Source organism: Paralichthys olivaceus, chromosome 18 (genome assembly GCF_024713975.1).
Source record: "Paralichthys olivaceus isolate ysfri-2021 chromosome 18, ASM2471397v2, whole genome shotgun sequence".
Lineage (NCBI taxonomy): Eukaryota > Metazoa > Chordata > Actinopteri > Pleuronectiformes > Paralichthyidae > Paralichthys > Paralichthys olivaceus.
The window spans coordinates 16,872,489-17,013,938 of NC_091110.1; the positions used below are offsets into that span (position 1 = coordinate 16,872,489).

The window sequence follows — 141,450 nt, forward strand, 5'->3', positions numbered from 1 at the left end:
TGGCTGAGTCCTCTTTCACAATAAGAGACTTGGAGACATACTTCTTATTATTCCAGATCATTAAATCTCACTCAAACTAGGAGAAAACAGGAGAGACTTTTAAATGACATTTGATTTATATTTTGGCAACTGTATAATGGTAAGTGTGCAAACTGAATTTGTTCCCACCCAGGCATTACATCAGGAGCTATCTGCTTACTGTATCCACTGTCTTTGGCTTGACGTCTAGGTGACCTACAGGGCTCAGATTGCAGCAGGCTGGCTGCCAGGAAGGTCAACTCAAGAGTAAACCGATGAGGCAGCACCCCTAGATAGAATTTTGAGAAATTCCAAATTAGGCTGATTCAAATGAGGCGAGAGGCTGCACGCCCCCCCCTGCTGTTCCCAGACTTCTGTGGTGCAGAGCTGAGCCACTGTGCAATGTCTGAAGACAGCTCAGGGGGGATAGACACATTCTGCAGGATTAAATATATCATGTACATGGATGCACTTATTCACAGCAGTCCTGATTTGGGTCAACGTGATTTGGGACAGTGGGATGTTTGGGTCTGAGGGAGAGCTGGAATGGGTAAATAAAATACTTTCTGAATTGTGTCATATTTAAGACAAATGAAGCCAATTGGAGACGACTATACTAGACGCATAACACAAAGATTATATTGACAAACCTGTAGCCTGAGCAGACTTATGTTCCAAATATACCCTCTGGTGGTGTTTTGTGATTAATGCTCTGTAAAGCGGCAACACAACTAATGGAGAAAATCAAAAGTAAAACCAGAAGAAAAACACATGAAAGGAGAAAAATAGTCAATATTACAACCAACAGTACCTCAACACATTGATCACCTGTCATTGATAACCCACACTGTACAGTGAGGGGTTCATATGGCTCAAATACCACAGATACCATCAACTGGTAAAATAGACATTAATCACCAATCAAGCAATGGCCTTACACTATATCTGCAGTTTTACTAAATTCAATGTTCGCATTGTACTAAATTCAACTGGCGGTTGCTGAGCAGCTTCTGGCCACAGGATGGCGCTGTACAACCAAACAAAGCGACTAATACACCTGGATCACATTGTCCATAACAGCATTTGAGCTTCCCACCTGCCGCCTGATGTCACAGGAAAATGGCATCCGTGTATTTCTCACACTATAAGGTTTGACCTCCAGCTGACACATCACAGATTATTGTAGTATTAATGGTATTGTGAAATAATTGTAGGTTAATGTATCAAAAACAGGAACAACACACTGAGCTTTCTCTAGAACATGTGTGTAATTGTTGACCTATATGTCAATTTGTCCTAGAAGACATGCAGAGGATATCATTCCTCCCACAGAAACAGGCAATCAAACATATTACCAAACCTGGTTTGTGGTTCTTACACAACCTTAAGCTCAGCACACAGTCATTCGACATTTCCCCATTCAGTTGTAAGTCAACTTCGTCCATGAGGTAATTCAACATGAGACACAGCAGAAATGTGTTCTTCTTACCTCATCATCGCTACTTGTGTCTTCATGTTGCTAGTCAGATAACACATTGCATGTATTGCATCCTCAAAACAAGGTGATTCAACATTTTCCCTCTCAGTTTTGATTCAACTCCATGAAGTCATTCATCTCAAGACGCAGCAGAAATGTTTGTGATTTGTGATTACTGCTCACGTCAGATAATGTGACTGACTAACGCAATGCTGAAAAAAACTGATCTGGACAATCGTACGAAAAGGCAGCATAATTAAATGTTCAGAACAGAACAGTCAATGATTTCCATACTCAGTTCACCCTTTTATTCTTTTAAAGGACATATTTTATCAATTTATACAGAGTCTGAAGCACATTTTAAATAATTCTAAGAAACATCTATTCATTCACATGCACCGGTAAAGCAAGAAAACGTACAATATGATAATTAAATACATCTGAATCCCTTACAGATCAGCTAGAGCAGTGAGGGGAGCACAAAGTCATGACTGTGCGTAAGACAGGAAGCAAATTATTACGTATCAAAAGAATTAAAAAAAAAAAGTTTAATCCCTTCACCCCATACCAAGTAATACAAAACGACAGGCTCCAGAAAGTTTCCAGATACTGTCTCGGAGCATGTTTGACTCCCTCTAAAATGTCTTAAGATATGTTTGGCATTCAAAGTCTAAGCAGCCCACAGAGGGGGACACAGCTATGTTCTCATGGGGAGACAGGCTTCTGCACACACACCAGGGTAAAGGACATTTTTGGTAGGGACAAAATCATGAAAGTGTGTCGCTCTTGATTTGTTTGGACATTTTATGGACAACAAGGCAATTATGGCATTCTCAGTATTGTTAACTTACAAATTTCAATCCAGTCACTTAATCAAATATATTTCAGGCCCTTGAATACACACAGGCTGGAAAAAACACAAGAAACAATAAAAAGGACAGTTTCATGAAATGTAAATAAAGACAAAACCCCTGCAGCAAAGAAGTCAGGTCACCTTTTCTCCTTAAATACGTGACATATAAAATAAATTGTGGATTCTATGGAGACATCCGGTTGATGATCTCTCCTGCAGTCCAGACAGGTCAAAAATCAAGAGTGTCGTGCTGGTGTTGCAGCCGCGGGCTTTCCTCGCTGTAGAACTGACTGAACCAGCGCCTGTGCTTCTGGATGGCTGAGTCTTCCTTCACAATCAGAGGCTTGGAGACGTACTTCTTATTGTTCCAGATCATCAAATCTCGCTCAAACTAGGAACAAATAGAAAACAGGAGACGATCACTAGACTATAAAATGTATAACTTCTGTGATAATTGATTGATATTGTGACACGATATGTTTAGATATTAAGACGTTGCTTCATCACAGACAGTAAAAGACAATATAAAGGTGATTCGGGTTTGTGTGTGCAGTACCTGAACGCTCTCTCCTGCCAGGATGATTTTGGGGATCAGAGGTAAGACATTCGACTGGTAATAGATGGTGTGAGTGACGTGTTGCAGCAGAGGCTCCACTGGTGTCACGCATTGTATGATCGTACCCCGGCCAATCAAAAGTTGCTCAAAATCTAGTAACACCAGTCCTGGACCGAGCTGAAACACAAACAGACGCGTGCTCATTTCATTCTGTGGTTTCTTCTACAGCAGAAAAAATGAGTGATAAGGATTCTCTCAAGGTGTTCTTAAGATATCGTGTTCACAAGGCAAAAGATTTGAGTTTTTTCTTAATCTCAAACCGTGATAACCTTTTAAATTCTATTTTCAATGGAATTATTAATTATTGATTCGATTATTTTTCTGTCAATCACCGTTCATCATGCACTAACGTTAGCGTACCTGTGAGGCCACAACATGAATATCCCCCAGAGAGCAGTGGCGTCCAAACAGAATCAAACTGTGTTTCAAGTACATCTTAGCACAGTGCTTGTTGGGCTCTGACTGCGGTTCCCAGTAAGCCTAGAAAAAAGGAACACACACACACACACACACACACACACACACACCAAGTTTTGTGGACATCTGTTCTGTCGTTTTTGCATAATGCTGCAGGGGTGAAAACATTACCTCATTGAGGTAATTACTTCATCCTCTCAGAATAAATCAAAGATCAAGAGTCTTACCTTCCACTCATGTTGGAGAAATTTAAAGATTTGGCTGTTGGTGTGGCGCAGATCGTTGCCGCTGATGATGCCCGGAGTGTGCAGGTAATTGAGGTGAGCAAAGTCTCCTGCGTTTTCAGGAATCTCCTGTTGTGAGGAGAAGACGGCATGAGACACCACCGTGACTGGATTGAAAGACAAGCATCAAAACCGTTGACTGTATGTAAAGATGGCAGCTCCCTAAAAGTGAAGCCAAAGCATCTCTATCGCCACTTGGTGGCTGGCTGCAATTTAGCTCATAAAACTGCCTCCTTCATGTTAATGGTTGGGATACGGACCAGACTATGAACTGAACAAATCTCATTTTAGATATTGCTTACCACACTCATGTATGTTCATATTTCTCAACACGTTGCTAAAACTGCCATGGTTCCAACAACAGATCCAAATATGAAATTCCTTGATTGGAATCTGGCTCCCGCATGTAACCTACACTTCCTAACAGGACTAAAAGAAAAATGTTTTACCTTCTTAACAAACTTGCGCATCCACCTACTTGTATGTGAGCGTTGATAAAGTGTTCGGTTCGACCCCGGTAGACCCATTCTCCCTTTGTGATCTCTTTCTTCTCCGGGACAGTCCACTCAGGGTCCTCTCCGTCACAGTGAAACCAAACCATGATGTGGCCGTTGACCTCACAGCTTGGCCAGCTGCGCACCTTCGCAAAATTTGGCACTGAAAGACAAATGAAACCTGAAGATGATTCATCGTCTCTACAGTCAGTGATGCTGTAATATTTAATCATCACTCAGTTATCTTACTGAGTCTATTCATGCTACCCAGAAGATGAACAATTTTCCACCAATGTAACTGAAGCTTGATATTTTACATTTAAATCATTATAATTATGATAAACAACTAAAAACAATTACATGTTTTTACAGAAAATATTAACCTAAATACACAAATCCTCTGCATTGTTATTCTGTAAAATAAAAGATTTCATATCGGCATACATGTCTCTGAAAGGCCAATCCATTAATCTTCATGTTCCACCTCAATTTTTTCTTTTGTTTCTGCTTTACATGTTTTTCAGATAGTGAATGTGTGAGAGATTTGTCGGTTCGGTTCGTACCTTTCTCTGCGTAGGGGATCTTCACACACTTCCCATCATTCCCAGCAAACTGCCACCCGTGAAATGGGCACTTTATGCAGTTTCCCACCACCTGTCCTCCCACAGCCAGGTTGGCCCCCAGGTGAGGGCAGTAGGCATCCAACACGTAGGCCTTCCCGTCCTCGCCCCGAAACACTGCCACCTGCTCACCTACGAGACATCATTACAACAACGTCAGGTTGTTAACCTAATTCTGCAGGAATCTGTGCAACATATTCCAGTTACTTGGAGCAGGACAGCAGTGCTCTATTTGGGATTTATTTATTATTGGACAAAAAAGGAAAAAAAGAAAAAGGCAAGAACAAATGGGAGGAAAGGAAAGTCAAGTAGGAAAAAAAGTACGTGGTGGAACATGTTTACTGTAATGCATAGGCTAAATAAATATGAGCCAAAATGTCAGACATCTTTAAATTCTATTTATAGTGGGTTTACTCAGAAATCGTCTACTTTAACACCCGTATCCTTCTGTCTGTAGACGTTCCAGAATAAGCAGCACATATTTAAAGTCACTCCGGGGATCGATTACATCTACAGTAGATCTCAGACCAGTGTGCGTGGTGAGTGTGGAAATCGAACCTGAAGATCACATCTGGAGGTGTTCACTTTCTGTACCCACTGTCTTTGCTTGACATTTAGCTGACCCACAGTGCGAGGAGGGCTCCCAGATTAGTGCGGGTCGGGTGACAGTGGTGCAGAGAGCGTCACACTGCATCACACGGCTCATAAATATTGAGTCTGAAGAGCTTGTGGCAAAATGTAGAGTTTGTGGTAAAATGTCCTCAACACTCGATCATGGATCGTGTTGGACATATGATTGGCCCCTTTGTGTCAATTGTGGCCCCTTTATGACCCCCCCTCCATTTAGTGAAATTCTATATCCGCCACTGAGTTTTTATCAGTAACCACAACATTCGCCTCCATGACACCTTCAGGTTAAACGACAATGGCAGTCGTGAGTGTTTATAAGCTCTTAGAATGAGGCTTTGTTCTGTTGTGTTTGCCATGTGTTGCAACTACTTTGTCAACTGAACTGGTCTCATCTTTCCTGGAAACTATGAGACAATAGAGACCAGGGGAACTCAAACATTTAACATAGCATGAAACTGAAAAAGCAGAGAACCCATGAATTCCCAGGAAAAGTTGTTTAATGGTTGTGTGTCAATAAAGAAATCGATTACTTGTGTCTCTATATTGTAGGAGGTGTGATTGAACACCAGGGAGATTTTGTGTTTTTCTGTTTTTGTGTCCATCTTTGACATGAAAAAAAAAAGTCAAAATATTTGCAATCCATTTTAATCCAGTCTCTAACTGCAAAGTCTGCAATGATTTAACATTTGGGCTAGATACTGAATACTCTCAGTTACTCAATACTCTCAGTTACTCTGAATACAGCTAGTTACTCAATAAACTCAGTTACTGCATACTGAATACTCTCAGTAACTGAATAGAGTTCCTGGCCCAGTTACTCCAAGTTACTGTATAAAGTTACTGCATACTAGTACTTAATAAAGTTACACGATTCATCTCAGTTACTGAATAGACTCAATTACTGCATACTGACCCATGCAGTTACTGCAGCTACTGAATACTCTCAGATAGTAACTGACTGTATTCAGTAATTGAGTCAGTATCTAAATACAGTCAGTAACTGATAGTAAGTGATAAAAGTACTGATTAATGAAGTGACCCAGTGTATGTTTGCACATCTGCTGAGAAAAGTTTGTAACTTGAGCACAGTTTAACATTCTATAATTAACTGTTGTATTTATTATATATTATTTCCATACCTAGAACCGTGACATTTTTGACCTGGCCCCTCTTCAGCATGGATGTGTCCAGGACTCGGTACCATCCGTTCGGATAAACCGGAGGCAGGTCACCGATCTTCCTCCTGCGGCGCACCTCGTTCGCCGCCCGGGCTTTGGAGCGTCCGTCCTCGGCGAAGTATCCCACATCTTCCAGGGTCTTGAGCCGCACCAGGGGGCAGAAGAGCAGCCGGTAGAGCCGCCACACGGTGTAGATGAAGAACCCGGCGATGATGCAGAGGACCGCAGTCCGGGCCTGAGCATCGAGCCGCCACATGAGGTCCCCGGAGAAGAGTCCAACAGGAGGCTCCTTCAAGGTCTGCTCACTGGTGCAGGGTCAGAGGATGAGTTTGGTTATGAAGTTTCCTGGAGACATGACATTTATTCAAGCTACGCCCATTATCTGACAGCAAGCTATTCCCTAAGGCAAAGTTATGAAATTCATACAGTGATTCATAGTTTAAAATATGGTCCACATGAGGCCTCCAGCTCAAGTGACTGACAAATGTTATTTTAAACCTCCAGCTGCAGGTTTGATGCTCCTGTAGTTTGGTTCTTCCACATCAAACTGTGAATATTTGTCTGTAAAGATGTGGGTGTGTGTGATGGTGTCAAGTTCACACTGTGACGCGCCTTCAATCAAACTGCTGTCACAAACAACAACCCTCTGAAATATCATTGCATTAATAATAACTGTAGTAGATGTATTTATGATTTATGTACTTTTGTACTAATGTGCATCATTATAGTCCTGACCTGCACTATGAAGACTGATATAGACAAACCTGCGACACAAAGACCTGGAACTGGGCTGTCCCTATACTTTTGTCCATACAGTGCATTAATGATAATGATAATAATACATTTATTTATAGAGTACTTTTTAATACAAAGTACAAAGTGATGCACAACAAGAAAAAAATGGTTAAAATAGAAAAGGAACTTGATTAATTCTAATAATAGTTGTCTAATAATAATAATAATAACTAATAACTGTGCATCATAGTTGTTCTGCACTGTGAAGATTCAGAACATACAGACACAACTGTGGCCTGAGTGGAACAGATTCATATTCTGAATGCTCCCTCTACTGGTCTTTGTGATTAATGCGTTGCAAATTTTGTACGTGTTTAATGTACATATTTATAAAGAAATAATGTTTTTCATATCATATATAATTATGCATGGAGAAACATTAGATTCACATTGGTCACAACTGTGTATTCAATTATCTGCAACATGAAAATAAGACTTACAAACAGGAATAACACTGCAAACGTTTTATATAACATTTTCTGGCCTTGTTTTCATTTATTATATTAACATAAAAACAAGTTATATGGTTTACATAGTACTGTATTTTCTCCTGATGGTGTTTACGGCTTCCACTTTAGTCTGGGCTAACTACATCAAAAGCCACGGAACATGTTTTTCCTCACATAAAATTTATTGTAAGGACTCTGTTATTAGTACAATTGTCTTAATTGAGCTTGAAATGCATCACAGAGCATCTGTGTGATGATAAGATGGAAGGCCGGGAAGGGTGCTGAGCCACAGGCGCACAAAGCGTGACCTCATTTCCTGTCCAGTGGAGCTCTCGTTCATTTTAGAATTGATGTCCAGGAACTGGTATCCATTACTGGTACATTCAGGCCAGATCACAGGCACCACCAGGTTTCCTTTGTTGGGGTTTCTGTAAAAACAATATTAAAAGTTTTTGATGTGAAGTTTTGTAAAACCGTCTCTAAGTTATGAGAGTTTCTGCACAAGCATGTCCCGTGTTTTTTTACCCAGTTCTGGCAAAGTTAGTCCAGTATGCGATCATGTAGCCAGACACGTCTCTGTGTCGGTCTCCGTAAGCGCTCTGCGTGGTGAAGGGTTTGCCAAACACGAACTGCAAGTCGTCAGCGTGGTCGGCTCCCACCCAGTCATTGTAGGGTTTGCCTGGCCCGGCCATCAAACTGGGCTCAGAGAGCAGGTAGGAGAAGGTGCGGCCAGACCTGTCAAACACCATCACAACATGTTTCGTCATCATCATCAATCTGAAGATGCCAGTCACAAAAGAAAACACAACATAAACTAATTATTTTGTCATGTTATATTAAGCAGGACTGTAACCCTTGGTTTTCACCTGGCGTTAGCAACATGCAGGTAAATGGCGGTCTGAATGGCAACGAGGAAGATGTAATCAGTCCCAATGTCCACTGCAGTTCTCTTGATGGTCTCCTGGCTGGGGTCTGACCCCCAGTTGGAGGAATATTCACTGAAGGCAACGTCCAAACCAGCTTGCCCCTTCTCTTTGGTATAAGCAGCAAGGAGACGCCTTACGTCTTCTCTGCAGAGAAAATAACCGTGGGCTCAGTTAGTCAAAGGACTGTGGAGGCTCCGACCTGTCATGATTTAAATTTTACCGCGATAGGAGCGCCTGAAAAAAAATGAGGACAAATTTGCCTCACACTGGAGTGTCTTGATTCTTGTTGCCAAGGGAGGGAATATCATTTGAGGTGAAGAGGTGACCGTCCATGTTATTGACCCCCGCAAGGTAGTCTATGTCGGCTGCGTTCTGGAACAGGTTGCTGGGCTGATCAGGGAGGAAGTCGCCATCGACGACAGGAGACAGAAGCAGGTTCTCCACACCAGGATCTGAGAAGGATTGAAACAGATATCTAATCATGAAGTGGCATCTAACGTGTGTGTTTTTATTGGTTTCTCTTGTTTTTTTGGCAGCGCTCATTTTAAAAAGGCACAGGCGGAACTTTTAAGAGATTTATTTCTATGAATGTGTGAAAATTTGGTCCTGCTTGATTTGATTTGATATGGGAGGACTGTTGGGCCTGGGCAGACATCAACAGACATTTATTTTAAGAAACCACTTAATGATTACAGCTGAAAGAAATTAGTTTGTAGTTGGATCAATGTCTCTAAATTATTCTCTGGGAAAACAGTGCAAAATGTTAATCAATGTCCTAAATGTTTTTTGTGGATCTATAGTTATTTCCTGACCCGTACCACATCCCTCCTTCAAGTTCTGAGAATATCTCTTCAGTTGTTTTGTGTAAGCAGTCTCTTTGATGGAGGTAAAAAGAAAAAGATCACTCTGTGTATGTGACTCTTTCCTGGGCTCATAATTTCACTGCCTCCTGTTTGAAACAGGATTTGTGGATGTGGAGGAATGACGCTCACGGTCTGGGGAGCCCGGTTGGATGAGAGGAGAAGCCATGCAGAGAGTCGCAGCATCAGTTGATTTCAGACACTCCACCATCCTGTCGTCAGTGGGGCAGCCGACCTTCACAGCAACCTGAGCACATACATGTAATCAAGCCATGTTGCAAGGTGACTAGTAAGATTCGTTCTTCATTTTTATTAAAACTCAGGACTCTAAAACGTAATGTTTGTATCGCTGCAATCCAAAAACCAATGATGTCCTCCATGATGATCTGATGGTGACGTACCTCCTCTGTGATCTTTCGTGGGTTCCTGTTGAGAGCCCAGGGGCAGAGGGCAACACCACTCTGGGAGATGGCTCTGTTGAACAGCCCTTTGTTGTGGGGGGAGAGCATCTGTGTAGGAACACATGCAAACAGCATCAAAATTACTTTTTGTAGTTTTGTTCATTGACGACTTGTCTTGCTCATCAGAAAAAAAAATACATGAAATAGTTGTTTAGGGCCATCAACTGGTCACATATGATGGAAAAGAATGAAGACACATCCACATGCACATCCAGTTTACATACAGATTTGTATTAATGTGTACATTTTATTAACATATCAAGTATCCATTTTTGCTGATCAGTTCAGAATCAGTGAAATGAAAACACATCAGATTCAGATTCTGTGTTTATAACTTATAAACCTGGATTTCAACATGATTCTGTGATGAGCTTCAACCTTGACATCAAAATGGCAGCTGTACAGATATGGTCGGTTAAAGGTTACTTAAATATTAATACATGCTTTCGTTCAGGGTGAAGAAATATATAAAATGCATTTTCCGCTACATTGCAACCTTTGCTTCTTTATGGTCACATATCCTGAAGTGATTTATGAACTGACAAGAAAATGTTGCAAATGTTTTCTGGATGAGAAAGATTTTTTCTCCAAAGCCTCTCACCTGGAAGTTAACACTGGCGCCACCTGCTGACTCTCCGAAGATGGTGACGTTGTCAGGGTCTCCTCCAAATGAACGGATGTTCCTGTGCACCCAGGCGATGGCGGCGTGCTGGTCCCACAGACCGTAGTTCCCTGTCATGGTGAGAAATCAAACTAACATTAATTCTCCAACACAATGTATTTTGTTTCAATCACTCCTTGTTAATCGTGCTCACCAGGTAGATTGGAGTCGCCTGTGCTGAGGAAGCCCAAAGTTCCCACACGGTATCCCACCGACACCACGATAACATCCCCCTTGTCTGCAATTTCCTGACCACTGTACAGATAATTGTTCAGAAAGTTAGGCCCCATTGAGCCACCGACCATGAAGCCACCTCCATAAAACCAAATCATCACTGGGAGGTTGGATGACACTGCAGGAGAACAAGAAGCAATTAGAAACTCTTCTACTGTATCAGTGTTTTTAGTGGTGATGTGGTGAAACATAAAGAAGGTACCCTGTCTGCCATGAGGAACCCAGATGTTGAGGTACAGACAGTCCTCACTACCGAAACTCGAAGTCTGGAGCATGCTGATCTGGAGACATCTGTCGGCAAACTTAGTTGCCTTCAGAACACCTATGGAGGAAAAGCATTGTCATTGCTCCTTCTCAGTGTTAAAAGGGTGATTTTTACAGCATAAAGTAAAATGTATTCGCTTCTACATCAAAAACTGGTGTGTGCTGCTCTGTGCTGTTCGGATCAGGTTTGAACACACCGTCCCAGCCAGGGTGAGGGTTGGGCTTCTCAAAGGTTCCAGGTTTGGCAGCAAAGGGAATTCCCTTGAAAACGTCAACAGAGCGGAAAAGACGGAGGGGAATATTTTTTCCCTGAACGCTGCCACCCTCTGTCTGCACGACCCCCAGCTGCAGACACAGTAAAAAGAAAAGCATTCACATTCACTGATGGTATAACAAACAACATAAAGTGTCAGGACTGTTTGCACTCCTGGTGAATTTCACATTTTTGCAGATTCTGATCATGATTTGACTTACAGAGGCTGCAGAGGCCGTTCCCAGGGACAGAACAACTGCCAACAGAATCTTCACTTTCTCCATGGCTGTCCAGAAACCAGCAGATGCCTCTCCACGTGCTTATATACACATAGACACCCCACCCCCCCATTACAAGAGGTTTACTTATGAATACAGATGTTTACCCATGTTATGCAACCTCTGACCTCTGGTGGGAAGCAGCATAGTAAAAACTGTGCAAAACGACAAGAGAATCAAGTTATAAAACCCTTCCAGTGTTTTCATGTTGTACGTTTCACAAAACTCATATGAACTGATGGAATTTATTGTCTATTCACATGGATTTGGGGGGTGCATTATGGTGTTTTGAGAATTATTTATTGAACGGCCATACAAGTTTAATTGTTTTGGAAAGTTTAAAAATGATGCACAGACACTCACTTTATGCAAAATGTAAATAGAGTTGCTAGTATTTAATTAGGAGGGGACAATATTTAGCTTTTTTCAAGTTCACTGTCACACTTTCTTGAATGACTGAAATACAATTATTAAAATATGGCATGCACACAAAGAGCATATACATTGTAGATGTACATATATTGAAAAAACTTGAGCACATGGAAGAGAGGAAGCTCACTGGTTTTTGCAAAACTGGTACAAAAGTTGAAGAGTTGTTGATTTACAGAAGCAGATGGAGTGTTTCTCAGATTGTTGAAAAAAAACGTATTTTGAGATTAGATAAAAACTTCCAAAATAACACACACAACGGTGCTGCAGTTGGCTGAAAAATGTATTTGTGTTTCAATATTTTTGACCAGAGCCAAATCCTTTTCAATCCTTCCTGCCATGACAGATCCACACACTCCATCTCCACAATGTGCAAAGTATTCCAGGAGAACTGTGAAGGAAAGTGCTTTTTGAACTTGTAGGCCAATGCTAGCTGTGTTAGCTGACTACCCTTAGCTGACAGAGCTGACAAGCAGCTTTCCAACATCATCTGAGGAAGATAAGCTTCAATTTACATTGATGACTTTGTGTTTAATTAACGCAGCCTCTCCGCAAGTGATGATAATTATCTCTGATAGGCTCGTTTGAAATAAATAATAAAATAATACAATTTAAAATTATGGACTCTGGTCTATTCTGAATTATCACCACCATATTGGTTAGCTTGTTTGATTGTTAGCTAGATAACACAATAACTTCCAGTTTGCACAAAAGTGCAGATTTATAGGAAGGTTTTTTTTTCTTCCGTTTTGCTGACATTGGTTTAACATTGAGTTTTGACATAGATCTCCAGAGGAAATCAGAATCAGAAGTACTTTATTATATCATGAATCTTGTCATGAATCATGAATCAATATCATGAATATTGATATTTATATATTTAAAGGGCTAATGTCTATGAGTTTGTGCAGCTTGATTGAATTCAAGGGGATTATTGAGCCTTAGTTAAGGATATTATGGCACCATGATGCATGATTGTGTACATTCACTAACTGAATTGCATTACAGACCTCCACTGCAGGGTCACCCATGGGGCAACCTTAGAGCAGAGCCTGCACCAGACGTGACACCAAGAAGGACTCTTTCAGTTAGACCCCTTTCAGTTCCTTTGCTTTATGTTGAACAATCCAGCAAAGATTATTTCTTTAGACTCTTGTTTTGTTTTTCATTTTAAATTACGAGGTTAACCCACACTTGGGCACCAACGATAATGTTCTGCACATTAAATAAAATCAACACCAAAACATTATAATATCATAGAGTCCTGTCTGTTTTCGATGCTGAGTTAAAACAAACACAAACTTCAAATGGAAACATGCAAAGTGAGTTTTTTGAGCATTACATTGAGGCACAATAAATTATTGGATAAAACAAAACAAGACATAATTTGAACAAATCAATTGATTTATGATTAACAGTACTGATATGATTCCTTACATATATGGGTTCTACACTAAAGGTGCACAGTTATTACACAAGCTATTCATTCTTAGATGGTTTGGGAAGGCTGGGCAGGACGCTGGTCCAGAAATGAACGTAAGGCTCTCTCATCTTCTGTCCCACAGAGTCATTATTCGTTTTGGAATTGATATCCAGGAACTTCTGTCCAGTGATGGTGAATTCGGGCCAGGTGACGGGCACACTTAGCTCTCCTTTGTTGGGATCTCTGTGGAAGCAAAAAAAACAGAGCAACTGAATTGCGGCAGTTGTGTTTTTCTATTTCAGTCACTGATTTATCTTCAATATCTGTGATTCTGCTGTGTATTGTGTCTGCAGAATTATACCCAGTTCTGGCGAAGTTGGTCCAGTAGGCAATCAGGTAGCCGGAGACGTCACGGTAGCGAGGCAAGTATGACAGATGCATGCTGAAAGGCAGTCCGAACACATATTGCAGGTCATCAGCATGGTCGGCTCCCATCCACTTGGGGTAGGGTCTGCCAATGCCGCCCAAATAGCTGGGCTGGGAGAATGAGTACGAGTAGGTACGGCCAGTTCTTTAAAAGAAAGAAAAAAGATGCTCTTTAAAAGCTGGATTCTTATTAAATCAAGATAGTTTCAGACAATAGAGAAAGTCCAGAATTGTGGGCCAATGCACGGTTCTGGTAGAAATGACAGACATATAGTTGTACAAGCCTTGTTTGCCCATGTAAATTTATCCTCCTACCTTTGCCACCTTGGCGCTGAAAAATTTAATCTCCAACTTCTAAATCAATATGGTGAAACAATGATAATGACAATGATAAAGCTAATGAAAGATCCTTTTCTCACGTGGCATTGGCAGCATGAAGGTAGAGAGCAGCCTGTGTAGGAACCAGGAAAATGTAGTCTGTTCCAATCTCCACCACAGTTCTCTTGATGGTTTCCCTGCTGGGATTTGATCCCCAGGTTGAGTTGTACGTGGAGAAGGCGATGTCCGAACCAGCCTGGCCCTTATCCTTGGTGTATGAAGCCAGAAGCCTCTTCACAACGTCACTGCACATGTGAATGTTTGAAAGTTAGGTCTGATAAAAACACTGCCATGTGATGCTAGTTGATGTTTCGCACTGATCACATGACTTGAACTCACACAGAAGTGCCCACCAGGGGTAAGTTGATTGAAGGAACATCTAAACTCGTGAAGAGGTGTCCATCCATGTCGTTGATTCCAGCGATGTAGTCAATGTCAGCGGCATTGTGGAACAGGTTGTGAGGCGCATCAGGCAGGAAGTCGCCATCGATCACAGGAGACAGGAGCAGGTTTTCTACAATGGGGCCTAACGGGGACAAGATATCAAGTGGCATCTTACTTAACATCTGACAGAGCTGCTGTTGACATTTAGTCGTTTAAACGTTCATTTGTCATTGCTGCTCCCTTTATCTCTGTCAGACATTTTCTCATGTATAAATACTTTAAACATTGACTTTTCTCCGTTATGTTACAAACTGTTTCTTCTAATCAATTTTGTAAATGCTGTTATTTTGCTGATGTTCTCAGTTACACGTGACATCTCTTGCACTTCTGTCTGTCCTGGAAGAGGAATCCCTCACATGTGGCTCTGCAGAAGCTCAGTCCATAGAGACTTGGCTTGGGAACCAGAGGGTGGCCGGTTCAGCATGGACAGAAGTTGGAGAGGTGCCAGTTCACCTCCTGGGCACTGCCGAGGTGCCCTTGAGCAAGGCACCAAACCCCCTAAGTGCTCCCCGTGTGCCTTCATGGCTGCCGTGTGTTCCATGTGTTCACACGGGAGGGTTAAATACAGAGGTCAAATTTCCCCATGTTTGCATGTTGAATGCTGTGTGTGTGACAATAAAGAGGACTCTTAACCTTGTGACGCTCTATGAGACCAATTTGTGACTAGGGGCTATTCTATTGATTGCTTTATGTCACATCTGCGAGATAGAAATATGCCTATTTGCTCACTTTGTAATCTATCTACAATGTGTATTTCTATTCACTCTCAGTTGGACCTTAGGCAGTCGTTTCATATCAGATTTCTCTTTATGTCCAGTTAAACTGCTTCAGACACAAACACAGCTCCTGCAGGTAAAGAAAAGCAGCTCTGTAGGCTAAAGTGTAAATGTAAGCTAGGTGACTGTGTGGACTGCAGTGCTTACTATCAGGTGAGCTGGACAGACTGATAGGGCCGGCCAACGTTAGCTTCACAGGATCGGCTATCTTCAAACAAGCGGCCATATTTTCATCCGTGGGGCAGTTGACCTTCAGAGCGACCTGGGGGCGGGGGGGTTCCATTTACATTTAATACACAGTGATAATCTGTAAAAGCCTGATAACTATTAATAAAGAGAGTTCAAGTCTAATCAAGGAAGTGAAACCTTTATGAGAATCTGTGATGTACCTCCTCAGCAAACTTGCGGGGGTTCTTGTTGATGGCCCACGGGCAAAGGGCAACTCCACTCTGGGAGATGGCTCTCTTGAACAACCCTTTGTTGTGGGGAGTGAGAGTCTGTGGGCAGACACACAAAAAAACAAAAAGGTTAGAGTTATACAAACAAACTACACATTTTATTCAGGGGTGTTGCAACAGGGTATGGAAAGCACACAATGGTCTGGGTGCCTCAAGAGAGGGGGGCCCCCGAGAGCAGCTGATCTACAGCAATGACAGCTCTGTTAAATTCTATGATTGGCTGTGAACGGTAGACTACAACACTCCATGCCACGGGGCCTGGTAAGGGGGCTTCATGACCATGGTCCTGTGCATTTGGTTCAGATTTGTTCGATGCCGGGCCCCCTTGGTCCCTTTTGCTTAAGACCCACAAAGTCTCTTGAAATGCTCACGATTTTATCATCATGTTTTTCAACCTCTCAGGTGTTTCTACTTCAAAACACTCAATGAGCTACATGTCTAGTAAATAAAACTCACCTGGAAGCTAACACTAGCTGCACCTGCAGACTCTCCGAAGATGGTGACGTTGTCGGGGTCTCCTCCAAATGAGCGGATGTTCCTGTGCACCCAAGCGATGGCGGCCTGCTGGTCCCACAGACCGTAATTTCCTGACAAGATGGAAAATGTCATTATAGTTGGCAGGGGTCAAAATCTAATTGATTCTGTGGCTGTTGTGAGAGAACAAACGGCCATCTACCGGGCAAGCTCGAGTCTCCAGTGCTCAGGAAGCCCAGAGTTCCCACACGGTATCCCAAAGTCACCACAATAACATTTCCTCTGTCTGCAATCTCCTGGCCGCTGTACAGATAGGTGGTTACTATTTTAGAACCCATCGAGCTTCCGGTCAGGAAGCCTCCTCCATAGATCCACACCATGACGGGCAGATCTGTGGAGACTACAGACCAAATAGAATCAGAGACAGCTGCAATGTTGATCTATCATGAACAATACTTTGTGGTTCTCTCTGTGCTTACCTGTGCTGCCATGGGGAACCCAGATGTTTAAGTAAAGACAGTCCTCACTCCCTCTGGTATGGGTCATATAGAATTTTAACTGAAGGCATCTCTTTCTGAACTCAGTGGCCTTTAAGATACCTGATAAAAGACATACACACGTTTAAGTTTTATAATTATATAGTTCAGGCGCTGACTGAGGCTCATTTATGTTAACAGATAAAACAATGACACTAATTTACCATAATACAACAAAATGAACAGATTTGCCTGAATAAGCAACAATAAAACCTTTTCAATTGGTTGGTTTTTGATTTGTGAGAGAGACAATCACCCACCGTCCCAGCCAGGGTGACGCTTTGGCTTCTCAAACCTTCCAGGGATGTCAGCAAAAGGAACCCCTCTGAAGACGTCCATGTGACGACGGAACCCAAGACGAATGTTCTCGCCCTGCACCATCCCCCCCTCCGTGTTCACTACCCCAAGCTAGAGATTCAGCACAAAAAAGTTGTGAAATATCAAAATCACAGAATGACATTTGGCATCCTTGAATTAAACAGATGTTATATTTTTTTGTCAAGCACTTACAGAGGCCCCAGAGACCACCTCCAGGAACACAGCAAAAGCGACCAAAAGCCCCAGCCTCGCCATCGTGACTGTGATCACCAGGTTGGTTTTCAGGCTGGACTTTTATAAAGGTGACTCCTCCCCTGAACATCTGACCACGGTGCAGTGTGACGGATACTTTTTTCACTGTTACATAACATAATATTTAACCACCTTTTCCTAACAGCACCTGAGATACAACAGATTCTAACTTCGTTGCCTTAATAAAATATAAAATTAAAACCATTTTGAAAGGTAACTGATATAACCTTTGAGAAGTGATTTTCCAACTTTTGCAGTTTTGCATCAGGAATCCAACCTGGACTATAAATGTCTTTGCTACAATAAAGAAAACTTTAGTAAATTAAGATGGGCATCTATCTTATATACTGGATATAAAACATATAATCATACAGGACCTTTCAAAACCCATTTAAACCCGCATAACATGGGGTCTATATCACATCTGCTGCTGTCAGACTTTACAATCAGCACTGCTTCCAGTAGCATACATCTGCATACAATTTTTATAAATACCCATATTTATTATTTATTATCACTAGTAAATACACTGCCACACTGTCTTTCTGTAAATGTATTGCACACTGAATATGTTCATATGTAAATAGGAGTATATTCTTTCTATTCTATTTTCTTACCTTTAAATGATCTTGTTTATTTTTCACAAGCGTTACTGTTTTTAAAACACTACTGTCCTGTTGCTGCTGTGGCAAAGAAATGTCCCCGTTTGTGGGACAATAAAGGTATTCTGATTCTGATTCTGATTCTGATCTGTCCAGGCAGTAGCATTATGCTGCTCGGACTGCTTGCGTAAGTGCAACACTGTTTGTATACTATGAACTGGAAGAACTGCTGAACTGTTTGATCAAATGTGTAGTGTTTGTACACATAGGACAGAGAAATCGATGTCAACTCTTTCACCATGCAGCAGTTGAAGGACCGTTATCACAGACATGACAGAGGACAGCTGCATGTTCCAAACCTTCTTGTCATAAGAGATATTTGTCAGATTCTTGAGCTTGTCGTGGCTTTGAAGGTCCAGTGTGTTTTAGGTGAAAGGGAACTTTTGGTAACATGATGTTTTCACAAGTTCGTTTCATCTAAATTGTATGAATTGTAGTTTCCTTTACCCCAGAAAAGGCCCTTCATATTTAAATACTTTAGATTTAATTACTTTATATTTACTTCGAGGGGACCCTCTCTACGGAGGCCGCCATGTTTTTACATTAGTCCAGACTGGACAAACTAAACACCTTTTGAGTTCATATGACAACTGAAGCTACCACAGGTTCTTTCTCATGTTTGGAAGGAGAGGGTGAGGTGAGGGGTGTTCAGCTGCAACATGACACTTCAACACTAGATGTCACTAAATTCTACACACTGTACCTTTCAGAGCTCTGTCCCTGTTTGGTCAAACAGTAACACTGAAACCTTGTTTGTGGTCAAAACCAGCAGCTGTGACTGGAGACACTCTGTGTTTTCACTGTTCTTCAAGTAAGTCTCAGACCTTCTGCTTCACGTGAACGAGCTCTGATCTCACTGCGCATGTCTCTCTGAGCGAGTAAGTGGGGGAGGGGGGAGGGACGGAGCTCAGGGGCCTGTGTGTGTGTGTGTGTGTGTGTGTGTGTGTGTGTGTGTGTGTGTGTGTGTGTGTGTGTGTGTGTGTCTGCACTGTCTGGGAGCACACACGCACACACAGAGCTCGTTCACGTGAAGCAGCCGGTCAGAGACTCACTTGAAGAACAGTGAAAACACAGAGTGTCTCTGGTCACAGCTGCTTCATGATCAGAGCTGAAGCTGCAGTTGGTTTGTATCGAGCTGGAGTTTCTGTTTGCTCCTCCTCTCTGAGCTGCTCTCACTTTAACTCATAAACTCTCATCACTGGTCATCAGGACCTGATCAGTACATGAAGTTACTCAGTGTCTGTTCGATTCCAGATTTCATGAGACTCATTTTAAACATCATGAAAAGTGACTCGTCGACACTTTGCGCTCAGTCCAACACGAATCGAGACGCTCACGGTCAGGACTCAGTGATAAAATGACCAGAGCAACACAAAGAGATGATCAGACACCATCCATTAATAACTGGACAGGCAGAAGTAGTAGAACTGGATCATCACACTCCTGCGACCAATCCTGCACAAGACTGAGGTTAGGACCGCCTTTCTCATTAGCATACGGACACGGAATGCTTGAATAAATCAATGTGGAAATAAATGTAAGACATTTATTTATTTATTTTCTTATTTATTTATGCATTTATTTATCTATACTTATAGTCATCCATAGCAACATGCCCTCTCTAAAAATATACTTATGATAATGTTATGACATCTGTACATTTTCAGCTGTGACAAGGCTTGTTGACTTTCATAATGAAAAAAATACACATATGTTATAAACTCTCACCTGTTTTGTTGAACGTAATAGGCAGACTGTAGTTAAATGCACTCCTCTTGGCTTTTACGGGCAGGTCAGATATTGAATAACCTCAAAAAATGAGGAACTAGAAGTCGATATCAGTTATATTCCACAAAGTCACCAAACGTATTGTTACCTGAAATCCAGGGTTTGGTATTTCTTGGAGTCTGGGTTTTTTCGGGGGTCATAGCCGAACCACACCCACAGACTCCTCCACTGCCTATAGTTGTTATATATATAGTATAACTATATATAAAACTTTACAAGTTGTGTAATCAAGTATGTTTTGCAGCTCCAGACAAGTTTTTTGGGGGGGAAGAGGGGGCAAGATTGCTCTTTTGATAGTAAAGGTTGCCTACCCCTGCACTAACTGAACTGCATTACAGACCTCCACTGCAGGGTCACCTATTGGGCAACCTGAGAGCAGAGCCTGCACCAGACGTGACACCAAGAAGGACTCTTTCAGTTAGACCCCTTTCAGTTCCTTTGCTTTATGTTGAACAATCCAGCAAAGATTATTTCTTTAGACTCGTTTTGTTTTTCATTTTAAATTACGAGGTTAACCCACACTTGGGCACCAATGATAATGTTCTGCACATTAAATAAAATCAACACCAAAACATTATAATATCATAGAGTCCTGTCTGTTATCGATGCTGAGTTAAAACAAACACAAACTTCAAATGGAAACATGCAAAGTGAGTTTTTTGAGCATTTCATTGAGGCACAATAAATTATTGGATAAAACAAAACAAGACATAATTCGTACAAATTTATTTATTGCTGATGTGATTCCTTACATATATGGGTTCTACACTAAAGGTGCACAGCTGTTGCACAAGCTATTCATTCTTAGATGGTTAGGGAAGGCTGGGCAGGATGCTGGTCCAGAAATGAACATGACGCGCTCTCATCTTCTGTCCCACAGAGTCATTCTTCATGTTGGAATTGATATCCAGGAACTTGTGTCCAGTGATGGTGAATTCGGGCCAGGTGACGGGCACACTTAGCTCTCCTTTGTTGGGATCTCTGTGGAAGCAAAAAAAACAGAGCAACTGAATTGAGGCAGTTGTGTTTTTCTATTTCAGTCACTGATTTATCTTAATAATAATAATAATGGCTTGAATTTATATAGCGCCTTTCACAGGACCCAAGGACACTTTACATAGGTTTGTGAGGACAAGACAGAGGAGAAAAGAAAAAAGTAAACAAGATCAAATTTAGCAGCAGGGTGGAGCATTAACTGAGGCCAAAGGCTTTAGTGAAGAGGTGGTGCTTGAGTGCTTGAATCTTCAGTTTCTGTGATTCTGCTGTGTATTGCGTCTGCAGAATTATACCCAGTTCTTGCGAAGTTGGTCCAGTAGGCAATCATGTAGCCGGAGACGTCACGGTGGCGAGGCCAGTATGCCAGTGGCGTGGTGAAAGGCTTTCCAAACATGTACTGCAGGTCATCAGCATGGTCAGCTCCCATCCAGCTGGGGTAGGGTCTGCCAATGCCGCCCATACGGTTGGGCTGGGAGAATAAGTACGAGTAGGTACGGCCAGTTCTTTAAAAGAAAGAAAAAAGATGCTCTTTAAAAGCTGGATTCTTATTAAATCAAGATAGTTTCAGACAATAGAGAAAGTCCAGAATTGTGGGCCAATGCACGGTTCTGGTAGAAATGACAGACATATAGTTGTACAACCCTCATCCTCCTACCTTTGCCACCATGGCGTTGAAAAAAAGATTTAATGGTGAAACAATGTTAACGACAGTGATAAAGCTAATGAAAGATCCTTTTCTCACGTGGCATTGGCAGCATGAAGGTAGAGAGCAGCCTGTGTAGGAACCAGGAAAATGTAGTCTGTTCCAATCTCCACCACAGTTCTCTTGATGGTTTCCCTGCTGGGATTTGATCCCCAGGTTGAAGTGTATGTGGAGTAGGCGTTGTCAAAACCAGCCTTGCCCTTATCCTTGGTGTATGAAGCCAGAAGCCTCTTCACATCGTCACTGCACATGTGAATGTTTGAAAGTTAGGTCTGATAAAAACACTGCCATGTGATGCTAGTTGATGTTTCGCACTGATCACATGACTTGAACTCACACAGAAGTGTCCACCAGGGGAGAGTTGATTGAAGGAACATCTAAACCCGTGAAGAGGTGTCCATCCATGTCGTTGATTCCAGCGATGTAGTCAATGTCAGCGGCATTGTGGAACAGGTTGTGAGGCGCATCAGGCAGGAAGTCGCCATCGATCACAGGAGACAGGAGCAGGTTTCCTACGACAGGGCCTAACGGGGCAATATATGAGCAAACGCTCATTACAACTGTCTCACACACAAGTGGCATCTTACTTAACATTTGATAGAGCTGCTGTTGACACTTAGTCGTGTTTTACATACTGTATATGAAGAAAACCTTAACATTTAGGTTAAAACGTTCATTTGTCATTGCTGGTCCCTTTATCTCTGCTCACTTTTCTCCGTTATGTTACAAACTGTTTCTTCTAATCAATGTTGTAAATGCTGTTATTTTGCTGATGTTCTCAGTTACACGCGACATCTCTTGCACTTCTGTCCGTCCTGGAAGAGGAATCCCTCACATGTGGCTCTCTCTGAGGTTTCTACATTAACAGGGTTTCTTTTTTTTAATGTCCAGTTAAACTGCTTCAGACACAAACACAGCTCCTGCAGGTAAAGAAAAGCAGCTCTGTAGGCTAAAGTGTAAAAGTAAGCTAGGTGACTGTGTGTGGACTGCAGTGCTTACTATCAGGTGAGCTGGACAGACTGAGGGAGCCGGCCAACGTTAGGAGCGCAGGATCGGTCATCTTCAAACAAGCGGCCATATTTTCACCCGTGGGGCAGTTGACCTTCAGAGCGACCTGAGGGGGGGGGGGGGGTTCCATTTACATTTAATACACAGTGATCATCTGTAAAAGCCTGATAACTATTAATAAAGAGAGTTCAAGTCTAATCAAGGAAGTGAAACATTTATGAGAATCTGTGATGTACCTCCTCAGCAAACTTGCGGGGGTTCTTGTTGATGGCCCACGGGCAAAGGGCAACTCCACTCTGGGAGATGGCTCTCTTGAACAACCCTTTGTTGTGGGGAGTGAGAGTCTGTGGGCAGACACACAAAAAAACAAAAAGGTTAGAGTTATACAAAGAAACTACACATTTTATTCAGGGGTGCTGCAAACTTGTTGGATGTAGGGCCCCCTCGGTCCCTTTTGCCTAAGACCCACAAAGTCTCTTGAAACACTCAATGAGCTACATGTCTAGTAAATAAAACTCACCTGGAAGCTAACACTAGCTGCACCTGCAGACTCTCCGAAAACGGTGACATTGTCGGGGTCTCCTCCAAATGAACGGATGTTCCTGTGCACCCAAGCGATGGCGGCCTGCTGGTCCCACAGACCGTAATTTCCTGACAAGATGGAAAATGTCATTATAGTTGGCAGGGGTCAAAATCTAATTGATTCTGTGGCTGTTGTGAGAGAACAAACGGCCATCTACCGGGCAAGCTCGAGTCTCCAGTGCTCAGGAAGCCCAGAGTTCCCACACGGTATCCCAAAGTCACCACAATAACATTTCCTCTGTCTGCAATCTCCTGGCCGCTGTACAGATAGTTGTTCAGGAAGTTAGCACCCATCGAGCCTCCGGCCAGGAAGCCTCCTCCATAGATCCACACCATGACGGGCAGATCTGTGGAGACTACAGACCAAATAGAATCAGAGACAGCAGCAGTGTTGATCTATCATGAACAATACTTTGTGGTTCTTTCTGTGTTTACCTGAGCGGCCATGGGGAACCCAGATGTTAAGGTAAAGACAGTCCTCACTCCCTCTGGTATCGGTCATGATGAGGTTCACCTGAAGGCATCTCTTTCTGAACTCAGTGGCCTTCAAGACACCTGATAAAAGACATACACACGTTTTAAGAGAAGCATGAGACTCAAGTTTTCTTGATTACTGAAGATCATTTACGTCAACAGATAAAACAATGATACTAATTTACCATAATCCACTTTAGCAATATGCCATCATGAGTTTTTAGTTAATGGTCTGAATGTTAAATCTAATTTGTGAGCGAGTCAATCACCCACCGTCCCAGCCAGGGTGACGCTTTGGCTTCTCAAACCTTCCAGGGATGTCAGCAAAGGGAACCCCTCTGAAGACGTCCATGTGACGACGGAACCCAAGACGAATGTTCTCGCCCTGCACCATCCCCCCCTCCGTGTACACAACCCCAAGCTAGAGATTCAGCACAAAAAAGTTGTGAAATATCAAAATCACAGAATGACATTTGGCATCTTTGAATTAAAAACAGATGTTATATTTTTTGTTTAGCACTTACAGAGGCCCCAGAGACCACCTCCAGGAACACAGCAAAAGCGACCAAAAGCCCCAGCCTCGCCATCATGACTGTGAGAACCAGGTTGGTTTTCAGGCTGGACTTTTATAAAGGTGACTCCTCCCCTGAACATCTGACCACTGTGCAGCGTGATGGCCACTTTTCTCACCGTTGCATAACACGTACTATTTAACCACCTTTTCCTCGCAGCACCTGACATACAACAGATTCTAACCTCGTAGCCTTTGCCATCAACTTTAGTAAATGAAGATGGGCTTCTATATTAAATGCTGTATATAAAACATATAACCATACAGGACTTTTCAAAACCCATTTTATAATGTGGATGATACAAGGCACCTTATTAAAAAGTAACATTTTTAAGACACTAGAAGTAGAGCATGAGGTCTGTATCACATCTATGTCTGTCCAGACATATGCAGTTAGGACATTGAAGGAATTTAGTTCAGTGTATTTCAGTAAAGTTTCCAGGTGGACCTCCAAAATTTGTGTTAGTAATTAATTATCTGACCACATTTGGTCTTATTTAGTATTTCAATTCTTCTTTTGTGGGGTCGAATCAGTTAATCCTCGAGTCTGATTTAACATTTGTTTGTTTAACAACTGTAACAAAACTGTTCTGTATACATCGATATCACAAGAATGGGACAGACATCACAGCAACCGTTCATGGCATTTACTTAAGTTATGTTGTGTCAGAATTTTCAGTATCTCTGAACAATTGATAATCATCGTGTATGAACACACACACATATATATATACACAAACATAAAGATATAGAAATACTTTTGTTTTTATTTCCATTTAACAAAGTTACTTTACATTTTACAGAAAAAAATTATACAAACACATCATCTGTACAGAGACGTATCATCCATTGGCTGTTCTTTGTTACATGTAGTCCAGAATCTCTGTCTCCATCTCATTCTCACTTCCCTCAGACGGCAGAAATTCATCATCGTCGTCGTCCTCGTTTTCACCTTCATCCTCGTCCTCGTCGTCTTCTGCGTAAGCACCTTTCATTGAGGATTTTGACACATTGCGTTGGCTTCTTCTGAGGACTTGTGGCACGGCTGAGGGACAGAAATGACATCAGATAACAGGGCATGTACCTCCACCAGTGAGGTTATGTTTCTAACTGCTGCTGTTTGTCTGTCTGTCGTGGAAGTGAAGTATGACCCAAAGAGGAACCTATAACATTTGAAGAGGATATTTTCTTACCTGGTTTCTGTGCCCAGGTGACTTTCTGGATCATGGCTGAGATCATGTCCCTCAGCTTGTCGGTGGTACCGAGAACACACCAGCCATCCCGCTCGTTACATACCTGTTCATCTCCCTTCTGCTCAATCACCTCTTTGAGACTAGAAACACACCATTACATTACATTACAACTAAAAGCTTTAGACTAGCTGTTTCGATCTAATGAAAACGAAAGAAAAACTTTATAGTATGTGAGGTTAAATGTGGTTCCTAAAAGTTCAACAAAATTAATCATATTATCAAAAGTCATCCGGAGGACAACTTGAGATCCAAAATGGAACAATATTTTAAAACCATTTTTAACGGCAGTTATGGTAAAATAATAGAGATTAACTTGGATTACCTTTCCACATCCAAATCACACAGCTGGTAAAACATCTGTCTGTGAGGAGGCAGCATGCCATCTCTGAAAATAAAGGAGGACTCCTGTGGAGATGATGCGGAGTTCAGTATTTATTGTATAACTTAAAACACTCTCAGAAAAACACAATACAATGCCTATTATCTTCCACCATTTGAACCATTAAGCATTCACATAATAAACGAATAAATAAAATATCCCCATGAAATCTCATTTGAGACACACTCGTATCTAGAAACCAATGATGTCAGCTCTCGTGTGAGTACTGGACATTCACTGACCCTCAGCTTGTACGAGACTGGGATTGTGTCTCGACTGGAGCTTGGACCCTCCTGAGCTGGAAGATCCATCACACTCGCTGGCTGAGGGCCTGGAAAAAAAACAGCAGTATGTGGAACATGTTTTCACTTTACCTTGGCCAAGCAACAAGATGGTTGAGATTATAGAGAACATGTTACTGTTGTTTAATTTACTGAGCTGAGGAAGTCGGTGCTGAGGTTAATTCAAGGCCCACTTAGAGCAATGGATTTAATTACTGTCAAACTTATGTAAATGTTATGACATCTGTACTTTTTCAGCTGTGACAAAGCTTATTGACTTTCATAATAAAAAAAAAACTCTACACACACTTTATTAACTCTCACCTGTTTTGTTGAACGTAATAGGCAGACTGTAGTTAAGCGCACTCCTCTTGGCTTTTACTGGCAGGTCAGATATTGAATAACCTAAAATATGAGGAACCAGAAGTCGATATCATTATATTATATTCCACAAAGTCACCAAAAGTATTGTTACCAATAGCAACTGTTATATTTGCTCATCAACAATCAAACTACAGTAGCTCCTTCTTGTCCTGCCTGAGGCTCTTACCGTGCTTGCTGCTGCAGCGGAACCTGAAATCCAGCATTTGGTATTTCTTGGAGTCTGGGTTCTTTCGGGGGTCATAGCCGAACCGCACCCACAGACTCCTCCACGGCCCTGTCACCTACAAAATTATGTTGCACGTTTAACTCAGATTTGGGAAAATTAACACTGAGACACTAGAGTAATGAACTTTAGAGTGATTGTTTGTTAAAAACGTTTTACTGAGAATATTATTTCTTCTCTATGAGTCATAGAAGTTGTAATTTGGGGGACTTGTATTTTACATTCTATATTATTATTTCAAAACCACAAACTAAACAAAGCGGCACACACCTGCATATTGAGAAATTAATAGATTTTGAATTTTCCATTTAATTACTTCAAATTTCATTTCACAATATACAGTATCTGAATGACATCAGGGAAAGTGAACAGAACTCACCATGTAGTAGGCAAATAGGGGCAGCAGCAGTTTCAGTTTATCAGGGTGGATGTTGATGTTGGCCTTGACTGCGTTCCGGGACCAGATGGGCCGGCTCTCAAACATCTAAGCAAAAAAAGTTTGGTTTGAGATAAGATAAAGGCTTACATCACACAACAACTTCATTTTCCAACTTAAAGCAGATGCCAGTTATGGAGTAAAAACACTGGTGAATAGAGATGCTGCTCAAAATGATCTGATGGAAATAATAACTGGAGTAGATTTTAAAGCGTCATGTAGAAATAATTCCGAAGCAGCACACAAACCATTTTCAGTTGCTCTTCACTCTCTCTGTCGGAGTCCTTCAGGCAGACTCTTGCCCAATTGAGCTTCGCCCCCTCAAGACACTCACTGGGCACAGTGGGATCAGTGAAGCTGACAAAAATGGCATTATTGGGCCGACGCACGCGATTCAGACCGATAAAGCTTTTCTTGTTGATGGGCATCTGGCTATAAACAGAACGGAGAGGGAAAAAATTCATATTATTGATTAAAATCCTGAAAAGATGCGTCGTTAGTTTCACAGTGAAACAAAAAATATTATCTTTCAAATATAGACACCAGAATACTGGTATAAAAACATCTATTCTAACGTTTTAAAACACTAATTCCACTCTGTGTAACTTTAACAGTTGTTGTGGTCAAATCACGGTTTAAATCAAATTTTAAAAGCAGTTAGGTTGACCCAGGGAATTATGCTTTCCCACAGAGCCATTACTGACTTGTGATGGATGTCGGGTCGGTAGAAATAATCCACGGGACTGTCGAGACGTGAGAAGATGGCCGGGGGAAGGAAGTAAGGCACAGGCTTTTCAAAAAACTCCTGATTCTCTGATTTACGAAGGATGATTTTGTCATACAGAGCCATATCTGTTCCACCTTCTGAATGCACAGCGAGGCACTGAAAGTCTGCCATCCCTGCAAACCACAAAGACGTGATCAGAAAAGACAGCGTCGTTATTTTCTTTTTTGATATGATCAAATCCTGTCTCCTTCAATAAAGTTTACGTATCAGATGTTTATATTCTGTGCTTCACACACGAGAAGACTTTTGGTCTAACCTTGGAATTTATATGTTGTTCCAATGACTCCCAGTAAATCCATCTGGATCTGGACATCCTTGGGGTCTTTTTTTCGCACCCGCCGCCGCACTCTGAGGAGGAGGTTGCTGGACGAAAAGCGGTTTCCACACAGAGGGTGACAGAAGGGGTCCTGAGGTCGGTAACGCAGCTCAAGCCGCCTGTTGGGGTTAGCGAAGGTCTGTGGAGTTACAGGAAAACCGGACAGTTATCAGATCACAGCAGCTGACAACATAAGACGATAGTGATGATGATAATCAAATACAAAAAGCAGCCATGAAGGAAACATCTCAGCTTAGTTATTTCACAAATCAAACTGACATTGAGCCTAGTGCCAAACTGTGTAGTGTCACAAAGTCCAGGGCCCATTTATAATATATATATCAGCCAATATGAGTATATTTGTAGAACAAATATATATACACATTACTTTATACTGACTTTTAATACAGTTTATGGTTACACTGTAAAATATCAAGCCTCAAGTACATTTCTTTGTCATAAAAGTTTGATAACAACAATTTAGGAATAATTGAACAACCAGTGTATCGGTATCAGATTGTTTTACTCCCTAAAATTGGCATGTAATATAATATGTATTGTCACAGCATAGCAAATCTTTGTGGAAACTAACATTTACCACTTTACAGTTTTATAATGTCAAGGTCAAAACTCTGTCAGCTTGGTAAATATTATATTAAAACACATTATAAATGACGCCAATAAAAACATAAAGATCACATTTTTGAAGCCTGACTTTAGAGAGCTAGTCTGCAACACTGTGTAAAGCCTGGATCGACTAAGATGAAGTCAATTAGTTAAGCCCAGGTCTGACAGCTACAACTTTCAAAGTTTATTTATTGATTTATTTATTTTTTACAGCATGTAACCTTTTGTGTAAAATGTTCGTGAGGGTGGAACCTGGATGGAAATACTGAGGAACAAATAAGAGGCAGGAAACCTATCAAATCTGTCTCATCTTACTTTGGACACAGCTCGTTCTCCCCCCAGAGTCTCCAGCATGTTGTTGGAGCTGGTCACCACGGCCGGATACTCCACACACACCAGCCGGTCGTCCCGCAGCTCCAGGATGGACGAGGCGCCGGGCACGTCCCGGTCCTCCGGCCGGCAGGTCAGTTCTTTCAGGGTAAAATCCAGCTTCAGCTGGGTGAACTCCGCCATCTCACCGCCTGTGTTCGTAGCACTCACAAAAACACAGTAGTGGTTGAAGTAAAAGCAGGAGAAACACGTGAAATAAAAAAAAAAATCCCGCTTACACGCCTGTAACTAGCAAACAGCCAGGACGTGTCCGTGTGCAAAATAACGCCGGGCAGAAATCCTTGCTTACACACACACACAGTTCCGCACAAAACGTTTTCTTTCACGTCAAAGAAATAAATAAATAAAACAGGACACAGAGGAAAACATCTCTTCTCCTCCTCTGTCATCTATGTTCTCTGTTTATCATTTTTAAATAAATAGATTTATAGATTTATACAGCAAATTAAGAAAACGCTTGCAAATAGAAAAAACACATGCAATTTAATACAATTGATACAGAAACGGAAATGTTTCCAGGGGACCCAAAAAGTGATGAACCTGTTTGTAGTTCAATGCTTTGTGTAGTTCCATCACCACTGATGAGGAGCAGGTCTTTAATAACTTCACAAAGCAGGTTCTGGATTTATAAGTTTATGTATTTTTTTTTTTTTTTGTATTTGTGTTTTCTTCATTTATCATTGTTTGCTTCTTCTATTTTATCCAAGTTCTCTGTTGCATGTTATTCTATTTTCAATTCAAAAAAAGTTAATTGTGTCTCACAGTAAATTCAATATATTGACATATTGTGCTGGAATCAATGGACTGTTGCTGAACAGCCTTTCACCACATGGTGGCGGTATATATCCAAGCATAACAGACAATGACACGCATGAATGAAATCATGTCTCCATTAAAGTTCCACCCCACAAATAACTGAATCCTCCTGAATGCACTTTCAATTTAATGGCTCCGTCTATGATTGGTTATCATTCTATCTCCAGCTCTGGGGGTTTTAACTCAGTATTGTGGGAGGGACACGTCCACTGTTGTCAGGAGCGGCTCAGCAAAGAGGATTTGTGTGCTGTCCCTCCCTGAAACTGTCAACACACTTTCAACCCCTCAGAGAAGAAAGAGGACTCAACAGATGTGTCAGTTTGACAACTTATTAAGAAGCAGTCATATAGGGAATTACACTCTATTTACTTTGATTCTAGTTTACCTTCTTCCATCAGTCTGCCGGCAAGTGCAAAGCTTGACACTAGATTTCAACAGTGTGGGCCTGGAGGTATTTTCACTTGTGGAATCACCTACATTTGAGTTGAGGTGTTTTCTTCTATAAGTATTTTTTGTTAAAAAGAAGAATTGGATGTTTCTGGTTGTTTTTTATGAGTCTGGTGTATAGATTTGACATGGTAGAGATTGAAGAAATATCTTCCTTTATTGGGAGCCAGCTTGTTTTGCATCTGACTCTCAACAAAGCAACTAATAATGAATAATGACCCTGTCAGCACCACTGTATTTCAACCCTGTGAGTCAAGTACAGCACAGGTTTGTCTGTCGTAGATTAAAGATTAAAAGCAGAAAATGAAAAAAACTAAAACAAATCCAAAGCTGCAAATTTCACCCTGCGACCCACACCTAAAAATACACTTTTAATATCATATGAACAATTGCATGCAAAAGCACAGTTCAGTCCCTTAGGGCACACAAGTAAATGTTAAATCCAGGTTGCAACATGTACAGTAAATAGCTGTGTTGTGTAAAATCTATTTGTTTTGGGCTTGACTTAACACTTAGTTAAGCTAAGCAGTTCCTGAATCAGTCTTTGTACTTGAACAAGACAGAAGCATAATTTAGGTTATTGGTAACACCTGTGCTCTTCCTGCTGTGAAACGCTGTTGAATTTAAGTCCAATATTCTCTCTCCTTTAGTTTTAGAACCTCTGTTTTGGTCTCTACTGACTCCTGAGGTAAATATCTGGCTCTTAACGTTCAAATCCTAGTTCACCAGTTGGTCTCTAACTGTCTCTGTCGGCCATGTGCAGCTGAGCAGGACAATATTTACACTGAAGGACGGACCATCATGTCCATAACTGCAATTCTCTCAGTTCTTACAGGACGGGTTGTTTTTGTCAGAGGGTTTCATTTATTTATTTTTTTTATTTGATTTTCTTCCTTGAATCTTCATTTATTTTGTCAGATTCTTCTCTCAACGCATCTGTTCTTGTAGAAATGTTGAGGCATCATCGGTGAGCAACTGCACCATCAGCCGGTATAGGTTTCTCATGATGTTATAAAGCTCAATGTTTCATGAGAAGTATAGAAAGGGGTGGGGACAGGAGGCACTGACTGACAATCTGTTGTGTGCTGTGGTGAAGTGAAGATTTTGAGGATCTTTCTCTTTCTATCTTTATTCCCCGTCGCTCTCCGAGACCCTCGTAAATCGACTATCTGTCCAGCTCTTGGCGCTGCTATCTCTGTTGAGGGCTTGTCAGCTCCTCCCTGCCTTTCTGCGAGCCTGTTCCAGCCGTTACAGTATGGGGCGGCCATGATAACGTTATCACTCAGCCTCCATCACCCGGCTCGTGCTGGAAGAGTCTGCTGCCTTCAGATTTCACCCAACCCTCCCTCCGTTCCCACTCACACTGACTTTTCACTCAGCCCTTCTACTCTGGCGTCCCGTCAGCTCGCCATTTGTAAGTTAGAGAGCGTTCTGTATATGGCCATGTTTGGGTGTGTGATGTAGACACAAGGCCATACCTACTTGACAAAACAAAAGATTGTTACCAGTGATTTCCTCCTTCACTGCAGCTTCATTTAAAATGTACTCACAACTCTCAACAGGCTAAGAAGACCCAGCATTTTATAGTAGCAGAGGTTTCACATTATTTTATAACTGGTCACATACGTGTGCACATTACGACCAGGTCTAGACAAGCATGATTTTTCTCCGTTCCATAGAAACCTGAACGTATAAAAAGTCATTTGTATATTAAAACAGACTACAGCCACGCTAGCATGTAGCACCATGCTCGTTATGACAGTGCTATGCTGGAATTGCCTTAAGTTAACCATCTTAGTGTAGCATATTAGCACGCTAATATTTGTTCATTAGAACCTCTTTATATACAGTCTATGATTAGAACTAAGTAAAGTGTCTGTGAGGATGATGAGAGTGTGATTAGTTTTCAGGGTACTTTGTCATCAAAGATTTATCCCCCCCCAAAAAAATCACGGCAATCCGATCAAACGATGCTTTAAGATTTCATTTTGGTCCAAAATGGTGGTTAGCCACCATAAAGCTAGGCTGCTAGCTTGGCTAATGAAAGCAAAGCCTAAATAATGCTGCCCTCCATTAAACCTCGGAGCTTGGAATTTCCGACCCCCGAGTCAGAAGTTTGCAATTGGAACGCCGGAACGCGTCGACTTCAGCCAAGATGGCTCCTTTGTGTATCAGCAGGAGTGAAAGCTGCAGTTTGTACTGTTTATTTACACTTCTGTCTCTAAATGTGTCGCACACACGCTCTGACGTGTTTAACTGACGCACCAGCTTATCTTTTTAAACAAAATAAAATGCTTCTGGTGAGTAATGAACATAATGTTTGGCTTGATGATGAGAATAAAGGTCTCGGCTGAGGAAGAAGTGCATCGAGTTGGTGAGTTGTGTTTTTCTCTGTAAAGTTGGAGATCTTCCGAGGGACCGGATCTACCCTGAAGGCAGCGCGTCGTCTTACTTACTTGTAAAACAGACGATTAAATCCTAAAGAAAAATCAGCCTCTAACAAATGTAGATTTTTCTTTTCTTATCGCTCTTGCTCGACACTTTGTAGGCGCTGTCATCATTACATTGCACTTATCTATAGGAGCCCAGGACCACAACACAGTGTCAGTGGCAATCAAACAGTATCACACCCTCACACTGTGACAGCAGCTTCCTGTGTGCAGTCACACAGAGGAAATCTGCTGACAGCTCATTTTTAGATTCATCTGTCTGTTTTCAAAACAAAGCATCGGCTCATTCTGCACTAACTTTTTTAGAAAACAACACAACTGTCGGTAACTGTCTATAATCAGAATTTCAGGTTTTAACATAACTTTTTTCTTCATCTGATAATAAAATGTGTGTGTTCCGGGTCACTCCTAACAACGAATCTGAAGTTTTGTATTCCATACACTGAAAATATTGCAATTTTTATGTAGTATAATATCTATATTTCATGTAAATTCTCTATGAGATTACATTTTAATCATTTGTGCGGTGTAGAAAGGCAATGCACAAGCATGAGCCCACCTTTTCAGATGTATATTTGTTGATGTATATTTTATATTTATGCTTATTTATTTTCATTTGCTCTCTATCTAATCCTGAAAAGTCTCTTTGAGCATTGTCAAATATATTATTGTTTTCATTAATATTATTTTTATTTGAAAGAATGGCACTTCTTTTCCATAAGTGTGGATTAAACACTTGAATTTTCTGACCACCTCACCACAGCCGCAAGTCTTCAAACTTTAATCAATCTATTAGTGCTGTCATGATTATTTCATATTGTTTTCTCGTACACTTAAAGATTATCTAAAGAACCGGTTGTTACCATTGGTCTCCAATTGGGATATTTTACATTTTGGCCCTTGATTTTCTGGAAAACAGTTTTCCAGAAGTTCCATGGGGCGAAACTTTCTCTTTAAGTCCCTCAGAGAAGGGTCCAATAACCAAAGAGAAATAACACTAAACATTTGCAAGAATCCTAAATAGCTGAATCAGCTCATGTAGAAACAGTAGGAAGACAGAAAAAATCTGGGACATGCAACAGTAAAAGTGATTTTGGTTGGGGGGAGGGGAGGAGCAGGGATGTGTATGTCCAAAACAAAGCTGGTTAGAAACCCAGAAGATGAGTCAAACTGTCCATATGATGACAGTAAATAGCGCCTCAGATTTCCATGACATGTGTTTGATCTCACGGGTCGAGAGGGTAGATCTCGGGCTCAGTTTTCCACGAGCGTGTCCTCATGACCTCGGGCATGTTCATCCATTCTTCCTGCAGCGTTTTCACAGAACTGTCCTGGGTTCATTTGCATAAAACCTATTTGCAAGACAAATTTCACCCCAGTGCTCCATCTCTATATCTGCTGTTGCTGTTCAGAGTGTGTGTGTGTGTGTGTGTGTGTGTGTGTGTGAGACTGCTGGATAGAGACAGAGCTGCATTCGGTTTACTGCCCTCATGTTTGATTTGTTGATTGATCCTTTGCCTCGATCACCGTTGTTATCAGCACTGAGTCTGTTTCTCGTATCAGATTGCTTCCACATGATCCCTATCAACATGCTACGAGAATCAAAAGCAATTTTAAAATATGCAAAAAATATTAAAATATATATAAACTGCCATTATGCTGTTTCTGTACAGGTCTTCTCCATAAGCTTGCATGTCGAGTGAGAGAAATGTTGTTCAGTTACAGTATTTCTGACTGAATTTAAATCAGGTATATTTACAACAGGATACCGCAGCACCTCAGGCAACACACATATGCAAATGACCGAGGGCTGGAAAACCACATCAACATCTCTGGCTCAGTCCTCCTCTGCTGCTTTGCCAGACATTTCGGTTTAAACATGTACATCAACAAAATTACTCTACTGAGTATGAAGCTTTTCACACCCCTGCACCTGTGTACCTGTGGAGGAATGTTACAGGTGCACGCTTTCTTTATTTTCTCCTGTTTATCCCCAGGCTAAACCCCCCCCCACCCGCAGCACCGCCCCTTCTCTTTCAGGACCTATGTCCTGTTTGTTTGGTCCCACCCAGGATGATCCCCTTCTCTGTTCTTTACCTGTGCAGGATTTTGATTTGCTCTGTTTCCAGCACACACACCAGGATGCGGTGGCGGGTCTAACTGTCAGGCGGGATCACAACAGACCCCGTTGCCCCAGTAATATCAACACATTTTGCATAAAGCTCACAGATTTGTTTGCCAGACAGTAAGCTCTCATGTCTCCTCTCTTCCCCTGTTCAGTCACTGATTTCTGCAACACGGGTGAATAAACTCTTGTTCTTGAATCTGTGATGTCATCTTTGGATTCATGGATAAAAGTATAATGAACCAAAGTTAAATCGTTTTTTAACCAGACAACAGAAATATATAGTTGCACAGTTCGGAGCTCATATTCTTACTCAGGTCACTCTTCTTAAAAAATTTGAGGCAACAGAAAAATACTAATATTTCACTGTATCATTTCTTTCATAAAAAGTACAGTTCATTTCAGCATCAACCACTAAATGAAGTAAAAAAAATAAGACAAGAGGCCCATTGTCCTGACTCCAACCGCTCTTCTAATGGGTTCAGGTGAGTAGGGGGTTACTGGGCCATGTCTTCCTGAAGGCAGAGCACTCATCATCAGTGGTCTAATGCTGAGAGACAAAAAATGAAGGACAAGTTGGAAAATCAGTAAATGTTAATATCCTAAAATGTAAAATAAACTCAAGTAAAGTTATTCTGAAGATTAAGCAGCAGATTTCTGTCTGCACAGTAATCCACGAGGATGAGCGCGCAGAGTAAACCACACATGTAACTAAGACCATTCAGCTTCAGCCCCCCCAACAACAATTAAAACTGTATATGTTGCAGTAAAAAACTCTTCTCACAACTAATTAAGTGTTAACAATATTTAAATACATCGAAATCTACTGTGGAAAGTAATTTATTCTCATTTAAATTCAAGTTTAAGTGATTCTGAAACTTATTGTCAATTTAAGTCAATGATATGAAAAACGATGATGTGTAAAAGTGACAGAGTCGTTTTAGCTTCATTGCCGTCAGCAGCGCAGACTTGTCCGCACTCGTCCAGTAATGTTAAAGAAAATGGGAATGATATCATTGCAGATAACATGACATGCAGGCACCTTTAGTGAGTTACAGACCAGCGACTTAAATAAACAGTGAAGACAACATGTCGGGGGGTTTTTTTGTCATGAAACAAGTCCGACTTGTGTGAATCAGCCAATCAGAAGGCGGCAAAGCACTGCTGCGCTGAAGGGAGGCAGCGCAGCAGTGTTCAACTCAAGTTTGTTCAACTCAAAGACAGAAGTAAAAAGAAATGATATCGTCTTAATAATAACTATATATTTGTCAAACTGTAGAAAGAAATCCCCCCAAAAGCTGCAGATGATAGTTTGTCTGAGCTGAAACATTGTCTTTCATACTCTGCAGATTATGACTAAAGTTTCCATGTAATTTTTCAACAAAGCCCAGAAATGTCCTTAAATATTTTCTATTTTAAATGTTGTTTTTTTGTAGCACATTAACAAATGTAATTCATTCTCACATAAAAAACAACTTTTACATCCCAATTATATTTCGATCGAGCTACAAAGCTGAGTTTGTTTCCCGTCGTTACATCAACAGTTGGTCTAACGTCACCTTTAAAAACCCGTCTTAGAAACTGTGACTGCAGTGTTTGTCAGATTTAACAGGCTGAGGTGATGATCTGATTTGCCTGGAGCAGATTAATGTCATAACAGGTTTGGTGTTTGAGGAAGGTGGTGAGTTAAAGTAAATCCAGGAGGCTGACTGGGTGTGGTGACAGTTGACTAAGTAATCAATCCCTTTTTTCCACAGCCTCTTATTTAATCGCTGTATCCCACTGGATTCACAGTGAAGGCTATAGCAGCAACAATGGATGTGTGTGTGTGGCCAGAAATACCGTCGATGCGACAGTTGTGATTTTCTATTGAGATTATGGAGCTGGTTCTGCCTCTATTAAGAGGAAGCTGCAGAGCCTCGAACATTTGGGGATGTAAAGCTTCTCCTTCATCCATTTTCTCCTCGACTTTGAGGAATGAAAAGTTCCCCAGCCTCAGATTTGCATGCTGTTCCAGGTGTGTTATTTGAATGCAGTATTACTCCACTACATACAGTACCTCTTCCTGGTCTCGCAAGAGATTTTCACCCGAGGCCACAGTTGTGTCGTTGTTCTACATCCTGCTCCGACAGGAAAGTGACTCAGGCAAACACACAGAAAGAGTGGGACAGCGAGAAATTATGTGTTTGCTATGCTCATCGTGTCATCTTAGACAAACACCGCGTTTGTGTTTTACCTTCCAGCCATGATGGATTGCATATTGTATTACACTTAGTTTATTTTTATTCAGCAAGGCAACCAAAGATTTTCATATTCAGTTGAACTTTATTTTTCAAGAAGAAAAGTAACAAGTCAGCTCTGACAAATTCACATGAAGCTTATTTTAAATTAACCATAAGAAACCAAAAGTGAAGTTAACACATATTTGAAAGAAGAAAACTTCCAATATATTAGAAAATACATTTTTATCAACTACTCATTTTCCTCATGACACATTTTTATGAAGTTAAATCAACTTCAAACACGATTTGATTTCACAGCTTTATTTTTTCACTTTATCTGTAAAGACCAAAATAAACCAGATATTTAAATTAATCTCATATCATCTTGTTTGTTATTATTAATAATAAAAATAAATTACTGCTTCTGTTATTTAAAGCATTTGTACAAAGGTTTGCTACTGTTGCGTTCAGGGTTTTGTGCTCACTCCGGTTTCACTTCATGCCGTGCTGGCTCTCGTGGTGCCGACGGAGATCCACCTTGCGTTGGAAGCCTTTGGAACAAATGTCACATCCGAACGGCTTGAATCCCGTGTGTTTCCTGCTGTGGGTGATCAGGTTGGAGCTTTGACTGAACGCTTTGCCACACACTTGGCATTTGTGAGGTTTTTCACCTGTAAAATACAAATTAAAAAAACAATATGAAATCAACAGGATAAAATCAAAGATCATGTTTTCAATGATTTGTGGGGGAAAAAGGAGCTTAAACTTCGTTTCCACTGGCTCTGGAAAATCACATTTTACATGCACATGCACCACAAATGGTGCCAAATGTTTTTACCACGAAGATAAAGTTAATATTCATATGAATGAGGGAAGAATCCTGCCATTGTTCAGACATTTGTTTGCAACAAATGTGGGCTGCATGAAGTTCCTTTCACAAAGCTGCGTGTGAAGCAGGATAGGCAAATCAACAGGACATTTGTTTAAAGTTTCTTTTTCAGATTTATCAGCAGTTATATTACTCCTGGAGTCTCTGTACTTAGAGAGCAGATGATTACAGTGAGAGGAGCCATGCACAGTCCAACTTGTTTTTACCACACATCCATATCGAGACTTACCGGTGTGAATGTACGTGTGTTTCTTCATGTCAGACTTCTGGTGGAACCTCTTGCCGCAGTACTGGCAGGGGTACGGCCTCGTGTCCGAGTGGATGAGCAGGTGTGTGGAGAGAGTGGACGAGCGCTTGAACGATTTTCCACACATCTTGCACTCGAAGCTTTTTTCCTGATCAGAAACAAAAGTACGACCAAAGTGTTACACAGAAACACGGACAGTCACAGTAAAGGTCTTCATCAGTAAATGGACTTTGCCCAGTTTTCAGGAAATTGTAGATGTAACAATATTTTTCTACATAAATTATTTCAACAGCTCAGATTTCCTGAGTGCTCTGAAATTTTTTGTGTGCAAATTTCACGAGGAGGATCATGGGATATGATTGAACAAGCTTCTTTTTTATTTCATGTTATTTAGTTTTACTCTTTCTTGTATTTTGCATTGTGCAGATAAACCAGGTAGGATGATTTTTATAAAACGCTCCGCGAACAAATAAAGAGAGGTGCATTATGAGAAATATAGCATTCAGTATTTCCAAGGTTAATTCACACAAAGGGTCTAAAAGTGTGAATGTCTCAGCGTCTTCTCTGCTACTTGATTCTGACTCTTCAGACTGTCTCTGACAGCTCATCCAAACTTTATGAAAGGGTTCTGCTGAATTGCTGGAGTTTGTTTTGCTGATATACCTGAGAGTGGACATTCATGTGTTGCTCCAGACTGACTGCGTGACCGAAGGTTTTTCTGCAGATGTTGCAGCCGAACGGCCTCGTTCCGCTGTGCGACCTCCTGACGTGGACCTCCAGTCCGTGTGGGGTTGAGAACACCTGAAACAGAGTTTTACCATCAGTGACTCCTGCTGATGAAATCAAATCAATATGAAAATCCTAAATCCCAGATATTTTCTATTATGTCCTCCATGTTGTAGGTCATCATGTGGCAGGTACCTTGTCACAGGTGATGCAGTGGTACGTGTTGGAGGTGGGGGAGTAGTGCGTGCTGCAATCCAGAGGCTGCTGAGGCTGTGGGCTGCGGCTGATGTGGGTGCCGTACAGATTGCTGGCATGCTGCAGCACCGTGGGGCTGAAAGTCACCTGACGCAACTCGAAGGCTGAAGGCACCTGCTCCCAGGCGTACGACGGCTTGTAGTAGGGGGGGAATTCTGCCATGTGAGGTTCTGAGGTTGCAGACACAGAAAAAGAAGTTTGATTTTACCCTCTGATTTGGAGTGATGCAGAAGGGGAAAGAAGGAGATGCATTATTTGCAGCTCACCAGTGAGGAAGTATGGCTGTGTGGGAGCTGCAGGAGGCCTGGTTGGCTCTGGATGAACAGGTAAGGGACAGGTGAGCTCTGGCTCTTCCTTCTCAAATGAGGAGCCGTCCGGAGGGGAGAACTCCCCCTCCGACTGAGGCCCGTCTGAAGTTTCTGAGGTGTGAAGCGCTGGTGTTACTTCTGCAACAAACAAAATGAGTAGGACTGATTCAAACAGAAGGCGTCACTCTGTGTGTTTATGGACAGCAAGTAAACACAAAACCCTGCAGCTCCTCTTGGAGGACATTTAACACACAGTAGATATTCAGTCAGTGCTCAATCTTTCAGATTTGAACACTGATAATGAATGACACCTGCATGATTAATACATTTTAAATGTTCAATACACAGCAAGCTACTCTAAAGTTGTTTTTTAGATAGATAAAAGTAGACAGCAGCAGTTTAGATGTCCCATCATCGTGTCCCTCGTGTATTCACACTAGTAATAAGTCTCACCTGTCTCTGTGGAGGCCTTGGGATCCTCTTCATAGGAACGGTGGACGTTATAGGACGTGCACCTTTTGTTTTTCACCAGAAATGACCGGGGCATGTTGATCCTACACCAGAAGACAAATTATAATGAGTTGTTAATTAAGAGGTTTGATCGAGTTTAAACGGCCGCTGGATGTTAACTTCTCATCGGATTAACGTAAAAAACAAAAACAATTTGACCACTAAAAATAATAAGACAACTATTTTACCATAGTAATTAATAATAGGAATTAGCTGTAAAGGGCGAACGAGGGCTTGTAGAAATCTTTACACTTTAGCAGCTTGAAGGACAATTATAGTAAATTGCACATTTTCAAAAGGTGTTTAAAAGTTTTTGGAAGTTTCATTTTAGTTTATAAGATACTTTCACGCCTGTTTTATTAAGTTGTGGCTACTCACCGTGAACGGAGCAGGTTCCAGTCCAAATTAAGAGCGTCTCAAAAAAATAGTAACGATGAAAAATAATATTACAAATATAAATATTTAATGTCCCTTCGGTGGAAAAGATGAGTGGAGGGAGAGAACGCGTCGTTAAATCCTTTCCTTCAAAGTCAGAAAAGCAAAGCAGTGTTTTAAGAAAGCATCTCACTCCGCTGTCTCTTTTCTCCCCTCCCTCATATCCAATCAGATAATTTCACAGGGGAATCTGAGTGTGGTTTCCACCAATGAGAGGGCAGAGCTGCAGAGGGAAATTTGCCTAGAAAAACACTGGGCCTTCGCAGCAGTTATACCAAACAGCAGGTGAAGCGAAAAAGAATAATGCAATCCACAATACAAGGCGATGAATTAAACACATTTCAATGATTCGGTCAATAAATCCATGTATTTCCAACTGATCTTGTAATAATGACTTTGCATTGAAAAACACAACATGTAACCAGCATCTACATTTTCAATTTGAACATTGCAAAAAGGACAATGTCTACCCCCCCCAAAATCCGATCAATTATTTCCACCTAACAGTGTTTGATTTGCATGATTCAGATGTGTGTTGTGTGCAAGATTTAAACGAACATAAACAAAATAATGTGACAGTGTAGCACCTCCAAAGATACACACACCAAACCAGTCCGGGAGATTTATACTGCATCAACATGGATGTTCAGTCAGATTTCATCCCAGCAGGCTCTAATGTCACATAACAGCTGCAGAAGAGGAGTTCCACCAGGGATCGATAGAAATAAAGTGAAATAATAATGATTATAATTATAATCATGTGAAATCGTGTTAAATGAAAGGAGAGAAGGGGATCTACATGAGGAGAAAAAGTGCAGGTGTGCCATCTTGTGGTCTGAGTGTGTATCTTCACTGCATTTTATTTGTGTGCAGAGCTTTTTAGAGACAGGCAGAGTGAAGTTAGAAAGCTTTGTGTTCATCCCACCTGGTTTATCTGCAGCGGAGATTTAATCAGGTTTCATACATGACGTTTTCCAGAGGTCCGAAGTTGATTTTTCAAAAATACAAGCTCTGTAATTCAGCTCGATATGAAGCAGTGTGGCAACACAAACAACATCCTGCATTTACTTTGAAATAATAAAACAATCTACATGATCTGGCTGTGATTTTGACCCAAGGTTTGATCCAGTTGCTGATGACTGTTGCAGTTTATCCGAGGACGTAGAAGAAGACATGTTGGACTCACACAGCCCCCACTGATCGTTGCATAGCACTGGTTGCTTATTTTCTATTGAAATCAATGGTATAGTTTGTCCAAATGGCACCAAATCTGACTTTGCACTTCCCTGCACTAACGATACACATGCTAAGTGCATGTGTGGAGCTCTGCTGTCTAGTTCACTGTATTGTCAGGCCTGCAGATTGCTCGGAATAATTTAGAGTTTAGATCGAGGCTGCAGCTGTTGCAATGAGATTTAATGTTACATGAGCAGAAAGAGAATTTAAAGACAATATCTGGAACAACAGGAAGATAAAATGTCAGCATATTTTATGATGTGCTCTAAATCAGAGGAAGTTTTTTAAAGTCAAGCTTTTGATTTGACTCTGAAAATAGATTTATGTTTTTTGTTTCAGTTTTTTCTCAAACATTACAAACTTTATTTTTTAATTTGACAAAGAAAATGAACCTGGTGAAAAAATAAGACTAATTTGCGCGTGCGCTCTGAACATGTGGGTCACGCGAAACCGCATTACACTCGCTCCATCCTTCCACCAATGAGGAGACTGGAAAAACAACATTAGCTTTGCGATAGAGCCGAAACCCCGATCGGACCCGGCGTTATTCAAACTTCTGAGTCGTTACGTGTGATTTGTGAAACTTATTTCTCATATTTTTTGCGGTAAATCCGCCGCCAAAGTTGCGGCTGCGACTCGCGGCGGCGATAACTTGTGGGATTAGTTCGTATGCAGCCCGACAGCGGAGGGTGACAGCGGTGGGATGGGCTGTGAGGTGTTCAAGATGGCGGCGCCCTGTGGAGTGCAGCTCCTCTAACAGGTAAACAGCTCCGATTATTCACAGCTAACGTGCTTTTCTCACAGCGAATCTCACCCCGCGGGACCCGTGGGGTCCACCGGGGGCTGTTGGGCCTCCGTCCCCGCCGTGTGACCGCGGCTGACAGGCGGGATGAACCCCGGACCGAGCGCGGGGTCGCTGCTGCCAGCTAACGTTAGCTCTCGGCGGTGGGACTGGCTTGTTTTCCGAGTGATGGGTTTTAGTGGATGTCGCTGCTCTCGAACGCCTCGTCGGGGGTTTGTACTGCGTGTTCGGTTCGCCGTGGGTCGGGTTCGCGTGGCACAGGCCGCCCGTGTGGTTTTAAGAACGGGGGGTGAAGTAAAACCCAACCCTGCCCATTGTTCTCTGCGAGTTGTTTACGACAGGCAGCAGCAGCAGCAGCAGCAGCCAGTGGTCAGTCCGCACACAGCAGCAGCTTCTCCTGCAGCTGCCTTCACCCTGCACCTCAATCCACTGTGCCACTGTGCCACCAGGGCCTCTGTGCTTACACGACTTACACTCTGCTTCATTCCAACATTAAGATCCTCGTGCATCTCTCTGCTTTAAAACAAATATCCTGCAGCCTGACTTTGTTTTTTTCTAACTGTCATCACTCATTCGTATCCTGTTAGACATTATGGAGACATGACCCAGTCACGTTCACATCCTCAGCCCCTCTGTGATATTAACTTTTTAACTTGTATGTATTTTAAAAGGGACGGTGTACATTCATTGACATGAGCTCATACACTCATTTTCATCTTGATGTTAAAAGGAGAGCAGACAATTGAAAGTAGTGATTCATTCTATGGGTTATTGTTCCAGGTTATGTGGTGATTGTGAAAAGGTACTTTTTCTAAATGTTATTCAACACCCCCCCCCCCCCCCCCCCCCCCCCTCGGTTCAGTTAGATGAACTCATTGAGTGGAGGGGGAGCCAAGCCATGAAATATTGCACAGCTCTCACTGTTGCTGTGTTCAGTCTTTCAAAATGCAAACCTGCCTGATCAGACAACAAAGTCTCTGGAATCATTTGATTATATGGTCGTAGTTTATCTACTCAGCTCTGTTTAGCACTATGCACAATATATACTGCATGGAACACTTTAAACTTTTAATACAAATGTCCTCCTGCCTCGACTACTGCAATTCATCCAGCAGTTGTCCACAGTCGGTGAAGAACGCGGCTTCAAGACTTGTTGCAAACTCTCAATGTAGAAAATACCATCTCTCCAGTCTGATCCAAACTACAGTGGCTTCCCATCTGCAACAGAATTCACTTTAAGATTCTATTAATCACTTATTAAATCACTACATAGTCTTTCTCATCTTTATGTTTCATACATTTTAACCTCTCATTACTAATAATTTCAGATCAGCGGAAATCAGTTTAATAAAAGAATAAAAACTAATCTGTATAGACTGACTGTAGTTTCATAATTTACTTTAATCAGTTTTGTTTTATTGAACAGATACAAATGAATGACAATTATTAGAAAAACAGTGTAAACACCTTTAACGCCTCAACGCAGGCTGCCTTACAAGAATTTTGACAAAATCGAACGCAGTTAAAAATAAGCTGGCGGTCTCCTGATCTAAATTAAGGGTCCTGAGGTGGTAACACTGCTGGATCCTGTCTGTCGGGGTGAGCGGAGGACTCAGTGGTTTTCAGGGAACATGACCGGTTTCCGATTAATACAGTTTTCCACAAATGTCACGCAGCTCAGATTTTTCACGCTGCTTGTTTTGTTTTCAAACTGTTAATTTCTTTTTCAAGTTTTTGTTTTTATTCTGATATGTGATCCACAATTTTTGTCACATTTCAGAAACACTGAATATTGCCCCCTGATAAGATAAATATAAACTTGACTTGATTTTTAACTTGGCAGCTATTTTGATAGATATGCAGTTCCCTGCATATTGCCCTATACTAAAATTCTCCACCTTAACGGATACAGCTTCTAATTTGCAGATTGATTTGAAAACATTGAATGGATCGATTTTGCGTGTCTCACTTTATAATAATAGATTTAACACCTCTGGGTTTTGGATTGTTGGGCAGAGGAAACAAGACAAACAAGTCACCTTAGAATGCATGAAATCATGAACGGATGCTTTTCACTGTTTTGGTTTAAAAGACCAAGAGTTTAATACTTTATAACAAATACGTCTGTGAAGGCCTAGCCACGCCAAATTCTCCAAACTCATATCAGATCGCTAACTATGTCTAATTTTCTCATCAAGAAAATGTCCTATCAAACAATGTTAAAGTAAGTGATATGAGCCTTGATCCCCACCAAAACTGAATTGGTTCTTCCTGACCCATAACACATCTTGAATCAAACCTGAAGTTACCTCGCTGACCACTGAACAGGTCAGTTAAGTTGATGCTACACATTTTTTTTAAATTGACTGACGTGGTTGTTTGTTTCTCTTATACTGCTTCAGAATATTTGCGCAGGGGAAAAGGAGCCTGTCTGTAAAAAAAGCTTGCACTGAGCCAGATGTTATTTCTACTGTGCACATGGGAGCGTTCGAGCCTCATAAAGGTTCTTTGTGTCGTCCTGAGCGTGTCCCAAACTGCCTGAGACCACACTGAGGGGGGCTCCTGTTTGTGCCACTGACCTGTCCCTGCAAGAAAGAAGCGGGTGGGGAAAAAAAAAAAAACCCACCTACATTTCAATCCACTGCCCACACCCCCGCCTCCCAGCAGCCGCATGACTGAGCAGTTAATTGATAACAGGGAGACAATCGCGATGTGACTTCTGAGATTCAACAAACAGGGACGTGGTATTCTGGCTGTTATCATCTTGTTTTGATTTGTTGTGAGTGAGAGAAGCTCGAGGGCAGTGTCTCCATCCGACATATGACTTCAGTGGAAATTAGATCAAATATGCTGGATATCGTTTAATTCCTTCATGTCTCGTTTTCTAAATGAGCTCCTGTTATATTGAGGGGGGGTTGGGGGGCGGGGCATGTGACTGTGTTGAAAGATTTGTTATTCTGCGCTAATGAAGTGCTAATCATCCTTTAGTGTGTTGAGTGTGTGGCCAAGGTGTTGAAATGAAGACTGATGCGATCTCCCCTGTTGGGCTCAAACACCCTGAGGATAATGACCTGCCTATCAAGATTATCTGTGCCTGTTTTTCAGATGGTGATTTGCATGACTCTGCTTTAATTCAAACTAATGACTCAGCGTTGCGCCTAAATATATTACACACAATATAAATAGACTATTAACCTGAAATGGTAAACATGTTTTTATGCATATTCTTGGCTGTGGTTGTGATTTTAGGCCATTGATGGTAAACAGGAAGGATTGATTGGGGGTCAGATGAGGTTCAGGTCATACACTGATCACATTTGGGAAGTTTTCCTTTGGATTTGCACGGTTGAGATTCTGCTGAAGAAATGTGTCCAGGAAAGTCTCTGGAGTGTTCAGGTGAAGGTTGGCGTCAGGGTAGTGCAGCAGGATGGAGGACTTAATTTATGACCTCCGCTGCGGAGATTGCATGTTTTTGTTCACTGCACATTAACACCAGCGTCTGCTCTTATCACCAATACCTCTTGAATCTCAATTTCTTTCCAAGTGGACATCTTTGTCTGCGTCTTCTATGTACGGCTCCACCTTTTCATCCTGATACACACTTTTTTATCTAGTGTGTCCAAACTAACAATCACAGCATATGTTTCGCTGGTATTAGTGATGTTTACATTATGTATCTCTCATTTACACAGGCTGCAAAGTGTAAAGTTATTGTTTATAATACACATGTATATGTACATATGGCTCATATATGGGATTTGTTTACCCATGAAGAGCAAAATATGTTTTGTGAATCAAATCGAATCGAATCGTACTTTGTGTGTGAAGTTTCAAGTAAGTCGGACTCTGTGTAATCATCTCATTGATTTCAGACATTTATGGGGTCAGTGTCAATGAGTGTGTGCAATTCCACCTTCGAATGTGTTCTGGGTGATCAGATCTCAATGCATCATGGGTGAGCTCACACTCGTAGTGTGAGCTGTCCAGCGGTAATCGTATCGCCAGAGACAGATGTTAATACCTGGTCTGAAGAGGACCTTTGTCACTTAATGAAAGCAGCTCAAGGGCTCTTATGTGGTTCCTTATCAGCCACAACGTCAGGGTCTGTTTAATTAAGTTGGTCAAATGACACAAGAGTTGTAAGAATATTGGACACCAAAGATGGAATCACACAACTAATGTAATGGAAATAATCAATGAAAAATGTTTGTCATGATGCAGCGGTGCCTGGAGACCGTATCGGAGGGTGGGCCCAGGAGTCCTCCAGGCAGGCAGGGACTGACACCTTGACAGAGAGACACTGCCTCCACCTCCTGCACTGCCACCGCCACCATGGCCAGGGAGCAGCCCAATGTGGGGGACCTCCTCCCACTCCTGGAGACCTCCGACCTCCACCAGCTAGAAGAGATCAGAGGCCTTATCAATGAGCAGCTGAGCACCGGTAGGACCATTTGGATTGATTTGTGTCAGCTTGTTTTGTCAATGTGGTGAGGTTAAATAAATGAATCATTTATTTCTCCTGCTTTTCGTAAAGAGCGAGGGTCCATGCTGCTGAACGGCCTGGTGGAATACTTTTTGGAAACAAATTCTACCCAGGCCATGCATATCCTCTCCTCAGTCAGAGAGCCACATGATAAGGTGAGAGACATCACAACATAATCTTGCTCACAGGATTTAAAGTTTAAAATGAAATCAATTAATTCCAATGAAATCGCTGCTGCGAGGACATTTACTCAGATCTAACCCTGCCGCACCTCCTCCCCCGACTTCCTCACAGCACCTTCTGGACAAGATGAATGAGTGCATGACCAAGCAGGCCTGCCGACTGCCCACCCTCACCCTGCTCGGCCATGTAATCCGCAAGCAGCCGTCCTGGATCCACAAGATAGCTCGATACCCCCTGCTGCTCTCGCTGCTCAAATGCCTCAAGGTAACGGCCCAGTTATACCCAATTAAATCTCTTTGTTAGGCATTGAGAGGTTTTAGGATGAAATTAGACTCATTTATTCAACAAATCTTCTTTTCATTGTGTGTTTTTTATCATTTTGGAGGCACATGAATTTGTCACTCGAGTTCCCACAAATTCTCTTTCGCAGACGGACACGGACGTAGTTGTGCTGATAACTGGAGTGCTGGTGTTGATCACTCTGCTACCCATGATCCCTCAAGCGGGGAAACAACACCTGTGGGAGTATTTTGACATCTTCGGCCGCCTGGCATCCTGGAACCTTAAGAACCCTGGTAGGAGCCTCTATCTTTCTAACCTAATGCTAAAAAAGTAGAATAGAAAAAAGTGCTGCCCATAGATGCACTGTATGAAAGCGGTATATAAAATCCAGATTACTTTTACACTTTGAGCCTTTTGCTTGAAAGTAACTTGCAGTATGAGTTGAATTTGTTACGCTGGAGTTCACATTTGTGGATTTTTACACATTCAGGGCATATTTCGGAGGTTTATCTAATCCATCTGCACGCCAGCGTCTATTCCCTCTTCCACCGCCTCTACGGCATGTACCCGTGCAACTTTGTGTCCTACCTGCGATCCCACTACAGCATGAAGGAGAACATGGAAACATTTGAGGAGGTAGTAAAGGTGAGAACTTTACCCCTGCTGCTCTGCTGTGCTGCTCTTCTTGGGCAAATGATCTCTAATATTAATTTTGTGTCCAATCTTCCACTCAGCCGATGCTTGAACACGTTCGTATACATCCTGAACTGGTGACTGGAACAAAGGACCATGAGCTTGATCCCACAAGGCAAGTTGCACGCTGCTGTACCAAACTCAGTTACATCTTCTCTACTGCATGACTTTGACATATGGTGCTGTGTTTCTCTGTAGGTGGAAAAAGTATGAAATCCACGATATCGTCATCGAATGTGCCAAAGTGTCTCTAGACCCCAAGGAGGCCTCCTGTGAGGAGGGTTACGCCACCATGCCTGAGAGCTTTTACCCCCAAATCCACATGCGACCACAAGACTGCGCTTCCAGCCCCTACACAGACCTCCACAGCAGCTATGGTCAGAAAACATGTTATATAGATATTTAGCTATTTATAAGCTGGTGCGCACATTTTATCTGCTGTTAATAATTATTTTTTTTACACAAATGCATGATTATCAATATACATACTTTCTTTTTTTGTTGTATAGCTCAAAACAATAAGAAATCCATTTTATTTCCCACATTAAACATTGTGTTTTCTGACTATTTTAAAACACAAACATTGAGCAGCTGTGTCCACAAGAGCACAGAAACCTGCAGCTTGCTGCCATTCGAAGATTGATCAGGCTATTTTATTTTTGACAACAGGAAGCTCTTCTTCGACCCCATTCTCAACTCCACGGCAGCCGCTACCCCCGCCCCTGTCCTTGCCCCCCTTACCAGGGACACAGCCCTCCTACCGCAGTCCACAGACCTCCAGACGCCAGGTAAGATCATCCATAATCCGGTCAAAAGCTGTCAAAATCTTGGTTTAATACACAAGGCCGGTAAGTAACTGATGATCAGAGGTAATACCAGAGCACCATGCCGTTAAGCTTCTGTTTGCTGCTTGCTGTCGTACACAGGGTCATGTTTACGCTTCATGTATCATCTGTCAGATGTGGTGAGATAATTGCTCTCCTCCAGAATCCCCCACAAAGCCCTCAATTAGAGCAACCACTAACCGCCATGTTTTGCAAGGCGTGGAGAGAAAGTGGGCCGACAGACAGTTTTTGACTCATCAGAGTCGGCGAGCTGGCAGACCAGTGGGTCAAGCTTCAGGAATTACAACAAATCCTCACCCTGATTCCCCTCTGTAGACGCCCCTGAGGGCTGGTTGCGTTGCAGATACTGTCTCCTGCTTTCTATTATTGGCCCAGTCACAAGAGGCAGGGGTCTGGGTTTGTTTATCGGTGGGACCTCGATACTGTGGCTCCATCCCCTGATTGCAACTGAGCAGACTCTGGCTGGCAAAGTGTTCATATCTGTTTTTAATTGCATGTTTTTGTCAGATTTGTGATAACTGGGTGTTTGTGGTCTTTTTCTTTGCAGAACTCAACCTGTGAACTCAACTCTTCCTGCGGGGGGAAGGATCCTCTGTGGAGCCCCTCCTCGTTGTGTGGCATGGCCACTCCCCCTTCCTCCAGGGGCATGTCGCCCAACTTGGAGCTCTCCCACAGTGCCTCACACCTTCCCAGCCGCTTCCACTGCACATCAGGTACAGGTTACATCATGACAAGATATTTCAACTCTGCACCAGTGGGTTTTTTTTGTGTTGCACTTGAGTGACGCTGTGGAATTTTCATTTTTGGTTGTTTTGGTCTGAGCAGGAGGGAAAGGAACGCCTGCCTCAAGCACTCCAGCCCCCTCTTCTCCACCACCCACCCTATCAGATGACTTTCCCATAATCTCATTACCAGCCAACACAGTCCAGTCCAGTCCCCCAAGAAAGGTATGTTCTCTCCTCCATTTTAAAAACATTTCCTTGGATCTCTCCTAGTTTTCAAACTGTCCCCTCAGTGAGTTTGAAATGTGCAGGAATCCATTACTAAAAGACGAATGTCCTGAAGGACTTCATGAACTGTTGATTTTGAATTTTAATCAAGTTATGATAAGCCAGTTGAATCCTTTCCCTACTGTGTCAATTAGAGACATCCAAACAAATGTGAAAAACACGCTGTCATTTCAAATGATCTCGTTAGTCATTTTGAAAACTCATTTCCTTGACAGTGGGAGGCAAAGTCTTTGATTTATGCTCAGAAGTTAACCAATAGGATAAAAGATAACGTAATTAAAGTTGTTTGTAATTATGATTATTAGTTGTAAACTAAAAACCTGTATCTGTCAGGAACTTGTGTTGAAGTGGTTTGCACAAAAGCAGTGAGGCGCTTTCAGAGTTATCTGGTACTGACCTGCAGGTTATTCAATTAACCTAAACCACAGTAAATACAAGAAATTCTTCATTTCATTATAAAACTGTCAATGCCGGGACTTTTCAGGATCGGCGACAAGGAGACAGTAAACCCACGCTGATGCGTCAGGAGCCAGTGAAAGACACGGAGAAGAGTTCAGAAATAACAGCAAATAGAGGTGAGTCATGATGAGTCTAATTACTGCAGTTTATTACATTAAATTTAACAGTAGAGGACTTTTTACAGGCCCGAGCTCATGCAATATAATTTAGACTTGGCTGCACTGAGATCTCCGGTTGGAAGACCTCTCTTTGTGAATCCAAATGAAGAATTATTGGATCACAAGTTTTATTGAGGTGGAAATCACCGTCCCAAAAATAGCCAAAACAGATTTGTATTGTTAGTTTTGGTATTTTTTGCTATTTCATGTGAACTTTTTCTGATGCAGATGTTTCCTCTTTAGATGCAGGAGCTGCTGAGAATGTCTCCATGACTTTGACAGAGCTGTCGGTCTTCATGAAGAAACAGGAGCTGGAGCTTCAGCTGAGAACAGAGAAGGAGAGGGAAGAGGGTGAGCGTTGGTTTGAGTCTATGTATGTATGTATGTCAGAATGACCCAGTTTGTGTGTGTGTGTGTGTAATAACACACACGCATATATAAAGAAAATGAATAATGTTGATAACTGAAAACAACACTAATGGAGCAGAAGTGAAAAGAGTAAAAGTAAAAAAGTGCCCCTGGGATCCCTACTAATAAATTTGAGAGCTGACACCATACATCACAACATAAAATAAATATAGACCTCCATATATCTATGGGAACCATTAAATGAACATCTCATAATTAAGAATATACACAAACCAGAGTTATATCTAAATATCCTGGATACACACAGATCTCTGTTTAGATCCCTGTGTGTTTCACCAGCTCCACACAGGCTTTGGTTTAAATTCCGCCTGTGCCAAAAATAAATACACCTTTTGACACCGGTTGTGAGTGTTGGAATAATAAATGGAAGATGCACAGGTTCATGAAAAGTGTTGTTTCTGCTGTAGCTGCCATCACAGAGGAGCTGCTGAAGATCACCGAAGATACACAGGAGCTGCCGGGCCTGAGGGGCTTCGACTCCCCTTTCTATCACACCACTGAGACTCTGACTGGCTGTCAGGCACAAGACAAGACCCACTCCAGCGCCCAGCCTGAAGGCCCCATCCGGGACCCCCACCGTGTTGTATCAACGCCAGACAAAGCGGAGAACACAGCGAGCACCAGCGGCGTTGGCAGTGAAAGAGGAGGTGGAGGAGCAGGAGGAGACAGCAGGAGTTCAGCCCTCGGCCTCGAGCAGTCCTGGTCCTTCCAGTCCGGTTTCACCCCGATCGATCACCACCTGCACCGGAGTCCCTCCGCCCCAGACGACGAGGTGAGCAAGTTGGGGATGTTCTCCCCAAGCCCGTGCAGCAAGACGCCAGCCCCTGTGCCCTACGAGTCGTTTTTCGACCTGGCTCTGCCCAGGGCGGCTTCGCTCTTCGTGGGCCAGAAGACATCAGAGGCGGTGCACAAGGCGGCGATGGAGAAGCTGCTACAGCAAGAGGAGGGATTGGAGGACGGGGAGGAGGAAGGGGTAGTGACTGCTTCACCACTGGAGGTGCTGGATCGCCTTGTTCAGCAGGGGAGCGACGTCCATGATAAAGTTCTTAAGAGGTGAGGGGCTTGTAAAATCTGTTTGGATTAGGCGGTTTGCTTAATCTGTGTAAAATGTGATTGAAGCTTTCTTTGTAAACAAAAGTGACCCTCAGTAATTGAGCCACAGAAAGTAAAGACCTGCTGCTGGACTCTACAGAACCCTGAAGCTGCACCACCGCTGCTGCAGTTGTAGCTGTTCTCTTGAGCAACAATGATATCTACGCTGCTGCTAAAGAACGCCGGCCGCCTGTTTATTCAAAGTTTATTATATTGAATCTATCATGTGTCCACATCTCATCAAATTCGACAGTGCTCTCCAACTGCACATCATAAATGCTATTGCCCAGTGTCTGTTTTATGGAGAGGATCGTGAGATACCTTCTCTGCAGTTCTGTGAAGCTCATGTTGATCACCGAAGAAACCCAGGAGTGTGTTTTGATGAGTGCTTCACTCTGCAGAGGCTGCTTGGGTTGTTTCCAGCCTGTTTCAGTGGCCCAAAGGAAACACCCAGTCGAGAACAAGCATGACATTGTTCAGGAGTTGCCACCCCCTTCTTTCGACACACACACACACACACACACACACACACACACACAACACACAGTGAGCCAGTCCTCCAAACCCAATAACACAACAGTAGAGACAGTGTCAGCAAAGTCAGCGCTGGGCTCAGAACAATCAATTCAGTCGCTCATCACAGTCACATTTTAACAGCTTCACCAGAGACAAACACGACTGATGGAGCGAATGATGTCACCTGAAACACAAACCAACAAGTCACCTTTTTTACCAACTGGACATTTGCAGTGTTTAATGTGACGATTACTATATTTGCACCCTCTTGGTATAGATACAGAATGTGAAAGGAGTTTGATATGTCATGTTAGAAAACAGTCTTTATAGCTGGAAGGTGGATTTTGTTGCTGATGGACGAGAATCAGACTAACTGTTTCCGCCTGCCTCCAGTCTGTATTTCAAGCTAAGTGGCAGCTGGCTGCTGCTTCGTCTTAAACAGTCGGACAAAGTATCGTCTATCTTCTCATATTACTTTCATTATAAAAGCTAATTCGCTTATTTCCTAAAATGTCAAACGTACAATAATGTATTCTGTGAAATTTAACTTATAATTCATTGAGACAAGAGAGTTTGAAACCACAGTATCTTGGTTTGAGAACTCCGTGATACATTTATAAGAGACAAGCATTCAAATATTAGAATACTCATTTATTATATTAAGTTTTTTTTGTGAATATTTAAGTTCTGCAAAGTTAAAAAAGGAGATTCTGCCCCCACAAAAACTGCAAACGCTCTCGAAGCTTCTTGAACACCTCGACATCACAGAACCTCACATTTGCATAATGAGCGCCTGCGGTGTTGTGTTGAACACTGTGTTAATGATACACAAGCACTGCAGCCTCGGCACCTGAGAAACTCCATTACCTCAATTGATGCGAACCCCGAGCAGCAGCTGCAGAATCCATCGTGTGCACTGCCTTTTTAACATTGGGTTGTCACTGCTTAAAGATGCATTCCTGTTGTCATATGTTTCCCATATTTTTTAATATGTGTTACTCCGTTCTGTCTTTTACACATGTGACTAATAACGGAACTGTCCGTGGATTCGCTGTGCTTCTCTCTTGCAGCAGTGGTTTGATAGAATCACTTGAGAGCAGCTTAGGAAAGAAAAACCCCAGAGAAATAGTTTTTATAACAGTTTTTCTTTCTCTCCCTTCACAGATTACCTTTGCCAAGTAAGTCAGCTGACTGGACGCACTTTGGAGGTAAAGCACTAACACAGCAACACTGTTGCACACTGATAAAAGAGGCTATTATAGAGACTGCAGATGGAGCATTATTTAGGCATGACTAGGTATTCATCACGAGCTCTTGAGACATAAACAGCAAGTGAAAATGCTGCCAAGCCGGACAGGGAATTTGTTTAAGCCGAGGTTATTCAGAACACACAGAGTTCCCACAGTCGTGCAGATCAAGTCAGAAACTCAAATGTTTGGCTGTTTGGAGATTTGTTGTTCACTCGGTCTCCCAGAGCAGGAATCAGATTTTCTCCAGCTGCGGTTCACGACGAAAGAAACACTGTGATTTTTGCTTAAGTCTTTGCCAACTTGTAATAACAACTCTGGAATTTAATCATCTCCCCTGGTTTTTTTTTTTTTTTTTTTTACTACACCTAAAACCATGCTCCTGTCTTTTCTTATGACTGACTAATAAGATTCTCCAGAGAAAATACATTTTCTCTGCTCTCTTGCCATTTATACATCGAAACAAGTGACGCTGTTTATCTAAATGTGTTACGTTACTTGATTGAACGTTGCTGCATTTTACACATTTGGAATATAATGTGATGAACTCGGCACAAAACACCTTCAAAGACACAGTTTTCATCACTTACACAACTCCAATCAAGAAGCTGATAAAATCTTGTCAGGTGGACGTGGATCAATAATATTGATTCAAGATATCATGTAGTGCAGCTGTATCATAGCAAATGGACAGTTAGTTAGATAGCTCTAAAATATAATAGATGTTAAGAGAACAAGAACATCAGCCTGTTTGAGGTACACATTACATATTTCAAACATTTTGGAATGTTTTGAAACATTTGTCGACCTCACCGTCTTTGGATTGCTTCATATTTTTGTGTGTGAATGATCAGCAAATCTCTTTTAAAGTTCAGGAACAATAACCAATAACAGATCTATGATTATATATCACATGTTTATGTACAGTAATTTCTTCACTTATATTGACATGATTATCTGTGCTATTTTTGGCGTCCGACACTTGAATGATAATTGATCCCATTCCTAGCAGTGTGTATGTGTGTGTGACCGTGTTAATTAGGTTATTATTATCACGGCCTCCCCAGGCTCTGCTCCGCTGGACGAGCTTCACACGCTGCGCAGCCAGCTGCTCCTGCTGCACAACCAGCTGCTGTACGAGCGCTACAAGAGGGAGCAGCACGCCGTCCGCAACCGACGCCTCCTCCGACGCATCATCAACGCCACTGCACTGGAGGAGCAGAACAATGCTATGGTGAGTTTGCATCAACTCATTATCACAGATTTGCCCCTTTAAGCACCTTTAAATGTAAGTACTTAGAATTAGACAAGAGGTGTGTTGTAGTTTTTGTTTATTTAGATGCAGCACCACAGAACAATTACACGACAATGTTTACAGGTTTTGTTCTTCAGTAGCTTCTTTGCATTTAGATCAGCGAGAGGAGAAAGCCTCTAAATTCTTCAGAGGTTTCTACTGATCACTGAGGCATTTGTCCCATTTCATGACTCCAGCTGTCAAACCTCTGCTGCTGTCAGGTCTCATCTGCAACTTGTCGCCGAGGAAATTGAACTGAAGCTGTTTTGTTAGCGCCAATTCAGACAGATTGTGTTTTCAACAAGTGATGGTAACAAAGAAGCCACGACGGCTGTTTTGTCTCCAGGAATGAAACATAAACAAGAGGGAGGAACGCTGGCACATTCATGCAGCAATCAACTGAAAGACTCATTAATTTTCTGCAGAAATGTTGCACGCTAATTTAGTATTGTGGAGAAAAATGCTTGTTTTTACTCTTTGTGTGTTTTTGTACTGAACTGTGTGTGTGTGTGTTTGTGTGTCCAGAAGGACCAGCTGAACCTGCAGAGTGTGGACATCTTGTCTCTGAGGGAGAGTCTGCAGGTGGAACAGCAACGGTACAGGCAGCTGTGGGATGACAGGGAGACAGTGGTGACCAGGCTCCACTGTCAAATCAGGCAGCTGCAGCAGGGCCGAGATGACTACTACACCAAGAATCAGGAGCTCCAGGTACGCACAACATGATTTCACTGATGTGGACGTCACAAATGATAGCAAACATATTCAGTACAAATACGTCTTAAACCTGAAACTGTCTCTTGTCTCCAGAGCAAGTTGCAGGAGTGTCAGAAGAGGATGGATGAACTGGAGGCGGAGCTTCAGAGGGCCAACAACAAAGTGTGCCACACCGGTCACCTCCTCAACCAGACGACCATCAAGGTAAAGACGCAGCTGAGCCAGAGGCAGATTTAACGGAATTGTAGATAATATTGTTTCATAAGTCAGTTAAAACATATTATTCTTTGTGCTTTACCCGAAAACATAAAGGCAATCGAAAGTGGTTTACTGAAGACGGAAGATGAACATTAAAAAATGAAATGATGGATTTAAACATTTAAAATAGGATTAGAAATGACTAAGATAAGATGCCCAACATAAAATTAAGGAGAAAAAAGCGCAGTTATAAATTGAAGGCAAAAAAAAAAAGATCTTAATTTAAAATTTGAACTTCAAGACAGTTTTCTTTTCCCTCACCTCTGTTTTGGAAATGGAAGAACTGGGAAGGACAGAACGAGCAGTGGCGAGACAGTTGGGTCAGACTTGCAAGGGGTTACAATGACACACGACCCCCCACCAACCTTGTCACCTCTCTGTAGTCTGTCCCGGGGCTCAGTTGCCTTGGAAATGTTGTCTCTCGCCCTCTATTTTTAGGTCAGTGACGTTGGGGCTCTGGGTGTTATTCTGCCTCCTGGGGTTTTTTGAGCTGTTTCCCTCCTCTGACCCAGACTGAACTGAAATCCTGACAAACAAGGAGCCGTTGATTCAGGAAACGGGCATTTCAAATCAGACACTATCCACACAGTCGCGTAAAGATCCTAATTCATGGAATGCGGACAACATGAATACAAATTGTGGGATATTTTTTGCCGTCAGGGCAGATGAGATTGTTTTTTTTAAGATAATTGTCACAGAGCAGCTGTAACATTTCTCTTCTAAATCGACCACATAGTGAATTCTGTGATAACTCGAATTAGCTTCTTACGGTCACGTTGAAGCATTTGCACAACTCTTTTTTTTTTTCTTGTTGAATCTCTGATGAATTCATAGATGATTATCTGGGACTAATTCTTCTTGTGAAGTATAAGCCAGATATTTGTGGACAGGTTTTTGTAGCATAATCGCTGTTTTGCCCTCCGTCGTCATTGTTTGTCTCGTGTGTCCTTCAGCTGAGCAACAGTGAGAGCACCCAGCAGCAGATGAGCTTCCTGAACAAGCAGCTGCTGCTCCTCGGGGAGGCACATAAGCTGTCCATGCAGGAGTTACACCACAGCGGCGGCGATAATACAAAGGTACAGTGCAAGTGTGTGTGAGTCAGATTCAGTGAAATGAAAAAAGGGGACACTAATTGGGTTTGTTGGACGTCAAGTCAAAACGACTGAAGCGGTTTTACCTCAGGCAGGAAGCTAGCTTTATCTGAGCTATGAGGATACACTCACATACTCAGAGGTTTGTGTTCATTTCTCATGAATAAAAAGATCAGTTATTGTCGGTGAATTGTGTGTTTTGGCAGGTTCAGGAGTTTTAAAATTGGAGACTCAGTTGATGCTGCTTTTTCTTTTAATTTAATCACCCCTCTGTATTTTTGAATGTATCGTATCTCTGATACAGTGGAGTTTGGCGTAGACTGTAGAAAACTATAAGTGAACATGATAAAGGTCCGAGATTTATTCACTATAGAGTCACAATAAAAGTCCCCATAAAGTTCCTCATTCATCTTTTATCATCTCGTATTTATCTTCTTCCCTCCTGCTCCTCATGCTGCTGTTGACGACGACGACCCGTCGCCCAGGAGGCCCAGATGCTGCAGGCATCTTACCGGAAAGAGGTGGAGATGCTGAGGCAGAGTTTGCTGGTTCAGGGTCAGAAGCTGGAGGCGGCGCAACAGAGAGTCGGTGAGCTTGAGACGCACCTCTCCAAGAAGGAACACCTCATCGCCGAGCAGAAGAAGTTCCTCGAGGATGTGAAATGTCAAGCAAAGTGAGTTTGGGTCCAGGAGGCATCTGTTGTCTAATTAGATCCAACATGACATAATTGTGTTTGTATTTAAAGAGGCAGATACAAACCTCCTGTGTAAACATGCTGGAAATCATCTGTCACCTTCTTCCCTCTGCTTCATTTTAACTGCTTCTGCTTCCCTCTCCTCCTCTCCTCCTCTCCTCCTCGACCCGGCCTCGTCTCTCTGTGTTCAGGGCGGAGCTGCAGGCCTCAGACAGCAGACATCAGGCTCAGAGGAGAATCACTCAGCTGCTGCAGACCGAACTCCTGCAGCTCTACAGCCGAGTGGAGATGGAAGCTCCAGCCAGTACTGCTGCCAGCTCGCCACCAGGGGGCAGAGCTGACCCACACACTCTTGTTGACACCAGGTCAGACTGAAACTAAGAATCCTTACAATCATTTATTATACAGATATATTTATTATATCTGCATCTTGCACTGTCATGTTTCTACAGCAGCAGATTCTAACATACATGCATCGACATCAACACGTTGTTTTTCGACGTCATGACTTGTGACTGTTCATCACACTACAGCTCTGAACATATTAACAGAACAATTATCTGTCTTAACACGTGGATATTTCCCGCTCCACAGTGTCCTGGTGCCAGATGGACCAACTAAAAGTCACACAAACGAGGAGGCGGCCAGTAAAACACTGCACGACTCCCCTCGGGGCAACGGCAGCACTTTATCGCCAGGGCAACCAAAGGCGAACAACTCTTCCAAGTCATCAGCCAACTCCATCAATGGCAGCCAGGACCTGGCCCCGCCCCTGCTGGTGGAGCCCTTGCTGTCCTGTCCTCACGTCAACACGCTTGCACCCCTGCCCCCCGCCGACGCGCCTCTCACTGTGGGCTCCTACCCCAGTGCCAAGAGCTTCCTGGGCATGAGGGCGCGCGAGCTGTTCCGCAACAAGAGCGAGAGCCAGTGCGACGAGGAGCAGCCGCCGCCTCCGCGCCTTGCAGGCCTTGCCCACGGTCTGAAGACTGAGCTGTGTGTGGAGCCACCCTGCCCAGATTATATTGCCCGTGTCAATCCCGCACCCTCCCCCATTCCAACTCCTCCGCCAATGCCAGCTCCTGCCACCCCGCTCACAGTGCCCACCGTGCCCACCAAGCAGCCCCCATCTGAGCCCAAGCAGCGGGCCTCCAGCCAGGAAAGCCCCCGCAGGAAGGCAGGGGCCGGCCCCGGTGTAGGGCGGGTTCAGGCAGGGTCAGGGCGCCCCCGGCAACAGCATCTAAAGATCATGGACTACAATGAAACACATCACGAGCACAGTTAAGAGACATAGAACTGAGCCGGGATGGAAAGCGGATGAGGACGGACTTAAGTTTGAAAATGGAGAAGAGCTACAAAATCAGCAAGAGTAACACGTCTGCTACTCTCCACAATTCAGTGTTATTTGATCCATTCCTCTGAGTGGACAGCAGGATTCCCCCACCGTTTCTTTTTCTTTTTATTTATACTGATTCATTCCCCTGAAGAATGTTTGCGGAGGAGACAGGAATACTGAGTTGCAATGTTACCAGTGAGGATGCTAAACTTATGAGTTTGATCATGAGACAAAGACGAACACGACGTGACACTAAGTCTGAGATTAACAGTCAACCAAATTACAAACTTTTCCATATTGGCTCTAGTTGTGTCGATATGTCCATATTTTGAGAAATCTGCGTCAGTGTTCTCCCTTCGCCCCGAAACGATGGAGGTGAAACACACTTAGTTTTCTCTCGACAGTGAAACATTTAATTTGTGGCACTCTGCAGCAGTTTGTCTCGAAACAGCGTGCGTCCTAGTTACTTTGGATAATCCTCCGACCTCAGAACAGCATCCACTGTGGAAACACGTAAAACTGAAGAAATAGTTCACGTTGAGTTCTGTGAATTATCCAGACTAACGGGGACTGTTTTCAGAAACACACTTTGCTGTCATCATTTTGGGGATTTTTTTTTGTCAATGCTGTGAGGATGACAAACATAGTTCCACTCGCCTTTTGTTGTTATATTTATCGGATGCGGAACCCTCAGAGACGGTTTCTAAAAAAATTTGACAAATAAAACCGAAATCATCTGCTGTCGTCAATAAAACTGTAAGATTTTCAAAGTACAAACTTCGACTCAGACATGAAACATTGTTAGGTTTTCCCCGGTCATCATGTTTGGCGTTCTTTGGATTGACGACGGACTGAAATATTTGTCTTGATTTGTGTTACAGCGGAGCGATGGAAGCAATCGGTGCGTGGAGGTGTGCGTGCGTGTGTGTGTGTGTGTGTGACTCGGGGAAACCTTGAACTGTGACGTCGTTGCTGCTGGACTGAAATTTCCATACAAAACCTTTTTTTTCCCCCAAACTCAGTCAAATGTGGTTTGTTTTGCGAGCGTGCGAGCGTGCGTGCGAGGTTGCAGGTACCGGCGTTGTGTTGATTCTCCTGTGTCGGTAAAGATGACGAAAGTGTACGAAAGGAAGGAACTGATGAAATTTTATGCTTCTTTTTATGAATTCCAAATTGTGTTGTACCTTTACTTTTTATTCTGCCACCCAAGAGGTGTGCTGACCACTACATATCCTAAATTTGAAACAGACCAGAGACGTCACACAAACCCAAGCTCCAAAAATAAATGTTTCCTTTGGTAAAGATGACGAGAAAACATTAAAACGGATTAACTATCAGACCTAAACTCGCTCTTTTCAAAGTCGTCTAAATCCTGTTGTCCACCGGGAGCTCCTGCTGTCATTTCCTTCTGCCTCGCTATCTAAAGCATGTTCAACAATCCACTTTAAACGCCAACCGTAGTAACAACAGCAAATCAAGACAGAAGGTACAATCAGCACAAACTGAAGAAGCCGGGACTCTGACCTGAGCCAGAGAACCTGGGACAAAACGGCAAAAAAGGAAGTTCTTAAAGCAGTGGCTTGTGTTTAACTGTGAACAATAAAGATCGTCTTCAATGTTTTGCACTACAACCCTTGAGTCTTGCTTTGTTTCTGCTGTTGAATGTCCCCCAACGTCATTATGAGCAATTAGCTTGGTTTGTTTTGGTGTGTGAACATTTTCCGATATTGTGTTGTTGGTTTATAGTCACATTGGTTGCGATGGAACAAACACATATATGAGCCCAAGAGCTAAAACAGTTATAGTTGATTCAGTTGTTTAACAAAAACCTCAAACTATTTTGTTTCCTTATTTTAAAAAAAAAAATCAACTTTTTCCACTTTAAATTTTAGGGTTTGCTACTTTTCTTTGTTTGTTGACCAAAATCTTTTAGACTGAAGGCACGACAATGCAAGACATTTGAATATGTTAGGTTCAAATAGAGCTCAAGTGTTTGACATGACGAGATTTATTGAGACAAACTTTATTAAAAGGAAAAACTATGTTGGAAAAAAAACATGATTATAAATCCTGAACTTTTACTTAAAAAAGTATAGTTTGACTGAAACTGATGAAAAATGACCAAACCAGTAAAATCAAAGTTCAAAGTCTTGACGCTTAAAACAACATTGAATGTTATACCAGTCTCCTCCATGTTTGGGTTGGGACATGGATCGAAATAAACAGTCAAAGAATTTTTAAAATCTTAAATATTTATAATTTCAGGTTTTTTTCTTATTTCTTTTTTGCTCAAGTTTTATTTGCTGCTACCAATTAAGCGGGGCGAAACGTCATGATTGACAGCTGAGACCAGACTCCTGATTGGTCGAGCGAGTGCACAGGCGGGATATTTGAGACACGGCGGCCATTTTTTATTCTCCGTCTATGTGCTGGAGCCAGGATAAGCAGTTAGCTTAGCACAACACACATCTCATGTGGAGACGAAAAGGTCACTGAAGGTAAGTCCACCAGCAAACACCTCTGAAGCTCACAGACAACAGGTTGATTACAAAAAATCAGGAGTTTAATATGTAAGTTGTGGGTTTACAGACAGTTACAGGAGCTGACTATTTCCTGGAGTATTGTCCTGGTAGGTGGATTTAAAATGAAAGTAAATGCAAACAGCCATGTGTTTCCTCAGGTGTCTCTAAACTCAGTAAAATAAGCAAATGACTGTCAAGAAATAAAGTGAACAGCGTATTTCTCAAAATGTCAAAGGTTTCTCTCCACACCAGGGGAGTTTGACACTTTTTCATTGTTCTCAGATTCAACAACATGAGATTTATCTTTTGTTGTAACTTAACTGTCCTGAAAACTGTTGAAGGTGGTTTCCACTGGAATTCATAAATATGTTTTCATGATATTTTACACAATTGATTGCTTTTATGTGTGATGTAATATTTTGTAAATTTTAATTTGGGCTTGTCCATGTAGAATTAAGGGTTGGGGGGGTCATACATGGTAATTTGAACATTGTGTATTTTTTCATGATACATTCTTTAATGTGATATTCTGTCACTTTAATTTAGACTAGTTCATCTACTTTTACAAGTTTGCGTATTTTTTATGGTAAATATAATTTCTATATTTTATAATAGTGTGTCATACGACATAACATATATTTGTAATGAAACATTTTAGACTTGTACATTTTCCTTCTCAGGTTTTTTATTAATTAAATTAATTGTTTCTCAAGGTATTGTTTTTATAGCAATCTATCAACTTATTTTTTTAATTTATTTTTTCTCATGTCTACAAACCCCCACGTTCCCATGTGAATAACATTCTTTGTTAATTGTAATTTTCCTGTTGGATTAGATTTCCTCTGCTCTTTTCCACCAGAGGACACTGCTGCTCCAGAAACTCCACCAGGCTCTGCAGCCATGTTGGGATCAACAGGTAAGTCATCCTGGTAAATGTGGTGTTACACAGCTAATGGTTGAAGATGATTCACATCCTTAGGCTGTTAATGGTGCTGCTAAGGTCAACATCCGATCGTGGTATTGATGATATTGATGAAGTGTCATTATGTGATTTGTTTCCCTCCAGTCTGCATGTATTTCTTTTTTTTTTTTTTTTTTTTTTACATTTAACTTTACTTGATTAAATAGATATAACAAAAGGACTATAAAAGAAAATCATAAAAACCAGAACTATAAATAAAGAATATAAACATTCATCTATATTGATTTATATTAAATAAATAATTAAATCTTTCGTATTGATTAATTGATAGATTTGATTTTCCTTTCTAAAATTGAAATAGAAAGAAACTACTTTAATTTGAAAAACTAACATTTTTTGGCTTTAATGTTATTTTGTGATTTTTTTTTAATTTAAATTTTTCTTGTGCACATATTTTATTGTTAGTGTGTGCACATGTGACGACGTATGTTTTATCAGCTCCCAATTCCCTGGGCCTTGCTGCTAACTCTCATCCCACTTTAGGGACTGAATCATTTTTTGTGAGCATAACCGACCAAGTATGATTAGTTTATCAAACGTGTGCATATGTATTTCAAGAAAAAAAAAAAAAAAGTGCTATGATTAATTTACCAGCATTCCGCAGGGTCAAGGAAATTGATGCAGGATAATTGGGCACATAGGGAATCCTTGGCAATTTGTGCTTTCAGACTCTACTTGAGAAATTAGATGTCAGTGCAAATGTGAAATTGCTCCTCAATGTTCTCAAAGATTCCATGAAAGTTTAAATATAAATCTTAAGTATTTCCAGCAAAGGAATTCTTCCCCTCTCTTTTTTTGTGCCAACTTGAAATGAAGCCCTGTGAAAATGATCTGAATGAAGCGAAAGTGCATGAGGGGGGAAAGACACATCCGAGCTTGTGTAAAGTTCGGGGCTGCGCTCTGAGGAGGATGTCGGGGCTCTTGCTTTCAGTAAAATCCTCATACAAGAAATTCATTAGATTCCTTTTGACAGGAAGTAAAGTTTGAATTCATCTGAAGATGTGTAATTATAATATTCAAGATATGTACACCTATAATGCAGAAGATAACTCAGATGCTGCTGTATAGCCTACATTTTTTCCTTGAGGTTGTCGGTGTGGAAGTTACGAACGTACGACACATGTGTTCATATGAATGAGAATAAATGACATACGAGTGAATAATTCATATTAAGGAGCATATATTTGTCAGGTTCAGGGGGTCACTGAGTGATAAAGTTGCTCGAATGAAGTTCGACAATTTTATCCGAAAAAGACAAACTCCTTTTATTTGAATCCAATCTTCGTCAATTTAATTTTGACCAATTTAGCTCCAATTAGGATAACTGAAAATGAATAAATCATCCTCCTCCTCATCATCGTCATCATCGCTGGGTCTGATCAGAACTTGTGGGGAAATTTTCTATTCATGCAAGATCAAGACAAACTGATTGCTTCAAAGTCTTGCTCCAAAATCCTAGTTATATTTAAATGTTAGTGTTTATTCCTTGCGGACGCAGTGCAAGAGATAATGCTAAACAAGAATATTTTTGGTAAGCATACTACATACTGACACTCTGGAAAACGGCTTCATTTGTCCTCATTAAAAGCTTAAAAGTCCATGAATAAATAATCATTGAAGAGGATACTTTTTTCTCAGCTTTTTTTATTTTATCTTCGGCCTTATGCAAAATACACTCGCTGACTAAATAAATATGCTCCATAAAGGCTGTTTAGAAACATGCCCTCCCCCCTCTGCTTCCACATTTAGATGGCTGACATGCACCTAAAGATCAGATCCTACATTGGCTGCTGGTTTTGGAGGGAAAAATTGGACCTCCGAGAGTCAACTTAATGCAATTAAGTGAGGATGATGAGTCTTTCTCTCTCTGTACTGCTCGAATCAGTAAGCAAGGCAGAATCAAAACTTAAAGGCAAGAAGAAAAGAGGAGCGCGCTCAGGCTGGTCCCAGCGGTTTAATTATTTTAATTATCTCCCTTCTTTCAGCTTTCCTAAAAAAGAGGCCATTAAAGGATGCCCGTTTGGGTTAATCTGATTAAAAAAACAAGATGGAGGGAGAGATGAAAGCCTGCATATGTCAGTGCTAATCAGGGGAGTTAAAACTGCTATTTGTGAACTGGGACGGTTGTTAAAGTGGGTAGAAAGTGCGTGCAGTGTGAGTGTTTTTTTAAACGCGTTTTTCCTCACTTCAAAACACCTCCTTCCTGCAGGCTCTGTTGATAAACTCCTCAAACCAACGCCATGTTTGATTCCCCGCCGCGCTCTGAAACCGAGCTGGCAGCAGGTCGGGGTGAAACACAACGCGACTGGAGAGAAATAGTAAAAGTTTAAGTTCGATCCCCCGGTGGGTTCTCCTCAAGGAAGAGGCCATTTGAGCAAGTGATGAAAGCAACATTAGCAATTAGCACCAGACTGGATCGTACTTGGATTTGCAGAAAGTCGGCCAATGTTGCATGAAATTATCGATTTAACAGTTTGATTTGTGTCATGTTTACCAGCAATGGACATTATTATTATTTAAAGTGATGAAAGTGTTGTCAGTTTCCAACACTGATCAACTTGTCTCATTCATTTTATAAAACCACATTTCATCTTATTCTTTTTAGTTTCAAGATGCATGAAGGTAGAAGGCGACACGGAGTGTTGTGGTTTTATCGACAGTCAAAGTTTTGCAATTATAAAACATTTGTGGAGAGTAAACATGGAATTGTTCAAATATTCTCAAATTTAACTGTAAATTTGAAAATATTCCCTTCTGAAAATCAGTTCAGGGCGGTGACTCACGACGCTGGAGATCCACTCTGCATCAATCAGCAGGCTGAATGCAACACTGTCAAGTTTCATAATGCAGGGAGTTGTTAAAGTTCCTCTGACTGCAGAGCTTGACATTTGTTCAGGAAAGAACGAGCACAAAACCAGCACAGGTGTTGAGCCACAGCATGGCGAGAGAGGAGGGGGAAAAAAAAAAACAAAGATCTACTTTCAAACTAAATCAAGCAGAAGGAATGTCCTGAGTGTGTACAGAGATGGACGGGAGCCCATGCAATATTAAAGCGCCATGTCTGGCAATGCCAACCGTGCCACTCCTCTCCGCGGCTCCCGCCCTCCTGGCTTCCCGGCCATCGGCTCTTCCCTCAAGGTGACACTTCAAAGCGGGCATGCAGACGTGGCAGGCTTGGCTGTCGGCATGGAGCCAGCCCCCCCCACCCCCACCGCCGCCGCCGCAGCCACCCTTCCTCCCTCCTTCTCTTTCTCTCCCGCCCACCGCCCATTCTACCCCACTACCCACACCATCACCACCTCAAAGACTCAGCTCCTACCCCTGCTGGGCCAGGTCAGCGCCAAGATCCACACCGCTTGCCGCCTCGGGAGCCGCTGTCAAAAAACTCTTCCCCACAAGCTTAATTAATAACGGGCCATTCCTAATGCAAACCCTCTGAATCTGCAGCCTGTTTCCCTCCGATCCTATTGGTGAGTTCTGAGGCCTCGACAGAAGGCAGACAAGGAGAGGAGGGCTGGTTGGGGATGCATCCAAATCATTTGAATTTCGATGATTAGGATTCACATGCATTATTCTCCACGCTTTATAACCTATTTTCTGTGTTGTACAGTGTGCCTGCCTGCCCGCCTGCCTGTCTCTGTCTGGATGTTTTTTTTAAAGATGTCTCTCTTCTGCAGATGATTGGAGACACTCGAACCAAAGAATATAGGGCTGCTCTCCTTGGCCTGTCTGACAGGTGGGGTAGGAAAAACACAAACTGTAAATGTGCACACACACACACACCCGGTCTGCATCAGCTGGGTCCAGGGCCCGTAATCACCTTTCAAACCTGGAGGGAGAATTTTACCAAGCGCGCCGTGATCGATATTTGCCGATCCGTCTGCCCGTATCAACCTCAAATAAAAGCAGAGAGCAGGAGACAAGGCAGCACAGGCAGGTCGTGAGGAGGTCTGTGGCGCCCCCCGTTTGATGTCTGTGAAAGCGCTCATCAGTGTGTAGAACCGGCCTCATCTCGGCATGCCGGGTCACCGCAGTCTCACCCTGAGCAGTGCACGGCTGATTGTCTCGCTGTCGGGGCGAGCGGGGTTGTTGTTTTCCGAGGTGAGAGGACGGATCTTTTCCAGCAAGCTGGGCTTCTGTTTTTTTTAATAGGGCCCCAGCTCCAGCTCCTCGCAGGCCTGCTCAGGCCGACACGCTGATGATGAGGAGGGGAACTCATCCACACTCTCTCCTCCTCCTCCTGCCAGTCCTGGAATCATGTTGTTACTGTATTTTTATTCACGGCGTGTGCTCCTTTGCCTCATCCGTTGCATTTGTGATGGGATGAGCGGTGTTGGGGAAAAAAAAAAAGAGCAGGCTTTAACAACCTGCGTGCCTCGAGAAGCCGTGGTTAAATGGTGCACGGCTTGGAAACGTAAGGTCTGCAAGTGCGAGCTCATTCATGAGAGCGTTGTGGCATTTAGGGCAAGGAGCCGGGTACGTTCGCTGACACGCTGATATAATTAGGTCGTAATAAATAAGAACAGCAACGGGAAGTGAGGGCGTGTCCCAGCGGTGGCCATTTAGAGAAACCACATCAGTTGTGTTTTAAGAAAAAAAGTGACTTATCTACCTGGAAAAACACAGACTCTGTTTACTGCTCATTCTCACACACGGCTGCTCGGTGTCCTACTTGCAGAGTCGTTGTGAATATTGTTCTAAACCCCATGCCTTGGCCCTTTAAGTGAGCTAACTGGGGTGGCTGCATACTCAAACCAACCTTAATTAGTACACTTACTGCACAGCGAGGGCAGGTATGAAGTCGAGCCTCGGCACTGCGGTTTCCCTCAGATTAAGCCCCTTTTTAGACGAGGCTGTAACCTCCCACAATGGTGCGGTAATTAACTTCATTAGCCTTCGATTCTGTTTTAGTTTTGGCAAAGTGGGTGAGGCTTAATTCTGGCCTCCGTTGAGATAATAGTCGCTGAAATCGGCTAATCTCGTCTTTCTGTGTTTTATCTCGTCCAATGTTGCTGTATTTCACATGTGCTACCTGCTGTTCGTCTTGGCGACAGGCGTGTGCATGAGCGGGTTGTAATGAGTCAGGCATCGGGTTTTAATAAGCAGAGCTTTACCCACAGATCCTTCTGTGATTTGCATCCATGTCGGACACAAGGCGTAAAGCGGGGGTGATTGATTCATGGCTTGTCCCATATTGGAGCGAGAGAGAGAGGGAGGAGAGAGAGAGATAGAAGAGGGCCGTAGATTTATTATCAAGCTCAGCGACAAAGAGAGGAAGAGAGTGTGCATATGTTAATCCGCTGGCTGAACGATGATCAAAGACTGGAACAAGCTGAGCCCTGCTGATCGCCTCGGGGCACACGATGCTCTCCAAGCAGCTGGGAAAGTGTGCAGACGAGGAGTAAACAGATAGTTAGAAAAATCAATAACCGAGGTTCAGGCCGCAGCTTGGTGCGAAGGTCAAAGGAGGCTGGTGTCCGCGGCATGTAGAGAGAAGTCCGGAAACCAGGGGCGCTTTTAGACCAATTTAAGAGAAGTGATGTGTTTACTGCTGAGTTCTGTCCAGACATGAAGGAAGTTCAAGCTGAGGTTACGGCTGCTCTGGTCAACTCGGCTCTGTATTAAAGAAACACCCCGAAAAGACACTGAAACATCTGAGGACTGGATTCATGGGCAGTGGCGTCGTCGTGTGTTTTGATTGAGGACCTCACATCAGCTCATTTGGGTTTCAAAGGAATGAGGATTTTCTTTTTAGTGTCAAAACACCTCACGTGTGCAGCGTTTGTACGTTATCTATTTCACCTTCTTCTTTCTACTGACCCAAAGTATTCCCACAGGGCCTCTACCTCCGGTGCCCGGGCTGCTTTGGGAATTTGTGCCTCTTCTGTGATCCTGTCCACAAATCTGAATATTTCATTTGAATTTTAAAAATGTCCATCGTCAAAAACATCATAATCTCCTGTATGTCATCATTTGAATAATGTAGCTACACAAGCACATTCTCTTTCATCCAAACTACAGTATCTGTTCATATTTTTATTTTTTATCTGTCATTGCTGAATTAATCATGAATTCCTATCTTTGTTTGCCTATAGCTGAATAATTAAGATGACTTAGCTTTTTACCCCCAAGCTTTGGCGTCTATTGACTTCCTCCACTTCTGAAGAGGATTGTTTTTGTGATTAGTCACTTTGTTTAATCTAGTAATCATGGCATCCCCTCAGGCTAAATGCCTGATTCGTGCTTACCAGTTTATTTATTCATTTGTACTTTTGACGTGTTAATCTGCATAAACGGAGCAGAGCTCCACCAGGACCCCCCGAACGTCTCTCTGCACCTGTCAATTACGACAAATCCGAAACACCAGGAAGCAGCTGCCCTGGTCTCTGCACCTTGATCAGGGTAGAAGTCTGCCTGTCAATCAGGCCTGATCTAACCTGAGCTGTCAGGGAGAGACTGATACTCATCCCTTCATCTCCACCTCAGCTCTGCAGCATTAATTGAGCAGAACTGCAGCTAATTACAAGTGATGAGAGGATGCGTGTGAGTGTTTCAAAGAGATAGACAATACAGCAACACACACACAAGCACACACACATGCTCATTTAAAAATGGTTTCATTAATTATATTTATTTGTATAATGTATATTTCTGGATACTTTTTAGAGTATTGCAAAAAAATGGATCAAATCTTGTGTAGTAGAAAGTTGTTGTCTATCCTATCTATTTTGTTAATCCTGCTACTTTGCGGCTGTGGCTCAGGGGGGTGAACGGGTCATCCACTAAACAGAAGCGTGGTGGTTTGATCCCTGGTTCCTCCAGGCCGAAGTGGCAAGATACTTAACCCCAAATTACCCCTGACAGTTGGCCCGGCAGTGTGGGAATGAGGTACTAGTGTTTAGAAGTGTTGCATGAATGTGTGTGTGACTGGGCGACTGCGGCTTGTGATCTGAAGTGCTTTGTGTCATCAATAAGGCAAAAAGTGCTTTATCATTACAGTCCATTTATTCTTTAATCCTTTATTGTTGTCCCAACCTAGCAAGGTGGGAAAACACTGTTTTATGTGAGAATCCTCTCAAAGTCCAAAATCTAATCAGACTCAGATTCAGCAGCTGCATGAAAAAAGGTGATAGAACAAATGATTAGTTGATGACAACTCTGCTTTTTCTTTCATGATGTGCAGGAATGTTCTTTTCAAAACCCATCTAAGAAGTTTTTGAGTTGCTAATAAGCAAGTAGATGTATATGGCCAATATATAGCCCTCTGTGTGTTGCTACTGTACTTTACACTAAGTTTTGACCCACAAATTGTTGGACTGGATAAACCAGGAGACGTGACAACAGCCCAGACGTCACAAAGAAACTGGCTGACCTCTCCTGCCTCAGCCTGGCCATTAGCAAATCCTCCGATATGTTGTCGGACAGTTGGAGACCTATAATTTACTGCAGCGTGGCTCAGTTAGCCCTACAGCAGGCCTCTGGTTATCTGATGCAAATGTTCCCAAATGAAACGAATAGGAAATATCAACAAGCTCTGAGTAATTGCGGCTGATAAAAAATGCATAGGGGTTGTGGTGCCGGACTAGCTTCCCGCAGACGCAGAGAAGTTATCTCTCATTACCCGGACTGTGATAAAGTGCACCGACTTCCCTGTCAGGCTAAAGCAATGCATTCAGCCCTGTCTAATAAAGGCTGCTGCCTACCACGCACTTGCTCGTGAAATCCATTTGCGGCAGTTTGTTACAGAGGAGAAATATTGTTACTGGCTCCAACGATTAATTTTCTTTCTCTGTGCTTTGACGTTTGTCTCCGTAGTTAAAAATCCCTGCACATGAAGTCTGGATGTTTTATTCATTGTAAAAATTAATTTATATACAAGTATGGATGCACACTCCGAGAATATTTCCGTCTATACAACCCCCACAGTGCGCTTAAAAAGTAGTCTGGTGAAATTGTTCATTGGTCTACTGGGGATTACAATAACAACATCCACCTGTCTTTATTTGTTTCTGCCATAATTCAAGACTTCTGCCCTTCAACGTGTCATGTGAGTGTCAGGAGTCAGGACCGATGCTCTGATTCAATCTGCCATGAAAAACAGATGTTTGGCTCTGAGAAATCTGAATTATAAAGAGGATGACATGACGGCTGTCGCTGCGAGCACAGCAGGGAACCCAAACTCCACGAACCAAAAACATGAGACTACTTCATGAGGAATGGATGAGGGTGAATTTGTGGCAAAGATAAGATTTTTTTTCTGAATTTTGCATCTAATGAAAATCTACTGGTGACCTCGGGTCTTTGCTCTAACTCCAAAATGTATTTGATCAAGGTCGCCATCCTCCTCGGTTTCATCCCTGTCCGATTTATCGATTAAATCTGCAGGTGGAGGCAAAAATAGTGGTAAAAATCCATGTGGTGCTGCTCGCTACTGATATATCTGGCACAGGGGCGTAAAAGCGCCTTCAGGAAATGGATTGTCTACTATTGACAACGTCAATCAATATCTGCAACAACTTCCCTCCATAGGTTCATGTTTGTACTGGAGAATATCCGTAAATGGCCGTCTGCAGTGTTTCAGGAGGCCAAATTGATATCAACTTGAGAAAAGTGATGTAAAGAGCAAACGAGAGTCAGTCGCAGCTGTCAATCATAAGGTTTCACCGTTATTCCATCAAACATATTGAACAAACATCTGTATCATAATAACTATCTAAAATGACAGAAATTATATTTGGAAAAATGTAAATTTTTTGTTGGTTTAGTCCATGTCCCATCCGCTAACATAGAGGAGGCAAGGTTTATTGCCTACATCGCAGCCAGCCACCAGGGGGTGATCGAGATGATTTGGCTTCTTTTTTTGGGAGCTGTCATGTCATCCATCTTTAGATACAGTCATCGGTGTGACAGCATGAACTGTTCTGAAAACAATTTCGTTCAAGATTACAACATTAGAAAAGTTGAACTTGAATTTCACACTCACGCTGAAATTAAATTAATCTATTAGCGCTCAGGAAGACGAAAACTTCTGTTGTTCTTTGAATGAATGCTTTGTTGGGCAGCTGTATAAAGTTGGAGAGATTCTCAGTAAATGCTGAAGCAGGCAAAAAAAAAGAAAAATCCAGTTATTAATATTAACTCTTCTGCTCAACCTTTTCCAAATTCTTCTAAGAGAAAAGGATTCCTTTTTGATGACAGATAACATTTCTGTGAACTTTGAGATCTGCCTGTAGCCCCATGCAGATGAAAGGATCATCATCATAATCCCGGGAAAAAAAAAAAGAAAAACTTCGCTTCTTGACTAGGGTTAATGCTCGTGGCAGTGCACTGACGTCAACAGCTGTTCTCAAACAAGCCCTTTGATGACTCATTGACAGCGGAAGCTCCCAACTGCCACTTTCACTAACTGGGGAAATGTCAGCATCTGCACTCGACGGAGGCTGATCACAGTCCCTCTACAGGTCCCGCCTGCCAGAACGAGGCAGTGATGAAATAGCTGTTGTGTTAATGGATGTGAGAGCAATCTTGACCCTCTCCAAAGAGCAGCTCCGTCTCCATTATGAAGGGCCTTTGCTTTGGTCTGGATCAGAGCCTCAGCTCTCTCTGTGCCACGGGGAGTAGCCAGACAAAGGTAATTGTGCACCTCCTCTGCCCCTGCACCTCCACGTCAGGACTCAGGGGAGCGCCTGTGGAGGAAACAGATTTTGAAATGGAGAGAAAACACACACAGGCAAGTAATCATTAGGTCATTAGCACTGAGGTGACTAATTACCTAATTGTATAATGAAAGGGGGGAGCAGAAGGGGAGCCAGGCTACAAGGTGAGGAGAGGAGAAGGGGAGCAAAGGTGGAGTGTTTGGAGAAACTCAGGTTCATCTCCTCTCTTCCACCTCCCTGGGCTGGGCTGCAGGGGTGGGTCCCTTGCTACAGCTCTTTCCCCGCGGCGTCCCCCCCCAGCCTGCTGTTCAGGTCCCAGTGACATCTGCTCGTAGCACGACGTGCAACCCCCCCCTTTCGAAGGCCGGAGTCCAACCCCCCTTCCACACCCGCACTTGCCTCCCAGTGCAGATGTTGCGCTCCCTGGGTCCTGCCCGCGAGGAGAGCGTCAGGCCTGTTTGATGTGTGATGAAACGGAATCGAGCGAGCCACTCAGGGGCTCAGGGAGCAAAGGGGGAGAGGGAGTGAGGAAGGGTACTGGCGAAAGATGGGAGTGGGCTGAGGAGGAGGACAGGTGGGGGAGAGTACAGGGAGGAAGGGATGTTGGGACGAGTCTCATTACAATATAAATCAGAGCATGGGCACAAAGCACAGGGTTGGGACATCACTGCACTGGAGGTCACAAACCTGAGGAAGTGCGTGATGGGAAGGAGGAGAGGGGAGGAAACGGAGAAAAGAGAGATGAGGATAGGAAGTAAGAGACACAGGGAAAGGAATTGAGATAAGATGAAAAAATCAAGGTGAAAAGGAAAGAAAAATGGATGAGAAGAGACAAGTTCAGAGAAGGAAAGAACAGAGAGGGGAAACAAGGAAATGAGATGAAAGACAAATATGGGAGGAGATGAGAAGAAAAACTAGAAGAAGAAAAAAGAGGATAAAATGAGATGAGAGGAAAAGGAAATGCAAGGAGAGGAAGAAGCAGGAAATGAAAGTTGAGAGAAAGAACAAGAGTAGAGAAAGCAAGAGGTGAAAGGATGCATGAGGCAGAATGGGAGGAGAGAAACCAGAGAGGAAGACAAGGATGAAAGAAAGATGAAGAGAAAGTAAAATTGGAGAAAGCAAGAAATGAGGAAACATAAGAAGTGGATAAGAGAAAGGGAGAGTGAGAGGAGATAGGCTGCAAGTTAAGGAGTCCAGTGGGGTGACGAGGGCACTGGAGGAGAGGAAAGAGCAAAGAAGAAGGAAAAAGATGAAGACTGAGAAGACGAGATAAGGAGATGAAGCATGAGAAAAGGAAATTGGATGAAAAGAGACTAGACAAAAGGGGGGGAAAGGGAAGTGAATCAGAGAGGAGGCAAGAATAGAGGAAGTGGTCGCAGCTTTCCCTCATGTCTCTCTCTCTTTCTTCCTCCTTCCCTCCACTCGTTTGCTCCACGCTCCTCCACACTCCCTCATTTACTCTCCGCCGTCTCTGTAATCTCGCTCCCCGTGCAGTATGTTAATTATTGTTGTGAAAGAACGGGGAAAAGTTAATGATGACGAGAAGGAGGAGGAGGAGGAGGATGATGATGATGATGATGATGCGATTATGATTACACCGCTTAGTGCGGGCAGTGCCGTGCCACGTATTGAGAAAAGTTTAACGAGGGGAAGTGGGTGAGGAGGCACTACCAGGGGGGATCAGGTGAAGCGATGGATAGGTTAGCAGTTAAAGATCAAAGGGAAAAACAAAGGCAGATTTCAAACGGGCCCAGAGAGCTTGGCAACAGACCCGCGGCTCCTCTGATAATACTTAGATCTATAAATGTTTCTTTTTTATTTATTTATTTTCTTATTTATTTTTAAAATTATTCATCGCTGTAATAATTTGGGCCTAACAAGCACTTGAGGGAGACGGCTTCCTTTTGCATCCCCCCCCCACCTCCCTGTTTCTTTAGTTCCCCGCTCTGTGGTGCTGGGAGCTCGGGGATTTGGGGGCACTATTAGAGAGAATTTCTTTTATTTGCTGCTAATGAATGATATGCATGATACTATTTTCTTTTTTCTTGTGTACTTTATGGGGGTAACTGCGGGGATTGGGGCAGGAGCTAGAGAATTGGACTCTTTTTCAAGGCTTTGTTCGTTTAACCCTCTTCTCGCCTTCCGAGCGAGTGCACGAGGTTGTTATTGTCACTTTGCCGGATTTCCAATTCAAATACGCCATCGTACTTCGCTTGACACCAGCGATAAGGCATAGTTTGACTTTGTTTTGCTATTTTCAGTCACACTGTGTTTATGAAATATGGGTTAACTGGTCTGTAGATACAGGAGAGACACAGCAGGTCTGTAAACATCTTTGCCACAGAGACAAATAACTGCACATTTATTGTTCTTTATTGTTCTTGATTCGTAAGACGCTTCCTTTTTTTTTCTTTGCCCACATGTGAAAACAGAGCAGTTTATTCATTCTAATGCTTCATGAGCTAACACTGTAGGATTACATACATGTTTTATTTTTTTACTAGTACACACTAATAAATATACTTTGTATACAATTGGTCCACTGACGATACTAAGAAACTACAGTTATCCCCAACATGTAACATACGACATCTTAACGATTATCACAATCAACCTTAACTTGCCAAGTCAAGAAATTAGTCAGGGGGGCCACCACGTCAGTGCGTGAAATCAGGCCTGTTGGATGTTAGTCTCTGATGAGAAATTTCCCAAATGTCCATACTGGGAGAAAAAAAAAAATCTGTCACGTGCCTGAGTAACTTTGGGCACGTCGACTGGAGGAGTAGGGATTCGAACCCCCGACTTTTCAGTTTGTGGAAAAGCCACACTATCTGCTGGCAAGCTAGTGAACTCCTGCACACTGTCAAGTCAAACCTTACTGCCAATTCTGCAAAATGTACGGGAAAAAGATGGGATTGAAACATTAAAACACACGTTTCACTTTCATCAGGTTTGAACTCACAATTTGAAAACACACATTTATAATTTCAGTTTAATAAAAGTTAAATTACAAACATCTGAGACAATGATCATATGTTATTAATGTGATGCTTGTTTAATTTGTTTCTCATATGCAGGTCTAAAAACTGTCTTAAAATGAGAGTTAATTTTCCCTTGTTTTTTTTATAATTTTCCAGCAATTCATGATTATATTAAACGAGGCAAAGTAGGGCAGATGAATTAGCTCAAGTCAACAGAATTCTTGAAACAACTTGATATTTGTTAGAGCCCAGAGATCTGATTGCAGCCTTTACTTTTTTGTTTGTTGCAGAAAAAATGACAGTTTTAGGAGTCCACAACCAACGTATTAGTTGTTAAATCTGATGTTTCTTGCAGTATATTCTCCCGATGCCTTATCCTATAAAGTATTTATTTTGCTGTTTGTGCAAAGATGTTGATATTCGCCGGGGAAATACTGACCTTCACCTCTCTATGCAGGAAATAATGCAAATGCCTTTTAAAGTCTCGTCTCAGTTGGCTTTTGGAACAATTGCACACAAGCACGCATACATGCTGCCCATGCTTACGTAGACAAACAGAGGAACATAAACTATTTTGCCTGCAGTGATGGCTGCAATGCTATATTCCAAATGCTAAAACAGCTGCACACATCAGTGTTCTCTGTGCTGCGGTAAACATGGCCTGATAATGACCTCCCTCCAGACTGGAGAGAGCTGCTCCTCCTCGACTGTCCCCCTCTCCTCTCCTTCCTCTCCTCTCTCTCTTCTTCTTCTTCTTCTTCCGTGTGTGTGTGTGCATCGACCCGGGCCCCCCCGAAAAAACTTTGAAGTTGCCTCTCTGCCACCTTCAGTGTAAATCGGCAGCTTCAGATGGGAGTTGATGAAGGCTCTATTGTCTCCCTTTGGAGCGCGCTGCAGAAGAGGTTGTGTGATGAATGTTTGAGCAGCAGTGATAAAGCTGCACTTTTCCCATGCTGAGAGTCGTGCCAGAGGCTTCACACGCCTCGTCGGGCAGGAGGGGAGAGTCCAGGCTGGGCCGCCCTGATCTTTACCTCCTACAGTGGGCTATATAGATGGGGCTTCAGGGAGCTCTGCGGCCAAAGGTCCAGTGTATAAGTACAGAGCACAAGTCCATAACACACCTGAGAGAAAAGACATGTGTGTAGATGCACTGATTCACACTGATGCCGGCACTTTATTCTCCTCAAAAACAAACTTTGTACTAATATGTGCGAATGCTGAGGGCTCGTGTTCATGTTTAATTCAAGCCTGTAAATGACCATTAATTAATAAACCTCTCCATGTTGCATGAATGTTTAACTTTTAATCTGGCAGCAATCGACACATGCTCAAACCTGCAGATTGACTCAATTAGAGCAATCCTGCGGAATATGAAGCTCAGATGCAACTTGCCGACGTTAAATTCCCGTCTTTGTGTGTTTCTGCACAGCTTGTTGCTCCCCAAACCCTGAACATCTGTGCAGAGGGAAGGCGTGGTGGGGGGGTTGATGGCAGGCCACATGGGGAGGGCCTCGTCTCCCTCAGTCTGTCAGCCCACCTGACTGCTGCTGTGGCAGGCCCGCCCAAGGCAAGACCACAGGCTAGGGCCTCTTGTGGGCCTCCAGCAGGGCTCGCCAGCCTCCCTGAGCCCATTAGAGCACCCCTCCTTCCACCTCCGCCTGGGTAGCCCCCACCCAGCCCTGCAGCCCTCTGCCCCTAGATGCCATCGCTCTCCGTCCTTCTCTGCTCTGAGCAGAAATAACTCTATTGTTTCCTACTCTTTGCCATGTTGTGTCTGTAACAAGAGCAGTTTGGGGGCATGTGTTTTTTTTATTTATTTTTCTGCCTTTGCCTGCCTTCTCCTCAGGCTGCGAGGTTTCAAATCAGGCTCCTGAGAGGCTCTGGCTTCCGGTGGTGTGAGTGTATTTTTAGGGGACAAATCCCAGAAAGGCCTTTTTACAGTTACTGCACTAATGTGGTGTGACTGTCAAAGCCTCGTCGAGTGTCCACTGCTCCCCTGAACAATCCAACATGGAGAATTATGGAAGCACTTAACCGGGATTCACTGTGTCTCATAACAAAGACAAAAGAAGGGAGTATTTGCGTTATGTATTTCTCTCTCTGGCTCTTTGATTTAATGAGATTGTCTCCAGAGTGGCGGAGATTCTCAGATGCAAGGTGAGGTGGGGGTGTTGGTGGTGGTGGTGATGAGCGGGGGGGGTGTGTGTATATGATCAGATATTCTGGATATCCTGTGATTCTCTGTCTACTTGAGTCTTTTTGATCTAAATGAAACTACAGGGCGTAAAACGGACCCTGCATGTGAATCAGACCCGGCGACTTTGCATATGAGCTGCAGAAATACCAGGAGAGCAGATTCATGTTCAACCCCGGTTGTGGATGCAATTTGTGGTACGTGAGCTTCTGAAGCGTGCTGTAATGGTTCAATTTATAATTAATCATATCTGATTTGCCAGATTGCCACAATCTTGGGGAATAAAATTTTGGAGTGTTGGGGTTTCTAACTTTTTTAAGCATTAAGTATTTATGATTCTTGATGGATATATAAACTGTGGTAAATCCATCGCCTTGAATATTGATTATCTCTAATTAAAAATGCAGTCTGATGAGAAGGTTAGCAGCTTTCTCTGGTCAGCCTCCCCCCGATTTTACAACTTCCATATTATTTTTTTAATTCCTGACCTCCTTGTGGTGTTTCCCTGTTTGCAGTTCAGTTCGCCAATTAAGCTGTAGAGCTCTTTAACGAGCAAGTCGTTAGATCTAATTAGGATGTGGTTAACTGCGATGCATTAAAAGGCGAAACCCATCATGTTGAAGGATGGTGGTGTCGCTGCTAAGCTCGACTGCAAACAGCTGTCGACTTTCCTGAGAGGTTCAGGCTATAAACAAATACTCCCCTGAGCACAGCGAGAAGACGGGACACCTACTCGTAGAAAATGACATGCGATGTTACGAAGTTTGACGTGTGGGGCTGGAAAGAAATCTGTCTCCATCTTTTATTTCTTGGACATGATAAGGATTGTATAAATATTTATATACTTTGAAGACAAAGGTCATGCTACTCAGATTACATTTTGATCAATGTTACATAAGAAGATGTTAATCAGGGAAAAGTGGAAATTAATTGACCAGACTATTAAAAACACATTGTTTGTGTTATCCTGGAAAATAATTTCAGCATTCCCCTATTTTCCGTTACCTTACAATGAATTCCCAGGTATAGGTTTAGCTCCCTAGCCTGGGTGCCGTCAGAAAGGAACATTGAAATACTATGGTTTAAATTAACCTCACCGCTCCTGGTTATGTTGTAAAAATGCTATGAACACATTGCAAATGTAAATATTAGTCACATCGGGTAGTTTTTGTTCACTTGACATATCAAAGTTTCTTCCCAGTTTGATTTTAATGCTAACATTGACTTATGTGTTAGCATAGACTGTGAATAAAGCTACACAACAAGCCAAAATATCCCACATATGGATTCAGCCATCTTGTGCTGGTGACTTCTGGAGTGGTGCTCCCCTAAAATGAAGCCAAACCTTCTTTACTGATGTTCCTGTAACAGCTTAACAGCACTTTTACAAAATGAAAGTACGTCTTTTGGGGCAGTTTCTCATGGTTCCATGACTTCTAAATAGTCGTTGATATCAGCATGAGGATTCTGCGCAGGCATGTGGAGAACAATCCGCCCAAGCACTTTGGCAAAAAACGTCCCTTTTAACACCTGAACAGGTTTAACTGTTGTACAAAAAGACTATTTTCGGTGCTCTGAAGCGTTCGAAGACACTTACATTTCACAAACTCTTTCAGGTGAACGCTGTTTGGTACATATGGAGGAATCTGAATCTCATTACCTGAAGTCAGAATAGTTGGCAGACAGCTGTTTTTGCTAATGTGTGCACAGGGACGAGGGAGCAGGAGGAGGGGGAGGATGGCAGGGCGGTGGGGTGTAGCTGAGGATGTGCAGGTGCAATGTGGAATGAGACACGGGGAGGAAAGATAAAGAGGAAGAAGGAGATCATTGAGCGAGACTCGTAATGTGGGAGTCGCGGGGCTCGGCATAAATCGTGGTAGATTACGGAGCCTGTGGAGATCTTTCGACTTGTGTTCCTCCTCTTCCTGCCTTCTGTTTGACATGAGAGTGAATGAGGTAATCCACGGTGCTCAGGGGTACACAGGCTCTGCTCCCATTTGGGCTTTGAACCTTTTGCTCACCTCACGCTCGGTCTCTGGTGTGTCGTGGTACAGTCGAGCATGTCAGACAAAGAAATTAAAGATGGCAGTTTACAGGGAAACACTCGGCTCTTTCTGCAACACGGCTCCGAGAAAAACCTGACAAATTGATTTAAAAGGATGAAATACGTTCCCCAACCCACAAACGTTTTCCCCTCACCTTTTAAAACATATTTACCTCCCTGTCTGTTCCCTTTGTGTCACTTTGGGAGTGCGTGTGCACATGTGCACGTCTGTTTGCATGTTTGCATGTGCTCATTCATTTTTCATGCTTGTAATGGCACTTCTTTGCAGCTATTTCTATCAATCAGGGTCTTTTTTTGTTTGCATGTGAGCGCATACGATATGTGTGTGTTTTGAAACTGCTCTGCTTGCAAGTGTGTTTTTCAAAAGCAGGACTGCGACTGTTCCTTTGTTGCTCGCAGCTGTCCCACATTAGGGATCAGCCACTATTCCCCAGGCAGTAAAGGGTTTTCAGAGGCCTTACTAATTGGCTGTAATCTCCTTTTTAAACTTGAAAGCCGGCAAGCCTCCAGCCTCGCAGTTTACAAGCAATTAATGCAAGGAACACCAATATTGCTGGTCACAACTGGTGTATATCTGCTCCCTCTTCCTGTGGCTCCCTCTTATCTGATCTCCCGTCACCATCTCAGAGGCGGATTGACTCCTCCTGCGTGGTGGGCCTCGGTGTAAACAGCTACTCAGTAGTGGGGCCTTCTGGGGAAGAGGCGCGGCGGGGGGATTTGGTGTGAATCTTGAAGTGTCCGTGGGGATGATGGCAGGGTTTGGGGATTGGAGGGGTTTCCTTCTTAGGCGCTAATGAAATAATAATGCAGGGAGTTGGCGAGGCTGAAATTTGCACATGAAAATACTCTCCCTTCGCGCTCCTTGCATCTAATGTGCCGCCGATGACAATCCCTGCCTCTCGCAGTTTATATGCAAATGAGTTCTCGCTGCTTCTTCCTCCTCAGAGTCACGGAGCTGGAGAGAGAGAGAGCGAGATAGATGGAGAGATATAAAGTGAAAGAGACAGAGTGGGGCTTTTTTGTTGTGTTTTGTTTGTGTTTGTCTTGTTTATTTTTGAAAGGATTTTTAAAAGATGATAATATATTTTAATTTTTCTCTTTGTTTTTTTTTTTCCTGAAAGGCGATATGCAGATTCTCTGAAGAGTTTCAAATGCCAGACTTTTCTTTTTGCATTTAATTGGAACATAATGCCGGTAGTCTAAATAAAGTGTTTGTGTGAAGTAAGAAATGGTTGTATAATGACTCATTTTTGGGTTGTATTTGTTTTTTCTCCAACAAACAAGACTCATCATCCCCTCAGGAGTCTCCTCCACTCCTGCCTGTCTGATTATTCTCTTTCGATATAAATACTGTTTCCTCTCTGTGACCTCTGCTCCGTCTCGTTCACTCGTTTTTGTGGGGTTTTTGTCCGCAGGCCTTTGCCTCCTGCTCAGCCGTCCTGTCCTGTGTGGAGGAAAAGAGTTGAGTGTTAAAATCACATTACCAGATGCCCCAAGCTGCAAATTATGGTAAATGGAAACAGAACATACAAACACAACAAAAACAAACAAAAGAAAACATGGGGGTCTAGAAAATTAGCTAACCAACATAAATATTCCATTACATCTCACATCTAAAGGAAATGACTAGATCCTATGACTTCTGCAGAATAATTGTGACCAAACTATATCTTTTACTTTTATGTGGAAGAATATAGAATATGCAGACATTCTCAGCGCTTCGCACTATGTCCAAGGACAGGACGAGATGAGACGGCCAGGAAGACGCTCAGGTGCGTCTGTGAAGGTGAAGACAACGTGTTAGTTTAGCATTAGACACAACCAGCCGGTATGAAAGACAGATATTTTCTTTTCCCTCTACGCATTTGTGCATCTCTTGTACTTGAATTACTTGTGAGTCCATCTGCAGATGCTGAATGTAACTTAGAGAAAGGCCAGAGTCTACTTTGCTTTATTTATTTTATTTAAACTTGGTGTCTGCATATTTTACCACTCACATAAATACTTTTTGGTCACAGTAATTCAGCAGAATATGAAGTGTCTAGAAATCTCCATTACACTGATTACAGCAGACAATGGGGGACAAATTTGTTCAAATCGTCACCTTTTTTACATTCAGACTTCAGTCTCTTCTGTTGCCTACCTCTTATAATATCTGGGGATGGGGGGTGGAAGGGGAGGCTTCATGTCAGCCTGCTCTCCTCAGTCACGGCCAGTTAGTTAAAGCAAACGCGGGCGGACCCTGGAGAGAATGCAGGGCGGCGGAGAGTGCCAATCACGGCCGAGCCCTGGGCATTGCTCGGTACAGCTCGCCTTGAGCAACTTTTTATTAATTTAATAAACATCCCACTGAGACGGAGCAGTGTGGACTCACATACCCTCGTAGACAACGGAAACTGCTCGGGCATAATGACATGTCCTTCTCACACATGCATGAGAAGTGCACACACCGCCGTCTGAAAACATGCAAGCATGATTGGCATTGTTGGATAAATAAAGCCAAGGTTTTGCTTTTTGCTTTTTCCACACGAATGCAATAGAAGTCGATGGAATTGAATTTGTTTAATACATAACATAATTGAATAATATTACGATCAGCTAAATAAATTTAAACATTACATCATCAGAGGCGAAGGCTGCACTAAACTTGTAAGCTTCTTACACTTCTTTTTCTTCTATTATTTAAACGTCAACTCCCTGCAATTTATCCAAATGTCCTAAATTTCCTAAATCTCCAAAGTGTTTTCACACTGCAAATAATACAAACCATAGTTCGGATTTGATCCTGATCCTGAAAAGGAAAAACCTGAAGGTCCACACTAAACAAGGTGGCTGTGAAAGTGCCAAAGTTTCTCACTGTAGATCCAACAGAAAGTGCTGAGGTCTCATACTCTGTCTTACTCTTTCCAGAAAATGCACTGGTCACTCTTGATAACCCACAGAGCTCGTAATGCACTATTATATACCAAAGACTTTTAAAACTGATGCTCAATAAACTACCCAGAGGAACATCTTTCTAGTATAAGATACGGCAGTCGTCCTCATTTGTTTGGATTACAGGCAGAGATCTTAAAACCAGAAATATCTGATGCGTTAAGAAGATGTTTGTGTTTTTTTTATAATTCAGGTGAGCTGACTCTTTATTGGCATCTTTGAAATAAAAGTTCTTCTCTTCGGCCCCCACAACACTCCGCAGGCTGGAGTTCATTGAGATTCTGTGGGCTGCACGGCAATGCGCCACGGGTGCGACTTAGAGCACAAAACATTATGAAAATAATAATGATCTCACTTTCAGGCTTGTTTCTTCCCTGCCCCGGCTGCTTACGGTCGGCGTCAGTGTCGATGGGAGTCATTAGAAGGGTCGGGGCTCCGATCTCGACTGATGAGGGGCGGCGGCGGCAGCAGGAGATCAGACTCAAGCATGGTAACAACCACAGCCATCATCATCATCACCACCACCTTCGACACACGTATACCTGCTGCTCTGGGGAGGAACTGCCTCCTGTCAAACAGCAGAAGGACCCCGGCGGTGTGTGTGTATATGTGTGTGTATTCGGCGGTCTACATAATTCCCTCCCAGTCTCGGCTCACTCTTTTGGCTTTGACTGTTCACTCCTCTTTCTCTTCCTCCACCTCACCCCTCTGTCTCCCTCCTCCTCCTCCTCCTCCATTGCTCACTGTATCACTCCATAAATTCATGAATTTCCTGTTTATCATGAAAACTTATGCATGAAAATAGAGGGTGGGAAGGGGGAAAAAACAACAACAACACACACACACAAAAAAAGAAGCAAACAAACAGGGTGAATGTTGATCGGGGTTTTGTCTCGTCTGGGTGCAGCGTTGCACCGGTTCTCAGGGGACGCATATGCACGAAGACCCTGATTCCATCTTTTCATTTCCCTTTCTTTCTTTCTTTCCATCCACCCACCTACCGCCTTCCATCTCTCCATCCTAACATTCACTCCTCTCCCCCTCCTCGCTTGAGCCTCCCCCCGCACCTATCCACTGCCTTTCTCTTCTCCGTCTCCCCTTCACGGTGTCAAAGCCAGTTACAGGCAGAGGAGCTCTCCTTCTTAAATAATTCACAAGTTGATTAATAGACTCACAAGGGTATAATTAGGCAGGGGAGAGACAGTGGCTAGTGTAACCAGTACAGTGCTTAGGGGAATTAGAGAGCGGGGTTATTGAGGAAATGGAGAGTACCAGTAAAAAAAATAAATAAAATAAAATAAAAAAACTGGCTGCTGCAGTGCTGGACTTGAGGAGTGGATGAAGAGGCGGGGGGAGGATGAGGAGAACGAGGGGAGGAGGGGGGCACCTTTTTCTGAGGCTATGCGTTGGATATGAGGCAGCCTCTCCAGGAGCAGGGAGCCCAGGGTTTGTTTGATGTGGAAATTGGACAGTTTGAATCCGTCTCCTTTAATTTTTCACAACTTACAGGGCCCCCCTGGGTGCCTCACATTCCTCTTATAGGATATAAATTAGTTTTTTTTTTTGTTCTCTCACTCCCTCAGTTTTTAAACCCCTTTTTTCTCCCTTTCTTTTAACACATTACCCAGGTACTCCTGTTATTTATTTCTTTTTTTTCCCTTCCCAGCGCCTTCCTCCCGTTCCTCTCCGAATGGAGTTGTAGTTTCACCCCCGATGTTTGTCAAACAGTCAGTCATCAGCATAAAACTTCACTTATGTTGCCTCTAAGGCATCTTTTGTATTCTGAAAGGGATGTGCTTTCTGCTGCCAGACCGGTCTTCAAAACAAACAAACAGAACAATGGAACAACAGCTCTCTCTCCGCAGTTCAGACATCACATTTCTGTTGTGGTGATCTCTGTCTGCCTCGCTTTTGCTGTTAAAATAAAATGAAAAGAACCAACGGAAATACACCCAGACAGGTACAACACTCTGCCTTTCCAGGTTGTGTTGTTTTTTCTTCTTGTCTTTTTTCTCTCCTCCTACCCGGAGAGCTCTCTGCGAGTTAAAGCAGTCATATTGGGTACACACTTCTTCTGTTGCTTTGGTTTGTTCCTCTGTATTTATTTCATTGTCGATATCTCAGATTGCTTTCTCCAGTCCCACTCAGCTGTGACTTTTTTGCGCTCAGAATTCGTCGATATCTAAACAGACTGATGTGTCCATCCTGGCTGCTCAGGGCTGGCTGTGATGTGCAGCGTGTCTGCCTGCATGTTGACGTGTCAACTTTAATTCAAACTCCTGTGTTCTCCTCTCATCTGTCTGCTCCAGATGTTGCACTGGGTGTCAAAACGGATCTCTGCTCTCAGAAAAAAAGGTGGAAAGCAACACATTTTTCTGTTTGTAGAAACTGATAGATCCACTTTGAAATTCAATTCAGGCGTGCAGGAGGAGATGAGCCCAATTCAGTGAGTGTGAGCCTTGATGCCGCTGCTGATTTCATTTCTTGCTTGTTATCTGCACTGAATCATCTGACGTGACTGCTGGGAGGGATGGAAATTCTGCTAATTGGTTAATTCACTTCTTTGCCTGTCTCTGTTTGACAATTGTGCATTAATTTTCATTTTTGTACCAAGCAGTTGGCCTTTCTTTGTTGTCCTCAGCAGACGACTAATGACTTATTGATATTTTCCTTGGCTGTGCTGATACCCTGCCACCAGGAGGCGCTGAAAAGAGCGGGACCCCTGTGTGTTGATTTATTTATCTATGTCTGGATTAAAGCCTGTACACCTGATAAAGGGGATGTCAGAAGAGCTTTGACAGCCACAGAGGCGGCAGAGTGTGTGCGATTTGGTCGCTGCGCCGGCAGAAACAAGGAGTGTCGATGGCATCTTTGAAGTCTTGACAGATGAGAGCCTCTGAACATCCCCTTAATCTTGCCTTCCCCTCAGAAAGGCGTGCACGCAGGCAGGTTCTGAGCGCGCTCGGCTCCCTGTTTGCCTTATTCTCTTAATGACACAAACCATTCAGCGACCGCGCATGATAGCATTTCATCTGGCATAATGTGTGGTGGCTGCTTACTTCAAACGCTCCAGCACTTCTCTGCGTTAAGCCGGCTGGAGACGGCAAGAGCCGGGACATGAACACACGAGGCTTTTCCTGTTGGCTTGATGGGATGCCTGTGTGGGTTGTTCGCTGTTTGATTGCGCTGATTGTTTTCGTGAGCCCACCTAAAGCAAATACAAAGAATCTGCCGTGTATGATTGTCTGGGAATCAGATCAGTGAAGAGAGATATGTTTCACCCCTGAATGCTCCATCTTCCTCGGATGCTTATAATGACCCTTGAACCTTGAACTGTTCCCATTACTGTTTCTTCACACAGCAAATATGATATTGCTTCCTCACGTAAAGACGAGTCACTACAAAGACAATGTCAGGGAAGTGCAGCAATATGCCGTGAAGGGGGTACATTGCATTACGCTGCACCCCGTCTCCAGCTTATTTCCCATCAATACCCATCTTCCTATCCTGCCTTTCCCGGACAATGACAATGCAGCAGTGTAGGCAGAGTTGAATATGGGGGGCAGTCGTCGTGGAGGACAGGAGCTGCTGGGCATGAGAGGGCGCTGGGGTTAATTACTCCATTACTGGGTGGCTCAGCCAGGAGCTGTTTAAACAGGCCCCAGTCAGCAGAGGATTAGGCCTCATTACTCCAGCTAAAGTTACGCCCACGACCCTTTCCCATCGTCTCTTACTGCGGGTTTGTCAGGCATTCTGGGGAATATTCATTTGTAGTGAGGAGGCGGCGGGTAGTGGAAGGAAAATTAGATTAAGACTAAGCAAAGGGGGGAAGGACAGGTGAGGGGTAAAGAGCTAACCGGCGAATATGACGGGGCTTAACTCCAGCGGATCGCCTGTATCATCACCTGAGCTTCACCAGGGCTACAATTATCCCCGAAAATGCCCAAGCGCAGCAAGATTAGCATCTGAAGCTCAGGTTACCCTCCCTCCCACCGAACCGAACCCCCGGCCATCCTCGGCCACCGCCTCTCCGCCGTCCTCCTCCAGGTGTCTGATGGCACTCGGTGATAATGATGGTGCTCTCATTTGCAGGAACGACCGGCTCCTCTAAATTAGGCCGATGTTTGTGCTCCATGAGTGGATGGGTCAGTTTACCAGGTCTTTAGGGCATGAAATACTTTGGTTTACAGTGACAGTCATATCGCTCAGTGATGAAAGGTGTCAGGAGGAAACGGAAGGACGGGCATTACAGTTCGTCAAATGTCTGTTTACTGCAAGAATACTGTAGGTTTGTTTCTAGGTGTGTATCATTTTTAAAATTTTCGGACAGAGGCAGATTAGTTGTTAGTGTTTTTTCCTGTTTTCAGTCTTTATGCTGAAAGGTCGTCATCTCTCGACTAAATTGAGATGCATCTCAATCTGGTGGTTTACAGCTATCACTTTCCTGGGGCAGTACTGAACTATCAGAGCCACTTAGTGTGGGGTGTAAAATCCAAGTCAAATTCATGATTAATAATCAGAAAAGGCAGTTTCAAATTTTTTTTGTATCATTCACTGAGTGGTTATTCTTAAATGGAGGATTAATGACGCAGATTGAAGTGTCCAGTTGGGGTTTTCCTTCACAATGATGGTCCTAGCATGGGAGGAAAAAGAATTTAGGGATTTCGACAAACTTGCCAATGGATCAAATGGCAAAAAAAAAAAAGTGGATGTCTTCCAATTAGAAGAGTCAACCATGAACAGGAAGAACTAATCCAAGGGGCTTTTCAAAACAGATTTGTAAGAGCTTGAGTTGTGGCTTGCTGAACTGCACACTCAAAGTTTTGTGACTGTGTCTCTTTGTCTTCAGTCCAATCACCTGAAACACATGAAGAAAAAAAAAAACAACACAGACATACGCTTTTGACTCGCGCACAGCGGTCGTGCAAATCTCTCCAGAGGGGGCTGCCAAATGCAGTCGATAAAAATCCCATTTCATATGAGTCAAAAATGCTTTCTTGATTTATGGGACATGGTCGCTCGTCAAACTATGTGATTTAGGTTCAAATCCAGAAACAGAGCTTTTATTATATAATTGAGGACAAAAAAATCAATAGAAGCAGCTGGATGTGGCCGTGGCAAGCAAGGCTCGCATCCATATTGAGAGTGTACCCTCTTCGATCGGTGTCTGGGCCAGGCTCAGCTTCACTAGCCTAATCACACACGGAGCAGGTCGATTGGAGGTCTTAGCCAGTGGCGCTCTCCGATGGCATATGTTAACATGATTCCCCCTCTTGCTTGCTGTTTAAAAAAAAATAGCTGCACCTGAGATCCTTGGCCATTCAGAGCTCAAAAAAGCAGGGATTATTTTAAACATAGCCTGAGGTGAAAGCGAGATTCTCCGCTCCGATAACCTGAGCGAGCTGGAGGTGGGCGGCTGAGGACAAGTGGGGCAAACAGGATATTTATCCTATTGATTTTCTAAAGTTGAAACAAGAAGATTTAGGGGAGCTTGACTCTTAAAATTCCCAAGGAGCCGCTCACTGCTCACCCGCATGGCCGTGAACACACACACACGTGCCTACAAACACGCAGACACACACAGGGAAGCGTGTTTCTGGTGAGCGGGCTGAGCAAGGTTTAGGGGCCTTGAGTTGCAAAGCTGTGCTGTGCTGTGGAATGATGTGCCCCAATGTGTGTCAGAGGAATCATTATAGATGGTGCTAGTGCTGAAACCCACCCATTTTGTGTGTGTGTGTGTGTATGTGCGCATGTAGCAAAGTGGAGGTGTGAGCAGACAACAGATGGGACGGGCCTTGGTATTGCGGATATGTGGCTTTGTCTCTGCTGCCGAAGGGAGAAAACCCTGCAGATCATCAACAAACACGCTGTGAAGGAAAATGTGTGGGAATGTGACTCAGCACACGGAACGTCTCTTGGAAATTTACAAATTCAGATGGTAAATTCTCAGTGCGGGGGATGCGAAACTTTGCCTGTTGCTATATTCAGAATGTTGCATTTAGTCATAACTTTTACTTGAGAATAACGATCTCACTAAAAATTGTTTCCAGTGTGCAGCAGAAGTATTGAGAAAAAAGTTGACTTCATCTTGAAATTGTCCTTTTTCTTATGTAACATAGCAGCGACGGGTTAGGAGTTAAATTCAGGGTCCGAGCCTCCAGAGTTAAAAGTTGTGTTCATCTTAAATTCAGTGTCAGTGTCATGTCCTCTCTGTCCAAAGTAAGTTTACTGCTTGTTGTGCTTCACATTGAATTCAAATGTCCTCTCCATTACCAGGACCCCTGCTGACCTCACGCTGTTTTTCCAACACCAGCCCCCTGACACTGTGACATGAAACAAGTCTACAGGATTGCATTGCAGGGGCCTTTAAACAAAATGATTTTGCTTGCTCTCTGACACCTGGTATTATTAACGTTTTTGTCTGTTTAGCACCGATGCATCACTTGAGGATAATTACAGTCCAGGTCAAGGCCCGTCTGCGTCTTGGCTGCAGTCGCCTGTCTGTGCTCTCCAGCTGCTCCTGTCGGACCTCCAGGTCAATCTGCAGCTATGACTCGTCGGTCGGCGGTCACGACTCACGACTCCTCAGTCATGCTGGCACATGATCGCTGATCTCATAGGTGGGTGGGAGGTGCTGCGGTAATTGTTCTGTGGAGTGCCCCAATTATGCCATTAACGGCCCCTCAGTGATGAGGCTAATGGCGAGAGACCTCGTTTGCATAGCATTATCTTAATTGAGCCTGAGGCCTGGCATGAAAACAAGCCTGAGATTATGTTTCTGATGGATGGTGGCGATGGTCCGGTGGCAACCATTTACGCGACAGCTTTATTAATTAACAGCTATCCAGTTACATGGGCTTTAACAGGGATGAATAAGTTAACATGGTGACTGTGACGGCGACGGTGACAGGGCTCCGGTGTTTATGTGTCGGCTTCTAATGGAGGAGATGCGCTAATATGGGATGTGCGTGTGTGTGTGTGTGTGTCTGAAGAGGGACGCTAAAGAAGGTCTGGCATTGGATCTTATTACCCATTTCCTAAAGGAGGAAACTGAGCCAGCGTTAGTACCAGCCTTTAAATAAATCACCACACAAAGCCTGTACTAATACTTTTAATCGTGAATTAATTACACACTCGTTGCAGGGAGAAGAACCACAAATGTTCCAATATGCTCAGGTCACAAATCTGTATCGCTGGATATTTGAGGAAAATTTCAACTCCGTAATATGAAGCAGGGACTCATTGTGAATCGTCCTCAGACCAGAACCGGGACTCACACACGCAGAGAGTGTCTGGGTCAGCATGGAGTTTTAGATGAAGCGGGCCGGCCAGGCAGCTCTTTTGTTATGTAAAGATCTGCCATGTGATCCGTCGGGATAAAAGAGGAGAGAAAAAAGAAACCGTTCAGATAAGCTTCCCCTCATCAGATAATTAAAGATGCCTTTGCTCCAGTTTCGCCTCCTTAGCAGGAGTGTCTGATCAGCTTTCAAAAAGCTCATCAGTCAGAGTTGCTCCTTGGAGCTCCACTCCAGGGGTTTATCCAGGTTCCTGCAGGAGCTGCTGCCCCAGTCCAGCTCGGCACCAGGGGGTCTTGGCCTGTGGCTTGCCCTGGAGGGTCCCAATAAATTTCCTGAAAATCAATTATTCCTCACTGGTCAACAGCGTATGGCCAGCTCCACGAACAATAATAAGTCTTGTGTTTTTTAATAATTAATAATACATTTTTGTGAGGCTTCAACTAATGAATGTTTCCATCATCAATTTTCTATATTGATCGTTTTTTATTGAATTATTTAGTCTGTAAAATGTCGACTCTTTCCCAAAGTAAAGATACTTAATCTAGAAAACAATAACAAATCTGCATATTTAAAAAAAACTGAAACCAATTTTCCCATAACTCAAATTATCAATAAATTTACTATCTAGCTAACGATGAATAATTTTTTTTCATCAAGATCCATGAATTATTCCCTGAGAAATGTCAAAAAAACTTCAAATCTCACGATGTTAAAGAAAGTGAAAGAACAATTGTTCTTTCCTGACCCATAATCCTTTCACCAAATTTTGTGGAAATCCATTTGTTAGTTTTTGTGTAATCTTGCTCACAAACAAATCGACAGATGTGAAAACACACCAACCAGCTGAAACTGAAAACCAACCAGTTTATCTATAAATCAACTGATCAATATCATTCATTTCAGCTTTAATTTACTCTGTGATCAAACAGAAAAAATCTGCAAACGCTTCTAATTGGGAGGTAGACTTGATCAATTATGAGTCGGCTAATTGAAAAATCAGTTAATCCTGTTTTCAACCATCTGTGTAAATCCGTTTTTTGTGTTTAACCACAGTTTTCCAGCTGCTGGTGCAGCATCTGCAGGATCGTAGTCTCCTCGAATGTCTCCACTTTTCCGTGCTGTGATGCAACTGAGCCGCACAAATGAGCAAACAGAATTATGAAGTCATTCCTCAACAGTATGCAGAGGAGGTCGCTGCGGCCATGCTCAGCTACAGGCGACAATAAGTGAAACTAATGACTGTTTGTGCTGCCATCTAATTGCAGCCCGATGAGCGGCCCTTCTTCCGCCGCTGTTACATTTCCCCACCTCGACAGCCCTTTGCTCCTTGTCAAAACTCTTCCTCCACCTGTCACAGTGTCGGAGTTTTGCACACGCCCCCCCCCCCAACACCCACCCACCCACTCCTCTTCCTCCTCTCCGTCGCCCCCTCCCTGCCTCCCCTGCTGCCAGTTTTTAACTACACTCCACTCTGGCCTCTGCTCTACTTGTTACAGCCCCAACACGAGTGCAAACAATCAAAGTCTTTGGGAACGCTAAAATATGCATGGCTATCCGTGACAGACAGATAAAGCAGGGCAATTAGCCACGTAATCCTAGAGCATCGTGCGGAATAGTCCGCCTCAGCTGTCCTCCCTCCCCTCCTTCCCTTTACTCTCTTGGTCTCCATTAGTTAAATGTACTCTGTGTGTCGGCTCCCCATCAAATCAAGTAACACTTCCCCTAATTGGCTTATAAATAATACAGCAGGGCCTACATTATAATTTCATCAGTGGTAAACATTGTGGGGGCAGTTGGTAAAGAACCTATCCCTCATTAATTTCTTAATTTGAGTAGATGGAACGAAGGGGAAGTGAGGGAATGAAAGGTGGAGATGGAGGGAGAGAGATGTGGAGATCGAATGAACAGAGGGACTCACATCACCCCAGGCGGAGAGAAACAGAAAGAGCGAGAGATGGTATAGAGGGAAAAATAATAAAAGGGGGAAGAAGATGCTACTGCTGCTTCTTTTGTTAAGAGATGTCAGATATTCAATCCCGGGGTTTTGTCAGTACTCCTGAGCAATAGGTGATGAGGGCCCCACCGCCCCCATTTTACACACAAATACACACAAGTAAACACACAGCCTCTCTCCCCAGTCTCACACTCGCTGTTCTTTTTTTACACAGACTTAATGAATATTTCATAACAAGCAACATAAATATTCATTCTAATGGTTTTGCACATAGTTATTACCGGTATTTCCTTTTCTAAAAAAAAATGAAAAAAGAAGAAATTACAAATTCTGCATAACCAGGCCCTGAAATAATTTCTCCCACTCCCATGCAGACACTCGGAGGACTACTCAAAATTGTCTAGATCAACTGCTCTGACAGTATTTCGACAATAAGTCACATTATGGAACCCTCCCCCCCACACAAAACTTCTGTTTGCTTCATGTCACCTCTAAGGTTCTAATTATTTACACGTGCAAAAAACAGATTTGTCTGCGTAAAGTTCACGTCTAATTTTAATCATCGGCTGCAATCGCGAGACAAACTGAGGAAATTCACACAGATTCCCCGGGTGATGAAATCCTTTTTGTAAAAGGCAATAGGTCTGTAACCAGCCTTTCTCCCCTTGGCGGATAAATGTCACCCAAACCTGCTATTATATTGCATAATGCACTTTTAAGGGAATTTTACATGGCCTGTGATAGATGCTATGAAAAATGAGGTGTGAGGATTTGACACGCTCTGATCTTTGAAAGACAGATATTAAAGCAAACTCTCAAATAAGCCACCACCGCCACCCCCCTGTCTTCTCCTCCTGCTGAAATCTGGAATATAAAAGGCGCAGCGAGCCCTTCAGCCTTCAAAAGGAAAGTTAAGCGCTCCGTATTCTTGGTGAGATTTTGAAAATGGAGCCACCTGAAGGCAATCTGTCTCCGCTGGAACCCAACTTGTCACTGTTACAGAGAGCTGTCACTTCACAGTGCCAGTGCGGATGGAGACAGACATCCATCATCCGCCCGTATTTACGCACACGCGACATGATGTCTTGCAGGCCTGCCGAACAGTGTGTTTCACTTAAGAGCTGCCAATCCTCGGTCGCTCAAGCCCAACCGCGAGTGATTTTCATTCACTTATCCCTGACGTCTTGAAGAAAATACAGTGATTTAATCCTGGAGCCACAAAGAAATAAGTGCCTATCAATCACACTCAAAGACACATCACACAGAGCTCATTAAATCGAGGAAATCCTTAAATCCTGTACTTAAGAAAACGCAGCAGCATAAGTCCCGATTTAGAATTTCTCTTTAGTAAAAGTGAACAACTGATCGCAGAGAGATTCGTTTAGGTATCAAAAGTATTCATACCTGTCACAGCTGTAAATGATTGGCACATGATGAGGCATCAGTGGAAAGAAAAAACATTTTTTAGCAGTATAATTTACTTTGGTATTTAAATGTATTTGTTAAGATTAGCTGTAACAAACCTTTTTGGGTCGTTAAACCTTTAAAACAAAACTATGGCTGGTTGCGTACAGGAAGCTTTCTCCTATTATAATTATGACAAGGTCAAATAAGGATTTATTTGTTTGAAAAGTTTAAGATAAAGATTACTCTCCTATAGAGGGAAGTGCGTAAAAATAAGGAGATTCTCAGAGTATTCACCAAAAACTCTCAAATCTTCGACAGTGGGCTGGAGAAGTCTGAGTCTGTAAAGTAACTAATTACATTTGTTCTCATTGATCAATAATTTCTGGTTACAGCCTCTCTTTGTTTTTTTCTAATGTCACTTTTCCTCTCAGGGAACTTGTGCCAGAGCCTCTCAGCCTTTTCTGACATTTTAAATGAAACAATACTAAAAAAAAACAATAATTAAAGTCCTATTAAAAAGTACATTTACCTCAAACGTGGAGGCAGAAACGTCTCCCGCAGTGAAAATACTAAACAACGAGCTCAGTCTCCTCCCAGGTCTGAAAGTGAGGATGTTTTGCTAAATGTCAGAAAAGGTTAAACCAACGCACACACACACACACACACACACACACACACACACACACACACACACACACACACACACACACACACACACACACACACACAATGCAGCCCCTCCACTTAATTACAGCAGCACAAGAGGAGACAGGGAGCATGTTGAGAATGAGCTTAATTAATGTAGCAGTAAAAAGTGGCCCTCCCTCTCCATGTCCATTCTGCTGCTCAGTATTAGTTCCACTTCAGTGCTCTCAAAGCCACGAACAAATAGTGACTCTAATGATGGACATGCAACCCCCCCCACCCCTCTATCCTCCTCAGCTGGTCTCGGGTCACTGCCCTCCCTCAGCTCTCTCTCTCTCCTCACCCAGCTCCCCCGGGGGAACGGCAGAGCGGGGGAGTCAACCAGTTAGACAACCATGTTCACCCCATCAGTTCAGAGCCAGGGGAAGACAACCCTGCATACTGACTTCATTAGTGCTGACAAGTTTGGGGGGGATGTGTTCACTTTAGAAGACTTTAGAAACAGAGGAGGGGGAGTGGAGGGAGGCGGCAGCCGCAGACAGGGATCGTTACCGTGCCGCAGTTTTTACTCTGGCATATTTTCTGACCTGAACTTCACAGACGGTCGTGTTTACATCAGAGCCAGAGGACGATATGTGTCCTGTCTGGATGCTTCTCCAATTTATGAGTTCATTAAGCTTTGTAAGTTGGTTTGAATTACATCATTAAACTAAGAAGAGCTGCAGCAACTAAAAATATCCAAATAATCAGATGTGTAAACAATCAGTGGTTCTCAAACTGTGGGGTGAGTCCCCCTGGGGGGACATGGAGCTACTGCAGGGGGGGTCATGGACGACAAAGACAAAAAAAATTGTGAAAATGATTTACGGAGGGAAAATAAAGAAGTTTGCTGATGTTATTGTTCTTTGTTTGCTGAAAGCAACTTTTTATTTGTTTGGAGGTGTGGCATAGCTAAAGAAATACGTGGAATGTTTTAGTTTTAAAGTAATATAATCCTGTGGCATCACGCCTCCACTGTAACTTCTAAAATAATGTAACGAGGCAGATTACTAGTCAGCAAGAGAGTTAAAATTATCTGGAAACATCTTTGAAATGTTTGTATTCAATATATTACAATGATGAAGATTTTCATGAAAGGTCAAACAGAATACAATCTTTAAAAAACATAAGCAATATAAATACAATCTCCGTCTACTGTAGGCTACGGTGGCTTTGTCATATAGTTCCATATCATTTATATCTAATTAATTGAGAAAACTGTGGAATGGATGAAATATTCAAACAGATGCTGTGTGTGCTCACTGAGTACAACTAGAAATACTGATCAGTGTATATGTACCTTCATAAACGACTCTTTTGTCAGAGATGTGAACGAATCAACAGGAGACTCGTAAAATCCCAAACAATGTTTTCCAGGTGACGCAGTGGCTCGTCGAAGCAGCTGCCACCTCTCACTGTGTAAATTGAAATATTCCGAAGCAACAAAACGAATCGATACTCTTGAGAGAATACAGTGGGACAGATCATGTTCAAAATCCAGTCTAAACAAAACAAAAGGAACATCACATGAAATTAAGGTGTGAAAAGGTGCCATGAATGTTTCATGCCATCCAGCCACTGACATAAAGGATATAAATATTGTATGCAAAGAGAAAAATCCCCGTTTGAAGTGTTGAGAGCAAAGACAGTGGGAGAGAGAGAGGGAGGGGAAGCAGGTAATTACCAGTGGAGATGCTCTTTGACGGATTATTATATTAAAGCAGGAGGAGGATCAACCAAACACAGCTAACCTCTGTAACAGTGCTGGTCTCCACCTATCAGTGACAAGAACATTACAACCTGAGGAGCCACTTCCACTTGACAAACATACACACACAGTGCACCGAATCCCCAGGCTCCGAAAGAGAGAGAGAGAGAGAGAGAGAGAGAGAGAGAGAGAGGGGAGGCTGCAGCCGAGAAGGCACCAAAGTCTGCAAACCTTCCACAGCCAGAGTTCAGGAACAACCCTCAGTTAACATCCTCACAATTCTCTGTATCAAGTTTTCATTTAGTAGTTTTAATGAAGGATTCAACTTTTACAAAAGCAGCAGTTCTGTTGTTTTTGGCTCAATCAGGAGAATCAATGTTGTTGGATCGAAAGTTATTATTCAGCCTGGAGTTGTAATTGTTTTTGTTATTTATCAGGCTGCAGATATTAGTTTCCAGGGTGTGGTTTTTATTTCTTTTCTTTTCCCTTGTTAAATTAGTTTGGTTAGGTCACAGACACCGACAGGAGTAGAGCTCTGATATGTTCTCTTGACCGACACGTTTTGCTTTGGATTTAATATTAATTAAAGCCACCAAACACATCTTAAAATCCTTTTTGAGCACGTCACAGTGAGGAGTCTGCTTCGGTGCATATTCTTCTTTTCACGGATAATAGTAGCTGCCAGTGTTTTTCTTTAAATTCAGAAATTTCCAAAGAAAAGAATTAGAAATTATTATGGCCTGAAATTCAATATCTCCTACTGAAGACATGACTTTGAAATTGTGTCTCTTTTTCAAATAACAATGAAACCGTTGCTGCACTGAATTGTTTTTGTTTTTTTTCATTTTAAAAGTGGACGAAACGACTACGTAACCACGACTTCTCACATTTTGCACCAAAAGGTTGAGAAATCATTAGTGCAACTAAAATATAACACCACAAAATTACAAAAGAGGAAAACAATGTTCTTGCAATTTGACGAAAAGTTAGTCAAGGTGTATTTACTGATAATGATAATAATAGTCTTTATAACACTTTTCTCAGTGTTACATGATGCTTCACAAAATTACTGTATTAGATTTTTTTATTAGGTCAGAAAATAAACATACTCCACCCACACTGAGCTCTGCTGAGGAAGAACATGAACATTTGATTGTAAGCTCTGGAAAAAAGCTATTAAGTTCACCTGGAGTCATCTTTTTAATTTAGGCTCATAATACTATTGATACAGAATTTCATTATTGGATTATTTATTGGTTATTATCATTGTTGTACTCCAGGCAAATGTCACCCTTATGAGGTTGAAAGGCAGTTACAGTGGTTGAATCTGGACTCATGGGTAGTTTAGATATGGCACAGTTTAAATATAGATGTATGTTTATGAAATATATGGATGTTTGTTTGCTGGAAAAGTTTCTGTGCTAATTATTAGTATCACACACCGCTCACAGCTAATTTCAACCTCACTGTTGTTCTTGTATTAATGTTTTATTTGGACATTGTTCATGTGCAGGCCTCAGGAATATCAGGAGCAGTTACAAGTTAATGAGGATCCAATAGAAATAAACAAAAAGAAATAAATTCCCCTTAAAATACTTACGTCCCTGATTATTAAAAACTACACTTCCTGCAGTGATGCTCCCAAAACTAATTACTACAAAACTACCACTAATTTCAAACGTCTCAGGGCCTCTGGCAGCCGTTGCCATGATAATGTGATAATGGATTCACTTTCTAGTAAAATGGGAGATGCCCCTTTCTTCCACAGCTGGACAGAAGCTTCACTGAGTCTCGGGCCAATAAATGCCACCACTGAGCTGAGAAATGTGGGGGTTTAGAAAAATAAAATCAAAAAGGTCCCCTTTCATGAGATCCTGAGGGCTCGGAGCAGAGCTGCCTCCTCTCTCCTCGCCCCGGGGCAGGCTATCATCTCCAGTGACACCAGAGGGAGGGCAGACCCCACCCCACCTCTGCCGGATCCAGGGATGTAAGGGATGAGACGCGGTGGTGAACAGAGGAGGCTCTGCTGCCGGCCCAGTCTCTCAGGTCCAGCTTCCTCTTTGATCACCGGCCGCCGACCTCCGTGTCTCCAGAACAAGGAGCCAGGGCCGAGGGGATGGGGAGGGTCGGGGAAACGTGCCGCTGAGCCTGTATCCCCCCTCCCCACGGCCCTTGTTCCCTCCAAATATGAAAAAAGGGTTAATTGTATTTAACAATATGCTCTCTAACACCCCCCCAATTGGAATTAGAATCACATCTGGCGCCATGTTCTGTCCCTCATTACTGCTGAATCTCATTACGACGCGCTCCCCCGGGAGGGACCGCGCCGGGTTTTTAAGCACACTTTTCGCTTTCTTCCTGCCTCTTGCTCATCTCATCTGCCTCGCCGCTCCTTCTCTTCTGCGTTTACATTAGCGGAAGTCCTCATCTGAGAGAATGACTGAGCACCACCACCCTTCTCCTCCTCCCCCTCTTCCCAGAGCTTGGAAATTGTTTTACAGTGCCAATTAAAGTAGGTATGTTGAGTTTTCTTTTTTTCCACAGTATGTATTATTCAGAGTGTATTATTTGTTGCACTCAAAAAGGAAAGAAAAAACTCACTAAAATAGGACTAGCAGAGTAAGTTCCACTTCCTTGCAATAAAAACTACACCAAAGGTTTGGAAATATAGTCAACAGAAGGAAATGAGCGAGCTTATTTATGGTGCCCTGAAGTCCTACTGAATAATAAAAGCCTCCACATATAACCACATTTTAAACTTTGTTTCTTTGCACCCTTGTGCAAACACTGCGTCTGACTGGGAATTAATTTTAGAGCGAGGAAAAATAAAGAAATCTGTAAAGTTTGACTCCAAACTGTTTTACCTCAGTAAAATATTAATTTAAAACTGCGGCATGGGGGGAAACAGCTTCTCCGTGCACTTTGTAGGCTACACTCGAGAGGAAGTACGAGTCTGAACGTGTAATCAAAGCCTTTTATTTGAACTTTTAAGATACCAAAATAAAGTAATAAAAAGGTGAACAAAACACATGAAATAAAAAATTATAGCAGTGATGTGTGACAAAATTGGACCCCGCGTCAGAGGGGGGAGCTCTGGAGGTCACGGGGAAGCCCTGAGGTTCTTGTGGTGATTTCAGCTCTAGATCATCGGCGAGTCGCAGAGCGTGCAGGGCGCCTGCAGAATCTTCTTTATCCACTCCGGATCTGTGGGCGAAGAAAACGTGATTCACGATATGAAATGATTAAAGACTCTCCGGCTGCACTTTGTCATGTAAATGCGACGACAAGTTTACACGTTGGTCTCATATTTGATCGGTGCCGGAGTTTCTTTTTCATGAAAGTTAAAAGACTTGGGAACATTTTCATAAAACTTCCAACATGACGCAAGTCTGTACGGACGGCCATCAAGTAGATGTGAAGGTTAATTACACAGATAGAGATTAAATGCCTGTCTTGTAACAAGTTCTTCAGATCAGTATAATAAATTAATCTACATTTTTGCAAAAAACAAAAAGTTAATTAACCAATTAAATTTTTAAACCTAAAAACAAGAGGCGTGAATTTGTTTCAAATTAGTATTAAATACAATACGTGAACACAGAGGAGCACAATCAGCTCGTGAGATGTTTTTAGACAGAAGCTGCGATGATGGCAATTTTGACGGATGCCAAAACTGCACAGAGCCGTCAGCCTTCAGCTCGGATCGGTTGGAATGACCAGGAGAGTCGTGCCTCAGGCGTTAAGCCAACTCTCATAAAGACCTGGGATGCATGATGCAGGCGGATAAAGCCAGTTTTTCTCCCAACTGTAATCAGTTCAGGAAACAATGCTGGACGTTCACCTGCTCTTTGGGTGAGACTTTTAAAGCGCCACAGAAAACCATGATTCCCTGATAAATCACCAATAATCAAAACAATTAATCGCCTCAAAACGTCCGATTTTATTAACACTGACATGGATCTGAAAGTGCACTCAGTTTGATTAGTAATGATGCAATAATAAGAGTTCATTCGTGCACCAGTGATCATTGTTTGAGGCGATCATGAAAAACTGACGTATGATGAGACAGAAGCTGCACACGTTTCGTCTTCAACCCAGAAAGTGAGATAATCCTTTTTTAAAATAATAAATACTTAAGAAACCCTCTCATTTTAATAATGCTTCATGTTTTTCAGAGTTACGTTTTCAACCAACTTCGAAATCCAAAATGTGGAGTTGTGATCTGAGTGGCAGGGTCGGATGAGGGCCGACGCTGAAGGTGACAGGAGGAGACGGCTGATGGAGAGTGTGACTGTGAGACGCAGGTGGAGGTGGAGGGAGATGGAAAAAGTGGCGCTTACCCTCAGGCTTTGGCAGTCTGGCGATGCTATCCAGCAGGAGGCAACGTCTGAACGTCAGCGTCTGGCAGGCCTGGTATGACAACACACACCTGGAGGAGACCGAGAGAACAGCATTAAGAGAGCGGGCTGGCAGGGACAGACACACACACACACACACACACACGCTCACACACACAAACACAAAAGTAGAGCAGAGGCAGCGCCGAGGTGCAACTGGAGGGGCACAGATTTCCCTCTCAGTGCCCACCGGAGGCACCGCATCCCAGCTAGCGAGAAGGAAGGAGAAATGTTTGACAGATAATATTTATGAGACGATGAGAGTGGTGCATGAGTAAATATCAAGAGGTGGGAGGCTTGATTACTCCTCTGTGAAGACAAATAAACCGTCAAAGATTCAATTCACAGCCCGACTGTCAGGCGTCTGAACCGATGCGGCACCTGCACTTCCTGTGAGGCTAAAGAAGATTCAGTGGATTAGATTTATATTTAGGAGTTGTTTAAAAAAAAAAAAAAAGAGAAGAAAAATCAAAAATATTCTTTGTACCTGAGCCACATGTGACCGTTTTCACAGATCGCTTGTTTGTGGTCCGTGAAGGGCAGCACAGCTTGACACAGGCTGCAGTGCTCCGGGAATGTCTGCTTGTTAATCTTTTTCTTAATGTGGCCAATCAGCACCTGAGAGCAACGATAAACACACAGACAGAGAGCGGTAAGAACAATATTACAAAGAATGAAAAAACAATTTATCCTCAGTTGATGTAAAACATCGATGTCGGAGTTAATCTGTCTAATTTATTAACTTCATCTTCATCTGATGACATGTGATTTTGTGGAAGGGGTGGAGCATAACCCAAGGAATACTATTATATTACTTAAAAACACTGTAATCAGGTCAAGTGAAAACAAAAGGAATCTGACCAGGACGTTCATGGTGAGTGATGATCAGGTGGGTCACTAGGTTTTACCTCTGAAGCTCTGTCGTTAGTGTCTTTGGCGAGGTACTCCACCAGGCCACAGGTGGGTATACTGGTGTTCTGAGCGATCCAGGTGTTGAGGTACACCACCCCCAGCACCTTCTTCATGTTCTCTCTCATCAGGTGAGTCTCTACAGAGTTAACCCAAGCCTGCACCTCGGCCATCTGCTCCTCGCGATTCTCCTCCTTCTCCTGCTTCCCTGCAGCAGACTCTCCTTCCTCTAGCACATCTCCGTCCTCTCCATCCTCCCCATCTGCGTCCCTTACAAACACCTTGACTCCCTCTTGGCTGGGTTTCCAGTGATGATCTGTCGGAGGTGACTGCAGAGACTGGTAAAGTATACGAACCAAAAAGAGCTTGAAACGCCACAGAAAGGGCGAGTCTACTTCCTGGATCCTTTGGTCAAGCTCTTCCTGCAGTGCTGCAGGGATGCACTTGTTTTTCAGTATTTGCCACCTGACGATGTCGAGCAGGTCGGCCAGTTTGTACAAGTTCTGTACGGGAGACTTGAGCAGCAGTGCAGCTGCACTTTCAGGCGTTTTCAGGGTCACAAAGTGAACCTGGTAGGTCCTGGTGATTGGATGGTGGTTGTCCACCATACCTTGTGTGCTGACCATCGCAATGTACGCTCCGTTGTGGCTTACCGTGATCCCATGTATCCGCCGCCCTGCCAGGTTTTCAAGACGCAGCATGTCGTCTTGTTTGAAAATCAAAGTATTCTCAGTAAATGTAGGCGTCAGCTTTTTTATCCACCCATCTACGGAGCATGTATACACCGCAACGCCATGTTGACTGACTGCTAGTGAGACCACAGGGAGCGAGTGAAGCCCCGCCACGTGAGAGTTGTGCACATTAAGTCCGGCCGGTGTAATCATGAGCAAACACCAAAAGACGTAACATCCCCGTGAGGCGACGATGAGGCTGCAGCTGCATTTATGGATCGGGTGGATCATCGGGACGCATTTGATGTTTTCCACAGCTATCTCGTCGCAATCCTTCCAGAGGATGACAGGGTGTCGCAGGGTGAAGTAGCCCTTCACTCCCGTCAGGCTGACTGGCATGATCTTAACGGGTCCCACCTCACTGCCAATGATCAGGCCGCTCATCCGGCGATCTGTGTTTTCATACTCCCACCACGCCAAGTTACTGGGTCGGGTCACACCTGACTCGATGATGTCATAAAACATGACATCTGCCCCATTTACAAATGGCAGTTCAAACTTCCACAAAACAAGGTCACCGTTTTCCATCAAGACAGCCAGGAGGACCATCTCTATGTCCGTGCCCGTGTTGTCCGGCTGAACCTGTTTGATCGTGTAAATGCTTGACCACTCCATCCTCAGAGGCGTTTGCATACGGAAACGCCGCTGCAGCTCCTCAAAGTCCAGCAGGTTTGCTTGCGTCGGCTTGTTGTCTTTTCTGGCGTAGCCTCGCCCCTTTAACCTTTCACTGTACTTTTTGGTGAGATTGACTAGCATGTTCCACTCGAGGCGCTTGTAGCTGTTATGAATGGTAAGTCTGTGGTCCAGCGTTAGGCAAGCTAGCAAACAACGTCCACTAGAGTCACAACCTAACGGAGACCAACTGGCATACTTTATTCCCTTATGCGCAACCATTGTCGGGTTCATCACTCTGTCGGCCAGAAAAACTTGCCTCACGCAGGGGTCCGGATGCGCGCTGAACTTCTCTATCATTTCTGTTTGCTCTGCCTCTGTTCCCACCTGAAACATTAGGAACAAAATGAAAGAATTTAGATTTTTAACAAAAAGAAAGTTTGCAAGTCATTTCACTAACATCCAAACGACATAACATGCAATATTTGCAGATGAGTTGTTGAAAGCCTTTGCTGCTGAAAATTTTTAAAATCATTTGAATTACTCTTAGAACTTACTTATTTTTTTAAAAAAAAAACACACAATAAATGTAAAAATATGGTACACACAACTCTTTAGTATGTCTTCTGTACAGGTTTGGTCAGATCTGAGCCGATATCAATTTTTGGGGCTTGATGCCAATATGGATGTCGGAGTAAAACCCTAACCCCCAACCCTTTTGAATCAGCAATGACTCCTAAGAAGTAATCAAACCCTTTAACACGTCAGAGACGCTGATAACAATGTCTGTGAAATACTAAATGACTTATTTTTAAGGGTTCTACTTTGTACTTTCTACTGGGAGGAACTGGAAGTCTTTATTTCAAGTCCTATGTGAATTAATAACAAAAATCATAAATTGACCCTAACGAGTACAATGTCATATAAATATATGTAAATATATATATACACACACACATACAGATCAGTTGATGATGAGCAGAAAAACAAAGCATTATTTTTAAACAAGCTTAATCAACTTAATAATCTGATCTAGAAAAAAACGTTATTGATCCTTGACATGGCAGCGACCAGATTAACATAATGTCGTTTGTGACACTTACTTTGAACGCCATCGTCTGCCGCTCCTGTCTCATTAAGCCTCCTACTTAACAAGCACTTAATCATATTTATAAATGACGGCATAAAACCAACTTCACCCTTCTGTCACTGTGTCGAGTGGATTAATAAACTCAGCCTCCGTCCAATATTTTATCTGCCAAGTGGATTTTTGGAAGGAGAACCTATAAACAATCATTATCACACAGTAGAGCAGCTGTGGAGGGACAGATTTACCAGAACAAAATAGTTTTTCAGTTTCTCTTCGCGTCGACATTTGTATCCAATCGCTTTTAATTATCTTTCTCTCAGTTTAGTAAATAATGAAAATACAGAATCATCCACCGCTGCCAAACTAATAGCACACGGGTGAATACGAGCTTGGCTGTGCTCCTACGGCATGTTTACATAGGTTGTGTAACAACTACACAAATAACAACAAGACGAAAACACTCACAGATGTCAGTCTGTGACCACCTGGGTATTTTAGACTGAAATGTATTATCACTGCTGCTGCAAACACATCCAGCAATAACTTATATTATATATATATAGATATATGACAGAAGGTCTCCAATTAGTTTCATCTATGGGACAGTTTTTCCTTGCACATTCTTTGCAAAATTTAATTTTTACAATTTAAATTTTTTTACAAATCAAACTCATAGATTTTGGGCCCATTGGTCTGTGAAAACAATTAATTGAAGGAGTCGTATTATACTTTTTTTCTTTATTAGTACTATTTACAGCATGTTTGACATCGTTAAGTCAAATAGATTTGTCCTGTAATCAGCTCTAATCAGTGTGTTTCAGTTTCTTTCTCATCTTCAGTAGATCACCTGTCACCTGGGTGTGATTGTTTCAGGTTGTTGTAGAAATCTGATGGTTTCTGTTCATGCATATTCATTAAGAGTGAATCCTGGGTCAGATGATAACTGTGAAATTTGGGGATTATAGAAAGATGGATAGATTAGATAAATAGATATATAGATAGAAAGATGGATAGATTAGATAGATAGATAGATATATAGATTAGATAGATAGATAGATAGATAGATAGATAGATAGATAGATAGATTAGATAGATAGATTAGATAGATTAGATAGATAGATTAGATAGATTAGATAGATACTTTATTAATCCCGAGGGACTTTTAGGACATTTATTGGGGATTAAATATGAACTGGTGTTGTTGCGTCCTGATTTAAAACATCATGAGTCTTTACCTGAGGTTCATAAATGTGGTGGAGCTCAGTGTTTACTAACAGACGCACATGCTAAGATAAGCTAACTTGTTTTCTTCACCCCTGCATCTTTAAACATGCTGTGTTTAATCTTTACCCGCAGTCTGGTGGCTTCGGCGGGGACGGGGATGGAGGTCCTGTGCAGCATCAGCTCCTGTTTCCCGCTGTGAACGTCGCACACCAGCTCCATCAGCGCCAGGGAGCTGGAGGTGCACACGGCCAGGCGGTGGTCCTGCGACCAGGCGAGCGGCTGCAGCCCGCTGACCGGGGACAGGAGCTGCACCACGGGGTCCCGCTTCACCGGCGCCCCCTCCGAGCCGAACAGCAGCCCGCTCTCCGCCTCCACCGCCGCCTTGATCGCAACGTCTCTGGGCAGCGGAGTCCCCGAGTCTGACGGACTGACGGCCGCCATGTTGTCAACGCGGGGGAAGTGACGTTGGTGAACGAGGGAGGGGGAGGAGGGCGGGACTTCCTGTCGTCCTTTCCTCCGCGGAGATAATTAGTGCGCAGAGAATGAGCTAATAAAGTTTTTTTTAAATCTGACAGTAAAAACTGTTGTTAGGAGGAAGAACTAAGTATTAATATATATAAATATATATAAATTATACAATAGAATATCACGGGTTGTGTGTAATGTTACAGTTACCCTAATGCTATTATGCTGTACTTACTAATGGTGTAATGTTATTATACTATATTATTATTGCATTATATTAGAATTTAAATCTTTACATACAATAATATACTTTTGCATAATTAAATATTTTATTGCGTATTTAATTTATTCATAATTAAATATATATATATATATATTCAATCTAATATAATAATAAAATAATATATTATGTTCCTTATTAAATCAGTTTATATATCATTACATTGTTACATATTTTTCATATTGATACATTAATTTTAGGTACAATTAGTAAACTCAAAGTAAATACAAGTAAAATACATTATTCACAGCAGCATTTAAACGTCTTTACGTCTTGACAATGTGACAAATAATCAGATTCTCCTGTGACGAGATAGTTCAGATGTAAATTCCACTTCTGGAAAAAGGCTCTAACAATGATCTGTCAAACATTTCATTAATATGGAATTCTGCTTTTAATCGATGAGGAAATTCACTGGATCTGGAAATTGAAATAGTATTATAATAATTGTATATTTCACATTTCCTATTTTGTGTTTTTAATTACTGTCTTTGTCTCATTGTAATTAAATTGCATCACATTCTGTAGCCTCTAAACACAACTAAGGAAACAACATAGAAAGCCATACTATATTTCTGTTTACACACAGTGATGATTGAATTGACCTTAACTGAATATGACAACAGTGTTCGAGGCATTCGTTCATCTAAAACATCTTAACCACATGTAATAGCAGCGTCAACCCATGTTGAGATGCAGATTTCTATAAAAGTCCAATTATTTTGTGAAACTTTTTGTTTTTCTATTTTTAAAACTTTTTTTTTTTTGTGGTTCTGAAAAAACAACACATTCACAATTGGACAATGTGTCAGGACCTGCTCATCCTTGTTTTAATTAGATTAGATTAGATTAAACTTTAATGATCTCCACAGGGAAATGTTGGTTCTGTGTGGCACATTCATATAAAGAGAGCAGGTCTATGTTGAAACAGCCCTGGGTCTAAAACAATAACACATTTACTGTTCTAAAAGATAAAAAAGAGTCCAAGAGAACGTGTGCACTGACACGCAGGGCATCAGTCATTTCTTCTGTGCAGTCACTAATCACCAAGAGAGATTGTTAATTGTCATATTCCATCGTTTAATTGTTAAAATATGAAATCTGTCCCGTCCCCAGCTGATAGCTCAGATATAAATCAGGATGCTTTATGCGATGAGTCACCAGACGCTCCTGGACAGGTCAGAGGTCAAGCTGCTGCAGTCGGTTGCGGAGCTGGAGACTCTCAGGCAGGCAGTGATTTGTTACAGCCCTCACATGAAAGCTGCGCTCACAGTAGCTGCCTGACTCTCAGCAAGATGACAGCGGGATTTCAACAGGCAGAGTTATTTGTCACAAAACAAATTGTTACAAATCTGTGAGACAAATATAGAATAGCGCACCCACCGTGTTTTAATCTCCCATTTTTCTGTCTTTTGTTTCGATAATCGAAATGAATAAATGAACGGGGACCATGGTATGTTTCATTCTTAATGAAGCGTGTAGTGAATGAATATTTCACACACCTGCTGTGTGTCTTTGGTGGGTTTTGACTGGGGACCCAATCCCATGTATGAATGTTGGATTAAACATTCATCAAATGCTGTCACAAAAACTTTATCCTCTCCTGTCAACCACACACAAAGATGGAGGCAAACACACACACAGGCCAGAGAAGCCCACAGCCATGATTTGAACCTCAGCCTTTGGTTTACTTATTGTGTGGTAGTGGAATTATTTAGGCTGCACTGGATTCATGTCTGAAGGTGTAGAGGTTATGTAGTGTGGGTTTGTGGATATGGATGGGGTCATCTCAGGTCAATCCCCTGCATCTCTAATATCCACCTGCTGTCATGTTATTGCCTGCAGGTTTCTCCTCAGCCTTTCAGCCCTCAGCAGTCCACATCCTCTGCTGTTTGCTCGCTCCAAGTGTCAGTGGAGCCGCTTACATGTATCTTGTGAGGAAGCCCGCAGGGACGTTTTGATGCATGGTTCATCATACATGTTTTAATCATTCAGTCTCTCAGACACCTCCCAGGAGGCGGCTGCTGCAGCACATTACCGGGTACACACAATTAGTGATATAATCATGATGATGATAATGAAATGTATTTAGAGCATATCAGCTTGGTTCATTCTGTTGGGGGAGACATTAACAGGACTGCAGCCCTGGAAACGCCTCCGCGCTCGGGCTCCTGGCGCTTTCCCTCTGGAGACTGGCAGAGCCCGGCAGGTTGCCACGTCAGAGATTAGCAGTCATAGCAGTCGACCCAGCGCTCCTTCTGCGCCATCAACTGCGAAAGCCTCACCTGACAGGTGTTGCTCTCAATCAGTGCTCCTCTGCCCCCCTCCCCATGCTGTCCTTGGGGTGGAAAGGGACGAGGAAGCCTCCCTTTTTATCTTTATACATCCTGACAGTCTCTAACAGGCAATTCTGTGAGAACCGTTGGGGATTCATGCACCTCCAGAGGAACGCTCGGTGACAAACTATTGATATCACATCGGTGACATCAGTAGGAACCACAGTGCTGGCCTTTTATTTAGCGCCCCTCAGGGATGTTCAGTGATCTGTTAAAGGTCAAGGTGATAGGATGTCAGGATCAGAGGCAGCTCTTCAGTGCAGGAATAACGGGACATGCTGTGAACTGTTTTAACAGACTGTAGGCCAGAAGGAAACAGTGATCACTCATCAAAAATAACAGCAGAGGGCCAAGGGTGTCTTTGTGTGCGATTAAACAAATCTTCTATTTGATACCGAATAGCTGATAAAAATCTTGATATGTATCTACAATAGTGAGAGAATAAACACAAACAGTGACAGGACATAACTAGTTTTAGACAAAAGGGACTAATACGTGAAAACCCACATGTAAATTGTAGATATATATTTTAGATCTTGGTTATCATATATGAACAAGGGAAGGGAAACAACATTTCTCTGTGAATAGGCCTTTTTCTGGAGAAAGCTTCTGTTTAATTTGTAATATTGTTTGATGCTGTTGCATGAATGGGAACATGGACCTCTTCCAAACTCATGTGGCTCCTCTTTTTGAAAATACACAGATTTCTGCACCGTCTGCTCAAAGTCCTGATGTTGATATTATTACCAAACCTGCGAAAAAATAAGTAATTTCCTTGTTTATAAAACTGATCCCGAAGAACAATTTCATCAATTCATGCACACACTGCATTCTTATTTTGGTCGTATCCACTAATGAAAGTCGTTATACTTTAGATTTTTTTTAATTCTCAGACTTTCAAAACTGAAAAAGTACTTCTCAAACTTAATTCTATTTTTTCATATGCATGACACTAATATTCTTCCATTCATGCCATTGTTGCTCTATTGCTGCTGGTGAATAAACCCATCGCACCTGTCTCATAAATGACAGACACTACGTAAGAGATAAGGAACTAAAGAAAATAATTTATTGTAGTTTTGTCTGTTGCCAATCTACTGCCCTACACTCCGGCCCTGAAGGTGGCGGTAATGAGACTAATAGCTGCCAATAAACTCCAGAAGAAGAAGACAAAATGGCGGGTGATTTAAAGTGCGCATGCCCCGCCCCCCTGTTTGCTGTTTCACACCTGTGGAGACGAAGAAGCTCAGGAACCTGGAGGGAAAGAACCTGGAGGTAAAGAACGTGGAGGGAAAGAACCTGGAGGGAAAGAACCTGCTGAAGTTTGTTGCGGCTGTTTCTCTTCTTGTTGCTTTTTCTAAACGAGTTGTGATGTTTCCAAACCGTCTCTAAACTCCTGGTTTCCTGTTTCCTGTGTGGGAATCGTCAGCTCATTCACCAGACAGGTAAGCAGCTAGCTTGTTTTTTTTTTTTTGGATTGCTATTGATGGTAACGTGTTTTGAGGGGATGTCTCTGTTGAAGCAGTTATTGTATTTACAGCAGGTACTTTATCACTGTTGGAAAAACAGGTCAGCTGTATGAAAGTAATGGAGGCTGAATTCCAGGGGTCTGGTATCGCTCGTGCTAACTTTCTGGAACCTCTTCTTTAGTGTTATTGTCAACACCTGTGCTTATCATGACAAGTTGTGTCATGTGTGTCTTTTTACACGAGTGATGAATTATTCTGCAACGACAGCTGAACAGTTACGATGCTTTCATGCTGTTGACTTTTACAGCGCTGCCGTATGAATATACAATGATGTTAGTGTTAGTTGAATTGATTACCTGTATTATTGGCTGATTGGGAAACACTAAACCGTGTCTGGCAGATCACTGGATTTGGATTCATCCATCAAAGTTGACTTGCTTTGTGTTTGGAGCTGCCATGTTAGAGAAAGTCCTCATAATAGCTGATGTGTGAAATCCATCTGGCATTTTTCTTTCTTACTATCATTGCATCAATTCCTACATTTTGCTTTGTTTATTGTCACCTCCACTAATCTCTATTATTTCCGCTGCACTATGACCAATAGAGTTCAAGATAGTTACTCCATTGTGTATATAAAATTCTAATAATCTGAATTGTCTGCTTTAAAAAGAAAATCTATATTTTGTACTAGGTCTTCAATTTGTTTTTTTTAGGTAGAGCTTAATTATGTTAATGATATTTTAATGCTGCTTGTGCTGTTTTTTTTAGGATTAGTCAGTGTTTCTCTGTGTTGTTTTTTCTAAACAATATTGGTGATTGGACCTGTGTAAGAACAACATGGAACTGATAACTGAGTCTGCAAACATCCTTGTCAGAATTGATCTCAGTACACTTGGCTTGGCTGTGGGAAAGACTATAACCTTCAATTATGGAGTACGTCTGGGACTCTGATATTCCGTCTGAATATCTGATATATATATACATTCCGATATATCTGTGGTACTTGACATAGGTCTTAAATTTCACTCATCGTGGTCTTAAAAGTTTTAAGTCTCAAATGTGATCATTTTACATGATACAATTCCTCCCATGGACTCTTATGTCTAGGAAGTAACTTTCCAGAACTGCTGAGTCAAGGGACTATTTGTATAATTTTCCAAAATCCTGCCACTGAGCTTGACGCCTGTGTTTACCTGAGGCCAGGCCCTAAACCGTAGGGTTATTAAGGGAAACATGGAAACTGATTGGGTGAAACTCAGGAGGAAAACCAGCCTCTCTATTTATTCCCAGCGATAATGGCTGAATTATTCATCCCGTGTGATGATTAATTAAAAAAGGCCCCAGGTCCTGTGGCAGGTACAGGCTGCCGAAGCACACACTGACATTCCCATGTGATGTGCTGAATGTGTCTGCCTCCGTCTGCCCTTCTCATGCTTTTCTGTGCACGTCTTTAGGGAAGGTGCCCTCGCACACATTACATGCCTGTGCACCCAACACCCAGCCTAATTCACAAATGGGCAACATGAGGTGAAAGACTAGATCGTGGTAATCGTACAAAAAAGCTGACAGGGGGTCAGGACACATTTCCCAATAGTTTTCATCGTTTACTTCTGCCTCTTTGGGAGTTTAACCTTTCAACTAGTTCTAACTTATCTGGATTCCATGCATGAATATATGATTCTTAAAGAACTCTAGAGTATATGATATGCATATTTCAATTTGGTTGGTCATCGAAACCCACCAGTCACTGAAAGGAAAATGCAATGCTCCAGGGTTTGTATACCAGTAAGTTTCCACCTCATAATTCATTTAGTTTCAGTTTAAACAATTAACTGATTCACTTTATCTTAAAATCTAGAAGAGCACCAGCAAGTAATTGTATGTTGAATTGTCAGTTACTGACGGGTCATCAATCAGTTTAGATGAATAATTCATGACTATTTAAGATGCCATCTGGGCCAGAGAGTAAAATATAACACTTTTACAGGCAGAGTTGGAGATTGTGAATATTAGTAGTTTGATTCCCCTGCTCCTGGATGCTCCTGTAAAAAGTTTAAGTACATGTGTAAGTTGTACAGCCATTTAAACAATTTGCCTTTTCCTTTATTGCCCATTTGATTTAGTTTTTAAACAGAAAAAGAAGAAGAAAATATATTTAGACTGAAATACAAAGTTGCAGGTTGATCCGTGTAACAGAAACTCCTGCATTAAATTTTCTGTGTGCAAATGCAAAAAAAGATTCTTTAACTACAGCTGTTAACAGCCAACAGTGTCTGTGTGAGACGGCTCTTCCAGTTTGTGAGATGCATTGTGTGTCTGTAACCAGTGGCTGGTTGTTGCCAGACTCAGGCAGGTAGGCGGGCAGGCAGCGGCTGTTGCATCCTCTGACCTAGTGTGGGCAGCTGGCAGTGGGCAGGACATGCCCTGTGGCAGTGCCAGAGGAAGGCCAGGAGGGCTGGGGTCCGGACCTGCTTGGGCCCCGCTAATGGAACGGGGCTGGGCTGCCCATATGGCAGTTGTGTGGAGAACTGGGAGCTCTGGAGGTTGGCATGTGGAGTCACCAGGCAGTCTCCCGTTAGATATTGAACAGGACAGGGCCATATACCTACATGATCACCCCAACACCAGAGTGTTATGGATGTGTTCACTGATGAGGATGTGACACACCTGTACCAGACGCTTCTTTTTACCTTTAGATGTCATTAAAAGGATAAATCATCATCTGCTTGTGAGAAACACCAAATAGACAGTATTTTGGTGTCTGCTGATCCACTGCAAACCTTCTGCTTACTATAACTGCCTGTCTTTATTTAACAAGATAGTAAGAGTGGCAAGACAAATGACTGCTGCACATATGAAGTGGAAGCATAAATCCTTAACTTTAAAAACTAGAAAGCCACTTAGTAGAGCGCACACCACCACCAATGCCTAATAGTCCCCTTAAATTCAATCAAGCGGCACCAGGTTTCACTGCGTCATAGATATCAGTCTCCTAAAAATTCCAGATTTGTTTTTTCATCAAGATCCATCAATGATTTCCTGCGAATACTATGGAAATGTCAAAAAAAAAGAATCTGTACCTCATAATGTTAAAGAAAGGGGAATTTTTCCAGGGGGTAAAAACATAACCTTGAAGGATGCAATTAAGGCATAAGTGTTTTCAGTGATTATTTCAGGCATGTCTGAATAAGTTATTTTTCTTTCTTTAGCTCTGTTCAGTTTAAGAACTTGGTTTAAATTGTTAATCAAATTTCAGATGTTCCCCTGTTAGATTTCTCTCACTTTTTTTGTTTCTGTGGATCTGGTCAACAAAAATCATGCAGGTTAATGAACCGACAACTTGGAGAATGTCCTCTAGTTGGAGGTCAAGGAAAATCTGGTTTGCCAGGTTGTATGCAGCGTTAGCTCTGTTTCCAGGAGCTGGCCATATAAGGCTGTGTGTAGGCAATGAGGTGGACAGGGGGAGAGCAGTGTTGCCCACCAGCCCTCTCTGGCATCAGACCGACCTGGCTTCTCTCTGAGCTGCATGGGATCAGGTGAAAGAGAGTCACATGGGATGGCCAGGGAGGGGTAAAGTGTGTTGGAGCAGTCGGCAGTGTTAACAAATGTGTTCACATACTGTATAGAGATAATGCTTACCCTCTAGAATAGCTCTTTGCTGACTGTACCACACAGGCTGCTGCAAACTGAGCTAAAATTACCACTTCAGGGAGACACTGGCAATTTGTTCTGCAGACCTAAAAAAGGGAGAAGGAGTGAAGGTAATTACTGTGGAAAAATACAGTTTGACGTTGCCCTGCCCTGGTTTTCCTGCTAATACTCTATTAAAAAGTGAGGCCAGACTTTTAAAACGGGTCACCCTTGCTAATCCTCCCTCCCATCTCCATTTCTTCCACCTCTCCCATTCTTCTCCTCCTCCTCCTCCTCCTTGTTCTCCTTACACCAACCACCTCCCTGAATCTGGAACAAAAGCCACCTCCGCTGCTGCCACCTCCCCTCCCCAGCTCCCGCTTTTCCATTTTATTGGTGACAGCTGCCGCGAAACAAACTCGCGGCGCGAGAGAAATGATGTGTCAGTGGAAGGTCCTTTAGCCCGTGCTGCTAATCTGTCACACGCCGTTTGTTGTTTACTGTTTCCTCCTGCTTACCGACTGGCCGGCAGTGTGCGCTGCGCAGTAATGGCGACAGATGCTGACCCGCAGAAGTGTGAATCTTGCCGATTTCTCCCTGCTGTCAACCTGTAAATTACAGCTATCGGGAGTAATTAGACCCGATAAAACCCTTCCAAGCTTCACCCCCCTTGACACACACATGGACACAGACACACACACTGCTCTGGCCTGACAATGACCTGCCATTTTGAAAAGGCAGCTGTTCTGTCTAAACTACTGGTATAGTTGTATATCTTTGTACGGTCATATAAGACAACATTGGGGAGTGTACTCTCAACATTGTAGCCTTTGTAAAAAAAATTCTCTGGTTAAATGTTTTTGTCACTTTTATGGGTCAAAGTCAGACATTTTCTCCAGAACTCCTCATGACTTTGAGGACTTCATGATCAATGCTGGCAGCGGCTCTGAAGTTGCAGAGGTGAATCTGTCTGCGGTGAACTAGCTTGGATAAATCTGCAGAAACTACCAATCGTCCTCTACTTATCCTCGCTAAGGTTTTGCAGGGTCAGTGGGGTCCTGGGCAAGTGGAGAAGTCGCCATTGGGGTTACCTCTTCTTGGCCTGGCATCCGTGTTTAGCCTGCAGCCACCACAGCGACCACCACTGCCAAGCATGCTCTTAAAAGCAAGGCCTGTGCCCCTTTAAGTAACTTGCACGATACCAAAGGTCACGCAGCCAGGTCTTGTCATCCTCTCCCCTACTCTCTGCCCTCCTTCTCCACCACCTTCTCCAACCCTCAGTGCCCACTTCCTGACCATCTAAGCCAATCACTTTCCAACCCCTCGCCTCCTCCGCCGCCAATGTCGAGCAGCAATCTGTCACCCGGGCACGAGGAGATGCCACCCCGCCGGCCGCCTTCCGTACACTGTGGTAATGGCTTCTGGCAGCCCCAGAAAGATAAGTAACCGGCAAAAAGGCAGGAGAAAGGGATGAAGAGGAGGGAGGGCCAAGGGCCAGAGAGGAGAGGACCCTTGCTCACATTCAAGCTGCCCCCAGCTCACCACTGCTCGACCCTCCTCTCCCCCTTTTGCCTCACCCTGCTTTGGCCTGGTCGCTTTGCACGATACTTCAGTGAATAAATGAGTCGTTTTAATCCGACTGACAAGCTGGCATTGCCCAGCCCTGCCCTCCATCTGTACTGGCGGCCAGCGCAGCAGCAGGCCCCGGGCAGCCCGATGTGCCAATCCAACACACAGCTTATCCTGGCTGTAGCTTCAGGGACAGAAGGGTTAGAGCTCTATGCGGCTGCTACCCTCTCCACCAAAAGAGCTATTTATATAAGAAAGGGATTAGCTTGTGGAAGCTTTGATGAACTGGAAAAAATTATGATTTTGCTGCTATGTTGCTCTTGTGCTTGTTTGAAGTCGTTTTCCGTTTAAATGGAAGCTTGTGCTTGTTTGAAGTCGTTTTCCGTTTAAATGGAAGCTGCAGTTTGTTTAGTTCTTTAGAGTGTGATAAAATAATGCCTGCTGCCCTTGCATTTTATTTCAAACCCATTGTCAAAGCAATTTTTTATCTTTTTTACGTCACTTATGAGATTTTTTTGTTTTTTCCACATTTGCACTTGTCTCTGCAACAGATGAATATGTTCAGTCGATGACCAAACACCAGACTGAATGTTAAACTGGCCTCCTTTTCATCTGTCCCCACCACTGAGGGGTTAATTTTGCCCTGTCATCCCTGGCACCACGAGTGGCACTATCACTCACGCCGTCCACTGTCCCGACTGAAAAAACACAGAGGGAGATAAAAAAACTTGGCCGCAGGAGGTGCTAAACCCTCTGCTCCATTTCCTCTCTCCACAAGCTCCTCTCCACTCCCTCTCTTGGCCATGTGTCACCTCCAAGTCGATTGGGAAGGGACCTGGTAACATTTGAGTGCCCAATTAAGCGCAGGGGCTCAGACCGGGCCCCCTTCTAGGTTCCGTTCAGGCACGTCACGATGAGCAGGCTGCCATCTTCTCTGTGAACCACACACACACACACACACACATATACACTCTCCTTCAATCCACTCATTCTTTTTCATGCTTACCCCCTCCGTCTGTTCTGCCTTTTTTTTCACACAAATACACTCTCCTCCCTGGTTAAAGATCTCCCACAGGTCTGATTGCAGCTTATCTTTGGAACAGGAGGTTATGACTGTTTGATCCATGGCCGACGAACCCGTTGCCAGTTATACACCGGGGCCTGGATGCTGCTTATTAACGGAAGGGGTCCTCCCACTGCGGCGCTGAGGATCTGAGAGCCTGGTGTTTTGCTTCTTTTGGTGGAAGATTAAGCACTGTTTTCTTAAATTAGCCTGGAAAACATGAAGCATAAACATAAAAGAAAAAAGCTTTATCCGCAAGGTCAACTAGGCGCTCATTATCATCTAGATTGAATAATTACTGAACTTAAGAAGTGCAGAAAAAAATAAAACAACAACTCAGAGTTGGTGCAGTCAGGCCTTTTGAAGTGTTAAAGGACTGCTTATTCCCTTAACTGGAGTGAAAGAGCATTGCTGGATAATTTAGGTTACAGGCTCGGCGGTGACAGCTGGGCAGTATTGAAAGCCAACCAAATCGACATAAATCACAGACTTTTTTTTCAATAAGTAGGTTAATATCTCAGAATGGTGTGTAATGTTTTATTCAGTGCTGAAACAGGGATGAAGGGATGCAAGTGTTTTTTCAGTGTAGATGGGAAGCTGAGGTCTGGGCAAGATTTGGCGTCTCCCTGCGGTTGCCTCAGAGCACACCGGCCCTGTTGAAGGAGCGCAAGAACTACCCTCGCCCCTCTTGAGCTCTCTCCATATTAAACAAGTGCTTTGTAAGTGTACCATCATTACTATTCATCACAAATAAATACTTAAGCACTGAGAGCTTAGCACCCTGCTGCTTTACAGTTATCCATTATTTCTGTCACCTGCTTGTCCTTTTTCTGTCTCCTCCCTCCTCTTCCCCCTTTTTTTTTGCAACTGAATGTTCCAGTGCCCTTCAACTCAGTAGTGTGCTGGGAGGGAGCTGGTGGCTAGTGCCCATGTGCCAAGCCTTGCTGCTTTGTGTCCCACATTCCCTGCCCTCACCTGAGGCCTTGCCCCTGCAGGAGAGCAGGGCCAGAGGCTTTATTGTGCTCCATGCATGTCCCAAGACGATGCCCTTCCACTGTTTTTCACTTTTTCACCCCCGCGAACACTCCCACACAAACACCCCTCAAGTTCAAACACCAAGTCCACTCCTGCCCCAGGAATAGGGGCAAAAGTCCACTGCGCACCGTCCTCTGCGGCGGGCTTTTTTGGAAGGTGATACACTCTTTTTTCCTCATGCCACGGTGCTTAGCAGGCTGGCTGGCTCCAGTGCAACGCGGCGTGTGCTGGCGTAGACTCAGCCTGGGCCAGTGTGCTCAGGAGCTGATGAATTGCAGGCGAGATGTGGGGCGGCAGCCGGCGAGGAGCTCCAGCGAGCGGCCGTCACGCGCCATCACCGTCTGCTTGTGTGATGAGGGAAATCGGAGAGACAGCACTGACAACTTAATTTAACACCAGATCTAGAGGAAGCCAGAGTGCCACTGCGTTCTGGATAATTGATAACTCTGCCACCCCACCATACCTCGCCTCACCTCGTGCCCACCACACCTCTGCTCTCATCGTCTACCCGGATCAGTCATGGACACATTACTGTATATATTGAGTTTAAAGCTTGTCGGACGGTTTTACACCATTAAAAATGCGTATTCACTCCAGATGTAGGGGTGGCGTAAAGTATGTATGACGACAATGGTGAGCCGAGTTTCTGTTTTTTGCTGTCTCTCCGGCTGAAAGGGGTGGTCTTTGGTTATATACTGGTGAGTGTAAATGTCTCTTTTCGGAAAATTGCTTACGTTTAATAAAACAACAAATATTTTCACGATGTAATATTGGCTAAAATGTGCAAACTATTTTTTTTTTATCAGGAAAAAGCTCATGAGAGAGAGACAAAGATGTACTCATTAGTTTTCAATACCTGGTGCCTCATAAACCTGTCCTCCATAAGGTTTTGCTGTATTCTCCCTTTAAAAGTTAATCATTTCAGTTAGGACACCGTCTCTTTATTGTCCTGACTGCGATGCTGAAATATCCTTGAGTTGTGGTGGTGTGTGGCGCTGCGGGGGGGATGGCGTTGCCTGGATCTCCTTCACAGGCTGTTGGAGGCTGCCGAGCAGGAGCCCGGTTGACTGGTAATGCCTATTAATTACTAATACAAACTGCTAATTAGCAGACCAAACACTGGCATCTGTACAGTTTGTTTTCCCTGCAGCGATGATATTGAGTTCTGACACAAAGAGGCAATAAACCTGAGCTGCCTGACGCTTGTCAGAATTAAAGGGGACTTGCTGCTAAGCATACAGTTCTTGGTGCCAGGATCGTGTACCAGAGGTCGATTAAACGTGAGATCCACATATTAGAGATGAAGTGGTACGTGGCCAAGTGTGGGAGCGTCACAAGACAGAGACAGAGACAAGACAGAGTTAGAAAGTACTTTTAGTTAAGTGCACTGCTGAGTAAATTGTTTAGGCACAACTTGGCTGTTTCAAGACTTTTGACAAAATTTTAGAGAGAAATATTGTATTTCTCCTCAACGATTGTCTACACAGTTTTCTGCTTCTATAATCCAGTACTTTTAATTTTATTAACTGTACTTTATTACAGCTACTTTAGTTTGAGGATTTGATTTAAAAGGTTCTCCTCCTATTTGTGAAGACCGACTGCATATCTGAGTAGATATCTTTTGTCTTGACCGAAAATATCATCATTAGAGATCGTATTGTTCAAAACAATGGCAGCGACCACTCATTCTCTAGTTCGTGGTTCTGGTTTGAGCTTCACCGAACCTTCAAGTGCCATCAAAAGGACTCAACCAGTTACTCTGAGCCAAGAGGAGATACCATGCCACGATGCAACCCCACACTTCTCTCACACATGCACAAAAAATGAATAATCGGCCACAAAGTGTCAGCCAGCCTTAATCCCCTTTTAATTTCCTTGTGGGGCCTGCGCCAGCCAAGGCTCTGGCTGCGGCGTGAAGGTGGCCGCTGACGGCAGGATGGCCGTGGTGACAGGCAGTCATGCGGCGCAGGCCTGGGGGTCTTTACTGGGATCCAAGCAAAGAAAATACAATAACCACGCACTGCCACCACTGTTTGCCTTATACTTGAGCTGGATTTAGGTCTCCCCAGCACTCTGTCACAAGTATGTGACACACACATTCGCACATACAGGATTGTCATGCCACCAGACTGAGCTGCGGACACACTGTATGTTCTTCTTCTCTCTGCTTACCTCATGAGGCTACACACACACACACACACACACACCTACATGCATATATTAAGCATGTGCTCCAGCACTCAAGCACACCCCTGGTAATACTACTCTCGATGAGGCTATTTATATCTTAATTTATACAGGTTGGTCTCAGCGTCGGGGTCATCACCACACATCTGCCCAATCCCATGCAATCCCACAATGCCCAGAGTATTATCTCCTTTTGAACAGCAATTTATTTCCCCCCCTCCTCACTGTTATTCAAAAGTAAAAGGTCCTTTCATTAAAATGAATGCTGTCACAATGCAGCCAGGCGCACTGGAAAAGGGCAGCCGGCGGACGGCATTCACTCCCCGTTCACGTAATGAAAGGCGTAAAGCGAGAACGAGGTGCAGGCTGAGGAGAACCTGTGCACGTCTTTGTAACACATTTGCCCGAGAGGTGGGTTCAGTGGAACAAAATGGAGAGGGTTAACTTTATTCTGGCAGATGAAGGAATTTTTCATGACATTTACATGCAGCAGGGATTTCTCCCCGGGAGGAGCCTCATAACACTTGACTACACAGCATATGAGCAGTGGCGTATGTATTAAGTGTACAAAATATTAAAAGTGTCTCTTTGTTCCACTTGGAAAAAGCTATACACACTTTTAGTGATTCAATTGGCTAAATTCTTCATAGTGAAGATATATTTTGAGTACATATTGTTGGGATGGCCATTGTGTCAGATGGTCCATCGATCTTGGATTTCGCCAATTGTCGTCCACTAGAGGGCGGTCAGGTAAATGATTCTGTTTTTCGATGTTCCGCTCATTGAATGTAGGAGCATGGCCGTTTTAAAAATCGCCCAATTAATGTTTACTAGTATGCAGAATGTTATTTAACAGAATAATCATTTGTTTAAAAATGAATGGCTAAAATATCTCTCATACCTACGATTTATTCTAGAAATTGGTATTTGTCACAGAAATCGTATTTTCTTTTGATTTTAGTTAATTGTGGTAAAAACGTGTCATATTTAACAAAAACGAACAATTAGGGCTGAAACAATTGACCGTTCAATTGGTTAACTGACAGATAATTAAATGTTTTTGTGATTGATTAATTGCCTAAATCTTTAATAAGAAAGAATTCCTCAAATTCTTTCACTTGTGAGAATTTACTGTTGTAATATTGTTTGGTGTCGGACCAAAATTTTTAAAGATGTCACCTTTTGTCTTTCGAAAAGTGTGACAAGCATTATTCAACGTCTTCTGATATTTGCAAACCATGAATATGAATTGGGGGGAAAAAGTAGATTAAAAAATAATCATTGCTTGGATGCAGGAAGTCATTTATCAAGTAAAAAATGAATTTGAAGATTTGCCGCTTTTCTTTCATTGTAAATTAAACATCTCTGAGTTTTAAATTTGGGGGAAAGATTTAAGGACATCACCTTGGGCTTTGGGGAACCTGAGTTTCAGTTTTTTTCTATATTCTGATGTTTTATAGATTAAATGATTATTCAATTATCTGACAGATGATTCCATAATGAAAATAATCACCAGTTGCAGCCATGTGAGAATATTTCTCCTCTTAAATTTATATGAGAGCATCTGCTATGTTGTTTGATTATGAATAAAGTGCTCTAAGTGGAAAAGAGAATATTAAAAGTGTCTCTACTGTCTGTCTATAAAGGTTTTTTTTCTAATCGTCAATTCTCACAGCAAAGGTCTTTATAGCAACATAAGGGGTTAGCCTAGATTTTCAATCCAGTCTCATTTAAGGCTAATTCCTGTGTGGGTCTGGGTGTTTGATCCCATTGCCCATCTGAAGTAATTAAAGGGTTATTAGTAAACAGATATTCACGCTCGCTCGCTCTTGCCAACTGTTTCATGCCATCTGCTGCCGGCGCACGTGCTTTGACATTGGAAATATGCTTCTGAACTGACACGGGTGTTTCAACGCATAGGGAACGAACCAAGCTTTCATCAAGTCTAAACACAGTCAAACAGTGTCATATTGTGTGTGTGTGTGTGTGTGTGTGTGTGTGATAGAGAATTAAACAGGATGAGCAGGAAATTATAACCCCACTCGTGCTATTTTAAACCTGTTTGTTAATTTCAATCCCTTTTTAACTGGCTCCAGTTTTGATACCAGCCGGCCACTATTCTTATATTTCATCTCCACACCTCCTCTCTCTCTTTCTTCTACTCTCTCTCCTCTGGCTCCTGCTCTGTCCTCCTGTCTGTTTTTATCCCTTTTTTATTTTCAGTAATATAGAAGGGATTAACCCTGCCGGCCCCTGGGTGGTTACTGTTTCATTTTATTCTTATTAAAATCTTAAGAACCTGCTTTATTATTCCTGTTTGATACCACTTCAATAATCCTCTCCCTGGCTCTGTGTGTGTATAAGTGTGTGTGTGTTTGTGTGTGTGGCACGCAGCCACAGACCCATAGGTGAGCTTTGTGATGGATTTGGGCTGTGATGGTTTGGGCTGGCAGGAAGACCAAGACACATTACACAAATTTTAATCACGCGTGTGCAACACATAGACGCACAAACACAATATTCTGCTGGGTGTGAAATCCTGCAGTTTATTTCTTTTACACATTAAAAGCATTATGAAGTGACATGTTGTACATTACAACTAATTGTCTCATGTGTTTTTCTGTAATATGTTCTGACAGACATTAGTTTCTTTTTTCCCCCAGTCCGTGCTGAGATGACTATTACCGCTGATGGGTCTCTAGTGTTTGCTGTGATCTTTCTTACAGCGTGCTGCATTGATTTTATGAAACCTCTGATAAATCCTAGACAGGAACTAGACAGGAGTGTTGTCACAGCAAAGCTTCCCTGGATCACGCCGTGATTTCTCTCTGCAGCTTCACTGACCCGGGGAGGTTTATTTAGAGAAGCGGTGCAGAGTGGCACTGCTAGGTGCTGTCTGTTAGTGTTTCATTACATCTGCTGAGAAATATTCACCATTTCTTGCATTGAATTTTCTTTATTTTTGATTTTATGTGCATATGCATGAGGGAAGAAACGACCCCTGTGGTAGCTCTTGCTCTGTGTGTGTTCACTGCCATATATGAGCAAGCAAATGAAGGAAAAAAATAAAAAAGGAATGAATTCAGCTTTAATTTGATCCTGCAAGAGGAATAGCTGATGTGATGTTAACCTATCATTTAGTATGCTTTTGGAGAGCATCTGTCCAAGTCCAGCTGTAAGCTTTTCAACCTGGACACCAATCATCTCTTCATTAAAGGAGTGATACTGTTCAAGTGGCTCCGCAGGCAGTCGGGAGCGTAGAGGATTACCCTATCGACTCAGCGAAAGGTCAACATTATTTGATTTTCTCAAAGGTTACTATTTATACCTATTTATTGACTGCCATTTTCTCATAACTTTACGTGTGAACGCCTCACATATTCATTTTCCCGTCTTTATCTCCGCGTTTGAGAGTCGTCTCGTCTGCAAGAGTGTGTGAATTCTAATTTCTCATTTACGATGCATTAAATTCAGATGAGGGGATTGTTGGGGACAAAGCTGATCAAGCTGTGCGAGATGAATCAGAAATTGAACCAAAGTGTTTCATTAAGAGCTGTTGGCTGGCTGCTAAGACAACACAGGGGTTTAATCCCCCTCTTACTCCCTCTCTCCTTCTTTTACTTTCTCTTTTTTACTCTCTATCCTTTTTCATCACTCACATTATCTAAAAGTACATTTCTGGTCTTTTCAACTCTCCTCTTTCTTCCTCACTTTCTGCTTCTCTCTCCTCCTCTCTTTCTCCGAGGCCTGTGAGAACAGCACCTCCTTGCAAACATAGACATAACCAAACCCCCCTCCTCTTCCTCCTTCTCCTCCACCTCTTGCCTGTGCACCGGGGTCACTCCGTCAAAATGACTCTTTTTATTACAGTTCATAAACAGCGGCTCCCCCGGCGGCCCGGGGAAATTTCACATAAACTTTGATCAAACAGACGTTAGCCTCGCTGGTCCTCAGCCGCCCCTCTCCACGCGTGAAAATAGCTCCGCTCAATCACAGGCAGAGAAAACACGCCGAAAACAGTGCAAATAGCAAGGCAGTCACTGATATATCAAGTCATTATTGACCAGAACACCCGGGGAATAGATCTCATATAAAAACAATAAGTTACTCTTTGCCTTTTTTCTTTCCTCCTCCTCCCCCTCTGCCCTCCCCTCTTTTAGCGGAGGCAGAAATGTGAGGCGATGCCATGGCAGTAAACTTTGTGGTTTAAAATTAATCGCTTGGAGGGGAGCTCAGGTGAGCAATCCAAAAAATGATAAAAGTATCCGAAATAAAAAGCAACAGTTGATTTAACCGTGTGTGCGTACAGACTCTGGGATACAGTGGCTCTTCGCAGCTTCATCATCCTCTCCATCTTGTTTAGTGGAGCTGTCAGGGCGGGTTTTTCTCAGCGTCGAGGGCTCGCAGTGCTCCCTTGTTGGTAATCGTAGTGGAGGCTCGCTCTAATGGAGATGAGCAGCAGGAAAGCAGCACACTGTTTTGTTGTTTAGTCGGCTCTCGGGGTAAAGTGTTCCTGCTGGTTTTCATGACTGTAGCTTAAAAATCCAAACAGTTATAGGTAATCTCATGCTCCTTATGTTAAACCTCACACTTGTTTGTCGGCTGCTAAAATGAACAGAACCTGATATTATTACGTTTTAAATCCTCCAAATAGTGTTTTTATTCTTAATTTCCTAAGATTTTCAACACAATGAAAAATATCTGTAAATATCTTCATTGTCCTTTTCCGGAAATCACTGAAATGCTTAGACACCAAAATCTGGAAGATGAAAATTATATATCGATCCTCTGTAAATTAGATATTGCCGTGTGTGTATGTATAAACACAATGTTACCTAGTGACACCACATCTAAAATGTATTCAGCGTTTCAGTATGGATTAGTTTTCACTTAAGAACTTTGTTTCCACCTCAGGGCTCATGTTAAAAGTGAAAGTGGAAGCTTTTGTTCTATTTTTATGTAAGTTTAAAAGTCCCTTCTTTATAAAATACCTAATTTTGGAAAACAAGCATCGAAAGGAAGGTCTGCTGCACATCCAGTCTCTCCCTCCACTGTGTGTGTGTGTGTGTGTGTGTGTGTGTGTGTCGTCACCTCACTGCAGCCTCTCCGCCTGGGTCCTCATATCAGCCCGGTTTATCTTCCCCACCTCCCGCTGACTCCTCACCTTTCTCTCCGCTGCATCTTACGACTCAACCTCCCCGTTCTTTAATACTCTGTTAGCCGCACCAATTACTCCATCTCTCCTAGCCATCTCTCTTTTTCTCTTCCCCCCTCTGCGCCTTTACCTGCCTCCCCCTTTCTGCTAATCTGGTCCCGGGCCTAATTGAAGGGGACAGCGGCTCTGCGGGGTCACGCGCTGACGTGGCGATAAAACGGAGAGCCCTGGGTAGCAAGTGACACGTCTCTAACATCCTGATCAGCTCGCCATATACATATACTGTATATTTATATCCACCCAGCTGCTGTTATTTCCTCAGCCTCTTTTCCATTTCTCCCTCTTTTCCTCTTTCTCCTCCCGGGGGTCAGGATGCAACCTGGAGCCAGAAGCAGTCTGCAAATTGTCAGAGAGAAGCCCAGAAGAAGAAATGGAGGCTCAGTGCCTCTAGTTCATTATGACTTAGGATGTGAGTTAGGCAGCAGTATGTGTTGACATTGTCATTGTTATCACGGGAACATCTGTGTACAGCCTGTCAGAGGTGTGTGTGTGTGTGTGTGTGTGTGTGTGTGGGGGAGTGTGTGCGACTGAGCTCAAAGCGAGGAGGACATGTTTGTGTGCCTGCATGCATATACATCGTGCAGACGCATGTGCTCCCTGTGCATCTTTTTTTCCCGTCCTGTGTTTTTCATGTGTCCATGTGGAGGCTGATGGTTCCAGGTTTGGATGGCGGTGTGTCTTGGCACCCGCGGGTCTGCTGAGACCTGCCTCTGTGCAGGATCAAGGGGTGCAGGGGGCTGCTGCCGCGCCCAGCCAGCCTGACTGCACGCCAGCTGCAATCCCTAATGCCTCCGCCACATCCTTGGCAGGCGGCGCCCCTGCCCTTTTCCTCCTTCGCTCATCGTCTTGGCAAAACTGGAAGCTCTTTCAATTTCACTAGAAGGGATTTTTACCGCTGCCTCCTCCTCTTCACGCCTCAGGATATGTGACATACATTAATGCCATTAGATGATGGTGTTTGACTGCTGGGCACACGATTAGACAAGATTTCACGTCGGCCTTTAAATCTGCTAAAACTGTGGCTTGATGGGTAATTACACTGGAAGTAATTGCATAATATGTAAAAAAACGAAGCAGGATGGAGGCGGATTATGAATCGTGCTGCAGAGCTGTGTAGACACACGTTTGATGTGCAGGATTTTTATAGGGAGTCTGTTTATCTTTCTACTTGTGTCAGTGTTTACAAATATGTTAGAAATATTTTGTATGGCTCATGGTGTTTGTCCTTTACTGTGTGTAACAGGATGTTGATATTCTTAGGGAAAAGTGTTATGAGAGCAGTCAGGAAAAGTTGATTCCCATAAACAGGCTAACTTGACACATCTGTTGTATGAAGCACATGAATCACTATTTACTGTTTTGCAAATTTCCACTGCACATCACAACCTGTGTTTTTCTTTTTTTGTTGTGTATATTATTATTATTCTCTGGCAAGTGGGAGAATTTGTTGTGTTTTCTTGGGGTGTTATTATGGTGGAGTTTGGGGACTGTCAAAGGGACGCCGGCGCAGCACAGTTAAACTGGGACTCTCAGTACCCATCAGGCTCCTGTGAGCCCTTTGTGAAGACGACACCACAGAAGGCGCCTTCCAGAGAAAGCGTCACATCCAGTTAGCAGACACCCGGCGCGCTAAAGAGGTTAAACTGCTGCGCCTGGCACAGCCAATTGTATTGATAATTGTTTGAAGCTGGTTTTCTCTCCTACCTGGCATCACGCTTCATACACTTTATTCGGCTTGCCACTCCAGACAAACTTCAAACCTGGGAGAGTCTGTTTTCCTCCACTCCGGTGTATATAGGTGACGGTGGATCTGTGCTCTAGGTATTACTTATGTTGTGAGGACCTAAATATGTTTGCATCGATGCATTACCGGGACTCGTCCTCCTTATGGGGCCCACAACGTAAAGGTGAAGACCTGGCTTTAAGATCAGGTTGAGGTTAGTTGTTTAAAATAAAATAAAGTCTCCAGGAATTAGTGTATGTGAACGTAACGTTCTCTGAAGTCATGGAGACACGACAGTGTGTTTGTGTTTGTGTGTGTGTGTTTGTGCGGAGCCAGGGGCCTTCGCTACTGTTTGTTTGTGCTGCCTCCGTTCTATAATCCAGCCCTCTGATCTCCCAGACAACATGCCTCCAAATTCCTCTGCCGTTCCTGCTCCATGTAAATATATCGGTGTCAGTTTGTCTGATGATGAAATGAGCATTAGGATCCGGAGCAAGGCAGGGAAACCACACTGCTTCTTTTGCGATTAAAGCCATCCTCTCGGCAGTGTGAGATCTCCGGCTTCTGTGCCTGTTGGAGAATAAAGTTTTCCGCGAGCAGAAAAGTGTCTCTGCACATCTGTGTTTCCTCTTGACTTCTCGGTCTATTCCTGCTTTTGCTTTACCGCTCTCTGCTGTCTTCCCCCCTCTCAACACTCCACCAGTCTTTCCTTATCGCCTTGTTAGCCCGAGGTCCTCGCCTTGGCCTGGAGTTATGGCTCTGTCGGGCAGCTGCTCGGCCAGCCCTGGGGGTCCTCAGAGGCAAATGGCATGTCAAGGAGTGGTCACTGAGGTAAATTGTCTTCCCCACAGTCGGCCTCACAGCCACCAGTCTCACCTGTCCAATTAGGGGCTTTTTGGCCCCCCTTTAAGTCCCCAACCCGTCCTCTCTTGACTGATTCTTCAACGTTTCTGGCCCCGAGACGAACACACCTGACACCCTGCAAGAGCACAGGTACACATAAATACTGAGTGTGGGCAAACAAGCTCAAACACTGAGGGATGTATCATGTTCCTGTACGACCCAGTACTTTATGGACTGATCTGTGTACTCACATAATTTTGCTATTGTCTAGGTAAATAGTTATAAATTGTATTTTAATAATTAGTATATTTTGGTATTTTAATAAATTATATATATATATATAAAACATACACCATCTTTATACTTTACTTCTATATCTGCTTTTGCGTAACAGTTCACATCCTCTGCCACTGCACTTTACTCAAGTACATTTCTTTAATATTTCTGTCCGTAGTGACAGGTGTATATTTTATTTTCCATTTTATTTCCTATTTTATTCTATTTCACTTGTTCTGATGATCTGCTGCTATAGGAAGTGAATTTCCCTGGCATGGGATGGCAACATGATTTATTTAATTTGAACAATTTTTAAAACATTTCTTTGCAGTTTATCAAACGAAATAAGAAATAATCACGAGTTTCCGCTCCTCAACTCTGAAGATTTGCTGCATCTCTGCTGCTAATTTGAATGTTTTTAGCTTTTTGACAGTTGTTTGGACAAAATGTCTGTGTCACCTCAGACTTCAACAATATTCAGATGCTAAATTCCACCTGATGTGTTGAAGTGAAGTGAACACACTTGTTTACACTCGGAGGTTTCTTTATCAATAGTGCAGAGGCTTGCACAAGCGCACAACAGTGTTCGTATTAATCGTTGAACGCCTGCCTCTGCTTTGATAATAACAGTAATTCTGCGAAATCTCTTGCATGTAAATCAAACCCAGGCTGTGTTGTTATTCCTGCCTGCCACTGCTGATTGAATCGATTGTCGTGTGCCTGCTTGCTCCCCTGTAGGCTACAAGCAATCATCAATCATTTCCTTCCTGCCAGAAACCACAGCGTTGTTCCCTTGACACTTCTGCAACTTTCCCATAATTTATCTGCTGCTGAGGCTCCAACAGCTCGATGTAGTTTGGATGAATTTGGCAGATTTTAAAAATACAACACATGTTGACATGTTCAATTTGATGTTGTTTACCTTCTCTTAATATTAAGATGTAATACTCCACTTCCTGAATGAATAATAACCAGCATGATTCAATGTATTACTAGCATAAATAATGGACTAAATGATTTGTTGCAGCCCTCAAGTTTTCATTTTACACCTGTAAACGTCTAACAATGTCGTAGAAGGAGCTAAAAACAGAGTCAGCAGTTGAGAGGAGTTTCATGCCTGCTGCAGTAACTCTACTACAACGAAATAATAAACAACATTTTACAAGTCAGTTGTTTTTATGTGTGTTGCTACATTTTGTTCTAAATCAACAATTAAGTCGATGCCTTGTCTTGCACATAAAAGAAGAATCCTAGAATGAACGTATTAACTAAACACTGGTTTGTTCAGCTGATGCCCAGACCCATCAGACAACAGTATTGGTACATGTTAATAACAAAATCAGAATTTCCTGATGCCCCTGTACGAGTGAACCCCTGTAGGTGGAGCACTTGTTCACTGTGACTTCATTTACTGGTAGATTAGTGAACTTAATGACTTAACCCACCCTCACCTCACTCCTTTTTTTTTGTTCTCCTCACACTGACGGTGACCATGCTGGCAATGGTGCGAACCTTTCAGCCACCGACGCCCCCCCTTCCTCTTCCTCACCCCAACCAATACACGTAGAGGGGGGGAGGAAGGCCCAATTCAAACATGCGTGGTCCTACTCTGCTCTCTGCCCTCCACCAGGAGACAGAGTGTGAGCGAGCTGCCAGACATCACACAGAGGCACCGTTAAAAATACATGTATACCACTCCTCATCATTTATTGATAGACTTTCCTCCCTTTATGTTTATGAGGTGAGCGGCTCCCCAGTGGCCCCGGTCAGTGACCCCCAGGGTCCGGCGGGCTGTCCAAGAAACTGCCTGTTCCCTCTTAATTTAGCCCACTTTCAAACGACACGAGATCACGGAAACTCGTCCACATGTATAAGCTGTATGCAGGGATCGCTTATAAATAGTAAATGGCTGTAGTGTTGAAAACTACATACAGTTTGTATAGTTTCAGGAAAAAACTGCTGCTGCAGAGTTTGGAGAGTCTGATTTATTATGAGGGTGTTGACCTTGGACGTATGTTGGGAATTAGATGTATTTTTAAATGGTCTGACCACTGGTGTTATTGAATTCTGTCCACATATCCAGGGCCGTGTTGGTGTATAGAAATATGTAAAATGACAAAAACATCAATTTAGATGCAGCGGTGAAATGCCTCAAATTATTGAGCAGATGCATTTATAGTCAACATAAAGACAAAGACAGAAGTCAAGTCTATAACATGTCTGTACGTCAGTCTGTCTCAACGCAGGAGGGTTATTCTCCAGTCAGTGTTTTGCTGAATTTCTGATGTTACTTTTTCATGAATAACTTTGTATTCTCACTGAATCTGAATAAAACGACTGCTTAATGTTGGGAGTGTATCGACGTGTTTGCCATTTCCTTGAACGTCTTTGTGTGGAAGTCACGGATCAGTGTGAGATTTACTCATCGCTTCATGTTGTCGTCTGGTCCCAGAGGCGTTTCCAGGGCCGGTTGGCTGGTGGGGGTCAGGGGCCTCAGGGTGTGTTTTTTTTTTTTTTTCACTGCCATGTTGTCTGGTCGAAGCGACTGCTGAGAGAAAGCAGCGTGGCGTGCGGTGGAGCCTGCCGTTACACAACAAGATATTGATTGAATAATCTCTTTGTGCCAGTAATGTGGCTTACACCGGCCTCCTGCTGCGAGCTACACGACTTCCACCACTCCCTGGGAAAAGTGGATACACATCATATCAGGAAGAAATCAGGAATTAGTTTGTTAATGAATGAGTTGTAATTTTTTTTTTCTTAATTTAATTTTGTATTTTCATTGGGCTTTAAAAATACATAGACCCACCATCAGTAGACATTTGAATCTGACTGATATGGATTTTTTGGGGCAGATACTGATGATAGGGTGTAAACAATTGTCGATGTTGATATACCTCTAATACGTATTATTCCGAGGATGTCGTTATCGAACAGAAGCCGGGTCCTCCAAAGTTCACTCAGGTTTTCTGTATATCGATCTATACTCAGGGCTGGGATTTGAACTTCAGGACTTCTAACTGATATAAAATGTTAATAAAAAAGCATTTAAGTCCACACTTCATTAGTCTCAGTGTGTAACACTAATTCAAGATGGCTAATATAACCAATAGGCCTAATGACTTTTTTTTTTGATTTTTCAATAATAGCAATTGATGTAACTACATCTTAAAAATGTGTCCTTGCTCTTTAGTCCTGCCATTGTGGCTCGATGCAGTGTGGAACCTACACCTGCTGTCTAGTTCATGCTAATGTCAGTCAGTCAACTTCACCATCCTCTGCAGTCCAGGACAGAATAAAGAGGTTTCCTGTGTGTGTGTGTGTGTGTGTGTGTGTGTGTGTGTGTGTGTGTGTGTGTGTGTGTGTGTGTGTGTGTGTGTGTGTGTGTGTGTGTGTGTGTGTGTGCTTGTGCATGAGGCAGCAGCTCCACCTCTTTTCCTCCCTGTGTCTTCCTCCTCTCATCCCACTCTCCTCTCCTCCCTAACCCTCCTTCTGATCCGGCAGGAAAGCTTTCATTATTTGCTGAGATTGGGCTGTCAATTCCCGCGCCCCTGACCCAAGTTTGTAGTTCTCCGCCGTCATATCGGGGAAATGATTAGTGGGGTTATCTTTACCCCTCTTTCTCCTCCACTCCACTCCACTCTGCCTGGCTTTCATTCCTCCTCACAGCCCCCCTGTACCTCCAGGCAAGGAGGGGATCTCTTAACCAGCATCAGGCTGCTGCTGCTGCTGCTTTTCTCCTTTTTACTCCTCACACTGTCTCCCCCATTTTACACTCACTGATACTTCATCATGTAGCCTTGCTTCATCCCTCTAAATGTCTCTGCTCATTGCTGAGTCAGATTCATTTTAATGTTAGCCTCCTCTCTTCACCTCCTCTCTGTTGGAGCATAAGAATGTAGTTTTGTGAATAAAGTTAGGTGGCATTTTCATTTTAGATTTGAGAAATATATTTGGCGAAGTGCATGATGGCTTTTGTTGGGGTCATTCCACTTGCGTCCTACTTAAAACTGAAAATCAAATTGCCTCTATATTTACATTTAGACTGAAGCATCATGGTGTAAAAGAGACATGGGCCTAGTTTTGTGTTTCTCTTTTTTTTTTTTTTTTTTTAAAAAAAAAGCACTTTTATGCTTTCCTGTGTTTTATTTATCAAACTTGTATCTCCTCTTAAAGAGAGAACAAGTGTGTGTGTGTGTGTGTGTGTGTGTGTGTGTGTGTGTGTTACACTAAAAGAAATCCTAACTTCTCCTTTTTAGAGAGCCACAGTCAAACACTTTGTTTGGAGTATTACACATGAGGGTCTGTGTGTAATAAAGTGCCTTTGCTCTGCTTTGTAACGCGTCTGTGTGCTATTATGGCTTCAAAAGGTTATTCCAAGATGCCCCACATACATGCGCTGTGTCGAGGCTACAGGCCTGTGGGAATAAATGGATGTAACGCCGGCTCTTGACTAACAGCAGATCATATTTGCCCCCGTATAAAGCTGCGTTTCGCTTTTGCGCACGAAACTGGAAAATTAGCTCCAGCTCGTTTATGACCATTGTTATTGGGGAAGAGGATGAAACTGCAAAATAGGCCACGCGCGTTTCTTGAACATTTTTAATTGATCTATTTTTTATTCTCCCCCGCGGATTTTTTTTAAACAAAACGCTGGCATGTGTGTTTGCAACCATCTTGATAGGATGCTGCAGATTTGCCTCATTTGGTCCAAATGAAAGCGCAAATAAAAGCTCTCACACCAGCAGCACAATGCAAATGACGCTTTGATTCACTCTTAATTTCATCACAAGCTTGTTTATTTTGTTTATTTCTCCTTCTCTTTTTGAATTATTATGATTATTATTATTATTAGGAGTCCATGGGATTAAGCAGAGTCACTGATCCTCCTGAGTCTAAGCCTTTTTTTGTCTGTCGGGAGCTCAACGAGACTCCATCCGCACTTCATTAACCCTGAGCCCGGGACAATCCACGGTGAGAGCCGGGGGATTTACCACCAGCCTTTCACATGCAAAAAGAAAAGGAGAAAAAAAAAAAAACTCCGAGCCATCCAACAAGACACACGGGGGCTTTTCCTCATATAATCAGCTGCGCACTTTGCAAGAATAACCCCCTTTTCACGAGGAGGGTCGTCGTTATGTGAATCGGTCACGGATCCTCATGATGGGACTATAATGATCTTTTGACGAGTTGTTGAAGGTGTTCTGATTTTTTTCTTCATCTCCCCACTTTTCCCCTCTTTTCGCTTTCCCATTCAGAGCCCCACTGTATTTTTAATGCAATTTTACGCATCATAAATGCGGCAGTTACCAGGCCGTCAGTCTGATGTGTCACGGCGTGGTCAGCCACTAAGTGGAGGCCCCAGATAACAGGTGCCATGCGTGGGTGACAGCAGGGGGAGCTGGCTATCAAACCCATTATCGACTTTCAATTAAAACCTATTAAAGTCTTTTGTCTAATCGTTAACATCCTACACGCCAAGTCTTGTCCGTCAGCCTGAACTCCTGTAACCCCCAACGCGCCACGGCCGGATAACTTTGAGTCCACGCGGGCTCCTTGGGGGTGGAGGTGCAGGACGAGGTTAGTGGCTGGGTGAAATTTGTATGGAGTAGGGAGGGGGCTGGTGGTGGAGCCGCTGACCAGCTGTCCCCACGCTGATCCCCGGTCTGCAGTCAGCTCCAGCCCGGTCACCAGCTGTTGGAGCCGTTTGGCACCGGAGCGCACATCCAGCACCCTCAAGGAAAAGAAGGGTGGAAACAATCAATTTCCAAATGGGATCATTTAGGGCACTTAAACAATTGCGCACATAACATTAATATTTCATCCCCTGCATTGTTTATGGAAAACGAATTGGAGTTGGTGCTGTTAATTTAGGAAAGTGGGAACGGTGAGGCCAGGACAGGAGGGGGGAGGAGGAGGGGAGTGGACAGAAGAGGAGAGGGGCTCCATTTTGGACTTCAGCTTTGTTGGCTCTTCTTTAAAGACATTAGCTGGAATTGATCTGTGATTGCACTTTTGAACGTGTGTCTATTTCTGTGTGGAAGACAGACAGAGGGAGGGGGGGGCAGTGGTACGCCTGCGTTTGTGCTCTTTGCAATCAATTTCAAGGCAAACTTGTACCTTTCAATCAAAGCTCTTCCCTTATTAATAAAACCTAATAAATGTCCCGTATTTTTAGCAATTAACACGGAGTGACATTAACGTTTTAAGACACTGGAGTTGGCTGTGGAGATCTTATTTTGAAAAGGTTAAGAAGACGGATGTTAAAGCACCTGATGACTTATTAACTCTCCTCGTCTCGACATGAGACAAATTCAATCAACGACTCTAAAGCAAACAGGTAAAGTCGTTTGACAGACTGATGTTCACATTTACTCAGGAGGGAAGATTCATTTTTTAAAATCCTGCCTCCAGAAAAGTGGAGTTAAATTAAAACTTCAGCTCCATCACTATCCTGTGACTTTACAACACACATGAATATAGTTTTAAATGTGTTTGCATTCGTGTATTTGATAGAAATGTCAATTTTTCTTTAGTATCTAAATGTGGTCAGACATAAATCTAAAATAAAAAACATATTTTAAGTCTCGCTTTAAACTGGAGCATTAAAACTTACATTTTCTACATTTTTAAATAATTTATCTTTTTCCATCAAGACATATCATAATCTAACTGTGCTATGAATTTTAAAATACAGGTATTATGCTTGGTATTATGTGGATAAAATAACAGGAGAACCTGACTCAACCTTAAACTGCAGCTTCCTAAAATATAAATAATTAAATCTCAACAAAATTAAATATTTGAAGCATCAGAGTTGCAGCCATTTGTGCATCTGTTGGTTTCAATTGATTATTATTGTGTTGTTGCTACCTCGTCCAGCTCGGGTATACACTGGAGTGATCCCCACCAGCTTCCCTCCACGTGTTGATTCCTCCTGACTCTATATATCTTTATATAAACTCATCGGCCACGTGCGTAAATGAAAGACTTTTATTTCCACATTTATAAAAGTAATTCTCTTTTACATCAAATCCCCCCCTTTTTTTCCGACCAACCTTTCCTGTGAAATTCACCAAAAAAAAAAAAAAAAGATAATTTCACGAAATCCGGGGAGAGAGTTTTTTTTTTTTGGAGGGAAGCTATAGAGGAAATAAAAAATAAAATAAAATCCAAATTAAAAAAACGATCCAGGAAATATACGAGAACCACTCCACAAGTTTGATATCTGTAATATACATGTTTTTTCACCAAAGGAGATATTAACAGTTAAGGGTTATCACGGCGTCATATGAAATAACATAATGCACAACGTCTGTTCAAATACATCAAATCAACAGGCAGCTCCACCTGGACGAGTCCAATCGGTTTGTGTATCGAAAAAATAAAAACATCACTGAGGTGGTCGCTTCCCTCCATTTACCCCACTGAGGGAATAAAACTACTTTTCTTTTTTTTTTTTATATAAATGACTGGACATTTTTACTCCTTTTACTAAAACTTCAACTAAGGACAAGAAGAAGACTTTATATATTTCTTTCTTTGTGTGGCTCCAGACAGGAAAGTCCATCCTCTCTCAGACAATGCGTATTTATTTATTTATCATCATCATTATTTTTTATTCTGACTCCTTCGCTTGTATAGTTTCTGTTGGCTAATCTAGCCTATTATGTTGAACTGGATCACCGTGGTCTGAAACAGACGCACTAAAAAATAAAAAAACAAAAAAAAGAAGTCTCCTTTTAAAACCAGTCTCTTTCGAATAAAATGCAAAATATTCTTATTTACAGGTTTATGACAGGTAAAGAAAAACAAATGAGGAATTTACAAAGAAATTCGAAAAAGAAAAATGAAGTTATTGTTGCTTTGGATCCCCTGACTACAGCTTATTCAAATGTCATGGAAGATTTCAGCGTTCGCCATGAACGTCCACATAATAATAATATTAATAATAATAATAAGAGTCAGCTTTGAACCTTAGGTCAAAGTGCCACCAACATTTCATATGTTGGGAAAAACACCATAGACAATACTGAAAGTTGAAATAAATACATAACTTAGATACTTTGATTCATCATGAAAAATAAATAAGTTATAAATAAAATGCAAAACAGAGAACCGAGAGAAAAGAGTCCTCCCTCGTGGCCGGTTTGAGTTTCAGTCCCGATGCTCCGTCCACAGGGTTCAGCCTTTTCTGTCCCTTTATAAAGGTTGATCAGTTTTTCTTTTTCTCGTCTTGTGTAAATCTTTTCGTGTCTTTGTTTTTATTTCTTCTCGTGAGTCCCAAGCTGCCGAGAACCAAGGCAGAGCTCGTGCTCAGGGGCCGGCTCACCGCTGCTGAGTTGGCCGGGAAAGCACGCCGGACATGGGGGGCAGAGGAGGCGGAGGCGGCGGCTCGCTGCCTCCCTGCAGGCCGTGCAGCAGGATCCGTGGCACCAGGGGTCTCTGCAGGGCCGGCGGCGGCGCCGTGGGGCCCCTGTACAGGTAGAGGGCCGCCCCGGGGTCCAGGTTGGACACCAGGCTCTGCGGGTAGAAGTACGGGGACGGGAACATCCTCTGCAGGGCGGAGTAGTTTCCAGCCTCCGCCAACAGCTCGAGTCCCACCGCTGTCTGCCTCTTCCACTTTGTCCTGGAAGAGAGGTAAGAACATCCATATTTATCTATAAATCTGAATTATCTTCACTAAAAACAACTCCCATCTGTTTACCTGGGGTCCAATTACAAGTCAGGACTACATCTGTTTTTTCTTGAATCACCCAAATCTCCAACCTGCCACTTGTATTCACACCCAAGCTTCTCTGCTAGATTGCCAGTATGCACTCCATGCAGGTGAATAATTCATAATAAAGATAATTGAGTAGATATAGTGGTTTGTTTGAATTATTGATATGCACACATGCAACCATGCATTATTCATTCTCCAAAGTGTTGTTTTTATATTTATTTATGTCATTTAGCTGCTCGAGAGTCGAAGCTGCAGACGAATAAATGCTGAAGCTAATTCAAGTGAAAACTGCAGAAAACATGTTTTAACACAGACGAGGACGGTTTCTCTTTCTGGTGCATGGAGGTTTATTTATTTACAACTGGAAAACAGTTGACACCTCGGCTTGCAGGCTAATCGTAGAAACATATAACTTTAATCTGGTAAGTCTTTAAAATAAAAGTAATGTTGCAGGGAAATGGAAGAAATAAACTCTGGACTGACAAACAAATTGGAAAAAAAAATCCCTGTAGGATTTGATTTGTCTTTATAAATAAAAAGAAATCATATAAATAAAGTTTTCTTAAGGAAATACAAACACTCATCCCTTGTGGGCGTTTCCAATATTTCTAAGATATCAGATCAATTAATCAGCTGTCAATCAGTAATAGCTGCTGTAAATGTACTTGATGCGTTTATTTCAATGAAAAATCAAACAGTTAATTGATTCATCAATTGCCTGATGATTAACCAGAAAATATATTTATACATTCAATGAATCAAAATGAAAACAATAGGTGTTGCACTACATTGGAAACTGATGTGACCTTTCTTATGGCCCGAATGATTGATCGATTTAACCGAGAACAAACGGCAGATTAATTACTAATGAATGTTGGTTTGTGGCGGTGACTCATCTGCAGCCTCAGTGAACTTAATCCACCTTTAGAGCGACGGTGACATGGAAACATGGCGTCCCCAGTTTACCCTCCCCCCTCCTCCCCCCCCTGGAGGACCTGCAGCGGGGTCTTTACCTCCGGTTCTGGTACCAGGTCTTGACCTGTGTGTCGGTGAGGTTGAGGGAGGCCGCCAGCTCCATGCGGTCCTGGACGCTCAGGTACTTCTGCCGCTCGAAGCTGCGCTCCAGCTGCGCCAGCTGGTGGTCGGTGAAGGCCGTGCGGGCCTTCCTGGGCTTCTTCAGCCGCACCTGAGGGCTGTCTCTGCTGCTGGAGATCTCCCTGTCCCCCTCCTCTTTCACTGGAGGAACCGAGCCGAAGAAAATGACAAAAAAAATATATAAAAGGAGCAGGAGTTAGACACATTAAGGCCCCAGAATAACCTTTGTGTGGAAGTGTCACCTCCACACACAACCGCAGAAATAAATCAGTGCAGCTGCAGCATCATAACCTTTAAATACACCTGTCAATGTAACCTGGATTCAAAACGGATTCAAAACAGTCATGAAGCTTCTCATCTGAAGGAAGCAGCTCACTTTAATAAAGAGGAAGAAGTAAAATATGAAATGAACTGTGGTTAACTAAAGATTTAAGAAAACACTTGGATCAGCATGTCTTGTGTAACACGAGCTATAAAAGGGTCAAATTTAGAAATAATGCCTCTCCCCAAATATATAATAGAACTCTATATGTTGCATAATTTGTTTTTGGAAAGTACTTCAAAATGAGTTCATTTTATAGTTTGATTTTGATTTCAAAGATTTGAAACTTTTTACCAGTGCACATTTCGTTTCATGATACAAAAATATTTTAACAGTTAAACTTTAGAATAGTAGATATATTATATTTTTATCAGCATGTGGCTTTAGAGGAGAGGTGAATATGTGCAGAGTGTGAATCAGTGCGGTGGAGACGGTGCCTATAGGCGATGTGCAGCTATTTGATTTGCTCTTAAATTGTTATGAAAAGCTCTTCCAATATTCACACTTCCAATCTGATATTTCCTCCCGTCGCTCTTTGTTCTTTACCCCGCGTGTTGTCATGTCAGGGGCGAGCATTGATATATACACTCCTTCAATTCTCTCAGAATAAAAAAAAAAAAGAAAGTGGAGAGAAGGGGGGAGAGAGGGGAGGACGAGAGGAACGAGCGAGGCGAGAGATCCTGGTAGTTGAATAGTTGAGTCGTCCCGAGCAGCACAATAATCCGCCTAATTGAGCCACAAGGGAAGGACGAGCCTTTCAACCGCGACCGCAGGAACTTCACAGGACCGTGGAAATGAGTGGGAACCGCGGTTCGTGTGTGTGTGCGTGCGTGCGCGCTTACAAATCTGATTAGCGCCGGGGACAAATTGCATCAAATCCCCGAAATATTATCGGAGGCGGATTCGTGGAAATCAAAGCCACCGTACAGAGGCTCCGTGGGGCCCCGCGGCTCCTTCCATCAATCAGCGCGTCGATGAGCATCTCCATCCGCGCCTTGACGCACGGGAGCGCGCGGACGCACACGCACGGAATTGCTTGAGGAAATTGATGACGAGGGGTCGTATCGATAACTGACGAGAAAATTGAAATACCAATAAAAGACACCGAATAATATTATTATTATTATGAAATTATATGGGACATTTCACATCCTATTTTTTTTAAAACATATTGCTGTTAAATGTGATTTAACTTTTACTCAGTATTTTCCATTGTAGCCCACAGCGTTCGTCTTGTTTCCAGGCAGCGCTTCATTAAACTGTCAATGGAGGAGACATGTGTGTTATGGCTGACATGATTGGAAACAGAGAGGCCCTTGATGGTATTTATCTGGAGGCGACCCTGTCATCTCCCTCTCTCCTCCCTGACATCAACAGATGCTCTCTGGCGTTTCTGCTGCTGCTGCGAAAACTGCGTTAGTTTTAAATGCAATCACTTCATTAATAACTGTTAATTATAATAAGAAACTCATTAGTTATCGTGCAGGGAGAGGTCGATTGTTTTTAGATACCGTGGTGCAGCAGGGGAGCGGGGAGATTTTTGGTTGATTGCTGGTTTCCGGGTGCCTGCTGCCCAGTGTTGTCTATTTATTGAGGAAATATCTGGTGTTATTGTGTTTCACGCTTTTCATAATTTATTTTTAAAAAAATGAGTTGTTAATTATAATTTTTAGATTTTTTTTCTGGTGAAAATTACATCAAAATGTCTAAAACACCAGCAGGGAGCTACACTTTTTAAAACAATTAATTTATATTTATCTCTTTTTTTATTTTCATCATTACCTGTCAAGCTACAATTATATTTACGCACACGTGTATTTATATAATAGATTCTGATTTATTTTGTGTTTGGCAGTTTGTGTTTCATCAGACTTCATGTCCAACTCCTTGTTTTCTGATTGCACATCAAATTTAAAATTAGGCCCTTTTTTAAATGTTATTTTATTCTGTCTTGTATATATTTTTAATCGGTAGTTTTGCAAAATTAGAAATATATTTAAAGACGAAACAAACAGAAGATGTGCAGCAGATAAAAATGTAGAGATACAAATATAAAATAGAGAGAAGTCACAACTTATATGTGATTTTAAAAAAAAAGTATTTTTCTACATGGGTCCAGTTTCAAAACCAAAAGGCCAAATCATTTCACCTCTAATCTCCTCAGAGCAGCTCCTTCACTGTTTCTTTACTTTTTCTGTCCTTACCTTTATATTCGCTGTCTGACGACGAGTTGCTGTGGATTTTCTCCATAAAGTCGTCCGCTATCTTCGAGGCCAGCCTCCCCGTCTCCTGGGTCGGCTGCCCATTGCTGGAGTAGGGCGCGCAGGCGGCCAGAGGCTTACAGTCCGCGAGAATGTCTCTGATGAGGAACGACGAGGTCACGGTCCTCTGCTGCGACCCCGCAGAGATCTGTGCGTGCTGCAGGTGCGGCGGCAGGCCCACTCCGTGACCTTGCCTCTGGGCCACCTCGTCCACGCACTCCCTCCTCGGCGACGGAGGCGACGAGCAGCCGCTCTCCACGTCCGACCTCGGGCTGAACTCCAGGGGCGATCGGCACTCCCCGACCAGGCTGTCCCCTTTGGACACCGGGCTTCCCGGCCTGTGGGACAGCAGCGAGTCGATCCCAAAACTGGACCCGTTGGCGGACGACTCCATTGTCTCGATCGCGGCCTCCTCAAACTACCATTTGGTATTCAGGACAAGTTTTATTTTAGGAGGAGGGGTAGTGGTTGTTTTAGTCTCAGTTGATCCAGCAGAGGAGAAGCACTCCCCCTCCCAGCACCAAGGAAAATATCTTACAACACACTACAATTCAAATGGATTCATCCGCTATGTCCAGTTCCTTCACAGAGAAAATATCTCCAGTCTAAGTTGCGTTACCGAAATCGACCATGCGTCCGATTTTCTGCTTTTTTGTGAAGTCTTCAAAAAATAAAGACGAGTCCTCCTGAAATCGATGCTGGAGTCACAATCGATTCTTTTCCTCCTTCAGGATCAACTCCGTCTGATTTGAATTCACGAACCTCAGACGGCTGCAGCCGAAAACCCACGTCTCCGCGCAGAGCAGGAGAAACAGACGCAGGAGGAAGGAGCGTTTTTCTGGGGAGGTTGGAGCAGCCGATGCGCGCTCAGCACCATGGACAGGTACAGGAGGCTGCGGAGGAGGCTCGTCGTGATGTGTCCTCACTGGAAAACTGTTCACGTTCTTTAAAGAACAACCAGAAGAAGAAACCTTTAAGGGAAGAAACAAACCAGGATGCAGATAGATAGAGAGAGAGAGAGAGAGTGAGCGGAGGAGAGAAGAGTCCGGGAGCTGCAGCTGACGAGGAGGAAGGAGAAGAAGAAGAGGAGGATGCGTTGCGCGCCGCAGAAAAAGGAGGTAAAGTGGGTTAAACAGTCACAACTGGCAAGTAAAAGGGACGAGGTGCGATGGGGTGGGAGGGAATCCCAAAAAATTGAACTTGAGGAAAAAGTCAGGAGCTAGGTTTTAAGAGCGCCTCGTCCACGTGAGTCCCCTGTGACAAGCCTTCATTGGCTGAGGGGGAGCTGGAAGTGGACCTCCCTACACGCCCACTCCCTCACCCACCCACCCACCCTCCCTCCTCTCTCCCTGCCTCACCCCTCCTCTCTCCTGCCTGGCTCATCCTCCACTTTGATAAAAGAGACACTGAATTCATCAGGAGACTCAGATCCAACTGTTTACAGGCAATTTTCACACTGTTTGCTTTCATTACATCATTGATGAGGCTTATAATGGGGTTATTATGTGCAGCGGCTCCGGCGTTTTTCTTCTCGACTCCCTTTTCTAAGACTTGATTCCTTCCCTGCACCTCCACAGCTTTTATACTCTCTCTTCCACTGCCTTTTACATTTTATTATTCTTATCACACGTTTTAACTTAAGTTTAGTTTTTATTTTACTTCATCTGATTGTCTTTTATTATTGTTAAATTTGTGGATGTAAGAAATGCATCGAGATTCAATAATTTTATTATTACTGTTATTGTTTCTGTAGTTTTTTATTGTTATTATTTGGCGTTTTAATAATAGAGTAAATCGTATTTGTCACTCGCTTTGTT

The 141,450-nt window shown here is 42.8% G+C and overlaps 9 protein-coding genes and 1 long non-coding RNA gene across 11 annotated transcripts; 2 read left to right on the forward strand and 8 right to left on the reverse strand.

The window, feature by feature from the left end:
* Positions 1-1,788: 1,788 nt before the first annotated feature.
* On the reverse strand, positions 1,789-6,995 carry LOC109640312 (cholesterol 7-desaturase nvd). The gene is made up of 7 exons (XM_020104224.2): positions 6,549-6,995; positions 4,723-4,911; positions 4,144-4,322; positions 3,609-3,734; positions 3,325-3,444; positions 2,905-3,081; positions 1,789-2,739 (listed from the first exon to the last, which is right to left on the reverse strand). Exons 1-7 carry the CDS (start codon positions 6,841-6,843, stop codon positions 2,578-2,580), a joined length of 1,248 nt encoding a protein of 415 aa, XP_019959783.1. The 5' UTR covers positions 6,844-6,995; the 3' UTR covers positions 1,789-2,577.
* A 253-nt stretch (positions 6,996-7,248) lies between these two features.
* Positions 7,249-11,774, reverse strand: LOC109640304 (bile salt-activated lipase-like). The gene is made up of 11 exons (XM_020104214.2): positions 11,712-11,774; positions 11,435-11,582; positions 11,176-11,295; positions 10,894-11,091; positions 10,680-10,810; positions 10,019-10,126; positions 9,750-9,864; positions 9,023-9,209; positions 8,698-8,901; positions 8,357-8,566; positions 7,249-8,259 (listed from the first exon to the last, which is right to left on the reverse strand). Exons 1-11 carry the CDS (start codon positions 11,772-11,774, stop codon positions 8,067-8,069), a joined length of 1,677 nt encoding a protein of 558 aa, XP_019959773.2. The 3' UTR covers positions 7,249-8,066.
* A 1,809-nt stretch (positions 11,775-13,583) lies between these two features.
* Positions 13,584-17,765, reverse strand: LOC109640309 (bile salt-activated lipase-like). Its single transcript, XM_069514150.1, has 11 exons — positions 17,623-17,765; positions 17,373-17,520; positions 17,056-17,175; positions 16,779-16,976; positions 16,559-16,689; positions 16,034-16,141; positions 15,792-15,906; positions 14,764-14,950; positions 14,466-14,669; positions 13,982-14,191; positions 13,584-13,863 (listed from the first exon to the last, which is right to left on the reverse strand). Exons 1-11 carry the CDS (start codon positions 17,683-17,685, stop codon positions 13,677-13,679), a joined length of 1,671 nt encoding a protein of 556 aa, XP_069370251.1. The 5' UTR covers positions 17,686-17,765; the 3' UTR covers positions 13,584-13,676.
* A 3,078-nt stretch (positions 17,766-20,843) lies between these two features.
* On the reverse strand, positions 20,844-24,558 carry LOC109640303 (bile salt-activated lipase-like). The gene is made up of 11 exons (XM_020104213.2): positions 24,420-24,558; positions 24,169-24,316; positions 23,857-23,976; positions 23,580-23,777; positions 23,360-23,490; positions 23,076-23,183; positions 22,831-22,945; positions 22,169-22,355; positions 21,871-22,074; positions 21,422-21,631; positions 20,844-21,113 (listed from the first exon to the last, which is right to left on the reverse strand). The coding sequence occupies exons 1-11, from the start codon at positions 24,483-24,485 to the stop codon at positions 20,945-20,947; spliced, it is 1,656 nt and encodes a 551-aa protein (XP_019959772.1). The 5' UTR covers positions 24,486-24,558; the 3' UTR covers positions 20,844-20,944.
* Positions 24,559-25,207: 649 nt separating this feature from the next.
* Positions 25,208-29,808, reverse strand: gtf3c5 (general transcription factor IIIC, polypeptide 5). The gene is made up of 11 exons (XM_020104222.2): positions 29,468-29,808; positions 28,466-28,664; positions 28,127-28,322; positions 27,671-27,854; positions 27,366-27,470; positions 26,930-27,044; positions 26,704-26,784; positions 26,341-26,429; positions 26,042-26,124; positions 25,660-25,799; positions 25,208-25,511 (listed from the first exon to the last, which is right to left on the reverse strand). The coding sequence occupies exons 1-11, from the start codon at positions 29,663-29,665 to the stop codon at positions 25,330-25,332; spliced, it is 1,572 nt and encodes a 523-aa protein (XP_019959781.1). The 5' UTR covers positions 29,666-29,808; the 3' UTR covers positions 25,208-25,329.
* Positions 29,809-37,685: 7,877 nt separating this feature from the next.
* On the reverse strand, positions 37,686-41,146 carry gfi1b (growth factor independent 1B transcription repressor). Its single transcript, XM_020104223.2, has 7 exons — positions 40,916-41,146; positions 40,481-40,581; positions 39,986-40,165; positions 39,660-39,889; positions 39,402-39,539; positions 38,721-38,886; positions 37,686-38,273 (listed from the first exon to the last, which is right to left on the reverse strand). The coding sequence occupies exons 2-7, from the start codon at positions 40,572-40,574 to the stop codon at positions 38,095-38,097; spliced, it is 987 nt and encodes a 328-aa protein (XP_019959782.2). The 5' UTR covers positions 40,575-40,581; positions 40,916-41,146; the 3' UTR covers positions 37,686-38,094.
* Positions 41,147-42,665: 1,519 nt separating this feature from the next.
* Positions 42,666-61,422, forward strand: tsc1b (TSC complex subunit 1b). 2 transcript variants are annotated; one of them, XM_069513652.1, is made up of 22 exons: positions 42,666-42,968; positions 47,232-47,451; positions 47,545-47,648; positions 47,788-47,940; positions 48,107-48,251; positions 48,449-48,603; positions 48,693-48,766; positions 48,850-49,028; positions 49,321-49,439; positions 50,044-50,209; positions 50,322-50,443; positions 50,991-51,081; positions 51,352-51,474; positions 51,960-52,605; positions 54,325-54,368; positions 55,475-55,641; positions 56,227-56,409; positions 56,509-56,619; positions 57,627-57,749; positions 58,250-58,437; positions 58,650-58,823; positions 59,053-61,422. In XM_069513652.1, exons 2-22 carry the CDS (start codon positions 47,343-47,345, stop codon positions 59,738-59,740), a joined length of 3,864 nt encoding a protein of 1,287 aa, XP_069369753.1. In that variant the 5' UTR covers positions 42,666-42,968; positions 47,232-47,342; the 3' UTR covers positions 59,741-61,422. The 2 variants fall into 2 exon arrangements, with proteins under 2 accessions (XP_069369753.1, XP_069369754.1); XM_069513653.1 differs by having other exon boundaries at positions 51,367-51,474.
* Positions 61,423-62,225: 803 nt separating this feature from the next.
* On the forward strand, positions 62,226-100,510 carry LOC138405437 (uncharacterized). Its single transcript, XR_011239173.1, has 5 exons — positions 62,226-62,289; positions 63,173-63,229; positions 81,607-81,700; positions 83,487-85,085; positions 100,352-100,510. It is a non-coding gene; the product is annotated as an uncharacterized lncRNA (long non-coding RNA).
* gtf3c4 (general transcription factor IIIC, polypeptide 4) lies at positions 99,137-105,633 on the reverse strand. Its single transcript, XM_020106883.2, has 5 exons — positions 105,266-105,633; positions 101,482-103,212; positions 101,061-101,191; positions 100,517-100,605; positions 99,137-99,380 (listed from the first exon to the last, which is right to left on the reverse strand). Exons 1-5 carry the CDS (start codon positions 105,578-105,580, stop codon positions 99,316-99,318), a joined length of 2,331 nt encoding a protein of 776 aa, XP_019962442.2. The 5' UTR covers positions 105,581-105,633; the 3' UTR covers positions 99,137-99,315.
* Positions 105,634-134,809: 29,176 nt separating this feature from the next.
* barhl1b (BarH-like homeobox 1b) lies at positions 134,810-140,944 on the reverse strand. Its single transcript, XM_020106882.2, has 3 exons — positions 139,577-140,944; positions 136,969-137,191; positions 134,810-135,859 (listed from the first exon to the last, which is right to left on the reverse strand). The coding sequence occupies exons 1-3, from the start codon at positions 140,025-140,027 to the stop codon at positions 135,559-135,561; spliced, it is 975 nt and encodes a 324-aa protein (XP_019962441.1). The 5' UTR covers positions 140,028-140,944; the 3' UTR covers positions 134,810-135,558.
* Positions 140,945-141,450: the final 506 nt, after the last annotated feature.

Coding starts and splice junctions, on each gene's coding strand:
- LOC109640309 (XM_069514150.1), bottom strand. CDS start 17,685: ATGGCGAGGCTGGGGCTTTTGGTCGCTTTTGCTGTGTTCCTGGAGGTG. Junction 15,907..16,033: donor CCCGCAAGTTTGCTGAGGAG/GTACATCACAGA, acceptor CCCCGCCCCCAG/GTCGCTCTGAAGGTCAACTG. Junction 13,864..13,981: donor ACCAACTTCGCCAGAACTGG/GTATAATTCTGC, acceptor TTGCTTCCACAG/AGATCCCAACAAAGGAGAGC.
- LOC109640312 (XM_020104224.2), bottom strand. CDS start 6,843: ATGTGGCGGCTCGATGCTCAGGCCCGGACTGCGGTCCTCTGCATCATC. Junction 4,323..4,722: donor GATCCCCTACGCAGAGAAAG/GTACGAACCGAA, acceptor TTTGTCTTTCAG/TGCCAAATTTTGCGAAGGTG. Junction 3,445..3,608: donor TTCTCCAACATGAGTGGAAG/GTAAGACTCTTG, acceptor CCTTTTTTCTAG/GCTTACTGGGAACCGCAGTC.
- LOC109640303 (XM_020104213.2), bottom strand. CDS start 24,485: ATGATGGCGAGGCTGGGGCTTTTGGTCGCTTTTGCTGTGTTCCTGGAG. Junction 23,491..23,579: donor TGGAGACTCGAGCTTGCCCG/GTAGATGGCCGT, acceptor CCATCTTGTCAG/GAAATTACGGTCTGTGGGAC. Junction 21,114..21,421: donor ACCAACTTCGCAAGAACTGG/GTATAATTCTGC, acceptor TTGCTTCCACAG/AGATCCCAACAAAGGAGAGC.
- LOC109640304 (XM_020104214.2), bottom strand. CDS start 11,774: ATGGAGAAAGTGAAGATTCTGTTGGCAGTTGTTCTGTCCCTGGGAACG. Junction 11,583..11,711: donor GAACGGCCTCTGCAGCCTCT/GTAAGTCAAATC, acceptor CTGTGTCTGCAG/CTGGGGGTCGTGCAGACAGA. Junction 9,865..10,018: donor CACGAAAGATCACAGAGGAG/GTACGTCACCAT, acceptor GTATGTGCTCAG/GTTGCTGTGAAGGTCGGCTG.
- gtf3c5 (XM_020104222.2), bottom strand. CDS start 29,665: ATGGCGGAGTTCACCCAGCTGAAGCTGGATTTTACCCTGAAAGAACTG. Junction 28,665..29,467: donor GAGAACGAGCTGTGTCCAAA/GTAAGATGAGAC, acceptor GTAACTCCACAG/ACCTTCGCTAACCCCAACAG. Junction 26,785..26,929: donor CCGCTGCAGCAGCAAGCACG/GTAAGAGCCTCA, acceptor CTCATATTTTAG/GTTATTCAATATCTGACCTG.
- gfi1b (XM_020104223.2), bottom strand. CDS start 40,574: ATGCCCCGGTCATTTCTGGTGAAAAACAAAAGGTGCACGTCCTATAAC. Junction 39,540..39,659: donor ACTGCATCACCTGTGACAAG/GTACCTGCCACA, acceptor ACTCTGTTTCAG/GTGTTCTCAACCCCACACGG. Junction 38,274..38,720: donor ACACACGTACATTCACACCG/GTAAGTCTCGAT, acceptor TGTATTTTACAG/GTGAAAAACCTCACAAATGC.
- barhl1b (XM_020106882.2), bottom strand. CDS start 140,027: ATGGAGTCGTCCGCCAACGGGTCCAGTTTTGGGATCGACTCGCTGCTG. Junction 137,192..139,576: donor GTCAGACAGCGAATATAAAG/GTAAGGACAGAA, acceptor CGGTTCCTCCAG/TGAAAGAGGAGGGGGACAGG. Junction 135,860..136,968: donor ACCTGGTACCAGAACCGGAG/GTAAAGACCCCG, acceptor CCTCTCTTCCAG/GACAAAGTGGAAGAGGCAGA.
- gtf3c4 (XM_020106883.2), bottom strand. CDS start 105,580: ATGGCGGCCGTCAGTCCGTCAGACTCGGGGACTCCGCTGCCCAGAGAC. Junction 103,213..105,265: donor CCGAAGCCACCAGACTGCGG/GTAAAGATTAAA, acceptor CTAATGTTTCAG/GTGGGAACAGAGGCAGAGCA. Junction 101,192..101,481: donor CTAACGACAGAGCTTCAGAG/GTAAAACCTAGT, acceptor CGTTGCTCTCAG/GTGCTGATTGGCCACATTAA.
- tsc1b (XM_069513652.1), top strand. CDS start 47,343: ATGGCCAGGGAGCAGCCCAATGTGGGGGACCTCCTCCCACTCCTGGAG. Junction 54,369..55,474: donor TGACTGGACGCACTTTGGAG/GTAAAGCACTAA, acceptor CGGCCTCCCCAG/GCTCTGCTCCGCTGGACGAG. Junction 56,410..56,508: donor CCAAGAATCAGGAGCTCCAG/GTACGCACAACA, acceptor TCTTGTCTCCAG/AGCAAGTTGCAGGAGTGTCA.